The sequence below is a fragment of the Cupressus sempervirens genome, chromosome 1 (assembly GCF_028749045.1).
Source record: "Cupressus sempervirens isolate cs-2001-9-10 chromosome 1, ASM2874904v1, whole genome shotgun sequence".
NCBI classification, from domain to species: Eukaryota; Viridiplantae; Streptophyta; class Pinopsida; order Cupressales; family Cupressaceae; genus Cupressus; species Cupressus sempervirens.
The window spans coordinates 444,075,540-444,219,718 of record NC_143118.1 but is presented as its reverse complement, the minus strand read 5'-3'; the positions used below and the strand labels follow the sequence as shown (position 1 = coordinate 444,219,718).

The window sequence follows — 144,179 nt, the reverse complement described above, 5'->3', positions numbered from 1 at the left end:
AGGAGGATGAAGAAAAACTTAAAGTACTACTAGCAAGAATATTTCATAGAGGTAAAGGAAAATTCAAAGGTAAGTTGCCTATCATGTGTTTTAATTGAAATGAGGTTGGTCATATTTCTGCTAGATGTCTAGAGAAGAAGAACTAAATGTTGATCTCAGATTGGTTTTGACAATTGAGTGTCAACACACTTAAAATTTTTTCTAATTTCATGCCTAGCATAATATAGATTCCAAGTTGCAATGAGTGCCGAGTCACTCATGCCAAGTAAATAGTAAGTGCCAAGCAAATAGATAGAGCCAAGAAAGTTTCAAGTGTCGAGTGAACAATAGATGTTGAGAAAGTTCAAGTGCTGAGCTAGACAAAATTTTAGTATGTGCCAAGCATCAGTAATTAGTAAGGGCTAAGCAACACGGAACTGACATAAGAGTCTATGCCTTCACAAACTAAGATGTAAACCATTTTTGAGCTGACATATGGATAGATCTTGAAGCTTAGAGATAGGATCAAATCTATTTAGATTCCTTATGCAATCAACATGCAACCAATGAGAAAAATGGAAGGATTTGAGTAGGAAAGTTAGATGAGTCTCAATCGTAGATTCATACCTAACCCTAAGTCATGAAATCTTTTTAAAGGAGATGAAACCCCATACTTTACAAAGTGTGAGATAGAATGCATGTGAGGAGGTAATGCTAGCAAAGATTTGAAGGAAGTGAAAGGGAAAAAATTGATCAAGTTGAAGGTGACTTAGAAGAAGGACAAAATTGCAAAATAAGTTAGCAGAACAAAGTATCGAGGTCACATCATTTTCATATCAGATCAGGGAGGATCAAAATGAACTAAATTAGGATTTGAAATCAGCAATATCAGATTGTAAGTGTATTAGATCAAACATTCTATTGTACTCTCTAACAATTGTTACAGTAGAATGAAATCCTATGGACTTAGGTTGGTTTAATAGCCATTGTATAAAGCCTTTAACAGGATGACATTCCAAGTGAGTGTTCTAAAGTGCTTTAGCTAGGCACACTTCTAATAGGGTGTTAAAATCCTTTACCAGGGTACGATCTAACAATCCTTTGTAAGCCTTTAATAGGGCAGGCCTTTCACAAGGTAGATCATGAGAATGGTCAAAATAAGTAACCTTAATAGGTGTACTTTATTGTTGTAGTAGTGAAGAGTTGTGGGTGTCATCCCCACCATAGTTTTACCTTCACATTGGAGGGTTTCTGGGTAATCATATCTTGTGTCAAGTGTTTATGTGGATGCATTTTCTTTACATGTTATTTCTATACGTTTATGCATGCAAAATTTTAAAGTTGAAAGTTTTATTGGTTAGAGTTTAGTACTTTTAATTCACCCCCCTCTCAGAAGTATACTTTCCACTTGTAAATTCCAACACTAAAGAGGTGGAGACAAGTACAAAAGTAGAAGATATGAGGACAAAAAATATTACAAAGACAAAAGAAAGATGTCTTACTACATTGCTGAAGAAGAAACTAAAGATGGATCTGGAAATCATGATGATGAACTGGTGTATGCTTCAATGAAGGATAAATCTAATGAGGATGGGGCAAGTACACTAGTGTCTTATGTGAACGACACTGACAGATGGATCATTGATAGTGGGTGTTTACATCACATTACTAGAGATAAAAGTAAGTTCATTACCTTGAATTGTTATGATTGAAATAATGTAAGGTTTGGTAGTGATGCACCCTGTCTAATAAAAGGAAAGGGTTATATCAAACTCATAGAAAAGATTTTATGTGACAAGGCTTATTATGTTGAAAGACTTAACTATAATTTTTTGAGTGTGTCACAACTAAATAGTTTAGGTTGTAAGGTTGAGTTTGAGAACAAGATTGCTAAGATCTATGATACTAATGGAAAACCAATGGGAAAAGGTGATCGAACTAGAGGTAATCTATTCTATCTTGATATGGATGATGCTACTTGTCTAGTTGTAGAATTTGATGATGTGTGACTATGGCACAAGAGGTTATGTCATGTTAATTTTGATAACTTGGTTAGTATTAGTAACATGAGAAGAGTAAGAGGTTTGCCTAAATTGAAGAAACTTGATAATATAGTTTGCAAATACTGTCAGTTAGGCAAGATGACTAAGTCAAGTTTTAAGAGTAAGACTCATAACTCTAAATGAATTTTGGAGATTTTTCATACTGACTTGTGTGGACTAATTGATATGCAAAGCTACAACAGTGATAAGTACATTATGTTGTTTACTGATGACTATTCTAAGATGATGATAGTTATGTTTCTGAAACAAAAATTTGATGCTTTTCAAATGTTTAAGTGGTACTTAGCAAGAGTTGAGAAGGAAATAGGTAAAAGTCTAAAATGTTTGAAATATGAAAGAGGAGGATAATTTACATCAAATGAATTTGAGATGTTTTGCAATGATAGAGGAATCAAAAAATAGACATCTACCCCTAGAAGCCCTCCACAAAATGGAATTGCTAAAGAAGGAACAAATATGTAATGGACTATGCTAGGACACCCATGATAGAGAAGAATGTTGCTTTGAAATACTAGAAAGAGGTTGTAAGTACAATTTCCTATACCTTAAATCATGTGCCAGTCAAGAAAGGTACTCATTCAACACCTTTTGAACTATGGTATGGATACTCACCCAATGTAAAATATTTTAAGGTATTTGGAAGCAAGTGTTATATTCTTAAAGATTTCAAGAATGGTAAACTAGATGCAAAAAGTGAAGAAGGTATATTCCTTGGCTATCCCACAAGAAGTAAAGCTTATAAGTGTTTAAATACTAACACTAAAAAAGTTGTTGAAAGTGAAAATGTGAGATTTGATGAATAGATAGAAGTACATGAGGCTGAACCTATGAAGGACCAAAGGAATACAAATAATTTGTATACTTTTATGAAGGTATGCTTACTAATGAAGATGCTATAAATCAAGTTACAAATTAATAACAAGTTTCAGTGACTTTCGAGTCACATACTATGAATGCTGACTTGCATTCAAGAACCAAGCTATGATTAGGTGCCAAGTTACATAATGAAGTTGAGGCACACTCTAATTCTTAGATTAGTGTACATGAAAGAGATGTTGAACTACATGATAGAGAAGTACATAGTGATTCAAAAGTTGAGAGACCAAATGAAGAAAATAGAGTAGAACCTATATTGTCAAAGTATGTCAAAAGACATCACCTTGCTGCACAAACCATTGGAGATAAAGACGCAAGACCAATGAAAAGGAATACGTTGAGAATTAATACATGTTTTCTTAGCATGCATGAACCTAAAACAATGAAATATTACTTAGAAGATGTGGACTAGAGTAAAGCCATGAATGAAGAGATTGAACAGATTGAGAAAAATAAGACATGGACTCTAGTTCCTAGACCAAAAGATATAAATGTGATTGGCACCAAGTGGGTGTACAAAAACAAGTTAGATGAAAATGATGAAGTCAAAAGGAATAAAGAAAGATTAGTTTTCAAGGGGTATGCAGAAGAGGAAGGGATAGACTATGGAGAAACATTCACTCTTGTTGTAAGATTGGAAGGAGTAAGAACTTTGCTTGTGTACTCTGCATACAAAGGTTTCAAAGTTTATCAAATGGATGTTAAATCTACACTTCTAAATGAAATAATTGAAGATGAGGTTTATATTGAACAACCCGAAGGATTTTTTGATGCTAACAACAAAAACATGGCATTTAGATTACAGAAAGCTTTATATGGTTTGAAGCAAGCACCAAGAGCATGGTATCAAAGGCTTCAAAATTATCTTATGAAGATTGGATTTGAGAGGAATGATGATAACAACAATCTATACTTGAAGATAAAGGAAGGCAAAGATATTTTACTATTTGAAATTTTTGTTGATGATATCATAATTGGAGGTCAAGATACTTTATGTAAAGCTTTTGCAAATGAAATGAAGAAAGAATTTGAGATATTTATGTTTGGAGAGATCAAGTTCTTTGTGGATTTGCAAGTACATCAGATGAAATATGGTATATACATTACTTAGTCAAAATATATAAATGAACTACTAAAAACTCTTTGATTGGAAGATTCTAATCCAGTAAGCACACCTATAGTGACAAGACATAAATTGTCAAAGAATGATGATTTAGCTAAGGTGAATCAAACATTGTATAGGTCTATGATTGGAAAATTACAATATGTAGTACATAGAAGACTTGATTTTGCATTATCTATTACGATAGTTGCAAGATTCTCTACTAATTCCAGGGAGAATCATTCAATGGTTGTTAAGAGAATAATGAGATATCTAAAAGGAATGGAAGGCTGTGGTCTATGCGAAGAGAAAAATAAAAACTTTGAGTTGAGAACCTATACTGATGTTGAGTGGCTAAAAATATTGATGACAAAAAGAGCACTTGTGGAGAAGAATTTTTCTTAGGAAAAAGGCTGATTAAATGGACTAGCAAGAAAAAAAAATGCATATCTCAATCCAATATTGAAGCTAAATATGTTGCCACTACGTACAAACATTGTATAGATCAAACAACTACTTAAAGGTATGAAAGAGGAATCATTGAACTTGTGATACTTTATTGTGATAACACAAGAGCTATAAATATATTAAAAAATCCTATGATGTATACAAAAACTAAGCACATTGCAATCAAGTATCATTACTTGAGAGAATTAGTTAGAGATAAAGAGGTGAAGATGGAATATGTTAATACAAAAGAGAGAATAGCTGATATCTTCACAAAAGCATTACCTAAGGATGCTCATGAGCATCTAAAGGTAAACTAGGGGTGATACCCCTATCCATGGAAATTTAATAAGCATGATAAGTGCCCTACATCAAATGAGATGATTGACATATGTTACACATTGATGCAATGGATCTTACTCTAGGAGCTACCTAAAGTAATCAAAGAGTTGGAGCTACAAATCAGTCATAAGCTAGGTGATAGATGGAGAAATTGAAAATTTCCATATCTACATATTAAAATGACAAGTTTTTGGCATTTTTGTCAAAGTGGGAGACATTGGTGGAAATATTATATAGATAGAAGGAATATGTAATATCTACTCAGAAGGAGATAGTGTACTTGCTGATTACTATAGAGAAAGAAGAGATAATGTACCTTCTAATTACTACATAAAAAGAAATTATTACATCTACCTAGTAAGAGGGAGATAGTGTTGAGGGAGATATAAGAAGTGATTAAGAGGGAGTTATAAGGTTGAGTTGATTGTCTATTGATCAAATTTTTTTTTTGTAACCTATACAAAATATGAAAGTTGATGATAGAGGGAGAGATTTCAATACAAGGAATTATTTTGTTTTTGGTATTATTATTGGTTGTACTGGTTGAACTAGTTTTCCATCAATTCCAAAGAGGGAGATTGTTGAAAATAGATTGATACAAGTATGAGAATGTGTTTCAATCATTGGTTTTTCATTAATGTCAAACCTACTACTTACTGGTAAGACAATTGCTTAGATGATTTGAGTATTATCATTTGTTTGATTGATAAGGAGGTTTTGATTAAATGAGATAACAATAACACCTAGAGGAAAGGTTGCGTTATGGTATGGAAAAGGAGTACAAAGATCAGTTAAGACTATGATGTTATAGTGCACTGATTATCTACTTAAGGTTGCAAAGGATGGATACAATGATTAAGTCTAGAAGAACAAGTTAAATGAATTGAGTCTACCAAGCTTAACAATGTCCACAGTAGGTGCTAGGAAAAGTAAGTTCAAGCCAAGAAGAAAATCATTTGGTGTCAAGAAAAGTCAAATTTTAGTGTATGCCGAGTGATATAGTCTAAGCCAAGTAAAGTTTAGTTGATGTTGAGCATTAGTAAAATTTAGTTCATGCTGAGTGATTTAATAGTGGATGTCAAGAAACATAGTATGTGTTGAGCATCAGAAGCAAGTTAATTCCTAGTGAAAACATTATAAGAAAGATTGTGAATTTGATGAATATAAGGTGACAAGTTTAATTTATTGATTTGTGTGAACTGTGTGGAAGATAAGCTTGATGAGCTGGTGGTACAAAATTCAAGATGAACCATTTTGAGGTGAATTCAAAGAGGATTAAAGGAGAAGTCTCTACAAGGGAATAAAATGAAATTGATTCATTGAATCCTGCCTAATCCTACCTAACCCTCAAATGGATGATAGAGGTTGAATGACAAAAGATCTTAATTTTCTATTTATATAGATGGTTGGTTAGAAGAAAATTTTTTCATGTGTGAGAACCTAAGGAAGAAAAGGACTCTAAGGTAATACTTCATTCAGTGACCAAACATAAGAGACTACTATTGGCAAGAAAAGCTAGAAGGCTTAAGGGTATGGATGCCTTAAGTGTGAAGAAGCTATCAAAGCTGAAGTGTGTGAAAGCCAAGTAGAATGGGAGGAATGAAATAGAGATTTGTAATCTATAAAGTGAGTTGTAAGTTGTAATCAGATCAAGCCGTATTGTTCCCTTCTAATCATTGTACTAGTCTAGGGTAAATCCTTTGGATTAATGTTGACCTAACAATCATTTGTAAATCCTTTAACTAGGTGACATTCCAAGTGAATGATCTAAAGTCTTCTAACAAGGTTCACTCCTAACAGGGTGACTGAAATCCTCTAACTAGGTCACATTTAACAATGTGCATTGTAAACTTTAATAGGGTTGGTATTTCATAGGGCATCACTTCAGAAGAGTGAGAATGAGTAGCATTTTATTGGTGGTTTTTACCAAATTGGGTTTCCATATAAAATCATTGTGTCAAATGTGTTATCAAATCTATTATGTTTCATGCTTATATTTTTGTAAAGTTGATTTGACAGTAACCTACAAGTTTAAGTGATTGTATGACCTTATGCATGCATGATGAATATGTTTTATGGATATGGGTTCACTTAGCTGTGAAAATTTTTGTTTGTGCATCTAGAACTTAGATAACTGATTCAACCCCCTCTCAGTTATTTTAAAGAATTCCAACACATTGTTATGGGTGTTATTGGAAAAAAGGTATATTGCACAATCCATTTCAAAGAATGTTAGTGTAGATTTGGTGAGAAGAAAAAGAGAGGAAAAAAAAGTCATTCACAACCCAGTGTGATGGTAGAATGCAAAATAAATAAACTTCAATAATTTGGTTATGGATAGTGGATTATTTAAAGTTTATTTTTGGTCAAGTGAGTTTACATAGACCAATAGAAGCAAGGCTTTCTAAACACAGTAGAGAAACTAGACATATTCTTGATAACAAATTTGGGCAACAAAATAATGAGACATGAATGAAGAAATTTTACCACAAATAGGGTTGGATCATTTTCTAATTAGTTTGCAAATCCAAGAAGGTGCAACTCTAGAGAGATGTCCTTTTCAATTTGGAAAAATGTAGATGCCTAATGAAGGTTTCAAAGACTTGGTGAAATATCAGTGGTTAACAACTCCAATTTGGAAAAGGAACAAAGATTTCATGTTTTTCAAAATGCCACAACACTTAAAAGATAAGCTTAAAACATGGAATACAATAGTGTTCTTGAGAACATCTTTTCAAAGAAACTACACATAGAACAAGAACTCAAAATATTGAATCAAAAAACTATAACAGAGGGGATGGAAGAAATTAATTTTGAAAAGGTGAAACTATTGGATGAGAAATACAAGAAGAAGAAAACTTTTGGAGACACAATTCAAGATAAGCAAAATTCAAGATAAACATGGCTGCAAGAAGGGATTAGCAACACCAAAATTTTCAACAACTTGATAAATTAAGGAGAGTTGTCAACTATAATCACATAGTAAAATATAATAATGGAAATGTGCTAACACAAAAAGAGCCAATACATCAAGGAGGGTGAGATTCTTTACATAAGCACTCAATTAAGACATGATTTACAATGAGGAAAATGATGAGGTTCTCGCAAAAATTCCCAAATGTATAAGTGAGGCTCAAAATTGAATCTTACTGAATCAAATATCAATAGAGGAAGAAAAGGTGACTATTTTCAATTTGGGAGGGGATAAAGCTTTGGGCCTAGGTGGTTTCCTTGCAATATTCTTTTAGAACCTTAGGGATATTTTTGTATAAGACGTTTGGTAGGTAGTAGAAGAATCTTGGGAGGGAGGTATCCTCTTAAAAGATATCAATAACACCTTCATGTCTCTCATCCCAAAGAAGAAGGATTTGCAAACCTTTGAGGGTTATTGACCAATTGTCTTATGCAACGCAATCTACAAAAATAATTTCCAAAGTGATAGCTAATAGGTTGAAAAATGTATTAAATGATGTCATCTTTCCTAAGAATATTTTTGGTTTATTTACAAAGGTGTAGTAGTGGTTCATGAAGTTATACATTATCCAAAATCACGCATTGATGATATGTTGTTAAAAATTGACATTAAAAGAGCATATTATGAAGTCAATAGAGAATTATATTTGATATTCTTAAAAGATTGGGTTTTGATGAATGATGGATAAATTGGGTGAAGTCATGGATTAGCACTCCCTCATAAAATGACAATCATCAAATATTTTTTAAAGGAACTAAAGGCATCAAACAAGGTGACCTGATTTCCCCTTTTTTTAATGTATAATCATGGTAGAAGCCTTAGGAAAATTAATCTCTAGTAAAATAAAGGCATAAACATTACTATCATAGTTGAAGTAGTTTGACACCTATAATTTGTAGATGATATAGTTTCATTAGTATTTTCCTCTTTAAGAGAGGCCAAAATCATGCAAAAAAGTCAAGAAAAATATAGTAAAGCACCAGGGATAAGGATTAATATGGGAAAATTTGCAACTTTCTTTTTTTAATACTCAAGCTATAAAACAAAGTCAAACCCATATAATTTTGGGTATTATATCTTGTTCACTTTTAAGTAAGTACTTGGTCTTTCCTCTTTTTGGTGGCTTGAGTAGAACTAGTCTATGGAAAAATTTAGTGAATGACTATTATGGGAAGATGGATGACTAAAACAGTAGAGGGATATCCTTTTCTTGAAGGATTATAATAATAAAATTGATCATTTGAACAATCCCAATATACATTGTGAGGTTCTTAAACATACTGAAGAAAGTTATCAAATTGATAGAGCATAAAATGCACAAATTCTTTTGGCATGGAGAAAATGAGTAGGATAAGTTATAGTTACTCACATGTGATAAAATTTATACTGGAAAATATTGTGGTGGAGAAAGATTGAGGGATTGAAAAATTGCCTAATGAAGCACTAGGAGATAATTGGGTATGAAACATGTATACACAACTAGAGAAATTATGGATTAGAATGTTGAAATCCCAATCTGTGGATTCAAGGGATAATGCCGTGATTTTTGCTATTAGAAATCCATTTCCCTAGGGTTAGCTATTTAGAACTTCTTAATTTCCAGTAGGAAAGTAATTGTACATCACTTAACTTGGCAGATATATTATAGTCACAATAATATATTTTGGGAGGTCTCATTGAACAAATATAAGGCTATGGGGGAACAAGGTGACCTAACTGAAATATGGAGTTAGTTTTTAAAGAATTGGGGTTATCAAGTAAAGACTACCAAGAAATACATATAGATGGTTTAAGGATTGTATGAAAATGGGATAATGTCAAGAAAACATATCTATTAGTACATCAAAAACTCATGGAAAACTTTGGCTTAAGGAAAGTTACACCGAATAATAAGAAAGAAAAAATGGTTTGATGTGGGGAAACTAATAGAAGGTACTTAGTAAAATTAGGCTACTAGTTCATGGAAAGAGTTCAAAAAGACAAGAAGTAGGAAAAAATATTTTTTTGGGAAAATAACACTTACCAAAGGCTAGGTCATTTGCATGGTTGGAAAACAAAGGTAGAATTCTAACTAGAGAAAGAAGTAAAAGATTGTTGGAAATTACAAGTGGGAAGAATACTTCTGAGAGGGGGGTGAATCAGAAGTACCAAACTTTAAGCAATAAAACTTTTAATTGAAATAAATACATGCATGAAACATTTCTAATTAAAATGAAAGTAAAGACATGCATGAAAATAGAGAACATGATATTTGATCACCCATAAACCCTCCAAAATGAGAAGGTAAAACTAGGGTGGGGATGAAACCCACAACTTATCACTACAAAAATATGTAACTTGTCAAGGTTACAAAGTTTGACCATCATCAATGGTCTACCCTGTGAGAGGCCTTCCCTGTTAAAGGCTTCAACACTCTGTTAAATGTGACCTATCTAAAGGATTGACAAACATTCACTTGAAATGTCACCCTATTAACGGATTTACAAAATGGCTATTAAACTAACCTATCTTCATAGGATTTTCATTCTCCTAATATAATGGCTAGAAAGTATAGTAGAATGTGTTGACCTGATCACTTATAGTCTTCATTTGCTGATTTTAGATCCTTGTTCTATCCAATATGATTTGATCCTTCTTTGATATGATATGATTCCATTCAAAGTGCTGATACTCTATTCTGATAACTGATACTACAATGCTGTCTTTCTTCTAAGTCTTTACACCCCTTTCACTTCATTACTAATTTTCTAGGATTCTCTCCTTGCATACATTCTCTTCTCACATACTCTCTTCTGCATTCCCATACATTACTGAATTATGGGGTTTCAACCTCCTTAAAAATGTTTCATGACTTAGGGTTGGGTATGAATCTACAATTGAGATTCATCCATCTTTCCCACTCAAATCTTTCCATTTTTTAGATTGGTTGCATGTTGATTTCATAGGAAATTAAAAAGATTTGATCTTATCTTTTAATCCTTCGAGATTCATCCTATGTCGGCTCAAAAATGGTTTACATCTAAGCTTGTGAGGGCACAAACTCTTATGCTGATTCTATGTTACTCAACACTTACTGATTACTGATGCTCGACATACATAGGAATTCTTTCTTGCTTGACACCTATAGAAATTCTATCTTGCTCAGCACCTATATTCCACTTGGCACATATACTAGCTCAACATCTATTATCACTTGGTAGTTGAAACTTGCTCGACACTATCTATCTGCTCGACATCTGAATGAGTTGACACTCGTTGAATTTTTTGCTTGGTACATACTATAACTCGACATCAAATAAGAAAATTTGTTAAGTGTGTTGACACTCAATTGTCAAAACCAATCTAAGAAAAAAAATATCCCCCTTTGACATGAGTGTCAAAAACACTTAACTATACATGATGAATCTAATCTTTTTGAGTATAATATACATCTGTTTGGCATATATACAAAACTTCAAAAATTGTTCAAAATTTTGTGAAGATACCTCAATATTTGTAACTCCCCTTGAGTTGATGTGCCTTTGCTATAACCAAAAATTCTTATGATAAATTTGTCTCATGTTGATTCTGATACTCTTTATTTTTGCCTTGCCTTGTCATTCTTTTTCTGTCTACTCTGTTCTATCCACCCTACTTTGGTTTTACTTCCCCTTTTTACTCATCTTCCCTTGCAATTGTAATTTCATTTTGGCTTATCTATTTCTCTTCCTCAAAATTTAACTTCTTATCTCCCCCTTTGTTTTATCTCCCCCTTTTTTGATACTTATGTCAAAGGGTTCTATACATTAACTGAATACTTAGCCAAAAAGGATTTATTTACCTCCATAACTATCCTTAGAGAAGCATCCCAATTATCTAGTGCAATTTCTAGTGATTTAAACTGGATGGCTATCTCTGCTACAAAGTGAAATAGGCCTTCCAATGTAGAAAGATTGGGGTCTTTCTTTAAAACATTTTTAGCATAGGCTAGTTCTTTCTACAAAATTTCCATGTGTGGGGTGATGGTAGATTAAATTTTTATTAACTTGGCCTTGGTATTTGCCTCATTTTCTGTTAGCACAACTAGTTCCTTCTGAGTGTGAAGCATAGTTTGAAAATGCTTCTCACTTTGAGGTAGATCCTTAGGTAGTTGCATGCTTGATATTTTAAGGTTCCTCTCCAAGCTCATTATTTGCTAGCTAGTTTCTTGTGTGAAAATTGATGGGTCACACAATTTTGAGTACAATGAGAATATATTCTCAATTACTACTTTTACTTTTTTAATCTTCTTGGCTAGCTCAACCTGAGATAGTGCTATTTCACCTGATATTCTTTCATTTACCTTTGTTTGAAACCTCTTTTTAAAATTCTAAAATTTTTGCATTAGTATCAAGGTCTTCATTCTATACCTGGTCCACTATACTAGGTAGTTGCTCCATAATGGGCTTGGTTTCATTAGGTACCTGCAAGCTAAAATAATCTAGAAAGATGTCCTTTACTTCAATCAAATCTTGCCTTTTTTTATACTCATTTTTGACTATCTCTTGCTTCTTCTTCCTCTCAAGTGCCTCTTGCACTTCATTTATCTAATCAATATTCATATTTTCATAGTCATATTTGGGAATGACTATGTCCTCATCTAGTGTAGGGTCTCCATGGTGAAGTACCCTTACTACTCTTGCTGAGCTTGAGCTTGGTGCAGACATTTTTAGTGGCATGGAAATAGTGCTCGGCTTCTGAGGCATTGTTGGAGTCCCTATTGTAGGAAAATTTACCAATGTTTGTATTGCCTCTTGCTCCTTCTCCTTTGGGGTCTCCTCTTTTCTTCCTTGATCAATCACTATGATCTTTGGGGGTGCACCTTGTTCTTGTGTTGTAGAGATAGATGTATCTATATGTCCTATTTTCTCCCTTGTAGGCTCTGTCTCCTTTGTCCCTCATGTCTTTTGTTCAATCATCAAGACTTGAACTATGGAGTCAACCTTAGTTGATGTGTCTACTGCTATTTGTACTATTGGTTGTCCACTTGTGGCTATTGGGATATGAGAAGGTGGTTCTTGTGGATTCACCTTATCCCCTGTGATATTAGCTACAACCTTTTGTAATTCTTCCACACTCACCAAGACTGGATTTATACACAATTGAGCTTGTAGTGTAGTCTGATGAAGAATCTTATTAAGATCCTTTGTAGTTAATGGATTTATGTTCTAACCAAAATTATTAGGAACATCTTGTATAGTTACTATATCTACAGGTATGGGAGTTACATGTGGAGGACTTGGTGGTGGCAATTGTGTGTCTTGCACACTCTGTTCTTGTTGCTGCTCCTCAATAGTTACCGTATCATCTTTTTATGTCTTCTTCTCCACTATAACATTTGCCTTTTATGTTTCTCCTTCTTCTTCCTTATCATTGTCCTCTTCTTCTTCATTTTTTCTTCCCTTAAAGGGATCTGCTTCTCATTCTTTCATAGTTGTGAGGCCAGAAATTAATTTCCACATTTGAGTGGACTTTTTGACAACATCATCAATTTTATTCTATAGTATACTAAAGGCTCTATATTTGGGTGCAAATTTGCTTCCATGCTTCTTATTTGCCTTACTAATTTTCCCTTTAGTAAGTTTAGGCATTACTCAAGCCAGTTTTGACTCTCTTATTTCTTTTTCCATATTGAGGTAGTAATGCCATTTATTCTCTACAATTGAATATAACTCCTTAGGCATTGACCTATCAAGTTCAAATGGAGTGTTCTTGAACTTTTCCATCATGGTGTAAACTAACTCTTCAACCATGTTCTATTCCTCTCTATTCAACTTATTAAAATCAATACCTTTTAAACCTATTAGGTTTGCATTATCCTTAATATTATCACATATGTTCTCCAATTCAAACTTAGTGGTGTGACTTACCATTTTGAATTGGGTGTTGTCATCATATTCTGTTCTTTCTTCATCTGATTCAGGGGGTGCAACATATTTTCTTCTTAGCTTCTTCTTGGCTGGACCTTCCTACTCAGTGGTCTTCCTCTTTTTTTGCTCCTTAGCCTTCTTTGATGTGGCTCTTGTGCTAGCCCTTGTGGTAGGCTTTGCTGGGCTAGGCTTAGCAACTTTCTTGGGCTTGGTAGCTGGTTTGGTGGAGGCTTTTCTTTTCTTTGCCTTTGACTTGGTATGTGCTTCCTTGGTTTCCTCTTCCTTTTCAACACCTTTAACCTCTTCTACATCTTCTCCCATGCCTTGGGTCAATGCAAGTGGCCCTTGATCTTGCTCTTCTTCATCCTCATCTTCCTCTTCATCATCCTCCTCAGCTTTTGTTGTGCCTTCACCAAATCTAGCCTTAAGCTTTTTCACCAATTTGTCCTATTTCTTCAAGGTTGAAGCAATTTTCAATTCCATGTCCACCTTGGATCTGGCAAAATCATAAGTGCCAAAGGGTTGAGCACTTTTGTCGATGTCTTCTACAAGTAGAGCTATTATTATTGTAAAAGCCTCATCAATATTGATTTCATATCCAAGTGGCCTCAACCATCTCACCCTTGGTACTGCTGCTTGGATATATGTGAAATCAATGTTGACTAAGAAACATATGTCATTTATGTGCAGCTCAACAAGAGAGATAGGTACCTTTAGTCTCTATTTCATTGACTTCTTAAAGTCTTCAAAGTAGCTAGTCATTATAGTTTCAAAATTTGCCACCATTTTCTCTATGTATTCATCAACTTGTACTACTATTGACCTATTTTTTTTCTAGCTTACCTTTCCAAAAGAGGGGAATTTATTCTATATATAAAAGAATGTGCATATAAAAATTGCTCCAAATTTTCATTGGGCTCCCTTGGACCTTCTTATAGCTCCCAAATTATCCATAATTTGTTGTAGTTGTAGTTCAGCTAGATCATAAGTATGATCCTTCTTAACAATTTTGTATCCCACATCTACTGCAATACAAGGTACACTGTTGAGTCGGCTTGACTAGTAGAATTTATGAGATATGATCCTAACAAAAAATTCTACAAGAGGATCTTTGATGGTGTCAATAGTCATCCCTCTCTTGTTCGAGTTTTCCCCAGTGTTCTTCTCTATGGCTTCTTTAGAATCACTCCTTAGGGTTTTTGGTCGTTCTAGGGTTGGGTACCCAGTTACTCTATGTATAATTATTTTAGATAGTTTAATGGGTCCATCTTCCAACCATAGACATCCATCATGGATTTTGCTCAATATAATTCTTACCCATTCCATTTTAAATACTGTAGGGAAATCTAGGGCATGGGTTAAGCCCTTCCTCTCAACAATCTAAAACTCTTCCTTCAATACACTGTTCTCACACAATTTATTGTATGCTTCCCTAATCTCCATATCACCAATAGCTCCAATTTTGTGGTTATAACATCTCCTAACATCTTGCACCATCACAACTTTAGGTGGAATCATAGATAAAGCTCTGACAGGGTCATTCATATAAGAAACTTCAGGAATTAGTCTAGAATTAGGTTGTTTCACTTCATTATTGACCAATTGAACTTCAAACAACTCCTCATCCTAGGGTTTCAAGATGTAAAAATTCCTTAACTGTATAGCTCGATACTAGTGTAAATACCTTAAATCGATGAAATGATGCTGAATCTTGGCTTGATTCAATTTCTATTTGGAAACCATTTTTGCACTCTTCTTGCTCTTGCTTTATGTTTGCAATGATGAAAAATGATTGAAAACTCAACCTTATACCCTTCATTTCATAGCATTTAATGCTTAGTGCACATATAGCTATCCACTCAACTCCTTGTGCAATTCTATTTCATTTGGCTTCCATTGCTTTTCAAACACTCAACATACACTGGAGTTTCTCTTACTTGGCTTCAATAAGATTTTTCCTTCACTCAACATCTACTACTAACTCAGCTTCTAAATGCAACTTTCCTTACTCGGTAACAACGTGAGAAATTTTAAAGATTTGACTTTGCATCTTTATTCATGTTGATCTATACTTTTCAGTACTAATTTAGTCTTGGAGCTGATGTATGATAAATCATTTAAATATCAGTCCCACAAACCTTCTTTTGTTTAGTTGGATGAAGTGTGATCACTTGGCCTTTTAGGTGAAGTGATCCCTCCATTGGATGTGCTGCTTCCATCTTTTCTTTTCAATGTCCTATTCATCTCTCCTTTGATGTGTTGAACATCAACTTTCCCTTTTCCTTTGTTGAACTCTAAGTTGGGTGCCTTTGATCTTGTTGGGTAGTGCTTGTTGATGTGACCAATCTTCAAACAACTAAAGCATGTAGTTTGGCTCAACCATCTATTGTAGCTCCCACTAAAATGTGTTCTTATATAATTTTTAGGGATGTGTCCATACTCTTAACAGTAGTGACAACTCTACCTAGTATTGTAATCCTAATTGTAGTGATGTCCATGACTATTTGTCTTTTTTGGCTGATTTGGTGTCCAAATAGGCTTTGATCTTCATTCAAAGGCTCTATGTCCATACTTTTTGCAATTGTAGCAGTGACCTTCAAATTTTGGTGTCTTGATGGTTCTAATCCTACAGTCATGTGCCTGATGACCTTGCTTGTTGTACTTGTGACAATGACCCATGTTTTTAGGTTTTTCATGTTGGTTGGCATTCTTACTCCTACACACATTAGAGGTATGTCCCTTTTTACCACAAAAATGAAAAGTGGGTTTTGAGTTCTTACCTTTGTTATTTCTTTCTTCTGCAGTCTTAGATGACTCTCCTTCTTTACTGTTGGTATATCCTAGTCCTAAAATGTCATTACTAGATCTTGGTGATTTCAGTAGCTGTTCAGAGTACTTGATAGCTTCATTAACTTTGTTGAAGCTTTCTAAAATTTCCTTCTCTCTTCTGAAGTCATTTTGCATCTTCAGTGTGGAGATTTCAATGTCCTTAACATTCAGCTCATGATGGGCATTCATCATTTGGCTTAGGGTGTCTAGCTGTATTTTGGAAATTCTTGCAAGCTTAATTGACTTTTCCTCTAGTTTGGTGGCAGGGTTTCTCTTATTATCTTCTATCATAGCTTTATCTTCAATAACTCTCTTCTTCTGTTCAATCACTTCACAAAGCATCATAGCATGTAATTCTTGTTCAATCTTGAGAGTTCTGATCTATTTTACTTGAGCTCTATTCTTCTCCATTAGGTCTACAATTGCTGCATCAAATTCCTTGGAATCTCCATTGGAAAACACTTTTGAGGTGTCAATCTCCTTGTACTGTGTATCATTCTTAGCCATGGCAATTTCTCTTTTTTTTTTTTAGGGATTTCCTCAATTCTTCCCTAGCTTCTTCTAGAGAATGTAGAATGAGATGTATTTCCATCTCCTTCTGAGAGGGGGGGAGGGGGGGGTGGTGGTGAATAAGAAGTTAAAACTTTTAACTGAAATTAATACATTCATGAAACATTTCTAATTAACATGAAAATAGACAACACGATATTTAATCACCATAAAACCCTCCAAAATGAGAAGGTAAAACTGGGGTGGGGATGGCACCCACAACTTATCACTACATCAATATATAACTTGTCAAGGTTACAAAGTTTGACCATCATCAATGGTTTGCCCTATGAGAGGCCTACCCTGTTAAAGGCTTCAACACTTTGTTAAAAGTGACCTATCTAAAGGATTTACAAACATTCACTTGGAATGTCACCCTATTAAAGGATTTACAAAATGGCTATTAAACCAACCTATCTTCATAGGATTTTCATTCTCCTAATACAATGGCTAGAAAGTATAGTAGAATGTGTTGACTTGATCACTTACAATCTTCAATTGCTGATTTTAGATCCTTGTTTTGTCCAATTTGATCTGATCCTTCTTTGATCTGATATGATTTTGTTCAAAGTACTGATACTCTATTTTGATAACTGATACTAAAATGTAGATTTCATAGGGAAATTAAAAGATTCGATCTTATCTTTTAATCCTTCAAGATTCATCCTGTGTCAGCTCAAAAATGGTTTACATCTAAGTTTTTAAGGGCACAAACTCTTATGCTAATTCTGTTTTACTCAACACTTACTAATTACTGATGCTTGACACAATAGGATTTCTATCCTACTTGGAACCTATAGAAATTCTATCTTGCTTGGCACCTATAGTTCACTCAACACATATATTGGCTCAACATCTATTGTCACTTTGCAGTTGAAACTTTCTCAGCATCTGAATGACTCAACACCTATTGAATTTCTAGCTCGACACATACTATAACTTGGCATCTATATTATACTCGACATCAACTAAGAAATTTTTTAAAGTGTGTTGACACTCAATTGTCAAAACCAATCTGAGACCAACAAAGATTGGGCTTTTAAGGACCAACCAAATGTATCTTATGTGAAGAAGATAAAGAAGATGTTGATCACTTATTACTCAATTGTAAAGTTACAAAATAATTTTGGAGAATGGTTCAAAATAAAATAGGTTGCGAGAGCCCCTTACAAAATATAGTACAAAATAGGGATAACTTTAAGAAACCCCCCTTTGCAAAATGTATAAGATCTTGGCGAATCCAACATTATTTTAGGGGGAAAGTATTAGTTTCTATTTGAAATTTTTTTTCAAATTAGAAAAAATAAAATTTCATTGGCAATTTGTTTTCCTTCATATGAAAATTTATTTAAAATCTTGGTGAATCTTTAATTATTGAAGAAACTTGCAACCAAAGTATAAATACCTATAAACCATATTTTTATATCATCTAAAACATAATAACCCATTTTAATAACCACTATATGATCATAAATCAAAAGTATTAATCCTATTTTGGGCTGAAATGTTAAACGACAACAAGTTTTAGAGAAAGTCTCTGGAATAATGACACATGTCCATAATCAAATCTATTTTGGGCCAAAAATTAAAAGGATAATAACTTACTTGGAAAGTCTCTAGAATAAAGACACGTGTCAAGTATATGTAATTAGTTAATATATAACCTAACTTAATTGAATAATACAACCCTCAGAAATTATGGGTGAAAATATTTAATTTACCATGTGGAAAGATTAGATGCCATTGGTGAAGTCATCACCATGATAAAAATAATTATGTATCATTATTGGTGATTGGTCTGAACATGGGACCCAATTTTCATAAAGTGCAAGCAACATGGCCACCCTAAAAGTGCAATTTTTTTCCTCCAAATTTAGGGTCCTCGATGAGTGAATTTTTCCACTAAAATTATCCCTGGTACAAAAGGTTTTTGAGGAATGACCACAACAATATGAAACATTAACAATTTTGAGCATCTAGACAGTAAGTCTATCATTAATAATATAGGAAGTGTGGAAGGAGATAAATAGATGAATATTTGAGGACAAAAAGGAGGTGACAACCAAATTGAAATAGAGAATTAATAATTCTATACATGAAGCAACATGAGTTACAACTTGAAGGTACTTCAACCCAAAAATAATCTTTACATTAAGAGACAAAAAGATTTAGAAGGAATGGTCTAAAATCAAAATTAGGCTTATAAATAGGCTTGGATGGATTAATCCATGATCTAAGGTGATTGATAATGTTATGTGGAAAAAAAAAACTCAGAGATTGGTGGAAATTTAACTTGGTACTTCTAGAGGCAAGCTAGGCCCTTTAGGAGTGAGATTTATCATTCAAGATTGAGATGGTAGACTTATTGCATGTGGTGGGAAAAGACTAATAGATATAAAAATAATGTAGTAGAGGCTAAAGTATAACTACTAGCCATAATGGTAGAAAAATTATTAGGAATTGTAAAACTTCATGTAGAAGGGATTCACAAATAATAATAAATGAAATAATTAAAGGTGACATCCATGTTTGGCATTTTTAGAATTACATAAAATGAATCAATGAGGAATTGGCACAATTAGAAGATCATTATATCACACATGTTTAAAGAAAAGGGAACAAGGAGGCAAATAAGATTTCAAATTTGGACTTTGCATTTAAAATGGAAGAGCTAAGAATTGAGGACTTTAGAAACTTATTGATGGACGAGAGAGTCTAAATTTAACAACCATTAATTTTTCTTCACCCTCAAAAACCCTTAAAAGCAGTTACAAGTTTTGGCATCAATGCACAAGGATGGTGAAGTGATTGTGGATGAATGATGCATTGACATAAAACTCTCTAATGCATATTGCATTTATTATAGGGAGGTGTAAATGTTTCACCTTTAAAACATGGAAACTAACGATTAATCTTAGAGGCTTTTGATTCATTGAGAATGCCTATTATAGATTGAGTGTAGAAAGATGGAGACAACTTTCACTTTCACCTCCCCTAAGAAACATATCCATTTTCATGGCCAAATCACAAAGAAGAAGGCAATCAAGATGTTTGTCTTTGAAGATAAGAAGTAACATAGTGATGATTTTTATGGCAGAGATGTTCAGTCAAGGAGAAATTTGTCAAAAAATGAACACAAATATATTCTCAATGATTATGGTGTAGGAGTTAAAGTTACATTAAGAAAAGGATATTATCATAGTGGTGATGAAGATCATTCTTCCAAGTGATTCCTTGGGGGCATTGATGACATCCTTAAGAAGTAAATTCTAAGGTTGGAGATAAATTTAGTTAATAGAAAATATGGACTTGAGAATATCAAATAGACCAAGTACACCCCATTTGTATGGCAGTTTGATGAGAAACATATGAATCAAAGATTCAAGAAGGCACATTGAGGATGATTAGCACTTAAACTAGTTATGATGATTCACTTGTTGGGTGAAGACGTTGTAAAAATGAAGTGTGAGGTTGGGTAGATAGTGAAGGATGATATGATAATGAATGAGTGACTCTAAATGCACATAGAAGTACTAGGTAATTTTGTTGTTGTTGGAGGACATAAATTTGGTGAGGAGAGATTGAATGAGAAAATTAAGAATGCAATTTCAAAAGGAATGAGCACAATGAGGAGCCAACAAGATGAGGAGGTAGGTTACAAGGGATACAATGATTAAGTTCGTCTATAGGTGTTGGATTTCCTTTTTGAAGTTAAATCTAATGTTTATTATGGGTTTGGTTTATTTTTTGTAAATTGTAATTTTGTATGGGATAGGTGACATGAGAGAATGACATATTTTTGTTCCTAAAAATTATTAAATTTGAAAATATCAATATTATTGTTGTGGAACGGATAATTATTGGTAGGGTTAAAGAATTTTGTAGAGATGTTGTTGAATTGCATTTTTGGTGATGGTGGAAAACTAGGGTTAGTATTGGTTTAGAAAATATACTTTTGCTTGACTATCAATAAAATTAAAATATATTTGAAGAAAAAAAAATATAATTTTTAATTTTTAATTATTATTATTTTCAATCATAAATAATTATTAAATAAATATATACTTATTAAAATAGTTAATTAAAATAATTTTACTATTAATAACAACTTCTCCAACTCTTTTTCCACATGCCTTATAATAATCTCATGCACATGTACTTAACTATTTCTTTCTCAACAAGGTATGATTATATATACATAAATCATTAATTTAGTTGAAATAAAATTCAACATTATTTTCCTAAAATTAAGTGCAAAGTATTTAATTTTTTTTTGGCAAAAATGGCGAAGCCATTATATTTTATTAACAATATTTTTTATATACACTACTTTAGAAGGCTCATAAGGGAAAGAAGCAAGAAGAAAACCCTCATTTGTAGCTGTGATTGAACATATACAAAGAAAGCAATACATCGTATGTGTACCAAAAGGAAGAACATCATTACCCAAATTTTGGACCCTGTGTCCAAAGTTGACCCCAATTAAATAATTTATAGCTGACAGTATTTAAAAAATTTATCAACTATTAATTTCATGTTAATTTGTAGTTCACATTCTTTTAAAGAGAAAGGGAACATAATTAAGGACCTAAAAAACTAGTGAAATATAGATTTTTTACTACAATTTACATATTTTAAGAAGTATATAATGTCCACATCTATAACCATTCAATTTATTGAATTGGAATAATAAAACGATGAAAGATATTGATTAGAACAATCATAAATCTATAGTTTTTTCAAATATATGTTTAATTAAATAAGAAATATATATAGTTTAACATGATTAATTCGGTATAATTTTACTTTTACAAATAATTAAGATATTAATAATGCTAATAAAAACTTTTATAATTAATAATTTCTATATTTTAAATATTTTTTCAATTTATTTTAAAAACTAGATCTCTTAACTACTATATATATATAAAGTTTGAACATAATAAATATCTTTTGAATCTAATCATTCGTTATTTGGTATATATAAAAATATATTTATTTTTTGATGTATGAATATTATTGACTTTAAATTATAATTTTTAAGCTAGAATTTTCTATTTAAAAGGAATTATATTAAAATATTACAATAGAAAATCAAATAGCTGTGAGAAAAAAATATTTCTTGCAACAAAATATAACAAATAAATATGAACTATGTTGAGTATAGTAATTTCTAAAATCTTTTTATAATACCATATTCATAAAAAAAACTCAAAAAAATGCAATACAGAGTAAGCCTCCCAAAAAAGAGGTCCAACTAAGACAAACTGTTTTCAACCAATGGGATTGCAAATAAATATTTTTTACAATTTGAAAAATTCAAAAAAGAAAATTTAAACTTTCTTATTGAACTAATTGAGCAAAGTGCAATATACTAGTCTATGAGAAGTACAATAATTAATCAAAATAATCAACCCAACAAGCCAATTGGTAGGATAGATAAAAAAATTGTGGAATTACAAAGACTAGAGATGGAATGATGCAACTTCTTGATATTATAAGAGGAGATATACAAGCAAATCTATATTTTGAAAAATATAAATACTAGCAATTTCACATTTTAGTATTTGTAGTCGATAGGAGTTTATTGTCATAAGGGGTTGAAATACATATACAACTCAATTTTTATTTTTTTGACTTCACAACTTGGTTGGTTAAAATCAATTAATTTGAGTGTTACATAATTGAAATATTCAATGTATAGTTAAATGAAGAACTAGTTTTATATAGCATTTCTATTTGAATCTTGTAACAAGCTTAGGATGCAATTTACAATAAGCATATGGTTGAAGTGTAGAACAAAGTATTATTTATATTAAACCTTCTTTGTGATGGTAAATGGTCTCTAGTGTCCGAAAATATTTGATTTGAGAAATCATAATACTGGAAATTTATATTGTGTTGTTTAATCTTAAATAAAAGCCGAGTCAATAGATCAAAAGAAGAATTAAAGAAAATTAAATATATTCTGAAATTTTTTTGAAAAACTTATTGAATGCTGAATTCCACATTGAGATATTATAGCCTTAAAATAACATGCAACAAATCTAAGAAAAAGATGTGTATTTTGATTCATGTCAAATTTGCATTGACATTCATGAATTGTGAAACTAAATAATCCCTTCATTAAAATTTTTTTTCAACTAATTTGTGGATATCTGACAATGCAATTATAGAGATCCATGAAATCTGAAAGTGAAAAATCCCTCCATTGTAATATTCTAAAACAAAAAGTAGAAAACTTATTGATTGCCAAATTCATCATTGACATATTATAGTCTTAAAATAGGCTACAAAAAATCAAAGAAAAAAATATGTATTTTGATTTAGACCAAGAAACTATTTCTAAAAATCTTGTTGAATTCCAAATTCCACATTGAAATACTATAACCTTAAAATAGGCTTCAAAAAATTCCAAAAAAATGTGTATTTTGGTTGAGATTGGAAAATCATTTTTGAAAAATGTAAAATTTGACATTTAGACATTATAACCTTAAAATAGGTTGCAACAAATTGAAGAAAAAAATTATATTTTGATTCATGTCAAATTTGCATTGAGATTCATGAATTTTGAAATTAAATAATCCCTCTATTGAACTTGTTATTTAATTAGGTCGTGGATCTCTAAAAGTATAGTTTTAGAGATTCATGAAATATGAAACTGAAAAACCCACCCATTGTAATATTCTGAAATTGAAAATAGTTAGTTTTGCAACTTCATTTAAAATTTACTGTTAGTATAAATAAATTAGAAAGTAATTTTTTAATGCATATATTTGAAACTTTTGTGTAGAAAAATTCTTGAAATAATGGTAATAAGTTTGGATTATTACCTTTGTAAATTATTGTTATCATGGTGTGGGCTAGTTTCATGGTTCAAGGGGTGATAGTAGTTGTCGACATGCTTCTACCTTCTTCTTGGTAGTTGTGTAAGAATTATTTTACGTTTTGTAGTATCATTTGAAAGAGAATGAGGCTTGTATTTGAAGGTCCTCAATAGATTTAATCAAAGATGTACCAATGATAGTGCAAGGTGAGGACTTTGAGCGGAACGATCTTAGGAAGTTACCATCTTTAGAGGATAAATCTATAAAAAACTAGTTTTAAAGCATTGTAGAACAATTATTACAAGAACTAGAAAGTGAAGACATAGAAGAAAAAGAAGGTAACTAGTCCAAAATTATCTCAAATGCACAAAAGAATATTGAACAGTTGGGTATCCAGATGAATTAGGAAGGAAGAAATTCTCATAAGTATGGTAAGGTGAAATCTAAAAGAGGAAGAAAATTCCTTAAGGAACCCAAAGAAGTAGACAGGTAGGCTAAAGATCCTTCCCAAGGAAGCACAAAGATCACTACTTAGAATGCTAGGGGCTTAAACTCCCCTAGCAAAAAAAGATTACTAAAAAAAAATTTAAAACTATTTGAATATAAAATTATTCTATTACAATAAAAAAAGTTAAATAAGGAAGAGGGAACTAAGCTAGGAAAGAAATTAGGTAGTTGGAATATTAATTTGCAAGAATCTAGAGGAGCATCGGGAGGTTTAGGCCTCATATGGAACCTCAGAAAGTATCTTTAGATATTTTAAACTCAAATAACAATTGGATTAGCCATATAGTCAAAAGCTTTAAAACCAATCTTTAGTTTATTTTAGTAAACATATATGGGCCTATTTATAATTTAGATAAAAAACTATTATGGGAAAAAATTAGTTTATTCATCAACAATCATAAAAATGATCTCATCCTATTAGGTGGATACTTTAACACTATATTAAACTTAAATGAAAAATTTGGAGGTATCCAACAGTCGTCCCAAGCAACTAAAGATTTTAAAAATTGGTGTGATCTTAACAACTTGATCGACATCTCGTTTAATAATGGGAATTACACATGGAATAATAAAAGGAAGGATTTCACTTATATAGTTGAGAAACTAGATAGGTTTTTCCTTAAAAGAGACCTAGGTGAAATCAATATTACTATCCAATCTTCTATTCTTCCAATAGCTAGTTCTGATAATTTTGTAGTCAGAATTGAATTCTTTGAACCTTGTAAATGAGTGAGAAATCCTTTCAAGTGTGAAAAAATGTGGTTTTTAGACTCAATTTTTTTAGAATGCATTAAAGAGAGGTAATTTTAAAGGTTCTAGAATGTTTATTTTTGTCTAAAAAATGAAAATGCCTAAAGAAAACATTCTCAAATGGAACAAGGAACATTTCAATAATATAGTCAAAGAAAAATTAAAAATTGAGGATAGATTAAAGGAACTAAATCTAGAAGTAATTAAGAAGGGCATGAATAATGATAGCTTTTTTTAAGAAAAAGAATTACTTGCTAAACAAGAGAATATATTGGCTAAAGAAGAAATCTTTTGGAGACAAAAGTCAAGAGAGAAATGTCTAGATGAGGGAGATTGGAATAGAAATTCTTCCACAACTCCACCCTCCAAAAAAAATCTAAAAGAAAAATAGATAAAATTAAAGACCATCTGGGCACTACCACTGAAAATCCTGACAAAATATCCAGGATTTTTGTGAGTCATTTTTAGAATACATCAAATAACTTCAACTGTTCAAACATGGTAGCTCAATCTAAAATGCTTGAAGAAATTCCTAAAATAGTCTCATTAGAAGATAATAAATCTTTAAATAAACCTATCACCTTGGAAGAAGTCAGATTGGTGTTATTCAATATGAACTTTGACAAGTCTCCAGGTCCAGATGGATTTCAAACATTTTTTTATCAAAATTGTTGGGACATTATAGGTATAGATCTTTGGAAAGTGATTGAAGCATCAAGAAATGGTGGTTCACTATTATCTAAAATCAACTATACCTTTCTCTCTTTGATCCCTAAAAAGTAGGATCCTGAAAATTTAGGGGATTTTAGTCCTATAGCTTTATGTAACACTATTTATAAAATCTTATCTAAAATTTTAGCAAATAGACTTAAACTAATTCTCCCTAAAATTATATCAGAAGTACAAACTAGTTTTGTTCTAGGTAGATCAATTCTAGATGGAGTACTTATTATCTAAGAAATAATACATTCAACTTACAAGCATAAAGGGGTAAGCATGTTCATGAAATTAGACATCCAAAAAGCATATGACATGGTTGATTGGAGGTTCTTATGGAAAACTTTAGAAGCTTTTGTTTTTTCTCATCAATGGATCAACCTCATAAATCAATGTATTTCTACAAAAAAAACTTCAATTTATTAATGGGATCCCCAAGGGCTTCTTCAAAACATCAAGAGGTATTAGACAAGGAGACCCCTTATCCCCATTTCTTTATATCATTATGGTAGAAGCCTTTGGGAGAGCACTCACTATGGCTTATAATAAAAGGAAAATAAAAGATATAACTATAATAGAAAACATTCCCAACATTACCCATCAACAATATTTAGATGGTACCATTCTGCCTAGTGAAAGTACAGCTAAAGAGGCACTAAACATCAAGACTATCATCCAACAATATATGGAAGCATCGAGTCAAAAAGTAAATGCAACTAAATCCAAGATCTTTTTTATTAACACTAAACTAGAAATGGGAAAGCAGACCTGCCATATCATGGGGTATAATAAAGGGACATTTCCATGTAAGTACCTTGGTATCGAGTTAGAAAAAGGTAGTAAATCCATTAAGGCATGGCAGATTATTTTGGATAGATTAGAGGCTAGGATAGGTGAATGGAAAGATAAATGGCTCACAAAAGCTGGTAAAATAACCAAGATAAAATTAGTGTTGTCTGCTATTCCAACTTACCCACTTTCCTGTCCTCCCCTATCCAAGCATATCAATAAGAAGCTTGAGGCAAAACTTAGAAACTTCCTCTTGAATGATTGTTAAGACTCAAAAAAATTGGCCCTCATAAGATGGGATAAAATTTGTAAATCAAAGGATTTTGGAGGATTATGAATAAAAAATCTATATTGGCAAAATGAAGCATTAGGGGCCAAACTAATATGACACCTCTTTGTTGAAAGGGATAACAAATGGGCTAACATTATGTATAACAAGTACCTTAGTGCTGCAGATCCTTTCTCCATTTTTAGGATGAAGACTCTTCCCAAAGGTTCTGAGAGATGGAATTTTATTGTTAGATGCCATTCCCTCATCAGTAAAGATCTTACCTAGGACATTGGTAAGGGTGATGAAGGCTTATTCTAGGAAGATTCATGGGATGGGCACCCCCCAATAGACAGCTTGGATATTCCTATGGATCTCAAAGAAAAATTAGTCAAACTATGGGGCAACAAGGTTAACAATTATAAAACAAAGATAACGTTGAATGGAAGCACCAGTTAGGTATGAAAACCTCTAAATGATATAGAAGAGGAACCAATAGTAAAAGAGTATATGAAAAGATAATCCAGAATAGGAAAATTAAGCAGTTAGAAAGGAATGATAAGCTCATTTGGGCTATGTCAATTGATGACAAGTATAGTGTGAAAAATGGATAGAAAGCTCTCATTTATTCTCAAAGATGGGATGAAGTGGAAATCCCACTTAAACATTGTTGGGATCCTTCTTGTCTGCCAAAGGCAAGTTTCTTTTTATGGATGGCATTTTAAAATAGGATCTTGACGACTAACAAATTCCATAAACTGGGTTTTGAAGGTCCCTCTAGATGTGTGTTATGCAAAGGAAATAGTGAAGATAGTAATCACATCTTATATAGATGTCCCTATTCTCAATATTGTTTGGATTGACTCAGACATATGTTAGGTTGGAACTCCCCCATGCCTAATTCATTAGCTGATCTTATCAAAAGCTAGCCCACAAATATTTGTAAAGGTATCTACAATAGAATTTGGAACATTTTTCCATCTATCCTCATGTGGGAGGTTTGGAAAGAAAGGAATAGAAGAATATTCTATGATTAGGACATGTAGCCATAAGAGATTGTTAAAAAAATAGAAGCAAGTATAGTCACGACTTTAAACTCCCACCTTAGGAATTCCAAGAAAGAAGAAGGATCATTCTCAAGCTGGGATGGATATATTAAAAAGAAATGGACTAACCTGATTAATCCCTTGCTTACCTATATCAAGAGGAATAAATAAGCAAGGGAAAGCTGTAGATGGACCCCCCCTTCGAAGGGATGGGTTGAGCTAAATTTTGACAGAGTAGCTAGAGGCAATCCAGGTGTAGTAGGTATCAGTTGTATCATTACCGATGAGTTGGGTAATTGGATTGCTAAAAGGGCTAAATCTATTATCTCAACAACTAATAATTTGGTGGAGCTAGAAGCCTTGGAAGAAGGACTCTAGCTTTTCCTAAACTTAGGATTATCCAAAATATCATCGAAGGAGACTCTTGATTATATTAAATGCAATAAGGAAAAGAGCAACGCCTAATTGGGTTCTAAACTCAAAGTTAGAAGAAGTCCTTAGTATCTTAGACTGGTTTGCAGATACCTAGATTTGTCATATTTTTTGGGAAGGTAATTGGAAGGCAGACTAGCTGGAAAATGATGGGGTTGATGGTGGAAATTATTTGGTGATTAATGATCGTTAGTCATAAAAAGAGCCACTAGCATTTATAATATATTTCATTAATTTAAAAAAGTTTCTAAAATCAACTCTATTAAGTTGTTGATTATTACTAGATTATGTTTTATTCCTACTCTTAGGAAGTGTTGGTCTCCTAGATCATATTTTAAGTAACATTGGGCTAGTATATTTTGTTAGAATGCAATATATCCTAACTTTTATTCTACTATTATTGGATTTTATATAAGAACAATCATTTCTTATATTAGTAGATTTTGATATAGTCAGAATGCATATTTGTAATTCCAAATTGGAAAAGTCATGGAATAATATATTCAAGACCCTTCATTTTAGATTTCTTTATTGTTGAGAGAGTAATAGTAGAAATATTTATAATTTATCCTTTCTTCTATCTTTCGTATAACCATTAGTGGCTCTAATCGCAAAACTCTAAGTTTGATCACTCTTGATTTCCAATTATGGAGTCACTCTTTCCCTCATCATGAAAGTTACACAGTGACATCAAGCTAATGGTTTCAGATGATGTAGGCATTCATCTCGGCTCTTCTAGATCCTTTGCATGTAGAGCCTTCCCCTTTTAATTCATTGTAAGGTCTATCTTTGTCATCTTGCACCTTCATTTTTTAGCAATGGATACCTTTATCTATGTTTTCCATGCTTCAGAATTACATACTATGGCTTTTCATGGCAATGTGAAGCTAGCAAGGTGGAATTGTGTGTTAAAACTAGTAGATGGCATGATAAGAATTGTGGTGAGCTGTGCCCTAGGGAAAGGATTTTTTAAATATAATTTTACATGGAGGAAAAATAATGATATTATAGGATCATTTATTGGGTGTATGGATAGAGCTAGATTAGACAAATGGGATATGGTGAGACTCTACTAGAATATATTTGACCTTGTCTAGTGTGGAGGAGCTTAGATGAGAATCTTAGAGTCCCTCTCCCTAAAATGTATATGGATCATCCCCCAAGAAGCTTTGATTTGCCTATAGTACCAAGGCAACCTTCATTGATAATTCGTGATCTTGTAGCTTTTGACTAGGTGTGGCCAAAAATGGAATCAAACATAAAATTCCTCCTCAGATGGAGAGGGATAGTGGTGGAAGATGGCAATGAATGACTCAAAAGTTATCTCAGTTTATTCAAATCCTACATTCACCTAGGTGTGGAACTGGGAAACTTGGATGCTCTGAATTTTTGTACCCTCAACAATGAAAATTCAGGTAAGGCAAATAATTCTTTCAAATTCCCTCCACACTTCCAATCTAGAAAAAACACTGATATTACTGAGGTTATAATGGTCTTTCAGAAATAGTAGTGTGTGTTAGGCTCTTAGTTCTTGTTTTCCTACAGTCTGGCTTGATGGGATTCAAATTTGCATTCCCCATTTTGAGTACCATTCCAAATTTTGAGTTGCTTTGAGCCCTAAAGGCACATTTTCTTTCATATATAACTGATTGTCATTTCAAGGCCTAGGTGGTGTTTTAATTGTCTAACACCCTTCATTTGGCATATTCATGTGTTTCATATTGTTATTTTGTCATTCCAAACTATTTTGCAAAGTTCCATTTTGAGCAATGTCAGTTCTGCATTTTTTGCCTGAATGTCAAACAATGTTTAGTAGCCCACTTTGCCTTTGAATATCTTTTACCCAGTTAAGATACATGACTTGCCACTTTGAGGATGTTTAGTATGCATACCAAAGTTTCAATTCATTTTGATGTGTTTTGACTAGGTTTTGAATGTCTCAAATTTGGTCAGTTGCCTTTGTTGTAAATCTACATATTGTTCATAATTCCAGGTAGCCATGTTTGACCAATTATAATGTTTGACCAGTTGACCCAAAAAAGAAAATTCCTCATGTATCATATTCTAAGTGTCAGAGACTTACAACACTCCAGATTTGAGCTTGTGATGAATTCATTTGTTTAGTTTTCAAATGTGATTCTATTTGCAAATTATAAAGTTTCATTGGTAATTGGAAATGAAAAATAATCAGGAGCCCTATTTGGGATGTTATATCTTTGAGTCTGTGATTGATGGGACCAAATGGATTATACCACTATTTTCTATGCCAAAAATACTACAAGTGTGCTAGTTTTCAAGTCTTGACAAATTCATTTGCACACTTCCCTAGGTTAATTCCATTTGTAAAAATTGTTATCCTTTTAATATCCCCAGTCCTGCAAATCCAAGTAGCCAACTTTAGACCTTTGCCAAATTTTCCTAGTCATTTGTCATGAGCCCAAATTGGAGATTCATACTCTTTATGTAAGTTTCTACGAATGCCCCAATTTTTAGAACCTCAAGTGCCCACTTGCCTAGTTTTCAAAGTCAAATCTAAATCCACTTTGTGGTTTTCTGACATGTTTATTTGTAGGTGATTTTGAGTAAGCAACTTTGGAGGTCAATATCTTTTGACCCTGATGTTTTCATGTGATGAGATTTGGTAGGCTTGTTAAATATGTTAGAGAGATAGGATATCTAGATTTTTGGAGCCTGATCATGTGTTTTCGTCAGTTTTTAAAGCCAGGCAATAGGCCTTGTTAGTGTAAAATCAAATTTTGTAGATAAGTTATAAAAATGAATTCTAGATAATTGTTTAATGGTTGAGTTCATTTTTAATCATTTCCAAATGATCAATGGATCAGTCTGCATGTCAATTATTTGAAAATATTTTGTTTTTAGCTAGACCCACTTTGGGGCTCGACTAATTACATCAGTTGATGGAATTATGTATGGATTGAAGATGTTCAAATTGCAATTGGTGCATATAAAGGATCCTCATGTTTTTACTCATAGGCTAATGCTCGAAGAATTTAAAGTGGTCTTGTGAAGTGTTTTTCATTATAAATGTTTGATTGCTTATATACTCTCAGGAGTATATTGTAATGTTGAATCATTGGTCTCCATCAGTGTTTTTTCTCCCCCAATGTGCATAGAGGGAATTTTGTGATTATTGGAGGCCATGTTTGAGCCTTTTCAAAGTCAAGAAGGGCTCCATGGCAGAACATATCCACCTAACTTCATGCCATAGCAAATGGAGGCATCATACAACTTGAAGAGGCTTTCCACATGAGGAAGCACTATTGGAGACACCCTCTTTTCAACACTTCGTAGGCTCCATAGCATGTCCACAACAAAGAGGTGAGAAAAAATTGTTATTGGCATTCCATTATAGGAGACCACAACATTAGAGGAGGCCATACATGGGAGCAAAGGATCCATGATGAAGAGGGAGCACATGAAGTTGAGTGGCAGAGGCATCCAAAATACATGCAAATGGAGATGAAAACTAATATATATGATAACAATGCAAAAAAATGCAAGAAAAGAAATGTAATAACAATGCAATACTAATCTATGAAAACAAATATGGATCTAAGAAAATATGAAAATGGAAGGATGAAACCTCATGATGGAAGCCATGGATGCATGAGAGAAGAAGACAAGAAGATAGAAGCTCTCCACAAAAAGCTTTAGTATTCAAACTTCAAAAATCACTCTCCAAACCTGCAACATAACAATAGCATAATAATGGATGTATAATGATGGATCATAACAATAGAATAATTGTGGATGTCAAAAATGAGGAGAGGGCTCTCCCTTATAAAGGAAAATATGGAGGTGAGAGGCTTCTCACAACCAATATGAGATAATAGAGTTTGATCCATGTGAGACAAAATTCCACCAATGAGAAAATAGGAGGAAAATTAAATGAGGGAAGGGAAAAAAAGAATTTATTTAATTTTTATTTATTTCATTTCATTTTTCACATGGGATTTATTTAATTAAAATTGAGCAAGTTCTTTTAATTAAATAGGAAATATTTATTAAATTAAAAGAGGGGTTTTTCTCTTAGTTAATTAAATGTGGATGAATTTAATTAAAAGAGAGGTTTTCTTTTAATTAAATGGGGACTTATTTTATTTAATTAAAAGGGATATTTTCTTTTAATTAAATAAGACTTAGGATAAAATGATCAACCTTAAAAAAATAAATAATCAAATTTGATCAAGAAAATTGATTTGAATTGATTTAATAAAATATTGCAAACCATTGATTCAGGAAATTGATAAATTGAATAATGGGGGCCCATAGTCTAGGTGACCATTTTAGGGTGCATACAAGAGGTAGGGGAAGACATAGCAAAATCCCCTACGATTAGAAGGTAGTGTAAATAGTTATGAGGAAGTCAACCAGCATTTGCAAAAAACAAAGTGTCCATGCAAAGATAGAATAACCCATGGAAATTCTCCAACATTGGAAGAGCGAGTGGAGTATGGGCATCCCATAACTCGAGCAACCAAGCCCATGGCATGGGCAAGAAATGGACTTCCATAGCATATGAAAGATATGATAGGGGAGGTGATTTGTACAAGGAAGGTAGCATGGAGAATTTTAAAAGGATTAGGTCGATGTTTCCAACATTTGCTTCTCAAACCAAGGAAAGGTGCACATAGCAGAAGTATTCTCCCATTCTTCTCTATATCGAGTTGTTCTCTACAGGTGCCTTAGTGGGGGTAGCCAGTTTTGATTAGCATGACATAAATGTGAAGGTTTTTTCACACACATAACAGGCCTGAGTTGTTTGAATACTTTTTAAAAATGAATACACAAGCACTAAGTGTCTTCAAGGATACACATCTTCTATGATGTTGAGCTCGCTAACTGGTGGGCATTGTGGTCAATAGAGTTTTGACCCACATGGTCCATAATGGATAATGTTGAGAGATTGCATGAAATAAAGTGAGGAGCCTCAATACTACGATGGGAATAGTCATCGTATGGTTGTTAGACAAATTTTGGAGGCTTACGATCCTACAAAATTCATAGGATTGTGGAATCATTTTTAAAAGCTTTGCGATATTGTGAAAATGGGGTCACCGTGTCATCGAGGATGTCAAAATTGTGATGTGTGATGCTATGATGGGCAATGGAGTTATAACAGATACGATATTACAATTTTTTTGTAAGATTGTCAAGTTCATTTCAAACGTATAAGATGTTACAACTGGTACGCCAATCATGTGATTAGAAAAAGTAAATATTAAGGCTAAGATAATATGATAAGGAAGGTTGTAAATTCAAATATTTCAAATGCATAAAAGATGTGGGGCCTACCTAGGTACAATCGACAAATTAGAAGTGGACAAGTGGCATCAGTAGATTGGAGAGATAAGCGGAAGGAAAGGGAAATAAGAAATAAAATGAAAATGAAAATATCAAACCTTTTCAATGCATCAATTTCAAATGATGAAAGTTTTTAATAAATTAAATGTTTTATATAGTTTGTAGTATATAGACTTTTAATTTTTTAATTTTAAGTTTTGTTCATGGCTCAGGAGCTAAATTTTAAAATTGGTCTCAGGGGCACAATTTTTGTGTGAAATATGCAGTGTAGCATACTGACAAAATCAAGAAGAAATGAATTTTCCATTTTTGCAATTAGCTTTTGCACAAGTGTTCACTAGAGGTGGCTACTAGAGGTTTTGTGATTCCAGAGAAATCTCAATGAAAAATGTAGATTTATTATTTCTAGTTTGAATTAAGATTAGATATAATTAGATTTTCATCATATTTGATTTTATCATTAGTTATAAAGGATGATTTGATTGTTTTAAATGCAGTTGGAAGTAATCATGTTTTTGCCAGCAGAACAGTTAAATTTCATGGCAAAAGAAGAAGTGATAGGCCAAGATTGGATTTGAAGCTTCAACACATTTTATGATGAATTCTTGATATTTTTCCATAGGATATTTTGTTGATTATTTTAAAGGCAGATATATCAAATATTTCTGCATCATTTATGATTTTAATTACAGGTAGATGAAGGAAGATCGATTTCAACAACATCAGATTGAAGATTATTTCAAGGGGACACATGTCGGTTTCAGATGGCAATTCCTAAAATATCTTCTCTTCTATATATCTTTCTTCACTACTCTTGGTAGTGGTTCCAATTTTGAGATTTTCTCATTATTGTGAGACCAAACAGGTTCCAATTTTTATGACTAGTGAGACTACAAGGTTGGCTCTAGTTTTAGAGTTGTAATACCATTTTCTTTAGTATTCCTCTGTTATGAACAAAAAATAGAGTATTTCTTTTGAAGAATTTTATGCTACACAATCATCTTTTTGTGTATTTTCTAAGTTTTGATATACATATGATGTATTGGTTTCAAGGAAATTAATACAAGAGCTTCATTTCTTTTAGTTTCATTCTGATTCTCATCTCCTTTCTTTGTTAGCGGCAATCTTTTATGTTTGAGAATGAAGAGCTTAAATTCAATTGCAATTCCTTAAAGTTGTATGTTTGGATAAACTTACAATTGGAACAAAGATCCAAGTAAATGCTTGTTTACATTGACAAGGTTGCAGGTTACACTAGGAGGATATTACCATAAGTATGAGAGTTTTAATGAAGATTGATGTCTATTTGCAAGTTAGGTAGATCGATCAGATGTTTGGATATACGAGCATACTTTAGGTATCCATGTGTATGTTAAAGTTTAGTTGATGGCCAATGGATAAGGGACTAGTCAGCTTATAGGTTGCATGTTCTCCACTGTTGCATACCTGGGTTATATTGAGATCCATTTTATCAATTGAATATCTTTCCCTTTATGTTTAAAAGTTGAAAAAGTTTCCCTCACATGGTTTATCAGGTTCATGTGCTTTGTTATTAGCTATTTCATGACCATGAATGCTTGCATAATGATAGAAGATTAAGGGATTTTATTTTGTTATTTAGATTCAATTATATGCCTTTACATTGGTACCATATAAAGAATCTAAAGTCCACCCACCTAGGTCTTGCAGAGCTTGAAGAAAAAGAAGGAATTAACCTTACAGTTGGCCCAAGATCAGTTGTCAAGTGCATCCATTATAGGAATCTGCTAGCCTTAGATGTATTGGTCTAGTTTCTTGGTTATTTTCAAATCTATTAAATCTGGAGCCAACATGGTTGATGTTCTGCCTATGGCTTGGTGTCCTAGCTTGAGCTCTTCATGTCTCTTTCTATGGTCGGTAGGCTCTAGTTGCTAATGTTGGGTAGTTGGCCTCCTATAGAATTAGTAAGGAATATATAAAATATATCTTGTAGGGGAGTTTAGTATAGTGTTTAGATCAAGTTGGATGGTAGTAATCCTCAAAGTGTAGTTATTTTAGAGGATGGTCAGTAGTTTAGTATATAATGTAAATCAGCTTTGAGATTCCCTTTTTGAATAAATGTAATCTTATGATACCAAAATATATAAAATTTATTTTAGTATTAAGCCTGATTTATTCTCTGCTTTCTTTGAATGGTATTTCTGTATTTGTTTCAATTTTATTTAAAGAAATATTTGTAAATGGATACTATTTGGGATCTCTTATAGCTACGATCATAGAATTGTTTGATGAATTTAAAGAAACAAACCCTAATTGAAATAGATAGATGAGTTAGTAAATTTAAAGTTCCATAGAAGGACACTCCAGCTGGTTTAAAATTAGAATTAGATGCAAGTCCATTAATAATAAACACTCAAAGGGTTTAAGGCATTACTTAAATATGGGTATCGTTAAATAACAAGATCCTTACTCATATTTAAATATCAATTGTAAGTTTATTATGCTTATAGCTCTATTCTTAATCTCAATTAACCTAGATGTGTTCCTTGAGAATGGGGTATATTTTAAGCTTCCAGAATATCATAGAAAGGAATCAGGTTATCATCATAGAGCAATATGCAAAGATAATCATAAGTAGATCAAATTTTCAACTTAATGTGTATTTTGGTACTAGTTAATCTTTTTGCATAAATATAGGTTTATTATAATGAATCTTGTTAAATATAGTATAACTCGTTCTGATAGGATACAAAGTTGTTGTAATGCCCTTTGTTGTGACTATAAACTGATGAGTTTTAGTTAAAATAATTAAGTTTTGCTTTTTACTTGCTATCCTCTAGTATTCTATCCTTCTTGGATAGCCAATGCATTTCCATTCTATCCTCTCAGGTTCTCATGTTAGGATATGGTTTAAAGTAATTGTTCTAACATTTTCTTTAAGGTGTTTAACTGAGTAGCAGGTTAGTAAGGGGAAATAATTCTTCAAAATAGACAAGAAAAGGAACATATCAAAAGTTTTAAAGCATTGGACTATCTATTCATTTCTGATACTGGTTTAAATGGAAATACTGATTGAAGTTAAAAAGCTAAAATTTAGAAGAGGTTTTGTACCCTTCCTTTTGTATTGAACAGAAAATATTTGTAATTGATAACTAGGGTATGCACCTTTTATAGTTGTAATAAAATAGGACTAAGGTCTTGGGCAAAACTGGAGGTTTTCTTCTCTGTTCTTTCCTACCAATGCCAGTTTGAATGGAGTTAATCTGTTGTATAATTTTTAAATTTAATATAATCAAAGGCTTTGGCTGTTTATCGATTAAAAAAAAAACAATACGAAAGTAATAGATGAGGCCATCAACCAGACCTCCCAAACTTTGGAAATAGAGATTGTTGTGACCCTTGTTATTGCCACTCCTACCCTTGATCCTATCTTTGTAGATATCCCTCTAGCCAATAGCAACCTTGATGATACCTATCCTAGTATACCCACTATCCACACCCAAGAATTCAAGGAAATGCCTCAACAAAATATGGTTTCTAAGGATGCCAAGGATTTAAAAGATTATGAGAATGTACTGGAATTTTTGAAAAAAACCAAAAATAGAGCCCATATTGGGATGGAGCTAGACAATTGGATGTATAATGAAATAAAAAAACTTCATGATTCTATTTCTTCCTTATAGGAAAATTCCCTAAGTTTATAGGAGAAGCTAGATGAGGAAAGCAAGAAGTGGATGGAGCTGGGAGCTCTAGTTGGGAATATCCCAACTAAACTTTAGGTTTACAAAGCTTTTCTCATTAAAGTGATAAAGGATAGCAAAATGGGAATGCAGGGTATTACTTCATCCATCCTAGCTACTACTGCATCAATAGGGAATGCCTTTCCAAATGAAACAACTTCGATTGGTCATGCTCCAATGTTGGTTGGTGGTCTGAGCAAGCACACTAGATAAAGTACCAAGAAAGCTAACCTCTAGATCCTTGTGAAGAGCATTCATGAATCTCTTAAAGAGGTTTCTATCTTAAACTCTTCTATCACTAGAGCTATTAAAGACCTAGTTTAAGTTTCTATCTTTGTTTTTTCTAGTCTTTTGGCCCCTATTATTTTTGTTGAATCATGTTGGTTGCTGGTCCATGTAAAACCAACTTGACTTGGTTGTTGATCCTTGTAAAACCAACGTTCAATTTTACTTTGAACTTTGGGTTGCTGGTCCCTATAAAGCTAGTTCTTGACTTTGTTTCTTTTTGTATGGGGTTTCAAGTCCCCTTTAAACCTGATTTTATCTAATTAAAACAATGCAAAAGAAATAGACACATACACATAAAGTAAACATAAGCAATTACAAATATAGTTTCCATTCCTTAAATGTTCCTTCATGTTGTGTCACATTACATGTTCATGAATCATAAGAAAATAATATATACATCATCCTATCTAGAAAATGCATAAGTACAACCAATACAATGAAATAGCATCCAATGAATAACATCGATTGCACATGTTGTAGGGTATGCGAGAATAAATACAAGTACATTATAATACAAGATACATGATAACATTTATACATCAACTAAATAGAAGTCTCTGAGATGAAAAATAAGGATGATAATGGATACAATTGCACCAATGAGCATCCAACATTTGCAAATTTGAGGGGGACCCAAATAGTAACAAGAAACTACCTCCTGACATGTAGTCACCTAATCAGGCTCCCATTCCCATCGTGTAGGAGAGATAATGTACAATCCACACACATATAATCAACTCATAAAATAATCCTAGGCAAGGAATCTTGATAGCCAAATCTACCTCAAGAGTAACACAAACTACTCAAAAAGAAGAGATAATCAAAATCAAAAGGATACCCATTTCAATACCAACATCACACACCAAGTCAACATCCAAATACCAAATACAATACAATATAAAATCAAGATAAAGTGAACGAAAGGTGTCCACCTTAAGTCAAATTTTGGTCAAATTTTGACCCAAGTTGGTCAAAGTTTTGACAAATACTTTCATCAAAAAGTTTTTGTCTTTGCTAACTCTAATTTTCTATTTTTGGTCAAAAATTTGACCAAATATTGATAGAAAAATGTTAAGAAATGCTCAGAATTTTGACCAATTCTTGGTGGAAAATTTTCAAGAATTGGTCAAAATTTCCACCAATGTTTGGTTGAGAACTTTCAAGAATTGGTCAAAATTTTGACTAGTTCCTGGTAGAAAAATTTCATGAGTTGGTCAAGATTTTCACCAATGTTTGGTCGAAAAATTTCAAGAATTGGTGGAAATTTTGACTAAACTATGAGGTTTTTTTAAAAAATAGAGTGGGTGAATCCCCTAACGAATGCCTACCTGTAGACTCTCTTAGATCATCTTCTTAGACCAACACAATTTTGGAAGAGGCTTGGTAGTGGTTGCCATTGTATAGCACATTTATTCAATGATTTTGATGTTGATCTAATGGTGAGCCCTCGTCTAGCATTAGGTGGCTACTTGGCCTTCTAGCAATTTGTTATGAACCTATCATGGCTAATGGAAAATTTGATAATGGAAGCTTTCAGCGACCCTCCAATAGAATTAGTGCTAGTGTTCAAGAAAGACACATTTTCTGAATTTCAAATATTGGCATTAGCATCCTTTCTATCGGAGGGCCATGAAGCATCCCAATTTCTATGCAAGGGCTCCCAAAAGTTGTCTCTATGCAACTTCATTAGCACAATTTGTGGAATGGTTGGATAGTGATTGTAGTTGTGGTTGCCTAGAAAGCAATCTAAAGGGTGAGTCATCATCTAGAAGTTATGATGCTTATCACAAGTGACGAGGAAGCCATTTCCAAGAATGAGCAAAGAATGAATGCAATATCAAATTCCAAATGAAATACCATTCTTAGGCAAGATGCCCATGGTTGAGAGGGTCAACTTGCACAATCTTAGGAGAATGAAAAAAGTATACCCATTAGAACCTTTCTCAAGGTGTTTGGACAACCATAACATAATGATTGAGCCCAACATTTTACAAGGGTGGTAAAAGCCAACCCAAAAATATATTCCTCAATATACCGAGCTTATGAGCATGCTCAAATATGAATTGACAGAATATTAGTAATCCATTCACATTCATCTTGAGATAAAAAGGTCAAGCAAAATGACAAGACAATCAATTTTATTGCGAGATATGGAAATACTAACAATATATGCCAAAATTGAAATATGTTGATTTTTATCATAGTAAAATATAGATGACTCAATTCTTTGAAACTTAAGAAAAAATGAAATACATAAATAAGTGTGATCAAGGGAATGCATATAACACAATTAAGAAATTGAAAACTACACACTAAAATCTGGAATTCATTGTAGAATTTTGCAGATTTTGAAGATAAAGGATACAAGCCAACTCAAATTTTTTTTTTTGTTTCATTTCTTTTTTTTTATTAAAACACAAAAATATCATCTGTAGTATCTCAAATACCACAGAGTTGACTAAAAGAGAAATTGCAAACCTCATGCATCTTCTTTCTGTGCCCTCTTGATTCTAGTGAGAAATGCCTTAGCATAAAAAAGAGCCTACAACAATAGCATTGATGCTTAAAATGTAAAAGGAAATTAAAAAATGCTAAATCATGTTATTCAAGCCACAAGTTTGGGTGACATTAAAAAAGTATGCTAACAACACCAATATCACTATTTTCTACTCAATGATTAGAGCTACAACCTACAACTTTTAATTTTGTTCAAATAATTTTACTTTTTTTGTTGCCCCTTAAAGGTTGTTAGATAAGTACCAAGGGTTAGTGTTTGGAAAATATTTTAAATTCTTGGAGCAAATGTATCTTGAGTTTTACTTATTTTTACCAATTTTTGAAAGTTTTTCCAAACAATCAACTGAATAAGGCACCAGATACTATGGTACTATATCAGATAAAACCAAATATATAGGGTCATATATGCATATGTTTGGATATAATGTATGCATTCAAAAATACTATTTGTATCTCTCATCCATTATGCATATACACATATTTGACTAGAAGAGGGGGAGTTCCTGACAAGTGGCAATGGGAAAGTTGTAAAAGGATTGAGAGTGACTCTATCCATAGAAGTTGCTAAATAAATCCTAGAATGTTGCATTCATTTAAAGTTTAGCTAATAAAACAATTGATCCAAAGATCATCAAGAGTTAAAACTATAGAATGACATTTGTTTTTGTGCTATGATAATTAGGGGCATAATAACTAGAAACTTAAGGAGTTTTTGTTGCCATACAAGACATGTTACTAGTAAAGCATATGTACATGCTTCAAACTCAATGAAATGAGAAAATTAGAAGTACCATTGGGAGTTAGCATGTTATACAAAAATACAAATATAACTATAAATAGATGAAAATATAAAAAACAACCTCCTAGTATGTCATAAGATAAGAACTCTTGCTATTATTTTCCATTTTATTTAGCATATTGAACCCAAATAGTGTTGGGAAACCTTCAGTAATCATGAATCACTATATAGGAGGAAAAAATTAAATCAAAATACAATCCTACTTATATCCACAAAAGATGGCATGTAGAAGTAAACATATAAACCTGGATCAGTTTGTTCACAAAATTATTTAAACATAGGTTACTGTCTATGCATGTTGTAATCAAGAATATCAACTAGAGAAACAAAATCATGAGTTGACTTCTACAATTACCTCTATACATCGAGGCATTATTGGCTTGCCTGCAAGTAACTCAACAAGTATGCAACCTACACTCCAGAGATCAACACCTACACCATAATCTATAGCACCTAACAAAAGTTTTGGAGGATGATACAAAAGTGTAACCACTCGACTAGTCATAGGTTTCTTGTGATCAGGATTGTAAAATGTTGCAAGTCCAAAATCAACAATCTTTAAGACACCTCCATTATCAAGAAGCAAATTTGAGCCTTCAATCTCTTATAATTTTCCTTTTACTTGGTGGACATTCTCCATTATCAAGAAGAAAATTTGAGATTTCAATCTCTTATACTTTTTCGTGAGCTAGAAAACATATTCAAACATATTCAAATCAACATATACTATAAATTTAAATACATTCAAATCAAGCAATTAAATGTGCATTATTAATTAATTAAGTAATATGATATTTTATAAGAAATAAACTAATTTTAGATTTTGAGTTCAGTCATAATATATTAACATGTACATATGTTCATCTATTAACAAACACAAATTTTTATGGTAAAAATTTGTCTTCTTTGCAATATAATTATCATTACAAAGTATTGTTCTTCTATGAACAAGTCTTCACCAATCTCTAGTTGTATGTAGAAGAGCATGATAAAAGTCCTTTACCCTCTAGCTAAGTATAAATTTCTTGACTAGATACAATTTATCAAACATAATGAATTGATAGCTCAGGTAGTTTTAACATTACCTTTTTGAAAGATTGAAAATTAAAATTAATCTCTATGGGTAGTGTATCATTATTTACACAAATATTTATTGAATTGCAATTGGAAGATCTCATGTTTGAGCATGTTCATGCTATCACATCAAAGAATTATGATAGATAACAAAGATCATTTTAATAATATAGAAAAATTCCCTAAAGTAATTGTAGGACCTCAATATAAATTAAGAGTAAGAAAAAACATACTTTAAGAAGTAAAGGAAAATATTCATAGTTGAAACTCAAAATCGGATGAATGTAATCAAAACTAACACTGGTAGTAAGAGTAATAGCTCCCTTTAAGCTAACTAAGCTTGGATTCTAAGGGGATTCTGGTGTAAGCTAGAGATGCTACTATTGAGATCTCTAAACTATCAAACCCTTGTATTGCTGAGAGTTTCCTTGCTAACCACCATGACTGGTCCCTACACTCCAATAGACCACCTTTCCTTCTCTCCCAAGTGGTTCTTTAGTATCTTCTGATTGAAAGAAACCTTGAAACATTCATGTAGCTCCTTCACTTACCTCTGCCACATCCATAAATTGTTGATTCACTGTGTTATTCTTTGTAACAATAGGAATTGCTAATTCATGGCATATCCATTACAAGACACTAAGATATTGTGTTTAAACTCATAAGAAGGAACACCAAACAACTTGAAAGAACCTTTTAATCTTCCCAATGTTCTACAATGATAATATGTAGTTATCTATTGTGAAAACACATGCAACTTAATGCAATCCATGAATATAGATTACTTTTCCATAATAGTGATGTTAGTTATATATAGATGCTACATCAACACTAAGCCACACCTTCAATAACTTTCATAAAGAAGTTTAATAATCATCAAAACCATGAGATAGTAAGGAAGAACATACTACTATAATCAAATACCCAAGCATGTAGATTTTACTGTCTAAGAAATGAATACAACAAAGTATTCTTATAACCTGTGTTGTTAGGAAAACATGCAACAATGTTAAAGATACTCACATCAATGTCATATGTAAGGGAACTTCAAATAACATTACAACCACAACTCCAAATATAAAATGTGAAGGAAACATTCGAATATCAATTGTACTCTAATAGATTGCAATGGTTGTAGGATATTCACAAAATGGATTTTCTAAAAAATCCTTACAAAATTTTATACAAACCTCCTCAACCTTTATCAATATTCTCCCAACCTATGCTCAAATTAGTTCTTTGGAACTCTATAACCTTTGCCAGCATCCTACTAGCATTATGGAAATTGTTATATTTTATAACAACAAAATCCCTAATTGACTTGTATGGAAATTGTGGAAACATGCTCAAATCATGAAGTGTTTGATAGTCTGCCAAATAATGGTGCCATCTCATAGAATACTAGGGTTACAAAATACACACAAAATGGATCTCTTGAGAAGGAATTTTATATCTTTAAGAAAATGCTATTGGCAAATGTAAAATCTGACTCTACAACCTTTGCGAGCATCCCACCAGCCTGTACAAAATTAGAAGCTTTATAATAGAGTATATAAATATCTAATAAAAGTGGATTTTACTATGATGTTTTTGTTACCAATGTCTTGCTAGAAATGTGTGAAAAATGTAGATACATACACAAGGCATGTGAACTGCTTGACAAAATGCTTCAAAAATATGTTAGTAGTTGGAATGCCATTGTTACAAGATATGCATAGAGTGGATTTTTATATGATGCTTTCAAACTCTATGAAAAAATGAAACATTGAGGAACATATTCTTACCATGCAAGCTTCAAATGGGTTTTGTTTACATGCAGTCACACAGGTTGAAATATCATGAGCGAGTCTTATTACATTATGCCTAAAACCAAGCACTATGTATGCATGCTTGACCTCCTCAACCAAGATGGCTATCTTGAGGAAACTCTAAAATTTATCATCAAGATGCCAATGGACATGTTTCCTCAATGTGTAGATTACATAAGAATATATAGTTGGGATTATTTATAGGAAGTCTTCTTTTTGAGATGGATCTAAGAATGCCATAACTTATGTTCTTCTGTAAAACTTGAATGTAGAAATAGGTAGGTTGAAAGAAGCTTATATAGAAAGGAGATTGATGAATGATATAAAAATTAAAAGATACCTACAAGTTGAAGACTGTAAGGTGTTTTAGTGAACAAGGAAAGGGTAGAATCATCCCACCAAGTTTATTATAAGAAAAATCAACTTAGTAAATATAATATAAATTTCCTAATAGGGAGGAATGATAGTGGCTGATGTTTTTGTATGCTAAGTGATGTGAGAAAACAAAGTTGGCATAGGCTCTTAGATATACCATTGTAGTAAGTCAAGAAATCACATGTCTTAATAGAGACCACAAGATTGGCATGATTGTCATAAGATATGCCAAACCATCTATGCAATAGTTTGTTTCATAAACCATTGTACTCATTAAGATGGACTCATTGAAGATAACTTTGAAGTGAAGTAGAGTAGATTTAAAAGAGATGTATAGATTAAAAACCAATCAAACAAAATCCATTGGAAATATTTCTTTGTGTTTTTGTCAGTAGGAATGGCTCAAGTGAATACTCAAGCATCTTGCTCTTCTACCAAAGCTTTACCAACTAGAATTTTTTGTGTCAACTCAGATATTTTAGAGTACAGAAGAAATGTATGGTCATCAATGGTAGAAACATTACTATGTTTAGGATCTAGTCTTTGGAAGATCTATTAAAGATTACAACTTAGCTAGCACAACTTAAGTTTCAACTAAGCTCTTTTTTATGACACTTGTTCACATTCTCTCTCCTCTTTGTCAAAAATAGATTTTGAGTATTCATAATAAATGGGAAGCATTCAGACACCCAAAAAAATCTATGGAGTCCATTTTTTCCAACTTAATATTATCTCCCCTCCCTAATAAAATAATTTCAAAAAAATATATATAATACAATGGGCAAAGTTATAGAGGCTGCAGTTTTCAAAATGAGGGGTCATTGCAGAAGTCATCATTTTCCATTTTTGGCAATGCCAATGGAAATATCTTGTAGTACAAGCATTTAATATGTTTCATAAATGATTCTTCATCATTTTCTTGGGTATTTAGAAATAGAGTGGTCCATCCTTAATTGACTAAACTAGGAAGGATGGTAGGGCATTACATATAAAATGGAATGGTAGTAGCAGTCAACTCTCAAGAACAACTTCTTATACCTCTACATTGGAACAAAAGAAGGATGGGCCAACTAGAGAGGAAGCATGAAAACCTACAGCCCTAGATGGACTAGAAAATATTCCTAATACTTTTTTCTCCCAAGTACTATCAAGGTTCCTCAAACATGCTTCAAATCTAGATCTTTACACCGATATAGCTGTTCAATTAACCAAATTCCTAGATAGAATGCCAAGTAATACAAGCATCACTACAAAAAATTCATTTGGATAAATTATATTGAATTTCAAGTGTTCAAACATTTTACTACTTGAACATTAAAAACCAAAAGACACTTCAAATGCAAATCAAAACATGATATCTACAAACTAGAAATTAGTTCTCTATTATTTAGACTACTATTAAAGAAAAATGCACAAAAAATATTCTTTTACTAAAAAAAAAAAAATCTTTGTATTTATATTTCATTCCATGAATTGTGCATAATTTAGAAACATCAATTTCTAAGTTGAAAAATACTTTGAAATAAAATACTCTTCAAAAAATTTAGCAAAAATTTTAAGAGAGCACCTATCCATTAACCTCAACCTTGGCCTCTTCATCCATGGATTATGCATTCACTCACTCAAAATTGTGACAATTCTTCTCATATATTATGCATTGAAAAGATAAAAATAAATCTACTTGTGTAAGTCTCTAAATTTCTAAGTAGTGCACACTGGATTCAAATTTACCTTCAAGAATGTTGCAAGACAAATTTGTTGGGAGAAAGCATATACTAGTTTTGTTGGTATTTTTTCAACTATTAAGTAACAAAATATTCAATACCAAGATAATGAAAACACAAATAATCTAAGGATCAACTACTTCCTATAAACAATTGAATGTGTTTCTTATCTGGACCCAACTGTAATGAAATCAAGATAGATTTCCTACTCTTTAGGCTCTGCAAAACCAAGGTGGGTATACCTAAGGGATTGTTTAGAGAAATGAATACAAATGAGGAAGAATCTCTTAGTTTCATTCTGATTCTCATCTACTAATTTTGACATATACATAATTTTATCATTCCATGACACTTTAATATAATACACATCCCTTATAAGCAGATTTGGTCACAATTCTTCTCAGATTTACAAGTATTTCTAGCAATAGTAGCTAACTAAGGCTTAGAGATTGAGTGTAAACAAGTGCTGATCAGAATTGATAATTCTTTTGAACAATAAAGTAAAATTGATTTTTAATTTGAGTTTGATGCTTGCCTATGATTTCTTCACATATAGATTGAATTTAATAGATCAATGCCTCATCCATTGAGATTGTAGTGCCTACCCTCATTCACATCTTTTTTGGACATTGTTATTATTATTAGGCTATGATAGACTAGTTTTATGTTGATGGTTTATTGGTATTATTTTGACACTATCAGACATTATGTTATGGATTCAGTGGTTATAGGATGAGATCATTTAGACTTTACATTTTATGCATACATGATGATCATTATATTGTTTTCAGCTATTGTTGATGATTAGTTGATAGTTATTGTCTCGTGTGTTTTATTATGGATACTTACCCCATACTTGCATGTGTATGGTGTGTGTGTTTTCTTATTGTATGGTGTTTCTGATGTGGTTAAGGAAGGGAGTCGTAGTCACCTACTTAGTTGGGATCTACACGATGCACCACTTCTTGCCATTGTCTGTTTAGCTTAGCATTATATATATTGTATGTACATGCATGGTTTTCTGCAGGTTGTAGGTATCGGGTATCGACTTCCCTGAATTGCTAGGATGAGCGTACCCTATTATACTATCTCAATGATAAGAGAAGTGAGATAAATTCTCAAGTCCAAATCCCAAACCCTTAAACCAATTGTCCTAGAGAGGTAGGACAAGTATCTGGATATTTTACCCACTGAATGTGTCGGATGACATAATTCATGATTTTTAACCCTTTAGATTGATTTTGAGTGATTTGCTCTATGACGGGTTTTCATATTTTATCTTGGAAGTCTATGGTGAATTTTCTATTAATTAAGTCTTAATAAATAGATTTAATTAATAAATTAATTATTTGAGAAAATTAATATAAAATATCATGTTATTTGATATTTTGATTATAATTAATTGAATGGAAATTATTGAGGAAAAAGAATTAAAAGAAAATTAGAAATTAAAATTAATAATAATAATAAAATAATAATAAAGTAATAAATAAATAATAATAATAAAAGTTATAAAACTTAAAATACAAGTTATAAATATTTAAATAGAAATTATATAAAAATTAAATTGGAGTTATAAGCTTGCATGGCAATTAATGCACTTCTCTATTTCTCATGTGTCAACAACACGGGGGTTAGTGCATCAATTAAACACATGGTGTCTACAACCCTATGGCTTATGTTGAAGGTTGGAAAAGACCCATGCTTAGTTGGTGACACCTTCCAGCTGTTTCTAGAAACATTCTAGATGTTCCTGAAAGCTCTTTATATTCAAGCATTCATAGAAGCTTAGTCATAGCGTTGGGAGAGCAATTGGAGCATTGGAGGACTCGAGAATTCTGAAGAAGGGAGGAGCTTGCTCTACGGATTTTTTGAGGAAGAGCAATTTAGCATCAGAATTCGGGTAGATTCTTGTGATTTTATTTATGCTATTTTCGTATCACGCATTCCCTGTCTTCTTCTTGTCTTCCATATGTCTTCTGAGAAGTTTCATATTTATATGCATTCTCAATATGGGTAGATTAATTGGAGAATTTTATATACATTCTATAATGCAAATATTTGATTTTTAAATTGTAGATATAATCTTGTGGAAAAAAAAAAAAACATACATGGTTATATATTCAGATCTGCATACATATACATACATACATACATACATACATACATACATACATACATACATACATACATACATACATATATATATATACCTATGTATATTTATATATAATGCACCGAATTGAGCGATTGATAAATTGCAGTGGGAAATTTAATAAATTGCAACATGATTCATATCGCATGAAACAAGTATATATTAAAATTCCGTGGGCACGTTTCGTACCTCGTGCCTGCGGAAGGCAGAGACCTGCCGTCGCAGGTCTGCGGCGACAGGGGTACTACGTACCCACTGTCGGCGCAGTGCCTGCGACCATAGGTACTACGTACCACAACAAGTGTTTGGGGGGGTTAATTAATATTAAATGTGATGCAAAGAAAATGTTTATGTTAAAACGTTTATAAACAATCGATTCTCATTGCCATATAATATGGTGTCAATCGAAATTGTTAAATCGATTTTATGAAAATGTATTAATATATTTACATATGTATGTATGTGTGTGTGTGTATATATATATATATATATATATATATATATATATATATATATATATATATATATATATATATATATATATATATATATATATATATATATATATATATATGTATATATGTAATATGTAAATATGTTATTTATAAATTTAAGTTATTATTATTTGATAAATGATTTATATTGATGGTTTATTTTCATAAAGGTGACTCTTTAATAATTTTCAACTATTTAATAATTTAATTGTTTTAAATTATTAAATAAGGAATTGATAGTTTGGTGGAGAATGTATCAAACAAATATTATAAATTGGAAAATGGATTTTTAGTTCTGTTAAGGAAAACTTATATCCAAAAACAATATATGTGTTCCTCCATTCATTCTTCAAACTTGGAAACTTAAATTGAGATCTCTATATTTAAATTTAAGTTGTAAACTTGGAAAAACTAAAACATGTGTTTACATTGTGTATTCTTTATGCTATTGTTTTGGGTTTTTGGGTTGACTAGTGTTGACCAGTATAGGACGTCTACCAGAGGCTTGGGGGTTATGTGATTGTGGTGACATGATGATGTTTTAATCTCGATCTTTATAAACCCAACCATGGTTATGTGATGGAATGCTCTATGCATTGTTTGTGATTACTGATTGTTATAGTTGAGATTCTTATGTATGAGACACTTGACTTAACCATTATTTTGGTCATCAATCAGTTATCCTTGGTTTATTTTCTAGTCACCATGATGGGACTGAAATGTGGATTTATTTTTGATGATGTCATGTTGTGACATGTTTGACTCAACCATCTTTGGAGTCTTCGATCAGTATGATTGAGATATATATTTTGGTTATTGAGAACCATTGGATACTTTGATTATCAGTGATACTTCAGTTGCCAATAGAGTGCTGTTGTGTTCATGATTTTCTATGGATGTTAGCTCATGGAGATTTGATGCTTTTATGCATATTTGATGATTTTATGGATTATCTTTTGTGATTTTGAGATTTATGATTCCATGAGCATTAGGGTAGGATATCTGCATGTAGTGACGGAAAGTGGCTTGCAATGGGGGTCGGGGCCCTAAGAGGCTGCTAGGGTAACTCATTGTAAGTTGGATTAATAAGTGATAACATTCACACCTAATACTAACTGAATGAACCTAAAAAGATAAGTTTTTTGTTCTCGCCCATGCCTTGAGTGCTTGTATAGGCTACGATGGGAGTAGTAAGATGCATGGTTGTGACCTTGCATTCTGTAGTATGCCTCGTCAGTATGAGAGGATACTAGTGGCCGCACGAAATTAGTATGGACCCATGGAGTTTAGCTAACTACCAGGGTAACTTATACATGATAATTGCGATGACACTTTCCCACTTGCATAGAAGGTTCCTACATGTCATTGTGTGCCTTTGGGATTAGATGTCAGATTTTGTGTTTGGAACCTTTGAGTTAGTATACTTTTAGGATTCTTGGACTTATGGAGATTTGTGCTATGTGATTTTGATAGCCTGTTTGGGACTTGAGATTATCTCCTTAGCACGGTGGGAGTGGACCACTTAGGTACCACACGGTCGGGTGGTAGTGTATTTTCCACTCTTATCATTTTGAGATTTATTGAGACATCGTGGCTGATGCGTCCTTCATGATGGTGGATATGTATCCTTTTTCATTGATGATTAGAATATGTTAGATGATGTTATCTTATGCTTTTATTTGCATGTTAGATTACTTCTACATATGATGTTGTATTTATTAGGAGTGACATTCCTACTATGTAATATCGATGATCTCTTTAGTGATTTGGAATGTTATGCACGGAGGGATGGCTAGGATCCACGATGGTCTAATGATGATATTAACAGTTGGGAGGAACCGTGCGCTTAGTTTATTATGTTTGATCTTTATGATGGATGTATATGTTTTCTATGATGTTGTATCATGTGATTATCTCTACTTTGATGTATCATGGATTAGAATAGGATGATGTCCTTATTCTATGTATGTATATTCTTTTGAGCTTGTCATACCCCGTGACATGTACAGTGGATGATTGAGTATTTGAAATGTAAGGTATAAACATTGGACTTATCATTATTATTTCATGTGGATGTTGTACTCAATGGATTCATGTATGTAATTCAACGTTAAGGAATCTTAAAGAATGTAATCTGTTATGTATGTTCAGATGGACATTGCTATTGCTTCCGTTATTGTGCATTAGTTATACATGGTGTTTACTTTCATGTAAGAAAAAAAAAAATTGCTACTAAACTTAGTAAAATTCTAGGTTAATTCTTTGGATCCCTTGGCGGGGCATTACAGGGATTCAGAGTTCATTCAATTCTTGGATCTGATTGATTGCTTTACAATCAACATTATCAACAATTATTACTAAAAATTGTACTTACATACATCTTCCTATTACCATGGAGACCCTATCAATACCACTAAAGTGTTTATTTAATTCATTGAACTAATAGCAATGGTGAATTGATATACAATTTGATTCAATTGCATTCAACTAGACAAGCTTAGCTTATACAAATTCAAAATAACTAGGTAAAAGAAATGGATACAAGATTCAGCTAGAAAAGATGTGGTGACAATTCATGTTTGTATTAATTTCATTTTGAAAACAATTGTATACAATTTAACAAGACTCAAAATGACTCAAGACAAAACATCTAAATCCTATCAAATTAATGTATTCTCATAAACTTGTAGGGAAAATATATCACAAAATATTCATCAAAAGCTTGGACCAAACAGACTTAGTAAAGACTTAGAAAGACAATAATTTAGACCCTTTCTCTAGCCTTGGAATCTCACTTATAAAGATTGAGATGTAACAAGCTTTAGGCTTAGAGAAAATGACAGTTGTCCTTTAAGAAAAAAGATATTTATATTCTATTGTCATAAAAGACAAAAATATGTGTAACAAAAAACCTTTTATCATAATATTCCTTTTGATAGCCTCCACTTCTATTACATTTTTAGATGCTACAAATTCCATGATTGGCCTTTTGCTAATCTGAATAATTAGTATATGTAGCTATCAGGTTCGCCAATGATATGTCAGGCTCTAATTCCTACAAATTTACTTCAACTCTGGCATTTTCACTTGCATCATCATGTACTATCAAGGTGATAGTTATACCTAGTTTTATTTTTGTGACATCACCCATCTAGCCCACAATACTTTCCATTTGAGATGGTTTCCCTTCTTTGTCTTCTTCTTTCCTTTGATCTGTCAAAGGTGCATCAATGATCTATATTTCATCTTGATCCATCTTATCATCATCATTTTCAACTTCTTCCCACTACTCATCAAAAGCAATATTTTCCATCGACTTGTCAAAAAGTGTGTCATCTGACCAATTAAACTATAGAATATCATTTTTCTTCTTGATCACATACTCAACCTTTTTATCAATATTAACAAAATCTTATTTTAAAGAATTAAAGAACAATTGGACCTTCACCATTTCTTCTGTAGTGGTTTCCCACCATGCATATCCTATTTCATTAATAACATTATTCATTCTCAAACAAAATAAATCATCTAATTCTTTGGCCCATTCATCTTTACTCTTCAGTTTATTCTTCTTATCCAAAGCAAGTGGGAATAAATCAAATTTCTTTCTTTTTTACTTATCCAAGTAGCTAACAATTCTTCTTTGTAGCTCAAATCTTTTATCATCAAATTCTAGAAGATCATTAGCAACATCATAAATTATTTCAATGTGGTCATGTGAAGATCTTATAACAGAATAACATAACAATGTAACCTCTTTTCTTCTCTTGCCCCACTTATTGACAATGGGTTTCAAAGCCTCATCACTTGCTTTTATTTCCTCCCATATGTTTATTATCTTTAACAATTGATTATAGAATAATGGAAATTCAATTTTGTCAACCAAATACATGAGAGCCTATCTTAGTTTATCTTCATACTGCACATTCAACTCTACATGTAATGCCCATAGGTTACTTTTCTCTTCTTCAAAATCTTTAGTTGTATAGTACTGTGGCCTTTGTGGTGTATTAGGAATCTCAATAAGAGGAGTGGATTTAAAAGGCTCCACTGGTGGGTGAAGGTATGTGATATTTCATCTAGAAGATTGTCCCCTCATTTTTTTTTCAAGTTCAATTCTTTTTTGAACTTCTTTAATGTAAGCATCCAAAATTTTGTCATACTTAGCCTGTAACTCCAACCTTTCCTTCTCATCTCTTTGTGTAGTGGCCAAAACTGGGTGAGATGTACCAACATTCAAATGTGCAACCTCCACATGGGTTGTATCTACCACTCTATTTATAATTATATTTCTCATTAATCTAGTGTCATTTGACTGTGAGGAGATAGTCCTAGGTCATTTCCTTAATTACCAAATGACTAAGGAATTCTAGTCTTCACTGAAGGTGGCACCTTTTATTTATTTCTTAGTTTAGTCCTATATGTTTAATTTATTAGAAACAAAATTAAAAACTAGAGTAGGTAGCGGTAGAATATTAGATGCTTTTACCATCTTTCTCCCCTCTTTAGGGGTTATAATTTGGAATTCTTGCATCATTTCTTCTTTTATTTGATTTTTCATGGCTGCCTCCTCCATTTCTAGATGCTCTGTTCTTAACTTATTACACTTTTCCTTAGATTTTCAAATATTTCCTCTCTATGCAATTTTGTAGAAGGCTCTTGTTCTAACAAAACTATGATCAGAAAAAAATTCATGACCAACCTATTCAATTATAGGATCTAGCTCTTTTCCTCTATAATTTGTTACTATCAAATCAAGGCTTGGCATTGGAGATTCTTGAGGATTTCCCTCTTCTAGCTTTGCCTAGGTAATAAATACTCCCCCTTGGGACCCCATCTATTCAACTTTCTCTCCAATGAGCTACTCCTCTCCAATCTGCAAAGGGGATTGGGTAGGCAAATACTCCTCAATGTGAGGACCTTGTTCTTTCATTATTTTTTGCCTCTTGGGCAAGGGCTCATCAGGTCTCTCTTCCAAGACAACACTAGTTGATTCTATTATTTTCTTTCCTTTTTCCATAGAGGTCTTCTTATTTTGGGTCACATTGTAGCCTGGTCTTTTTTGGACATTTAATTGTCTTGCTCCAACATTGGGAGTGAATGCCAACATTCTCATAACCTCCCTAGCTTTGTCAGGATAGGCATTAATGAAGAATTGTTTCTTCACATTCATTATTTCCATTATCTCAGGAAAAGTTATCATGAGTTTATTTATTTACCTGCCTCTATTTTTGCATTATCTAGAGGCTCATAATCCTTGTCAAAACAATGAATAAATTCCAAAACTCTTGAAAAAACCCTTCATTTCTCTTTTTTGGTCTCTTGCTCCTACAAAGAGAACTCATTTCTTATTATATCCTTAGGGTAATAAGGCTCATGTTTTATGGAACCAATTTTAGCTCTGAATCTAAAAACTAAATCTTAGAATCCCTCAGTATCACAAAAACATGGATGAGATACAACCATCTTATATTGGTCTAGTAATTTGTATAAAGACAGCCAACCACCCTTTGTGATTACAAAATTGAGCCTCTTTCTCTTTTTATCAAATAGTTTTCTTCTAATCCTCCTAGCCACCACAATATTTCAACTATCCCTACTTTTAGAGGCACCTGGTAGGGAAATACATGAGGAGTCCCTCTAAAACCATAAATTCTAAATACAGTTGAAACAGAGAATGGTATAATATCTCCCCAGTTACGTGATACTTTTATAATAGTAGGATTATCCACGGGCCTAATAAAATTTGGTAGTGCCCTAGGAACTCTGGGATTGTCACTTAATAAGAGGCACCTTAATCTTGAGGCAAAGTACCTATCAAACCTAAAAAAACTAGCATTCTTTGCATCCCAAGTCATATCTGCACTCCATAGTTGAACTGGAAGAGCTTCTCCCTCCTTTTCTCTTTTTAAGAACATTTCCTTCCCAAAATATGTCACACCTTTAAACAATAACATGTGCATCAACAATGAGCAGTGACCAAGAGTTTTTCCTACCTTTCCCTTGGCAATTCCAACCAAGCTTGTATCGATTTCTTCTGCTAAATATGAGGCAAAATAAAAAATAATATCAACACCAAAAGAATAAATTTGAGCTAGCATATACATACAAATTATAGGCATGATATTCTACTCATCCTCATTGAAAACCCTACATAGAGTCATATATATCTCCATAGCCTGGGAATTGAAATATTCCTTTTTAAAAGGTTCCCTAGTAGATGTTATGATTATTGGAAAGTTCCCAATTATTCCTATGTGTGCCCTTAGTACACCTTGCCTGACCTTATCCCTTTTAGATAGATATTATTTTTCTAATTGTTGTAGGTTAATAGGTATATGATGATTTGATAGTGGCTCAAGACCAAAAACTTCTCAAATTTCCTCAGGGCTTATTGTGATCAGGTATTCACCATCCAACCTTCTCACTACTCTGATTGTTGGGTCATAATTTTTAGCAATAACCTTTAATAGGTCATAATCCATGAAAACACTAGGGACCACTAGTTTTCCCAAGTTAAAGTTCCAAATATTTCCATGAGAGGCAAATAATTTCCTTTCTAAGAACCATTTTTTAAAGAGACAAAGCCTTGTTTGAGAAGTTTTGGCATCCCTAACCCAATTCCCCTTATCATACAATCCATCAACAATTTTAAGTCTAGGGTTCAGAGTGGTTGATTTATTCACTTGAGTAGATTCATTTGTGGACTCAAGCATTAACAACTCAAGGAGGTCATCATGTATGTTTTTAGATAAATAATCAACTTGACCTGAGAAAACTTTCTTTGGAGGCATGGTGATTAAAATTCTAGAATACTAGAAAGCTTTATATATAATAGACTGAGAAACTTACTTGCTTTTCACCATCCTATAACTATAATTCTACAACACACCGTGATTACTAGAAATTTCTTCATGTTTTAATCACCAAGTACAAGTTCTAAATAGCTATGAGCACTTTGGAAGCCTAGAGATTTGTTTGCCTATGAGGGTAATAACAAGATTTTTACAATATACTCCGTTCCTAGTTCGCATGAGGAGCTTTCAATCTTCATAAATGAATAATATGGAGAATAGAGTGTTACCACCTTCTATTTTTGAAAATATGCCATCGATTTCAATTTTTTTCGATGATCCAGGAATAAACTAAAAGATGACTCATTTCTACTTGCCAAGCTAGAAGTCAACCCAATAAACTTTCTCCTCATAAGCCTTTCTTTTACTGCTCGCAACTTGGACTAGACCCACTGGCACTTATGGATACGTGTCGCCTTCTTGTTATTTCACCATGCATAAATAGTGAGCAATTTCCATATGTGACATAATGACCATTGTCAATTCATTATAATCTGACAGTGTGCATTTGATCACTATTTTAAAGTGACTGTGGTGGGTCCCTCCATCTCTTCCTTTGGTCGGTATGTTGCTACTATTGAAAAACAAGCAATTCCTCATAATGACTTAGTGCCTACCATTGATGCGAATTTTATTTGACGGTGAGGAATCTGCTATTATCTTACTTCAACTATGGTGGGCCCATGCATTCCTTCCCTTGGTCACCATGTCACATGGAATAAACATTGCACAACTCTTGATGGTGACTTGGCAACAGTCATTGATGAAACTTTGATCTGACGATCCCAACTCTTTGTTTGCACTTTTCTTGAGTTCTTTTCCATGTCATATGTTATGTGGAAACACTTTGACATGCTGGAAAATCATATATAATATTTTAATCCCTTTTACAACACAATAAAATTAAGCCCCATCATGTCTTGTCTTTTTTGGTAAGGCACTATGTCACTACTGGTATAAAACATTGGTTTTCTAGTCATGGCATAGCGACCACCACATTCTTTAAAAATCTAGCACAAGAAAAAACACGTGTTCTTAATTATTGCCAATGTGTCATAATGATTATGTGCTGAATAAAGAACTTTTGGGACCCACTTTTTAATATAACTATTGCTACGTTCCATCTTTTTAGGCAATGCGCTATGTCGTTACAAGTAGGATTCCTTAATTTTTTGGTCACGACATACTAACCTCTCAGACTTTGCCAAAACTGGTGATAGAAAACAAAATGCCTTTGAACTAGTCCATTTCTTTGATACTGACATTTCTAACATTAGTCTAATTGTCGAGAACTTTAAAAAATGAAAAACTAGCACCCCATTTTTCTATTTCCTATCACTGTCTTTATGTTTCACAATGGTCGCTATGTCAGATATGATAAAATACTTGCAACTTCATTATATGACATAATGACCACCATAGATCTAGAAGAGATTTGACCGTAGGAACATTTTTGGGAAGAGGAGACTGAAAAGAAATAATTTTAAAAAGGTCTCCTAAAAGAATATTCAACTTTCAAAATTAATTTGCCCACTAATCCTTTTTTTAAAATAGAAACATATGACCCTACAAATTTTCTTGGGGCATACAAAATAAAAATAGGGTTTCACCTATTTTAAAAAAAATGAACTTTGCATAAACCAAACCCTATCATGTAGGAATACAAACTTGTCTAATTTTTTTACTTTCAAAAAATTAGACCACCAGTGGCTCTGCCTGGGGATAATAGACTACCTATACCTATGCAAGAATTTAGAATCTTTGGTAGAGCATACCAAATACCAAAGAGTGACAGTTTTTGAGAGAGCAACCACACTAGGAGAGCACTATGCACAAGAACTATACACAAAAACAAAAAAGATATACAAATGTATAGAAACCCTAAAACTACTATTCATGGATAAAATAAGTATTTTAGCAAAAATACCTCTTCAAGAACTATCCATGAACTGACAACTCAAGAATGTTACGTGATATATCCTTCAACAAATAAGAATTCTCTCCCCATGAAGCTTCAATTAGATAAGGGCCCAACCATATAGGATCAAATTTTCCATGATTTACCTTATCCTCAATCCTAGCATTCCACATGAGGACTAGATCTTCAAATTCAAATTTCTTACTCACTATTCTTTTATCATAAAGTGTCTTAACCTATAGTTGCAACTTCTGATTTCTGAGAGATGCTTCCTTACTAGTTTCAGTCAATCGTACCATCTCATCCAGTCTTTCCTACGTATCATCAATAATATCCTCATCATATGTTTGGATATAATTATAGAGTCCCATTAGATTGTTCTGAGGCGTCCATGCCTGGATTCCATACACAATATCAAAGGGTTCCACTCTTATAGCCTTTCTTATAATCACCTTGTTAGCCCATATTGCTAATTGCAATTTAGAATCCCAGGATTTCTTATTATCATCAAGTGTTCTTTTTATTACTTTCAACAAGGTCTTATTTGTAGACTCAACTTGTCCATTTCCTTGGGGATGATAAGGTGAAGATGCTAATGTTTTACTCCCATACTTATCACAAAATTTAATGAATTCCTTAGATCTAAAAAACATTGCATTATCTGTCATAATCCTCTGAGGACAATCAAACATTGAAATGATGTTATTTAGCAAAAAATTGTCGACAATTTTTCTAGTTGCATTTCTTATAGGAATTGCCTCTACCCATTTTGTGAAGTAATCAGTAGTAACCAATATTCATGAATAACTAGTACTAGACTTAGGAGAGATTTCGCCTATGAAATTCATTCCCCATTATTGGAATGGTTCTTGAACTTCCATTAGCTTTAATGGTGTGTTTCTTGAAAATTTTAATTTGCCTACAAATCTCTAACATGCATCATATTTTCTAATAATTATCTAAGCATATTTGAAAAGGGAAGGCCACTAGAATTTAGCTCTCATCACCTTCTGTGCAGTGATCTTGGCCTTATAATATCCTCCACAGATTCAAAAATGCATTTCACTCAACACTTCTTTTGATTTTTCTTGATCAACACATTTTAGTAGCACTCCTTCAAAATTTCTCCACCATAAGTTGTTCTGGACAATAATATATCTAATGGCTTGTAACTTAGTGCTTCTTTTTTCATTTTTAGTCAAATGAGATGGGGCTTCCATATGTTGTAAATAATGAATGACATTAGTATACCATTCACAATGGTCCATGTAACATAAGTTTAACCTCAAATCATCTGTTACTATATTGATATGATTAGTATCTAAGTTGGATTAAGCCATAAGCTTAGCTAATCCTTGACCTCTTACTAATTTTGTGATCTAAATTTCAATGTTAAATTCTTGGATCCTATTGATCCATCTGCACCTCCTGTTGAGAAAAAATGTCCTTGATAGCTGTACTAGGTACAAATGCAATAACAATGACACCTACCAAATAACACTAAAAGCCTTAACAAACTTCACCAAGGCATATGCTTGCTTCTCATTTATCTCATATTTTAGTTTAGCAGGCTATAAATTGAAGAAAGCAATATGTTGTTCATATCCTTCCTCATTCTTTTGTAATGAGACTGCAACTATAGTATGAGAAGATGCAAAAGAGAATATGTGCATTGGTTTTGTGTAATCTGGAGTTCTAAGGACTGGAGCATTCTTTATGGTAGTTTTAATGTCCAAAAATTATTGTGAAGGTTCACCATCCTAGTTGATAATAACTCCCTTCTTGAGCATTTTTGAAATGGGTCTACTAATCTTAGCAAAATTTGTAACAAACCTCCTTAGGAAGTTTACTTGCTCAAAGAAAGATTTTATTCCTTTTACATTTCTTGGCTTAGGCACCTTGTCAATAGCTGCTACTCTTTTAGGATCTATCTTTACTCCATCCTTTAATACTGTGTCCCAATAATTTTCTTTAGCTACCCCAAATGTACATTTCTTTGGATTTAAAGATACCCCATATTCCAAGGCTTTGATAAAGATCTTTTCTAGATGACTACAATGATCACCGACTTTCTTGCAATATACTATAAGGTCATCTTGGTATACCACCATATATTTATCAATATACTCAAGGAATGCTACATCCACAACTCTTTGAAAAGTGGCACTTGCATTGATCAAACCAAATGGCATCCTCACATATATGTAGGTTCCCCATGGAGTTCTAAAAGCTACTTTAAATTTTTCACTCTCCTTCATAAGGACTTGATTGTATCTTGAAAACCCATCCATCATGGAAATTAGCTCAGAACTAGTTACCTATTGCAATATAGCTTCTATATTTGGTAGTCCATAATTATCCTTTAGCGATGCAATATTTAAATTTATGAAGTCTACACATAATCTTATGTCTCCATTCTTCTTTTAGATAGGTACCAAATTTGAAATCTAGGTGGAATGTCTAATTGTCTTGATTATCCCTCCATCCCTTAGATTCATCAACTCCTCTTGCATTTTGGGGGCTAGAGTGGGATTTACTGGTCTGTATTTCTATCTGAAAGGTTTTTCATTATCTTTTAGTGGTATGACATGTTGGAACAGATCTTCCCTATAAGCCTTAGGTTCATCATATGACCATGCAAAAACATGTTTGTACTTCCTCAGCAAATCAATCAGTGGTTTTCTAATTTCAATAGGAAAGTTTTGGCCAATATAAACCTTCTTGGGAACCTCAGTAGTACCAAGATTTATTTCTAATTCTTGAGGCTTAGGGTCCCTAGTTCTAGGTTTTACTCTATCTTGATTATCAAAAATATTCTCCAAAACCACTAGCCCCCTAGGTACCTTGTTGGTTTTCAACTACATAATCTCCTAGCCAAAAATAGTTTCCTTACCATCAATGGTTTCAATTAAATCACTACAATCCATTTCTTGACCATGGTATTTGTCCTCACTTAACATGAAGTTTATAATATCCTTGTCATCTTCAAAAAGTTGCCAATTTTCAATATTGTCAGGTATTGAAGGTCTATTTTAAACTTCCATTTGTGAGATTCCAGCAAATGACATTTCCTTAGGTTTGATTGCTACATTTGATAGTAAATTCACCATTTTATTCTGACTTCTGTCCCTCCATGAAATACCAAATGCATCAAAAAACCCTATTGGATCCCAAACAACATTTCTATATTGTTTGAACCTTTTTTTTTTTGAAGCATAAGTTTCCTTTATCTGTGAAATAAATAGTTCAAAATCACCTATGACATGCAAAGTTTTTGATTCCATGATGGGTGGCAACTTTTAGTCCTAACAATGGGGTTTCATATTCTGCTATAGTGTTGGTACAAGAAATTTTTAGAGTAAATGAATATCTGAAGGTATTCTTCTGAAGAGAAACAAAAACTACCCCTGCCCCTGAACCTTCTTTGAACTAGCCCCATCAAAGTACATAGTCCATAGAACTGGTGAATCCATACAACATTCTACTTCATGTTCAATCACAACAGGAAATTTCTCTACTTCTTGCATGATTAATTCTGCCCTAAAAAACCATTTACACCATTGTTCAAAAAGCAAGTTGAATCCTTATCAATGCCTTCTCCCAAAATTTTATTGACCCTTGGCTCTCTATCTACCCTAACTACCTTATCACCTATATGGAAAGTTGCATAAGATAAGTCACATTGTAGACTACCTCCCAAAGCAGCACTCCACTTTCTAGAGAGCAACATCCCATAATGTGGGGGGATGTCAACCACAAGGACTGACGTGGTCAATTCTGCTTCAGGGTATGCAACTAACTTGAATGGTAGTGCACTGATAGTACCTATAATAGGGACTTCTCTAGCATCCATACCTATACATATGCCTTGTTTAGTATCTACCTTCATACCTAAAGCTTCCATTACTTTAAAAGGCATAATGGTGTTAGATGCCTCAAAATCTACCATGCATTTCTTTAGGGTTTTTCCTTTTATGATCAAACTGAGAAAAAATGGGTTAATATCTTCTATGTAGGTTACTGATGAATCATTCAAAAAGATTTGTGGGATTTGATATATAATACCATTATCTTCTACCACTACTGGGGTTTTTTGAAAGGCACTTGGTTCAACCATATTATTATTATTTCCTATCCCAGCCAACCATGATAATGCCTTACTCTTATGCTCCTCGATTCTAAATAATTTAGACAAAGGCACTTTGACAGTAATTTGTGAAAACATAAATATCATATCAATAAGTTCAGACACAGTGGGCTTCACAAGCATACTTGGAGTGGAAGCCCTTTAAATAGTAGGCACTACAGACTACTTGGCTAAATCAGATGCTGAATTCTTTTCTTGCACTACTATTCTAGGGGTATCACTTGTTTGAAATTGCACTTTCTTTTTAGGTTCCCACTTCTTGATTTTACTATCTTTGGCCTTTTCTATCTCAGTATGAGTCTTCTTACTCTCATCCTTCATCTTGTGTGTAATATCATTGATGAATATACCAGAAGATTTTCCAATATCATTTCTAATGTCCTATTGCTCAGGTTATAGTTTTAGATTAAGGTAAAAATAGGTTTTGAAGGGTACCTAAAACCCTTAACAGAAAAGAAAAAGATAAACCAATAAGCATAACTAGGTTTTACAAGGACCTAAAACCTACAGTTTAAAAGTTACAAAATCAAGTTTTACAAGGACCATAAAAAGAAACCAAGTTTTACAAGGACCTAGAACCTAGTTTTTAAACAAAATGAACAAAAACTAGATAAAAAACCTAGACGAAAAACCAGTTACCAGGACCACCACCATAACAGAGACTAGTTACCAAAGACACCACTAGCTACTACTATAGCTCTTTGATCATTTTTACCACCTCTTTTCCCACCTCCACAGTGCTTTGGATGGTATCAGCAACAAGTGCCCCAGTTACCACAGCTACCTTCTCTTTTGAGCTCTATCTTGTTCTTTTACTTGGAACACTAGGAGACATGATTTATTCATTATTTCTTTTCCCTAAGCTTGTAGTAGCTACATAAATGTTGGAAGTAACCTGATCTATCTTATTGCCACTCTCTTTGATCAAAAGATGAAGTTTGTGTTCATATTCCTTTAATTTATCTAGTATATTACCAACCTAAACTTCCATCTAAATGATCTTTGCACAGTCAACTTCCTAGTCTTATTGCATCTTTCCCACTTTTCTTTTCAAATTCATTAACTCATTATACATCCAGGAGTCAACTTGAAGAGAGGAATCAACCTTAATCTTAGCAATATGTAGGAAAGAAAGCATAGTGTCCTTACCAATAGATTCATCCTTCTCCTTCCCCATTTCTTCCTTACTAGTAGACTAACCCGTCTCTTTCCTTGTATCTTCCTCTACATTCACAACAACCTTGCTAGTGAGGTCCTCCTTTTCCTTCACCATTTCCTCTTTTTCATCCCTCACTCCCTAGGTATGCTCACTCTGATTTATTTCCTCTTCTCCAACATTATCCAACCCTATTTTTTTTATCATTGCTTTCATTAGCCTCATCCTTACCAGTCTCACCCTTACTGCCAGAGTAACCCTCCAAGTTTGAATTGAAATCTCCCACATCCATATTCTTCTCCTCCTCCATATTCTTTTCATCATTATGATCTAAATTCTCAAACTCAGTAATCTCCTCCACATTTTTCTGAGGAGTTTCTTGCTTCAGACCCCTCCTTCTCCCACTAACCCCTTCCTCACCCTTACACTTCCTAGAGTAGGTTTCACTATCAAAGCCCATATTTTTCTTAGAGTGAGGGGAAGACACAATAGCCTTGTTCTTATAGTTTTTCTCAATTAGTAGGATTAAGCCTTCATGTAAAATTGAATGGGACTCTTTTTTCCTATGAGCTTGAAGACTTTGGAGCAAAGAAAATCTCAGATAAAAAGGAAATGAGATCCTGTGCTTATACTGAAAATAATTTAGGAACAAAAAGTGAAATTTATGAACACACTTAGCCCTACCATCTAAAATAAAATAGTCATGCATGCAAGAGAGAACATCTTGCCAGATAACCTTAATTTGACCCAGCTCATTAAAGTCACGATTCTTCTCCAAATTATTTTCCTCCTCATCCATTTTTGGAAATTTCTTAAATGCAATATTTGAAATACTTGTTTCCTTACTGAATTTTATGTCCTCCTTTAGCAAGCCCATCACCTTAGCTATGAAATCTTCAGACAAATGCACCATTACCCTATGCATAGAAACCCTATCCTTGATCTAATTTTTGAAGAATTCCTTTGTGACTTGTGGTTTATAGCCATGAAGGTGCTCTAGATAAGTGGTGACATTACCCTTCTATAGAATCTGCCGAATAAAGGCTTTGGCGTTCCATGCTTTATAGTTCTTAGGTTCCTATTTTCTTGGTTCCTTACCCATTTCCAAAGACTTTTTTTCATTGTGAAATGCCGAAGTTGAGTAGACAGGTAGACACAAAGTATTAAGCAAAGCCAAGGAATTCATTAAAACAACTAAGGCACTCATAAAAACACATACGTGCCAAGCTAGGATAATAATCACATTTATGTACTTTCCTGGGAAAATAACACTGGCTTCTATAACCTCACTTCCCTATATCATTAAATTGATAATCTTAGCAACTATTTCCCTTTGTTGCGTGAGTTCTATCATAATTAATAAGAGATTTTAAATCCACACTCCTACTTAAGTCATCATGCCATGTCATCTTACACTCTTGCTACATAGCTTGGTTTTTGATCTAGTAAGCCACAACATTACCTTCACGGAAAGAATGAGATATAAAGACTTTCTCAAATTTATCCATTAAAGAATTAATTTTGATTACACTAGCTTCAATAGACCAATTTATCAAACTTTTACCATTAAGCATATTCACAATGTTCAAGGAATCTCCTTCCATCCAAAGGTACCAAAAACTAGTTTTCATTGCTAACCTCATCATATATAGAGTTACAATAGCCTAAACTTTATGGAAATTAGAAATACCAATATGTATAGAAATTACATTTATTATATTACCTTTGTGATCTCTCAAAAATCCTCCACAACTCACTTTGCCTGGGTTTCCCTTAGCTGCACCATCAAAATTCCCTTTTATCCATCCCATAGGAGGAACCTTCCATCTAGTATTTATTCTTTAATCTTCTTTCTTCATATTAGAGCCTTTGGAAAACATTGGATTTTCAATTTGAAAATATTTATTAGACTTTCTTTGGGACTCAAAATTTTCCTTTATTTTCCTAACAATGTTTTGGCCAAGCACCCACTCTGGCATTTCTTTATTTCTAAAGATTCTATTATTTCTTTCTTTCTAGATACCCCACCAGAGATGGGAAAGAGTAATTTTCCATAGGAAATCAACATCAGTATCCTTAGATGGGCAGATCCAACTCTTAAAATAATGTTCTATATTATTTTGATGAACCCAAGTAATATTCCAAAAGTTGAGAATAGAGCTCCATACTTGTTGGCTATTAGTATAGTTTAAAAAAAAGTGATCTCCATCTTCATAACCTTCTCTACATAGACTACACTTATTAACCACATTAATGCCTCTCTTTTGCAAATTTTCCTAAGTAAGAATTTTATTCTAAAGAAAGATCCAATAAAAGATATTTATTTTTGGTATAAGACCTTTTATCCAAGCTTTTGTCCATAAAGGGCGATTACCTTTCTCCTTAGATTTGAAAACAGAGGAAACTTTGAAATGACCACTAGAATTAGCACTCCATATCATCTTATCCTCCTCAAGGGGATACAAAGAAAAGGCATTCAACATAATTTGGATATTATGAAAAGCCTGGTTAACATCAACAAGGTTAACCCAATTGTTATTATGCTAGTAATGTCCCACAAGAGTCCCATACAATTGTTTGCATTTGTCAATATGGGTTCTATCCTCAAATTCCTCAATTAGGGGATGATCCATTATCCAAATATCTTCCCAAAATCTAACCTTCTACCTATTTCCAAATTTCCACGAACATCCTTTACTTAAGGTATTCTTAGTTCCTTGCACAACCCCCCAAATAGTAGAAGGGGAAAGAACATCAAGAGATGACAAAAAAATAGATAATTAAGGAGCATTAAAAATATATTTATGTTTTCATATAGAACTCCATTCCTCATCATCATGATAAACTCTCCATCCCTATTTGGCTAAAGAGCTCTATTCATACTTCACATTGACTTGATTCCCAATCCACCTTCCCTGATAGGCTTACAAATTTGATCCCAAGCTATTAGAGCCATTCTCTTCCTTTCCTCAGTTCTAGACCATAGAAAATTTCTTTGGATTTTCTCAATAGTATCTAAAATTTTTTTTGGAATTCTAAAAAGACTCAAAGCATAAGTGGGGATGCTTTGGAGACAAGCTTTAAGGAGGGTAATTTTACCAGCTTAACTCAAAAGGTTACCCTTCTAACCCACCAATTTCTTATTGAACTTCTTAATGAGATCTTCCCAAAAAGAATCTGGAGCTTTAGGTCCCAAAGGAAGACCCAAGTAAATACAAGGAAAAGATCCTATTGAACACCCTAGAATTTTGGAAATTTTTTTCTATATTAGGGTAGGGGTATTAATAAAAAATAAAGAGCTCTTATTTTAGTTTATCAAATGACTCGAAGTAGAAGAGTACAAACTAAAGGCTTTCTTGAAATTTTTGGCTTCCTTGACTTTAGCTTTTCCCATAAAAATAGTGTCATCAACAAATTGACCATGAGAACAAGTAAGAGGCTGAGAAGAAGGCTGCAAACCTTTAATATCCCCTTGCAAAACTAGTTTCCCAATACATCTCCCTAAACAATTGGCCATAATAGTAAAATGAATAGGGAATAAAGAGTCTCCCTATCTCAAACCCCTATAGGGACTAAATAATTTAGTAGAGAAACCATTCACTAGAACAACAATAGAAGTAGTAGAGATCAACTAAGAAATAGCCCTCACAATCCTATGATTAAAGCCAAAAGCCAATAAAATCTTAACAAGAAAAGCCCATTCTACTCTGTCATAGGCTTTCACAATATCAACTTTCATGATAAAACCTTGATTGTTAGAGCAAGATAAAGAATGAATATTCTCATGAGAAGCAATAAAAGAGTTTAGAATTTGCCTACCTGGGACAAAACCATTTTGCTGAACAACAATAAGAGACAGAAGCACCAAAAGCAACTTGGATGTGAGGACTTTTGAAATAATCTTATAAAAAGAATTACATAGACTAATAGGCCTGAACTGGTCTAGAGGATCAGCCCCAAAGTTTTTAGGAATAAGGCATAGGAAGGTGAAATTGATCTCCTTTAGCATTCTTTAAGCCCCAAAGAATTCTTTAACAACATCACATACATCTCTTCCAACCAGTTTCCATGCCTTTTGGAAAAAGAACATGGGAAAACCATTTGGTCCTGGAGACTTATCCCCTCCTAAGGAGCAAACAACTTTTAAAATTTCTTCTTCTTTAGGAATGGAACCTAACAATTTATTTTGTTCCTCAGTAATTAGAGAAGGAATCACCTTTAAAAGTTTAGCTTGATGAGTAGAATCAATGTTAGAGTTAGATGTCATCAAAGAAGAAAAAAAGGAGACCATCTCTTTCAAAATATCCTTTTCCTTAGTAATATTCAAATTACCCTTCTTAAGATATGAGATACGAGTTTTAGCTCTATGCTTTAGAGTAGAAAGATGAAAAAACTTGGTATTCTTACCTCCTTCATTTAGCCAAACCAATCTAGATCTTTGCCTCCAATAAATTTCCTCTTTAATAATAATGTCATGATACTCTACCAATTTTTCATTCTCTTCTCTAACAAGGTCAAGAGTGTAACCTTCCTTCTGTATCTTGCCCTAAATATTTTGTAGCTCTTCCTTAATACTTGATATAATCTCAAAAATATTACCAAAACCTCTTTTATTCCAGATTTAAACATCCTTTTTAACATTTCTTAATGTTGAAACCACTCTAAAAAGAGCAGTTCCTTCACATCTATGTTCCACCATTCAGCCAATTTACTCTCAAACTATGGGTGCTGCATCCACATTTTTTCAAACCTAAAAGAATTTTTTTTTTTGATATTAACCTTTTCAACAGAAAAAATCAAAAGGAAATGATCCGACCTAATTTTCTATAGTGCCTCTAGTTTACATACGAACTCTTTAGTCCAATTAGGAGAAATAAGAGCTCTATCCAATCGAGCCTGAATACAATCATCACCTAGCTTCTTATTACTATAGGTAAACTCAATTCCATGAAGATCCAAGTCCATTAAACTCTCCTTATTAATGAAATCCATAAGATTCAGTCTCTCGTCTAGCTGGCTCACATTACCTCCCTTTTTTTCATGGTCATAAAGAGGAACATTAAGATCCCTCATGAAGATCCATCTACCAAAGTAGTCTTTACTCTTTATATGAAAAAGAGTTTCCCATACCTTTTTCCTAGAGTTCTTTATATTTGGAGCATACATATTAAAAATATACCATACATTATTTTGGTCAATGCTAGTATTTTTAGCCACCATGAAATGTTTACTAGCATTTAAAATAGTTCCTGAGTAGTGGGATTTCTTTCATAACATCAGAGTTCCCCCTAAATCTCCTTCTAAACTACTTTCTTTTAAACAATAATCTTTAAAAGACTTAACTTGTTCAACTCTATCCTTCTCCATCTTTGTTTATTGTAGCAAAAGAAAATCTGGCTTATGCTCCCTAACAAAATTTCTATCAACGTCAAGTTTATGACTACTATTCAATCCCACAATATTCCAAGTAATTATTTTCATATTTTTTTTAGGGGTAAAATCTAGAATAGTTGCCTATCTTCCATAAGCAATATTCTACAAACTTTCCATTTCTCTAGTTTTCCTAGAAGATTTCCTTCCAGGTTTCTTTGGAGTTCCAACATTTGGTTTCACCTTGACTTGTTGCTCCAATTTACTACTACAAGTTTCTACTCCTTTAGGAACTGTATTACTTTTCTTTTCCATCTTTTTCCTTTGACTTGGTTTATGTTTCAAATCCTTACCTTCCAAATTCTTCTCCTCAAATTCAAAATCATTCCTAAAGGGAACAATTTTTTTGCACAAGGGTGTCTCAAGAGGCTTACGAATAACATTCTAGTTTTCAATAAACTGGATATTCTGGGATTCTTCCAGCACCATCAATTTACTTCTATCCAATAGAATGTTTCCCTCCTCTAATTCCTCCATCTCAACTAGGTCTTACCAGTTTGTATCATTCTTTTGATAAATAACTAATTACTTTGTCATGTCCACCATATTCTCTATATTTCACTTAGGTAAGGTAGAGTCTAACATCACCCTAACCTCCTAATTTTCACTGCTCAAGTTTTCCTTCAAGGTAGAATTTGGCATTATACTAGTTTCCTGAAGTTCTAGATTCAAGTTATCCTTCACACCCTTTGCATGAGTAACTTTAGGTTTCCAAACTTTCTTTTGGGTTTTTACTTCTTTCTTTTTATCTTCCTTATTAGTTTTAGGATTGTTCTTGCTTTTGTTAGGACAATTTTTCACCCTATGACCCTATTTTTTATAGGAAAAATAGAATTTGGGAGATCTTCAAATATAATTTCCTGTATTCTTTTTGCAAGTTTTGAAATTAGTTCCACTTTTTTAGGGAGGTGATTCAAGTTTGCCACTTTCACATATAATCTTGCACTTTGAAGTTTAGATTTCAAAGCCATTGCATGATCCACTACAATTAGTTCTCCAAAGGAACTAACTATTCTCTTAAAGATATCTTCATGCCAAAATTCCAAAGGAAGGCTAAGAAGTCTAACATAGATCGTAGTAGTTAAGAAGAAGGCATCAGATAAATCCATATTTGGCTCCCATTTTTTAATAGGGGGAGTACTTTTGCCAAACAACCATGGACCTCCACAAAGAACCATATTCATATCTTCTTTGCAATTAAAAACAAATTAAAGGAATCCATTCAACATAGGAGCTATATGAACTTGACCACAGATAACCCATTTCCATTTAATCATATTTTTCAAAGTTTCTATATCTAGTCTAACTCCCATAAATTTTCCCACAAGAGTAAATTCCATAGAAGATATCGAGAAATCGACGATTGGGTCTAGAATAAATATTTGAAAGTCACCTTTCTCCTAGCAAGATTTTGATGTAACCAGATGGAAAGATGATTTTCCACTAGGTTTCCTACCAAACAAGGAAGACCATGTCCTTTGATCAGCTAACCCTTTCCATGGACTTTATGCTTTCCTCTTGTTATTGACCTCCACATTCTCCAAAGGATTCTTCTCATTCTTAAGTACTTGACCAAGCACATGATTTGCAGTAAAAGAATCCAAAGAAAGGTCCTAGACCCCATAACTAGTGGTACCGACATTTATAATTCTTACAGAATTTGCTAGATTTTCCTCATTTTGGTCTTCTATCCCACTAGGATTAGTACCTCCCACAAGATTCTCCCCTTCCGATTTCTTGCCTAACAGAGAACCAACCAATTAAAAAACACTTAGAGTGCTAGCCATGTCTTCACAAATCTTCAGATATTTTTAGGCTTTCCTTAGGTTATAGTTACTGTGCACTTGAGAAATCATTTCTGCAATAATTTTGTCAATCTCCTCCTTTGAAGGAATTCTCAAGTTTATATTATCAATATTTGAGGATACATTACATACCTTGTCTTTATCATAATTTTCATCATCTATAGTTGGTAAGCAAGTCTTCGACTAATAACATCATCCTCATGTTCCTCTAAATCAGAATCTACACAATCATCAAACATACCTACCATATTATAGCTCACATCATCATGGCTCTTTTCTTCTTCTTCTTCTTTATGTTGTGTACTTTGATATGAAGAAAATGACTAAGAAATTGCACAAAAATTTGTAGAGTGGGGTGATTGACATATGATGCACCATGGTACATAATCATTCATATTAATAGAGCTTCTCTATAGAGGATCTGGTGTACAATTACCTTTTACATTCTGGGTTTGGTTGGGAATTGGTTTACCATCTTTCCATTGAGTGGTATAGGGGTAATTCTGCATTCTTGGCTATCTATTGAAATGGTTATTATTTGACAGGGCCTTCTCACCAAAAATGTGTTTTTTTGAACTAAAAGGTGATGGATTCATCTATTTTAATAAGTCTAATACTTGACCTATTGAGGGTTCTTCAGGCTTTTTCCCTACTAGAACTTTATCATTTTCATTCTTGTTATTATTAGCATTGAATAACTTTGGGTCATCCCTTCTTTCTAACTTACTGGATGCTTTCCTATTATTTTCAATATTTACTACAATTCTAAAAGCATCCCTCAAAGTCTTAGGCTCCTTATCCCTCAACTGATAAGCCACCTTGCTATCAAAAGCATTAAAATATGTTGTAAGAAAAACATCCTCATTCAATCTCATAACTTGAAACAACTTATACATTCCCTTTTGAAATGTTACATTGAAATCAATTGTAGGATCATTAGGGTTTTCCTTGATGTTATTGAAATCATTCAACATAAATCTAGCATTACTATTGTCTCCATATTGTTCTTTAAATAATTTTTCTATATCACTCCAGCAACTGAATTAATCATCTAGTAATCTCCTAAACCAATCCATGACATCTTCTATTAATGAATGTACAAATAGTTTCATCACCACATCTTCATGCTCAACTTCAAAATCATTCAACATGTCTACAAAGACTCTCAAGTCTTCCTCTCTAGTGACAACATTGTTTCTAGAGAATGTAACAACTTTATCTCTTAGATCAAAAGATATGGGATGAGGGAAACTAAGAATCCCTATGAATGATATTTGTTTAAATTTTTTCACATATATATAGGATTCTTTTGAAAACTAGTAGCATTTGATGTGCTTGATATATTGGCCTAATTTTGAGAAATATTGGCTTGAGATTGTTGTATTTGGATAGTAGGGATCAAAATACTAGTAGTGGATGATAACATAGGGGCAGACTGGGACATTATCTGACTAGATATTACTAGTCCACAAGTAGGTGCAAAAGTTTTAGTTTGAGTAGACAAGTTGGGCTAGGAGGCTAAAGTTGAGTTAGACTTGATAACTTGAATCTTTCTCCTAGTTTTTTTTGCTTGAGCTTCATTCTCAACCTTCTCAAGTCCTTTTCCAGATCCTCTTTTTCTTTTCTAGCCTTTTCAAGATCAAGGTCCAGTTTAGATATGGGAGGATTTATGAATTTGCTTAATGCAGCTTGGGGTTCATTTATTTGAATTCCTATAGCTTTACCCTTTCCTTAATTTGTGGGTTTCATAGTAGGTTCTATAGGATCTTCTTGGATAGGTTTGTAGGTTTGGACTTGAGAAATGATAGGTTCTTGCCTTTGGCTCATGAGTTTTTCTTGTTCTAGAACTTTAGACCTTAAACTATCTATATCCCCAAACACATCAGCATGAAGGACTGAGGTCCTTTCTTTGAACTTCTTGTTCTGTTCCTTCAAAGTAGCCATCCTCCTAAGTAGGTTATCTCTTTCAATAATAACATTCATAGTGGCTTGCTCTCTTTCCTTCTCCAAACAGATACATTTGGCATCCTCTTTTGCGACTCATTTCTTTAGAACTTATATTTCTAAAAATACTTCCTTAGGGTTTATAGAAGTTGCCTCTGAATCAATAGGGTCGTCAAGATCTATAAGATTAGGCTCCATATATGGAATTGTTCTAGGATCTTTCATGACATTCCCATATCCTAGCCTATGGTTCATATCTCATCTATGAAACGTATCTCCTACCGAGGAAACATTCTTATCATGATAAACTTGGTCTTCTTGCAGTGGAGTACTAAATATCCCCCCCATAAGCCTTGTAGTTTTTGACTTGTAACTTAATGAAGAAGACTCCCTTCCTACCACTGGTTGATATTGAGGATTTACTAATGTATTACCTTTGGGTTTCCAGGTGGGATTCAAATCTACCTTCTTTTGGCCTTGACTTTTCCTACCACTTGGGGTCAAATTAGTATATAAGGGTACATCAAGATTGGCCCATGTGCAAGCTCTTGTATTCTTCCTTTTATCAACCATTAAAGAGAATTTCTTGTTAAATATACACTAGCTTCAAAACTTTGACTAAGTCACCACCCTATTTTAGGGGAAATATGATAGTAAGATAGCTTCTAACTTCAAAGGAAAAAATACAAGAAAATACTAAATAAATTAATAACATAATAGACCAATCACAAAAAACATATGACTACAACTCTTGCTTGATAGATAAGACACTTCATAAAAGCTGTATACATCAATGTAAACCTATGGCACTAGGGTTGTTTTCTCTCTTTTTAAATTCTCAAGGTTTCTCACTAAAACAAGCTCACTACAACCATAAATAGTATTTTAAAATAATTTGACACATACATACACAACAAGACCAAAGAAAATATAGTACATTTTACTCACACATATGTGTTAAGCAACTCCCTAGAAGAGTTGCCATTTTATTGGTGTTTTTTCAACTATTAAGTAACAAACTACTCAATACCAAGATAATAAAAACAAAAATAATCTAGGGATTAGCTACTTCCTATAAAAAATTGAATGTGTTTCTTATTTGGACCCAACTACAACAAAATCAAGATAGATTTCCTACTCTTTAGGCTTTGCAAAACCAAGGTGGGTGTACCTGAGGGATGGTTCATAGAAATGAATATAAATGAGCAAGAATCTCTTAGTTTTGTTCCGATTCTCATCTCCTACTTTTGACATATACATACTTTGCTCATTCCATGACACTTTAAGATAATACACATCCCTTATAAGCATATTTGGTTAGAATTCTTCTTAGATTAACAAGTATTTCTAGCAATTGTAGCTAACTAAGGCTTAGAGATTGAGTGTAAACATGTGCTAACTAGTATTGATAATTCTTTTGAATAGTAAAGTAAAATTGATTTTTGATTTGAGTTTGATGCTTGCCTATGATTTCTTCACAAATAGATTGAATTTAATAGACCAGTGCCTCATCCTTTGGGATTCAGAGTCCATTCAATTCTTGGATTCGATTGATTTCTTTACAATCCACATTATCAACAATTCTTATTGAAAATCATACTTACAAACATCCTTCCTATTACCATGGAGACCCTATCAATACCGCTAAAGCATTTATCTAATTCATTGAACTAATAGCAATGGTGAATTGATATACAATTTGATTCAATTGCATTCATCTGGACAAGCTTTGCTTATACAACTTCAAAATAACCAGGTAAAAGAAATGGAGACAAGATTCAGCTAGAAAAGACGTGGTGATAGTTCATGTTTGTATTAATTTCATTTTGAAAACAATTGTATACAATTGAAGAAGACTCAAAATAACTCAAGAAAAAACATCTAAATCCTATCAAATTAATGTATTCTCATAAACTTGCAGGGAAAATATATCACAAAATATTCATCAAAAGGCTAGACCGAATAGACTTAGTAAGGACTTAGAAAGACAATAATTTTGACCCTTTCTCTAGCTCTGGAATGTCACTTATAAAGGGTGAGATGCAACAAGATTTAGGCTTAGAGAAAATGATATTTGTCCTTTAAGCCAAAAGATATTTACATTCTACTATCATAAAAGACAAAATTGTGTGTAATAGAAAACCTTTCATCACAATATTCCTTTTGATAGCCTCCACTTTTGTTACATTTTCAAATGCTACAAATTCCATGATTGGCCTTTTGCTAATTTGAATAATCAATATATGTAGCTATCAAGTTTTCCAATGATGTGTTAGGCTCTGATTCCTACAAATTTACTTCAACTCTAGCATTTCCACTTACATCATCATGTACTATCAAGGTGATAGTTATACCCCATTTTATTTCTGTCACATCATCCATCTGGCCCACAATACTTTCCATTTGAGATGGTTTTGCTTCTTTGTCTTCTTCTTTCCTTTGATCTGTTGAAGGTGAATTAATGATCTGTATTTCATCTTGATCCATCTTACTATCATCACTTTCAACTTCTTCCCACTACTCAACAAAAGCAATATCTACCATCCACTTCTCAAAAAGTGTGTTGTCTAGCTAGTAAAACTACAGAATATTATTTTGCTTCTTGATCACATACTCAGCCTCTTTATCAATATTAACAAAATCTTGTTTTAAGGAATCGAAGTATAATTGGACCTTCACCATTTCTTATGTAGTGGTTGCCCACCACACATTTCCTATTTTGTTAATGACTTTATTCATTCTCAAACAAAATAAATCATCTAATTATTTGGCCCATTCATCTTTACTCTTCAGTTTATTCTTCTTATCCAAAGCAAGTGGGAATAAATCAAATTTCTTACTTTTGTACTTATCCAAGTAGCTAAAAATTCTTCTTTGTTGCTCAACTCTTTTATTATCAAATTTTGGAAGATCATTAGCAACATCATAAGTTATTTCAATGTGGTCATGTGAAGATCTTACAATAGAATAACACAACAATGTAACCTCTTTCCTTCTCTTGCTCCACTTATTGACAATGGGTTTCAAAGCCTCATCACTTGCTTTTATTTCATTCGATATGTTTATTATCTTTGACAATTGATCATAGAATAATGGCCATTCAATTTTGTCAACCAAATACATGAGAGCCTTTCACAATTTATCTTCATACTGCACATTCAACTCTACATGTAATGCCCAAAGTTTACTTTTCTCTTCTTCAAAATCTTTAGTTGTATAGTACTGTGGCCTCTATGGTGTTTTAGGAATCTCAATAAGGGGAGTGGATTGAAAAGGCTCTACTAGTGGGCGAGTGTATGTGATCTTTGGTCTAGAAGACTGTCCCCTCATTTTGTTTTCAAGTTCAATTCTTTTTTGAACTTCTTTTTTGTAAGCCTCCAAAACTCTCATACTTAGCCTGTAACTCCAACCTTTCCTTCTCACCTCTTTTTGTAGTGGCCAAAGCTAGGTGAGATGTACCAACATTCAAATGTGTAGCCTCCACATGGGTTGTATCTTCCACTCTCTTTATAATTATATTTTCCATTAATCCAGTGTCATTTGACTGTGAGGAGATAGTGCTAGATCCTTTCCTTAATGCCTCGTTGATTCTATTATTTTCTTTTCTTTGTCCATAGAGGACTTCTTAGTTTGGATCACATTGTAGCCTAGTCTTTTTTGGACAATTAATTGTCTTGCTCCAACATTGGGTGTGAATGCCAGCCTTCTCATAACCTCCTTGGCTTTATTAGGATATGCATTAATGAAGAATTGTTTCTTCTCATTCATTATTTCAATTATCTCAGGAAAAGTTATCACGAGTTTATTTATTTTATTTACCTCTATTTTTGCATTATCTAGAGGCTCATAATCCTTGTCAAAATATTGAATAAATTCCAAAACTCTTGGAAAAATCCTCCATTTCTCCTTTTTGGTCTCTTGCTCCTACAAAGAGAACTCATTCCTTATTATATCCTTAGGGTAATAAGGCTCATGTTTTATGGAACCAAGTTTAGCTCTGAATCTAAAAACTAAATCATAGAATCCCTCAGTATCACAAAAATGGGAATGAGATACAACCATCTTATACTGGTCTAGTAATTTGTATAAAGACAATCAACCACCCTTTGTGATTACAAAATGGTGGACTACAGTGCAAGTTGGGAAAATTGAGCCTCCTTCTCTTTTTATGAAATAGTTTTCCTTCAATCCTCCCAACTGCCACAATATCTCAACTATCCCAATTTTTAGAGGCACCTAGTAGGGCAATACATGAGGAGTCCCTCTAAAACCATTAATTATAAACATAGTTAAAATAGAGTATGGTATAATATCTCCCTAGTTATGTGATACTTTTAGACCAGTAGGATTATCCATGGGCCTGATAACATTTACTAGTGCCCTAGGAACTCTGGGATTGTCACTTAATAAGAGGCACCTTAACCTTGAGGCAAAGTACCTATCAGACTTGAAAAAACTAGCATTCTCTGCATCCCAAGTCATATCTACACTCCATAGTTGAACTGGCGGAGCTTCTCCTTTCTATTTTCTGTTTAAGACCATTTCCTTCCCAAAACATGTTACACCTTTAAACAAGAACATGTGTGGTTCACACGAGGAGCTTTCAATCTTCATAAATGAACTGTAAGGAGAACAGAGTGGCACCACCTTCTTTTTTTAAAAATATGCCATCAATTTCAAAAAAATTGACGATCTAACAATAAAATAAAAGATGACTCATTTTCTACTTGCCAATCTAGAAGTCAACCCAATAAAATTTCTCCATGTAAGCCTTTCTTTTACTGCTAGCACCAGACCCACTAGCACTTATGGACATGTTTCACCTTCTCACTATGTTGCCATGAATAAATAGTGAGCAGTTTTCATATGTGAGATAATGACCACCATGAATTCATTATAATTTGATGATGTGCACTTATTCACTATTTTAACATGACTATGGTGGTTCCCTCGATCTCTTCCTTTGGTCATTATATTGCTACCATTAAAAAACAAGCAATACCTTATAATGACTTAGTGCCTAGCATTGATGTGAATTTGATCTGATAGTGAGGAATTTGCTATTATCTTACTTCAACTATGGTGGGCCCATGCATTCCTTCCCCTGGTCACCATGTTACATGGAATAAACATCATGTAGTTCTTGATAGCAACTTGGTGATAGTCATTGATGAAAATTTGATCTGACGGTCCCAACTCTTCATCTACTCTTTTCTTGAGTTCTTTTCCATGTCATATGTGATGTGGAAACACTTTGACATGCTAGAAAATCATATATAATATTTTAATCCCTTTTAAAACATGATAAAATTGAGCCCTGCCATGTCTTGTCTTTTTTGGTAAGGCACTATATAGCTACCAGTATAAAACATTGGTTTTTCAGTCGTGACATAGCAACCACCACATTCTTTAATAATCTGACACAAGAAAAACACATGTGTTCTTAATTATTACCAATTTGCCACAATGATTATGTGCTGACTAAAGACTTTTAGGAGTTGCTATTTAATATAACTGTTGCTACATTCCATCTTTTCAAGCAAGGTGCTATGTCGCTACCAACAGGATTCCTTGATTTTTTGATCATGATATAGAGACCTCTCAAACTTTGCCAAAGCTGGTGACAAAAAATAGAGCACCTTCAAACTAGTCCATTTTTCTGATACTAACATTTCTAACATCAGTTTGACCATCAAGAACTTTAAAATAATGAAAAATTGGCACCCATTTTTCTATTTCCCATCACCATCTTTATGTTTTGCAATGGTTGCCATGTTGCATATGATAAAATACTTACAACTTTGCTATGCAACATGATGACCACCGCATATCTAGAAGAGATCTGATGATAGGAAAAATTTTAGAAAGAGGAGATTGAAAGGAAATAATTTTAAAAAGGTCTCCCAAAAGAATATTCCACTTTCAAAATTGATTCCCCTGCTAAGCCTTTTTTAAAAATAGAAACGTATGACCCTACAAGTCTACTTGGGGCATACAAATAAAAATAGGGTTTCACCTATTTTTTGTTTAAATAAACTTTACAAAAACCAAATGCTATCCTGTAGGAATACAAACTTGTCTGATTTTTTTTTTACTTGCAAAAAATCAGACCACCAGGTTCTGTGATTTCAAATAAAAACAACATTCCTGTATGATTATGGGCAATGTTGAGTGAATCAACATGTATATACAGTCCTGCATTATGACAGGGTGCATTGTTTCAGACTTGTAGTTGTAAGAAGAGATCGAGTTTTATTCATTGTTTCATAAAATAAACATCCTCATAAATCAAATAAGATGGGTCTACCTTTTTTTTAAAGCTAAATTAAAAGAGGGATATTTTCTAAAGTCCAGAGTTATCATATTCACTATTAAAAAGATGAAGGAAATAATTAAAGTAAAAATGGTGCTAAAACTGGGGAATAATTTAAGTCTAGAATTATTATATTAATTGTGAAAGAAAAGAACATCATAGTTAAAGTAAAAGTGAGCTTAATAACTTGGGCCCTAGGAAGTCTGAGAATCCTTTCTATCCATTCTCATAGAAATAGCTTCATTTTACTTGCTCTATTCACATTGCTATAGTTTAGTATTGATCACAGTTTTTAGGAGGCATCAAATTTTAAGAGTGCTTCAAGTTTTATCTTTGTAGTTAACTATACCATGGTTGGTGTTCTTGAAAATATTGGTGGGATGTGATAGAAGACATAAATAGGTAGGTCTCACTTGTCTCTAATTTTAGAAGTGACTATGAATGGCTGAGTAAAAAGCTCACAAATTTAAGATTCTCTCAGAGATGCATATACCTAGAGTGCACACTATGCACCCATGAAAAGATGTCTACTTCATGTTGTAGAGATCACTTGGGTTGTAGAGGATATATTGGATGAATTTGTTCTTCAATCAAGAGGTACAAATAATGAAATCTCTCAATCCTCTTGTGTCAATGCTTTTAGTTAGTCTTAATTAGTGTTTCGCATAAAATGGCATGTTGGATTAAGCTTGAAAGATAGAACGAGCCCATCATGGAAGATGGAAATGAGTTGAATCTTGATTGGGATATTATTTATTTAGACTAACCTTCCACAAGTATAGTGCAATGTCAGTTTGGATCTATGGTTTCTAAATTTGATGTAATGAAAGTCATAGAATTGCCACTGTGTTTAATATCCTACACTAGAAATGATGCCTAACTTATAAAGTTGGAGTTGGTAACAAATACAAATAGTGAGGATTTTCCAAAATGGTTTGGGAAGTTTTGGGATTTCCTCAGCTATGTTACTTTTATTTTTTCATTTTTAGAGGAGTTGCCAAAATTAGAGGATGTAGTGATGCGACACCTTGAGATACTAAAATTAAATTCCTATGACAATCTAAAAAATGTTCCATGTGAATTTGAGCTTATTGAAAGTCTAAAAAAGTTTCATTTCATCCATATTCTAGTGAACCATATGCTTGATAAGGGGGGATTTTTAAAATAAAATAGAAGTTAGTATTCACAATTCCAAAATGAAAAGTGACATCATGGAATAGTGAAATGTAGGATGAGAATTTTTTAAATATTTCCTTTTGTAATGTAAATGATCATTCACTACCATTTGTATGGTTTATTAAGCATGAAAGTATGAATAATGTAGTCTTGTAAAACATCCAAACATGAAAAAGTTTCTATGTTAAACAAAATTCTCACTTCTATTTCTATGATTGATCTTAGAATTCTATGGAAAGCTCCAATGTTTGCACTTAAGTTTACACATGACATATTATTAGTTTTAATAGTGTTGTATGTTATTTTTTTCATGTTGTACAAAATTTTAGAATATTTTCAAAGAACTCTTTTAATTCAAAAGTATCTATCCAATCAAAATCAACTAACAAAAAGAACATAGTTCCTATTATTAGACTCACAGTTGGGGAACCTAATTTTAATACACCAGACATAATATCTGAGGAGAGACTAGACAAAAAATAGAAGCTAATGAGTTTATCTAATCTAGAACATGATATAATATAAAACTATAAATAACTTCAAAAGTAGATTACCTATTTTGATAAAATTTCACCCTTCTGTACAAGCAAGTATTAAGGTAATCCAGGAAGGCTATACTCGATATACTCCAAATGTAGGAACCGTGGAGGTTTGAATTGCTATTTGCAATAAATTAAAAGGTTAATCTTCTCATTCTACTCAATTTCCTCCATAAAATTGTCTCCTTTGGGCCTTACATGGAAGCATGCATGTTTTCTGACTAATATACCACCAGTTAAGGAAAAATAAACAAGTTTTGCTTGACATATAGAGGAAAAATGGCCTCTCATACACACTTGACTAGATTGTGGTTAGTAATGGAGCAAAACAATGCATCATGCAAGCTAATTTAATAGTTTGTTCACCTGGTGATGAGGTAAGCACACATCAATTTATTAGTTCTCCAATTTTTTTAAATGACAAAAAGTAATTTAGATTTAGGTAAGATACACTAATTTTCTATGTGGGAGTCAGGAGTATCTTTATTTTGTCTTGTTCTTATATCTTTTCTAACTATATGTTGAATGCAAAAAATGTTTCAAATTTAATTATATATTATAATATATGATAAAGTAACCCTTAGTAGAAAGAAGCAAGTATAGTAAGAAGGAAATGTAAGTTAGACATTCTACTGTACTCACAACTGGACATAAATTTGTGCTTTAGGTAGTGGAATTTCAAAGCTAAGAAGCTACAAGTTGTAATGGTCCCAAGAGCTTGGGTGTTCACTTCACAAAATTCCCATGGCATGTGCACCATACTTGATGTAAGAGCCTCAACTAAATGCACAAATAATAGATAGAGAGATATTCTAGCAATAAATATTCATTGTAAACACTTTGAAACACACATGGAAACTAAATGCACAAATAATACCTCTTATGATCCTGATGACACTTTGAAACATCATTTGTTCCTTGAGGCTTTTAATACCCAAGATAGTTGGATTGCCACTTTTGAAGGTTTCCATCTCCAAATGCCATGAGCTGCTATACATAACTATCACACTCCTGAGAATAAAAAGTTCTTTGATTTTATGTTTTTAAATTGAAGAAATGCCTTTGATTTTCTTCCAATGCTTTGCATATTTTGTGCTTTCTTTCTTTCATTCCTTTTATCACAAGCAATCTCAATTAGTTAATGAAAGTCTAAGATAACTAAATCTGATGCAGTTCTTAACTATAGGTGATCCAATTGATTCTGAAGTATGAGATTACTAAATCTGAACTGGATAACTTGCATGTCCTATAAGGAATTACCTCTCCAACTCAACCACCTTATTCCATTAAGGAACTATAACCTATCTATATGCTATTCCTATTGTACTAGCCACTCATGCAATGCCATTGATTAGAGGAGTGAAATCCACATTGCAATAATGTTAGAAGGGGATATTCCAATCAATGTAAAATCTTATTAGGAATGCTTCTGCCCAACATTTGAAATTTCAGTAACAAAGCAATTTTATGTCACTAATTGTCATGTTCCCTATTTTCCTGTAATAGAATTTAATGATAAATGTAATAAAATCATAATAAAATGGATAAAGAATACGTTACTTTGAGAAATTAAATATTATAATATATTATTATTATATTATAATATAATATAATAATAATAACAATAAATATGATTTTTACAAAAATAATCATAATATTAAATAATAAAAATAATAATATATAGTATAATTGAAGTGATTATAATAATGATTAAATAGTAAAATACTATTTAATGAATAACAATATTAATAGATAAATCAATATCAGATTAAATAAGGCAGCCTCAAGCTTTACACTTTGAAGTAGTAACTTTGTGTTGATGTGATCTTGCTAGTAATACATAATGGCATATTCTATGATTCATGAACATCCAATGTGGTCTACAGAATCAATGTTGGGAGGAGGATATCCTTCACAACAACCATACGGGAAGGTTTGATGGAAAATGGGAAGAGAATAGAATGGTGCAACTTATAGTGGGTTTTGGTAGTCCTTCCTAGCAGTGACAAAGAAGATATATCAGGTCAATACATCATCATAAAAGATAACCATATATCATCAAACATAATTAACTAAGTGTACAGTACCTCCCAACCATTAATAGCATCATTAGACCATCGTGGGTCCTAGCCATCCCTTCATGCATAACATCCCAAATCATCGAAAAGATCATTGGTTTTGACATAGTAGGAATTTCACTCCTAAAAACATACTACATCATATGCAGAAAAGAAATCTAACATGCAAAGTAAAGCATAAGATAACATCATCTAACATATGCAAATCATTAATATAAGGATACATGTCCACCACCATAATCCATGAACAGAATGAAGATAGATGCCAACATGAGAATGCATCAGCCACGATGTCTTCAAATGAGTCTCAAATGGTAAGAGTGGAAAAAGCACTACCACTCGACCGTGTGGAGCCTAAGTGGTCCACTCCCACTGCGCTGAGGAGATAATCTCAAGTCCCAAACAGGTTATCAAAATCACATAGCATAAATACTCTCTAAGTCCAGGAATCCTAAAAGTATACTAACTCAAAGGTTCCAATCACAAAATCAAAATCTAATCCCAGAGGCACACAAAGACATGTAGGAAACCTACTATGCAAGTGGGAAAGTGTCATCGCATAGATCACGCTAGAGTTACCCTGGTAGTCTCCCAATAGACCTCGGTCCCCTAGTGATCCCTGTACGACCACTAGTATCCTCTCAAATAGACGAGGCATACTACAAAATGCAAGGTCACAACCAAGCGTTCTCTCTACTCCCATCCTAGTCTGTACTAGCACTCGAGGCATGGGCGAGAACAAAACAATTATCTTTTTAGGTTCGTTAAGTCAGTATTAGGTGTGAGTGTTTTCACTTATTAAGACAACTTACAATGATTTACCCTGGTAGCCTCTTAGGACCCTGGCCCCCATTGCAAGCCACTTTGCATCACTACAAGTAGGTAACCTACCCTAAGCTCATGGAATCATAAATCACAAAATCACCACAGTCCTATACAAGCGACTGGAAAAATACCAAAAGATAATTCGCAAAAGAGCATCAAATCTCCATGAGCAAAAGAAAAGCATCCATAGATAATCATGACCACAATAGTTCTCTAGTGGCAACTGAAGATATCTCTGATAATCACAATAATCATTGGTTCTTAATAAGCAACCAAAAAGCATCTCAAAGTAATACTGATTGAAGACTCCAAAATGGTTGAGTCAAAACATGTCACAACATGACATCATCAAGATCAAATAACAATTTTTTGGATACATTTGTTAATTGTGTATTGTCTTTGATGTTACACAAATGTCATATCAGCCATCAGACAGAGTCTACTGAGTTCAGACGGTCGACAAAGCAATTTATAGTGTCTACTGAACATTCCTATACATTACACAGTAAGTTAGCTTTTACCGAGCTCACTCGGGCATTAAAGCATCTTGTAGCAGAAAGTTAATGTTAACCAAGCTCCCAAGGTTAACAAAGGGAAAGTCAATGTTTACCAAGTTTAATGTCTACTAAGTTCACTTGGTCATCAAAGAGAAAGTTAGCTTTTACCGAGCTCACTCGATAAGCAAAGGAAGGCTAGATTTTACCAAGCTCACTCGGTAAATGAAGGAAGGTCAGTTTTTACCAAGTTAACTCAGTCTCTGAAGAAAGTTGCAAGGTTTGAAATGTTTACTGAGCTTCACTTGGTTAACACTGGGGATACCATTCTAGAGCAATGGTCACCGAGTTGGGTCGGGCAGCAAAGAATTTTATGGTTGTAAAGAATTAAGTTTAATTGTCTTGTGGAGCCGATTGATTTAATGTTTTTCTGTTGTTGTAACTTTTAATTGAGCCAAATTGACAATCTGAAAGGTATATATGAAAGGTCAAGTTGTGAATTCATAAGATGTAAGAGTGTGGATGCATAAGAGTGCGAATGTATGAATGAGCGGATATATGAGCGAATGTTGAGGAAGGATTAGATATCTTTATGAAGCTACAAAGTTGTGTTCAATCAGTAAGGATCTAGTGAATTAGTATAGAGATCTGTATTCAGCAAAGATAAGTTGCATATATTTCAGATCACTTCATTGTTGCTTTCCAATCATTGTAACAGTGATTCAAAACCTCTTAACAGAGTTGGTTTGATAGCCATTTTGTAAATCCTCCAACAAGGTGACAATTCAATTGAATTTTTTTAGGGACCTTTGACAAGGCCACTTCTAATAGGGTCACACCTAACAGTGTGTTTCGTAACCTTTAATAGGGTTGGCTCCTAATAGGGCTCACTTTAGAAGAGTGAAAATTGGTAACTAGTTACTTGGTGGTTTTTCCCAAATTGGGTTTCCACGTTAAATCTGGTGTCTCTTGTGTTCATGATTATTTCTTTATGCATGCATGTTAACCACTTTAAATGCTTAATAAGTTAATAGAACATCTATCAAGTTTCAACATTTATTTGTGTGGTTACCGAGTGTTAGCAACAACTTTATTTTAAGACATCCAAGGATCTGTGGATTTATTTTTGTGGTAACTGATTCACCCCTCCCCTCTCAGTTACTCCATCTCTATTTCCAACACAATTTCAATTCCATCAAATGACTGGAAAGTAACTCAAGTATAATTGATCGATGACTCAAAATGGTTAAGTCAAGTGTCTCATACATATGAATTTCAGCTTCACACAAGAAGACTGGAAAGCAATAACAATTAGTAAATACAAACATCTCATAGAGCATACCATCACATAACCATGGTTGGGTTTATAAAGATCATAATCAAAAGACATCATCATGACATAATAATCATAATCCCTCGAGCCTCTAGTGGACATCCTATAACTAGTCAACACTAGTCAACCCAAAAACCCAAAACAAGAAGCATAGAGAAAACACAATGCAAGCACATGTTTTTGTTTGCTAGAATCTTATAATTGAATTAAATGTGGAGGTCTCAGTTTTCGTTTCAAATTTAGATATCAAGTGGGGAAATTGTGCATTTTACCTAACCCATGTAATAGTTAATTTTTTTTCCATAAGTCTAGAATCAATTTTCCAATTATTCTAATGATATATCATTAATATAAACGTCAATTGAAAATGACCCCCATCGAATTTACGTTGTAAATTTTTAACATGAGAATTTAGCAATTCTTTTCATTATCATCTTTTCTTCATAATTCAAGTCAATTAAATAATTAAATTAAACCTATATTATTAGACTATAATGTTATAAAATAATTTATTATTAAAAGAAATGATCTATTAATACAAATCTATTAACAAATATAATAATCTATTAATTATTAATAACATATATACATATTTACATACATATATATATATATATATATATATATATATATATATATATACATACATACATACATATACATACATACATACATACATACATACATACATACATACATAATTATTAATTTTTAAACAATAATAATAACATTTTAAAAAATTATAAAATTGGAATATAAAAAAATCGATATCAATACTGTCACGGGTACCCTGCGACCCACAATGGCAGACTGACATCAAAGTCAGTGGTGAGTAGGGAAGGTTTTAATCATAATTGTGCCCACATTGAATATAATGGTCACAGTTTATTTGAATCTCGCAGACTATGTTTGAAGAAGGCCATGCGGCCCGCGGGTCGCAAGCACCTTGCTTACACGTGGGTACTCTGCGACTCATGCAGGTACACCGCTGACAGTTGGGGTACGAAGGTCCCTTCCCCCAAAACATCTATATATATATATATATATATATATATGTATAAATCGCTTTTCCTCAAATGGAAATCGCAATTCAGATTTATAATTTTGACTATGATTTAATAAATAAATAGATATATGTATATATATATATATATGCAGATTATTATTAAGTATATATATATATATATATATTTATGTATGTATGTATGTATGTATGTATGTATGTATGCATATTTACATGATTTTAAAAGAAAGAGAACAACACAGTTTTTAAAACAAAAAGGGCTTTCTAATTTCTTAAGAATTTCCTTTAAAAATAATTGTTCTCTTTTACCCATTAATCCTTCTAATAGGTTTGACTATAATTTTTTTAACCTTAGTCCATAGGATTCTCAGATCTACACTTGTGGGGTTTTCTCACATAAAGAATTTAAATATCCTTGACAAGAATAAAACAACTGGAACATTCACACATAAAATCCTCAGAAAGTATTCAGAAGACACGAAGAAGACAGGAAGTGCAAAAAGTGAAAATGAAATATGCAAAAATCATAAGTGTCTACCTGGACACTGATGCTAATCACTTCTCCTTAGAATCCGCAGAGCAAGCTCCTTCCTTCTCCAACATTCCTGGGTCCTCCAAAACACACATCCTAAGCTTCTAGGAGTGCCTGAATATAAAGAACTCTCAGGAAGCACCTAGAATGTCTCTAGAAACAACTAGAAGTTGTTGACAAGTAAGCATGCATTTTTTCCAACCTTCTAGATGAGTCACAAGGTTGTAGACACCATGTGCTTAATTTGTGCGCTAATTCTTGTGTTGTTGACATATGTGAATTCAAGAGGTGCGTTTACTCCTAGGCAAGCTTATAACTTTTATTTTAATTCTTTTATTACTTTTATTAGTATTATTTATTTATTACTTTATTATTATTTTTATTATTATTAATTTTAATTTCTTTTATTTAATTCTTTTCTCAATTAATTCTTATTTAATTAATTATAATCAAAATATCTAAAGGTCATGATATTATATTAATTTTTCCCAAATAATTAATTTATTAATTAAATCTATTTATTTAAGACTTAATTAATAGGAAATTCACCATAGATCTCCAAGATAAAATATGAAAACCCATCATAGAACAATCCATACAAAAATAGTCTAAAGGGTTGAAAATCATGAATTATGTCATCCGACACATTCGGAAGGTAAAATATCTAGATACTTGTCCTACCTCTCTAGGAAAACTGGTTTAAGGGTTTAGAATTTGGACTTGAGAATTTATCTCCCTTCTCTTACCATTGAGACAGTGCGATAGGGTACGCTTATCCTGGCAATTCAGGGAAGTCGATACTTGGTACCTGCAACCTACATAAAAACCATGCATGTACATACAATATACATATATGCTAAGCTAAATAGGCAATGGCAGAAAGTGGTGCATCGTGTAGATCCTCACTAGTAGATGACTACGACTCCCTTCCTTAACCACATCAGTAATGCCATACATAAGAACACACACGCACACCATACACATGCAATTATGGGGTAAGTATCCATACTAAAACACATGTGATAATAAACCATCCAACTAATCATCATCAATAACTGAAAATAATGTAATAATCATCATGCATATATGAAATGTAGAGTCTAAGTAATCTCATCATACATCAACTAAATCCATAGCACAATATTTGATAGTCTCGAAATAATGTTACTAACCATCAACATAAAACTAGTCTAACTTAGTCTGACAATAATAGCAATAATATGTCCAAAAAAATGTAAACCCACTCTCATAGATATGCACATAGACTACCTTTCCAAAACTCACAAATCACAATTGTCTCCCATACCACAAAAGTAATACTGATCAACTTTGGTTCCTTAATAGGAAACCCAAAAATAACATTGGTTCTCAAACCCAAGTCATTAACAAAAGAAATCTCATAAAAGAAATGATGCAGGAGCATTCAGAGGTATAAGGGCAATCCTGTGTCACCCAAAAAAAAAAAAAAAAGTACTTAGACTTAGTTTTCTATTTCATGTGTTTTCATTTCTAGATACCCATTTGGGTCAAATAAAGGTTCCAACTCTTACAGTTCCACTATCAGTGTTCTAGGATAGAGTATTTGAATACCTTGGGATACGTGTAAATGTCAAAAAAATAGGAGTATGTAATTGAGCCATCATTTTGGTGAATTAGAAGGTGTAAATTGGTCGGATGATTGTAATTGTAATTTAGAGCATTCTAGAAAAAGAATCAGGTCAAAAGGCCCCATGATTTGAAAGTTATCACAATTTTTCAATTCCTGGAGACCTCCTAAGAATGCTTCAAAGTCAAGTTAGGGGCATTAAATGACCTTAAACAAGGCCAAAAAATGGGAGACGAGAAAAGCTGGTCCATAGGGCTATAAGGCACTTCGAGAGCTGTAATGCCCCGCCAAAGGATCCAAAGAATTAACCTAGAATTTCACTAAGTTTAGTAGCATTTTTTTTTTCCATGAAAGTAAATACCACGTAAAACTTATGCACAATAACAGAAGCAATAGTAATGTCCATCTGAAAGTAAACATAACATACATAACAGATTACATTCTTTAAGATCCCTTAACATTGGATTACATCTAGAAGCATCTATTTTACATGAATCCATCTAATACAACATCCACATGAAATAATAATGATAAGTCCAATGTTTATACATTACATTTCAAATACTCAATCATCCACTGTACATGTCACAGGGTATGACAAGATCAAAAGAATATACATATGTAGAATAAGGTACATCATTCTATTACAATCGATGATACATCAAAGTAAAGATAATCACATGATACACATGATACATCATCATAGAAGTCATCCATCATAAAGATCAAACATAATAAAATAAGTGCATGGTTCCTCCCAACCATTAATAGCATCATTAGAGCATCATGGATCCTAGCCATCCCTCCATGCATAACATTCCAAATCACCAAAGAGATCATCGGTATTAACATAGTAGGAATGTCACTCCTAACATATACAACATCATATGTAGAAAGTAATCTAAAATGCAAATAAAAGCATAAGATAACATCATCTAACATATGCTAATAATCAATGAAAAAGGATACATATCCACCATCATGAAGGATGCAACAACCACGATGTTTCAATGCATGTAAAAATGATAAGAGTGGAAAATACACTACCACCCAACCGTGTGGTACCTAAGTGGTCCACTCCCACCATGCTAAGGAGATAATCTCAAGTCCCAAATAGGCTATCCATAACACATACACAAATCTCCATAAGTCCAGGAATCCTAAAAGTATACTAACTCAAAGGTTCCAAACACAAAATCCGACATCTAATCCTAGAGGCACACAATGACATGTAGGAGCCTACTATGCAAGCGGGAAAGTGTCATTGCAATTATCACGTACAAGTTACCCTAGCAGTTAGCTAAACTCCACGGGTCCATACTGATTTCATGCGGCCACTAGTATCCTCTCATACTGATGAGGCATACTATGAGACTAATACATTTGGTACCAAATTGCAACGGCAGTGCCGTTGCAATTTTTCCATCACAACCTTGTCATCGTCGCAATTGCGATGATCTACCATCGCAATTGCGACGACGACAAGGTTGTGACAAAAAAATTGCAATGGCACTGCCGTTGCAATTTGGTACCAAATGTATTAGTCCGAAATGCAAGGTCGCAACCATGCATCTCACTACTCTCATCCTAGCCTATACAAGCACTCAAGGCATGGGCGAGAACAAAACTCTTATCTTTTTAGGTTCATTTAGTTAGTAGTAGGTGTGAATGTTATCACTTATTAATCCAACTTACAATGAGTTACCCTAGTAGCCTCTTAGGGCCTCGACCCCCATTGTAAGCCACTTCCCGTCACTACATGCAGATATCCTACCCTAATACTCATGGAATCATAAATCTCAAAATCACAAGGATAATCCATAAAATCATCAAATATGCATAAAAGCATCAAATCTCCCTGAGCTAACATCCATAGAAAATCATGAACACAACAACTCTCTATTGGCAACTGAAGTATCACTGATAATCAAAGTATCCAATGGTTCTCAATAACCAAAATATATCTCAATCAAACTGATCGAAGACTCCAAAAATGGTTGAGTCAAACATGTCACATCATGACATCATCAAGAATAAATCCACATCACAGTCCCATCATGGCGACTAGAAAATAACCAAGGTTAACTAATCGATGACCAAAAATAATGGTTAAGTCAAGTGTCTCATACATAAGAATCTCAACTATAACAATCAGTAATTACAAAAAATACATAGAGAATTCCATCACATAACCATGGTTGGGTTTATAAAGATCGAGATTAAAACATCATCATGACATCACAATCACATAACTCCCAAGCCTCTGGTAGACATCCTATACTCGTCAACACTAGTCAACCCAAAACCCAAAACAATAGCATAAAGAATACACAATGCAACACATTTTTTGGTTTTGCTAAATTTACAATTTGAATTTAAATGCAAAAGTCTCAGTTTACGTTTCCAAGTTTAGAAAAAGAATTTGAAGGAACATTTATACATGAATACAAATTCATTCTTGAATTATAATTTTAATCCAAACGTCCCCCACCAATTCAATATTTAATATACTTAATAGAAAAATTAATTTTAATCATGAGCCTTGATATAAATCAATTATCAATTTACAATTATAAAAAATATAATCGTATTTACATATTATATACATACTTATATATATATATATTTATTAAAATATATACATATAAATACATATATGAATATATAAATTATTTTATCATTTAACAAAATCAAATTAATCAAATTCGATTAATGCCAAAATCGAATATGGCAAACATTTTTAAAACAAATGATGCACATTATATGATATGACTGCCGGTACGCAGGACCCTGCGGTCGCAGGGCCTGCGACGTCAGTGGTACTGCGTACCACTACCATCGCAGTACCTGCGACGGGGTACACTGCGACCGCAGTGGGGGGTGTGGGTCTCGTTCCCCCCCGCGACTCAATGTTTATATTTAAAATTGCTAACCCGATTTCCTTTTGGGATTTGGTTTAAAACGATTATTAAAACATTTTTTCCCACAGATATGTTATCAATTTTTTAACAAATATATATTATATATACATATATATATATATATATATATATATATATAAAGGTATATATATATATATATATATATATATATATATATATATATATATATATATATATATATATATATATATGTATGTATATATATACAAATATATGCAAAATTAATAATATCACAATATATGAGAATATATATATATAGTTGTATATATATATGTAAGTATGAGTAAATTGACCATATATTAATACAACTTCAATTTTTCAGAATTCTCCCATAAACTTTTGATCTCCCAAAATTTCCAATAATTAATCTAATGGATTTGACTATGAATCTCAACCCTAGCCCCGTGTTCTTTTTAGATCCATGCATATAAAAATTCTCAAATAAATTAATCTACCCATATTGAGAATGCACAATAAATTATGAAATTCTTCAGAAGACATATAGAAGACACGAAGAAGACAGGGAATGCATGATGCAGAAATAGCATAAGTAAAATCACAAGAATCTACTTGGATTCTGATGCTAATTCGCTTTTCCTCAGAAACTTGCAGAGCAAGCTCCTCCCTTCTTCAGAGTTCTTGAGTCCTCCAATGCTCCAATTTGCACTCCAACCGCTATATCCAAGCCTCTATGAATGCCTAAATATAAAGAGCTTTCAAGAAACTTCTAGAATGCTTCTAGAAATAGCTGGAAGGTGTCGCCAACTAAGCATGGGTCTTTTCCAACCTTCAAGATGAGCCATAGGGTTGTAGACACCATGTGCTTAATTGATGCACTAACCCCAGTGTTGTTGACAGTTGAGAAATAGAAAAGTGCGTTACCTCCCATGCAAGCTTATAACTCCAATTCACTTTTTATATAATTTTTATTTAATAATTTATAACTTCTATTTTAATCTTTATAACTTTCATTTTAATTTTTATAACTTTTATTATTATTATTTATTTATTACTTATTATTATTTTATTATTATTATTATTAATTTTAATTTCTAATTTTCTTTTATTTAATTCTTTTTCCTCAATTAATTCTTATTTAATTAATTATAATCAAAATATCAAATAACATGATATTTTATATTAATTTTCTCAAATAATTAATTTATTAATTAAATCTATTTATTAAGACTTAATTAATAGAAAATTCATGATAGACCTCCAAAATAAAATATGAAAACCCATCATAGAGCAAATCACTCAAAATCAGTCTAAAGGGTTAAAAATCATGAATCATGTCATCCGACACATTCGGTGGGTAAAATATCCAGATACTTGTCCTACCTTACTAGGACAATTGACTTAAGGGTTTGAGATTTGGACTTGAGAATTTATCTCCCTTCTCTTATCATTGAGATAGTATAATAGGGTATGCTCATCCTGGCAATTCAAGGAAGTCGATACTTGGTACCTGCAACCTGTAGAAAAATAATGCATGTACATACAATATATATAATGCTAAGCTAAACAAACATTGGCAGGAAGTGGTGCATCCTGTAGATCCCGACTAAGCAGGTGACTATGACTCCCTTCCTTAACCACATCAGAAATGCCATACAATACAAAAACATACACACCATACACATGCAAGTATGGGGTAAGTATCCATAATAAAACACATGAGATAATAACCATCATCTAATCATCAATAATAACTGAAAACAATATAATGATCATCATGTATGCATGAAATGTAAAGTCTAAATGATCTCATCACACAACCACTGAATCCATAACATAATGTCTGATAGTGTCAAAACAATACCACTAATTCATCAACATAAAACTAGTCCATCATAGTCTGATAATAACAAAAACAATGTCCAGAAAAGATGTGAACGAGTGTAGGCACTACATCCACCCCCCCTTGGGTTAGGCTTACTCCTGGAAGCCTACAAATAAGTAGGGATATAACTCCCTCAATCTGGCTGCATCCTCCCATGTAGCTGAAGAATCATTAGTAGGGTCCCATTGGAACCTTACCTACTCGATGGTTCGACCCCTGAGGGTCAACTCCCGCTGCTCTAGAATACGAACCGGCTCCAAAGCTAGCTGCCCGTCCTCTACCTGCAACACATTCCAATCAAGAACATGTACAATATTAGGTATATATTGCCAAAGTACTGAAACATGGAAAACATCATGAATGGGAGTTAGGCTGGGTGGTAGAGCAAGGCAATAAGCAACTGGGCCAATCCTCTCCAAAATCTTGAATGGTCCCACAAAATGAGGTGCTAGCTTAGAACCCTTTCCGTACCAGATTGGACTCTTTCACGGATGCACTCTCAAGAAAACCTTATCACCCACAACAAATTGCTTATCAGTCCTATGAGCCTCAGCATACTTCTTCTACCTATCTTGTGCCGTAGTCAAATGCTCACGGATACACACCACCTGTTGCTCCATATCATGAAGCATCTCAGGACCCAACAGGATGCAATCCTCAAGACTGTCCCAACTCAATGGTGTATGACAAGGACATCCATATAATGCCTGAAATGGTGCCATGGCAATAGAACTATGATACCCATTATTGTAAGCAAACTCCACTAGGTAGAGACAATCCTCCCAATGTGTCTGCCTATCCATCACATACATCTGTAACATATCCTCCAAAACTTGATTCACCCTCTCTATTTGATCATTAGTCTTTGGATGATATGCTGAAGTAAAGTTTAACTGTGCTCCAAGCTCATGTTGCAGCGATGTCCAGAATGCAGATGTGAATACAGGGTCCCTGTCAAAAATGATCTTTCTAGGAATACCATGTAACCTCACAATATCACGCATAAAGACATTAGTTACAGAAGCTGCTGTGTAGGAAGACCTAATCGGTGAAAAATGCGCCACCTTAGTCAATCAATCAATGGTGACCATGATAGCATCATGACACCAAACAGTCATAGGTAATCCGACAATGAAATCCATGGAGATAATATCCCATTTCCAAGAAGGAATGAGATTTGGCTGCAAAATTCTAGCCAGGTGTTGATGTTCTGCCTTAACTCTCTGACACTCAAGGCACCTAGCCACAAAATCAGCAATATCTCGCTTCATCCCAGAACAAAAGAACAAATGTCTCAAATCAGCATGCATCTTCTTGACACCTGGATGTGCTGAGTAAGGTGTACAATGGGCTTCTGCTAGTATCAAGGTGCGAAGCTCATCTAAAAATGGCACATATATCCTCCCCAAATGTCTTAAAAGACCATCTGATTCTCGAACATAACTTACAAACTTTCCTTCCAAAGATTTCCCTGAATCTATCTCTCTGCACACTTCCTGATACCAGGAATCTGTAGGAAGTTCCTAAAGAATTTGACTCCTCAAATCCACACTAAGAGTCATCGATAATACCACATGTCTCCTGCGATTCAAAGCATTTGCCACCACATTCTCCTTACCCTGAATGTACTTAACCTCAAAATCATACTCGCATAGAAACTCCATCCATCACCTCTGGCGAGCATTCAAATTAGGTTGAGTAAAAATGTACTGAAGACTATGATGATCGCTGTGTAGCTCAAATCTGTGCCCCAGCAAGAAATGTCTCCATCTAGTCAAAGCATGAACTACTGCTGCTAACTCAAGATCATGCGTAGGGTAATTTAACTCATGATCCTTGAGCTTACGTGATTCATACGCAATCACTTGTCCATTCTGCACCAACACTGCCCCAATCCCTTCAAGCGAAGCATTTGTACATACCATGAAATCACCTTCTAGATCAGGTACAACTAAAATCGGTGCATTGGTCAAAAGCTCCTTGAGCTTCTTGAAAGCTTCCTCACATTTCTCTGTCCATACGAACTTCTTTCCTTTCCTTTGAAGAGAAGTGATAGGATGTGCTATCTTAGAGAAGTTCTAGACAAATCTACGATAATAACCAGCTAAACCCATGAAACTATGAATCTCTGACACATTAGTCAGTGTAGGCCAATCTATTATCACCTGAATCTTTGCAGGATCTACTAAAATACCATCACCTCAAATAACATGCCCTAAATACTGAATCTTTGATTTGAAGAATTCACACTTAGCTGCATTGGTATAAAGCTGATTGTCCCTCAAACACTGCAATACTAACCATAGGTGTTCCTCATGCTCCTTCTGAGTCTTAGAATATATCAATATGTCATCAAGAAACACGAGTAAAAACCTATCCAAATAAGATCAGAACACACCATTCATCAAACTCATGAAAATCGATGGAGCATTAGTCAACCCAAAAGGTACCACTGTGAACTCATAATACCCATAGCGCATTTGAAACACGGTCTTGTGAATATCTGCTTCCTTAATGCGAAGCTGGTGGTATCCTGACTTAAGATCAATCTTGGAGAATACTGTAGCTCCCTTGATCTGATCAAATAAGTCATCAATCTTATGTAAATAATACCTGTTCTTAATAGTCACCTTATTCAACTGTCTGTAGTCAATATAAAGGCACAAAGAACTGTCTTTCTTCTTCACAAAGAGCACTGGAGCTCCCCATGGTGATACACTAGGTCGAATGCTCCCTTTGGCCAGAAGTTCCTCTCGCTAAAGACGTAGCTCACCCAATTCCTATGTAGTCATGTGATAAGGAGCTTTAGAGATAGGCTTTGCTCCAAGAATTAGATCAATACTAAAGTCAATGTCCCTCTTTGGAGGCATGCTTGGAATTTCACTTGGAAAAACATTTGCGTACTCCTGCAAAATTGGGTGATCCAAAGTCTTCCTCATGGGATCTTCCCCATCAAGATCATTTACCATAACAACAAATATCTGATATCCCTTACGAAAACTTCACTTCAATTGCATAGCAGAAATCATCCGCAGAGATATAGGCCTTGGTATCCCAACTATCTGCACATCATTCCCTTGGTCATCTTGGCACAAAATAATCTTCTTCCTATAATCTATACTGGCTCTATGAGATCCAAGCCAATCCATGCCTAGAACCACATCATAGGAACCAAGGGGTATGACTCGAAGATCCATTGCCATATCAAAGTTTCCTAAGCTAAGCCCACACTTATGAACTACAGAATCTCTGGAGACCTTAATGCCTGAGGCTAGTTCCACTTGCCAACCACGATCTTGCTTCACCACATCCAGCTTACACTTAGAAACTATAGATGGTGAAATAAATGAATTTGTAGCTCCTGAATCAAACAATACCGAAAGAGATATACCTCTAATCATACCTATGGTCTCAACCACTGTTCCTTGATGATCTGCTTGACGGTGATCAACTGCTGCAAAAACTCTATGAGCTCTACCTGCATCACCCACTATAGGCTCTGAAACTGTAGGTCTAGGTCCTGAAAATTGAGGTGCACACTAAGGACACTAAGTTGCATAATGTCCAATTTGACCACATGAAAAACATTCTATGTTTCTTCCAGAACCTCTACGCATAGGTGGTACATTTGATTACTGACGACTGTTCTTGCTCATAAAAGACTGGCTACTTTGAGCTGGCTGATTGGACTGATTCTATTTATTACATTGAGCATTGTGGTTGTTCTTGTAGAACAAGATTTTAGTGTGCAAGAAATATTAGCAATAAGAGAAACATTCACAAACTAAAACTAAATTCACATATAAGCTTAGACAAAGAAAGCAAATAAGAAATGCAAACCTCAAAAGAGTAAACACTCCATGCTTCTTTGATTTTGTAGATGTGTCCTTTTGATGTGGATGTATGCTCAAGATGTTGAAAAGATGCTTCAATGGAGGTGGGTAATGGCAAATTGATAGCTTTGTGAGCTCTCAATTTGGCATTATAAGGGTAAGATTGATGGTTTTGGTTCTCAAAATAGCATGGTAACTTTAGCTCAAAGATTGTTGATGAAATGGCTTGGGATGGGATTCAATTTATAGGCCAAGGGGTAGAGGGATGGAGGGCTTAGATGCAAGGATGGGGAGATGGTTAAGGAGGGCTAAGATGCACTCAAAGGGGAGCACATGGATTGTGCTTGTTTAGCACCAATGGGAAGGTGACACTTGTCACAAGGAGGATGAGTGTGAGAGGGTAGGGTAAAGGGTTGGTTAAAGGAATGATGAGTGGGGTTGAGTATGTAAGAGAGATGTAAGAGGAATGAGTGTGGAAGAGGGAAGAGTGTGGAAGATGGATGTAAGAGTCATGAGTGGGCTTGTAAGAGTCTTTTATGGTTTGTAAGAGCACTCATGACTTGGTGGTTGGGATTTTTGAGGGGAGACTTTGGTTTGGATTAGGAAAGTCTTAAACTTGTTTAAGGAATGTGACAACATTAGGGGGTGGATTAGGCTTGGGTTTAGGATTAGATTAGAGATGTTAGAGATGTGCAAGTGGATGGCATTAATGAGGTTGGGTGAGTTAGTGGCTAAGCTAGGTTAGTATGGGTGGATGGGGTGGATTAGGCTAAATGGAGGATTAGGGATAAGTTAGGGGTTTTTAGATTTGAAGATTTTATTTATCAAATAGATTTATTTAATAAATGGGGATTTTTGGAATTAGATAGAAGAATAGGATTTAATTGATAAATAATAGGTTATTTGATTTATCAATTAGGACTATAAATGATTAATTAAATTAATCAACTAGGGATGGAAAAGGATTAATTAAATAAAAATTTAATTAATGATGCCTTTAGAGATAACTAAATAGGATTACTAAAGCGGTGTAATCAAATTTAGGTGTTTACAGTTCTTGGTGTTAGAGCCTTTGCCACCACCTTGAGCTTGAGAATTTGAGCCCTTCTGTTGCTATGTCTGCTAAGACTACTGTTGATAATGTTTCCTCTTAGAGAAAGAAAACTTCTTGTTACCACCTGAATTGTAGTTGCCTTTAGATCTTGGTGCTGTTGGCGCTCCTACAAAACCACCTTGACCAAGGTTGACACTTTGCTCAACAAGGATAGCTCGATGTACCGCATCCTTGAAGGTTTTTGGCTCAAATACCTTGTCTCCCCCAATAATATGGTTATTCAAACCCTTAATAAAATGTTGTATCAATTGAGCTGAATTTTCACTGAATCCTGAAAAAGACATGAGCTCATAAAACTTACGCTCATACTCGGTCACTGACAAAGTGTACTGTCTAAGATTATGAAATTCATTAGCTCTTTGCTGTTTCCATTCCTCTGGTAGGAATCGTTCACTGAAACTCTCTAGGAATATCTCCCATGTAACACTACTCATATCGATTCCTAACTTCTTCTCCTCTATTGTCCACCAAGTGGCCCCAAAATTCTCTACATTAGTGATCACAAACCTTGCCTTAACATTGCTGTCGAGCTCCTGCATGGAAAAAATCCTATCGAGGGAAATAAGCCATTGCTCGGCCACATAACCAAAACCTTGCCCATTGAAAGGCTTAACCTTGGATCTTGAAAGATCCTTCATCTGAGTGGACACAATGGACCTCTGACGATCCTTCTGAGGACTTCTAGATCTGGGTCTATGCTCTTGTTTTGTCTAGTGCACTTTGGGCTGTTCTTGAATAGGAGGTAGACATTCTAGAATAGTCTGCATCGTCTGTCTCAAACCAACCTCTTCAGACTCAGCTTCGTCCTCTCTATGGCTCTCTTCCTACTGCCTACTAGAGTGCTCTTCCCTGCTCTGTACATGAGCCAATCCCTAATGGGCAGACTCATGGACACTGATAGCTTTGCCACAACCACAGCCTCTACCACGGCCTCAACAATGACCTCTAACAGAAGACCTAGTCCCAGATACCATCCTGCAATAGTACAAGGTACTAAGTTTAGTTCTATGTTTAGGTTTAAGTTAAAATTTCCAATTTTGAAAACTAAGTGTTGAAGTATGAAGAATATTCAAATAATAGTCCAAGTTCCACTTCAGTTCACCTAGATCAAGTTCAAAAAAATACACTTAATAGTTCAAAGTTCTAGTTGTTCCAAAATACCCAGAGCTCCCAATGTAGAAACTCGGGCTCTGATACCAAATGTAATGCCCTGCCAAGGGATGTAAAGAATTAACCTAGAATTTCACTAAGTTCAGTAGCAATTTTTTCCCCATGAAAGTAAATACCATGTAAAACTTATGCACAATAACGGAAGCAATAGTAATGTCCATCTGAAAGTAAACATAACATACATAACAGATTACATTCTTTAAGATCCCTTAACGTTGGATTACATCTAGAAACATCTATCTTACATGAATCCATCTAATACAACATCCACATGAAATAATAATGATAAGTCCAATGATTATACATTACATTTCAAATACTCAATCATCCACTGTACATGTCACAGGGTATGACAAGCTCAAAAGAATATACATATGTAGAATAAGGTACATCATTCTATTACAATCCATGATACATCAAAGTAAAGATAATCACATGATACACATGATACATCATCATAGAAGTCATCCATCATAAAGATCAAAAATAATAAACTAAGTGCATGGTTCCTCCCAACCATTAATAGCATCATTAGACCATCATGGATCCTAGCCATCCCTCAGTGCATAACATTCTAAATCATCGAAGAGATCATCGGTATTAACATAGTAGGAATGTCACTCCTAACATATACAACATCATATGTAGAAAGTAATCTAACATGCAAATAAAAGCATAAGATAACATCATCTAACATATGCTAATCATCAATGAAAAAGGATACATATCCACCATCATGAAGGACGCAATAGCCAGGATGTCTCAATGAATCTCGAAATGATAAGAGTGGAAAATACACTACCAGCTGACTGCATGGTACCTAAGTGGTCCACTCCCACCATGCTAAGGAGATAATCTCAAGTCCCAAATAGGCTATCCATAACACATACACAAATCTCCATAAGTCTAGGAATCCTAAAAGTATACTAACTCAAAGGTTCCAAACACAAAATCCGACATCTAATCCTAGAGGCACACAATGACATGTAGGAACCTACTATGCAAGCAAGAAAGTGTCATCACAATTATCATGTACAAGTTACCCTGGTAGTTAGCTAAACTCCATGGGTCCATACTAATTTCATGCGGCCACTAGTATCCTCTCATACGGACGAGGCATACTACGAAATGCAAGGTCACAACCATGCATCTCACTACTCCCATCCTAACCTGTACAAGCACTCAAGGCATGGGCGAGAACAAAACTCTTATCTTTTTAGGTTCGTTCAGTTAGTATTAGGTGTGAATGTTATCACTTATTAATCCAACTTACAATGAGTTACCTTGGCAGCCTCTTAGGGCCTTGACCCCCATTGCAAGCCACTTCCCGTCACTACATGTGAATATCCTACCCTAATGCTCATGGAATCATAAATCTCAAAATCACAAGGATAATCCATAAAATCACCAAATATGCATAAAAGCATCAAATCTCCATGAGCTAACATCTATAGAAAATCATGAACACAACAACTCTCTATTGGCAACTGAAGTATCACTAATAATCAAAGTATCCAATGGTTCTGAATAATCAAAATATATCTCAATCAAACTGATTGAAGACTCCAAAAATGGTTGAATCAAACATGTCACATCATGACATCATCAAGAATAAATCCACATCACAGTCCCATCATGGCGACTAGAAAATAACTAAGGTTAACTGATTGATGACCAAAAATAATGGTTAAGTCAAGTGTCTCATACATAAGAATCTCAACTATAACAATCAGTAATTACAAACAATACATAGAGCATTCCATCACATAACCATGGTTGGGTTTATAAAGATTGAGATTAAAGCATCATCATGACATCACAATCACATAACTCCCAAGCCTCTGGTAGACGTCCTATACTAGTCAACACTAGTCAACCCAAAACCCAAAACAATAGCATAAAGAATACACAATGCAACACATATTTTGGTTTTGCTAAATTTACAATTTGAATTTAAATGCAAAAGTCTCGGTTTACATTTCCAAGTTTAGAAAAAGAATTTGAAGGAACATTTATACATGAATACAAATCCATTCTTTAATTATAATTTTAATCCAAACGTCCCCCACCAATTCAATATTTAATGTACTTAATAGAACAATTAATTTTAATCATGAGCCTTGATATAAATCAATTATCAATTTACAATTATAAAAAATATAATCTTATTTACATATTATATACATACTTATATATATATATATATATATATATATATATATATATATAAATACATATATGAATATATAAATTATTTTATAATATAACAAAATTGAATTAATCAAATTCGATTAATGCTAAAATCGAATATGGCAAATGTTTTAAAAAAAATGACGCACATTATATGATATGGCTGCCGGTACGCAGGACCCTGCGGTTGCAGGGCTTGCGATGTCAGTGGTACTGTGTACTACTGCGGTCGCAGTACTTGTGACGGGGTACATTGCGATTGCAATGGGGGGTGCGGGTCTCGTTCCCCCCCCCCGAATCAATGTTTATAAAATGTTTATATTTAAAATCGCTAACACAATTTCTATTTGCAATTTGATTTAAAACGCTTATTAAAATGTTTTCGCCCACGGGTATGTTATCCATTTTTTAACAAATATATATTATATATATATATATATATATATATATATATATATATATATATATATATATATATATATATATATATATATATATATATATATATATATATATATATATATATATATATATATATATATATATATATATATATATATATATATATATATATATATGCAGAATTAATAATATCACAATATATGAGCATATATATATATATATATGTGTATATATGTAAGTATGAGTAAATTTACCATATATCAATACAACTTCAATTTTTCAGAATTCTCCCATAAAGTTTTGATCTCCAAAAATTTGCAATAATTAATCTAATGGATTTGACTATGAATCTCAACCCTAGCCCTGTGTTCTTTTTAGATCCATGCATATAAAAATTCTCAAATAAATTAATCTACCCATATTGAGAATGCACAATAAATTATGAAATTCTTCAAAAGACATATGGAAGACACGAAGAAGACAGGGAATGCATGATGCGGAAATAGAATAAGTAAAATCACAAGAATCTACCTGAATTCTGATGCTAATTCGCTCTTCCTCAGAAACTCGCAGAGCAAGCTCCTCCCTTCTTCAGAGTTCTCGAGTCCTCCAATGCTCCAATTTTCCCTCCAACCGCTATATCCAAGCCTCTATGAATGCCTGAATATAAAGAGCTTTCAGGAAACATCTAGAATGCTTCTAGAAATAGCTGGAAGGTGTCACCAACTAAGGATGGGTCTTTTCCAACCTTCAAGATGAGCCATAGGGTTGTAAACACCATGTGCTTAATTGATGCCGTAACCCCTGTGTTGTTGATAGTTGAGAAATAGAAAAGTGCGTTAACTCCCATGCAAGCTTATAACTCCAATTCACTTTTTATATAATTTCTATTTAAATATTTATAACTTCTATTTTAATCTTTATAACTTTCATTTTAATTTTTATAACTTTTATTATTATTATTTATTTATTTCTTATTATTATTATTAATTTTAATTTCTAATTTTCTTTTATTTAATTCTTTTTCCTCAATTAATTCTCATTTAATTAATTATAATCAAAATATCAAATAACATGATATTTTATATTAATTTTCTCAAATAATTAATTTATTAATTAAATCTATTTATTAAGACTTAATTAATAGAAAATTCACCATAGACCTCCAAAATAAAATATGAAAACCCATCATAGAGCAAATCACTCAAAATCAATCTAAAGGGTTAAAAATCACGAATCATGTCATCCGACACATTCAGTGGGTAAAATATCCAGATACTTGTCCTACCTTACTAGGACAATTGGCTTAAGGGTTTGGGATTTGGACTTGAGAATTTATCTCCCTTCTCTTATCATTGAGATAGTATAATATGGTACGCTCATCCTGGCAATTCAGGGAAGTCGATACCCGGTACTTGCAACCTACAGAAAAACCATGCATGTACATACAATATATATAATGCTAAGCTAAACAGACAATGGCAGGAAGTGGTGCATTGTGTAAATCCTGACTAAGCAGGTGACTACAACTCCCTTCCTTAACCACATCAAAAATGCCATACAATAAGAAAACACGCACACCATACACATGCAAGTATGGGGTAAGTATCCATAATAAAACACATGAGATAATAACCATCAACTAATCATCAATAATAACTGAAAACAATATAATGATCATCATGTATGCATGAAATGTAAAGTCTAAATGATCTCATCACACAACCACTGAATCCATAACATAATGTCTGATAGTGTCAAAAAAATACCACTATTTCATCAACATAAAACTAGTCCATCATAGTCTAATAATAACAACAACAATGTCCAGAAATGATGTGAATGAGGGTAGGCACTACAAGAGCTTTTCAGAAATGTAAACAGTTCGTCAATCGGAGCTATGGTTCAAAAGTTATGCCTTCCAAAAGTTCGATTACCGTTTTTAGATTCTTCTAATTTTGTGCCGACTTCTAATGCGACTTCTAGAGCCTTCTATTTGGTCGGTGGATGCCAACTAGCACTTTTTAGAATGTATTCCTAATCCTTAACTCTCCAAGGTCTATTTAAGAACATTTCTGACATTATAAAAGGCAGTTCAGAGTGGAGTTTGAGAGAAGGTACTGGAAGAAGAAATTATCACGAGTTTTATGCTGTTGTAAGCCGATAGGGCCTGTTTTGGAGTCTGTTTCTCTGTACTAAGTGTACTAGCATATTTTTATAGTTAATAAAATTTTCCTTTCCTGTTGTGTCCATTCTGTGCTTGGGTCGTGTCCCCATCAAGAAATCTCAATTTTTATCATGAAATACATCATAACATCCAATCAAATAATCTTAAAAAAATCTCAAAAATAGTTTTGGTGCACATCCTAACTTGGCCAACTAAACAATCCACAAAGAAATCCATCACGAAAAATAAATATCACAAGACTATAAATAGAATATTTAAGAAAACACATAGTTTTCAGTCATATGATTTAATTCTATCAATTGCTTTTATTTAGTTTGGGGTCATAAGTACGTGTTTAGAAATAAAGTAAGACATAAATAGTTTGGCTAATAGATCTATTTAAATAAACACGTATTTAAATGTCAAATCTCTTTGTGCATATAAAATATCATGCAGCATTATCATGTTCTTAATTTAAAATATTTTAAAATCATAAATAATTTAATTAATAACATAAATGTATATTATCACATTAAACATTAATATCAATTTCATTTATAAAATATCAATTTGACTTCTATTTAAGTTTAATATTGATATTTACTTTTCTTTTAATTCATCATGCAACTAGAGATAAAATTATATGTTTAATTGAATTATTTATAATTTCTCTTATTAAGTTAAATAGTTATTAACTAGGTGATTACAAAGTGAATTCCACCACAACTTCTCTTAAAATATAATAAAATAATATATATTTTTTTATTAACTTCTCCCTTGCATTAATAAATATAAAATCATTTATATGCAACTAAGAGTTTAACTAGAGTTAAAGAATCACTAATACTAACATTTATTTTATAACTAAATGAATACTATTTATTTAATTTTTGAAATTAATAAATATAATAATTTTTTTCAATAGTAGTTTTAATTTTTTTTTTAAAAAATAATAATTAATCAAAAAAAGTTTTTTAATAGATAAATAAATCAAAAAATAAAATTATATTTTTATAAAATAAAAATAAACATGAAATCCACATTTTTCGCATTCTTTTGATCTCTCAAATCATGCAACCATAATATACTTAGTTTTCTATTTTTAATATATTTGTTTTCACATGCATGTATAAGTTTAGTTACAACATGCTTCCCTCTCAACTAATCTATCATTTTCCCAATAATTTTTGCAACCAAATTATTTTTGATATAAGAAAAATATTCATCTTTATTTAAATTTTTTATGATAATCACATGGTTCTAATGGAAATTTAAAAGTTGAAACCCTTGCTATTCAATTTATTACTTTCTTTCAATATTCTATAATCAAATTTTCCTTGTATTAGAAAGGGTTTCAAAAGAATAAAGTCATAATAACTTTCTACAATTTTTTCACGGTCAAGTTTTCTTGATTAATAAGTTTTCCTTTTCAAAATCTACAACATAATTCTTTCTCCAAAAATTAATGCAATAAATTAAAAAGCATTACACAAGTACCCAGGAAGACACAAATTAGACAGGTATTTCAATAAAATTCTACAATGGATTTTCAAACCCTACCTCAAAACTATAGTTGAAATATGAGACAATCTGTGAACACATGCAAATCAAAACCCTCTGAAACTTTTGACAATTCTTTTGATCCAATTCCAAATTTTACTCCCAAAAACCTATGTTGTAGAAATGAGCTCAAATATCTTAATAAAGAGTTTAACTCTACCTAGGGTTTTCAGTTTTTGAACATGCAAAGGTCTCTCGTTAAAGTAAAATTTTATTATTTAATCATTTCATGCACACTTAAAGAGCTTTTTAATTAAAATATTCTTTTATTTTCTTTTCCTCCACTTTATTAATCAGTGCAAGCACTATTTAAAGCGATGTTTATTATTTAAATTAATAATAACATTCAAAGCTCGTTATTTAAATGCAACTCTATATTTTTTTATTATTGATTAGATAATTATAATAAAATAATATTAAAGCTTTAATCTTTTTTAATGCAACTTCTTGAATTAAACTTTTAAATTAAATGTTTTAAACTAAAGCACACATTTAATTAATTTCTAATTAATTAAATACACTCATAATTTAATATTTTCTTTTTAATCAAATAATATTGAATAATTCTCAATATTATATGATTAACTCAAATATTATAATTAAATCATTTACCAAATAAATCACATAGTCAAATCCACATGAAAACAACAAATTTACCAAAACTAACTAAAACTTAAAATTAAACTAAAAATTAAAATTAAACTACACAAACAAAATAAAATCATGGGTTTAAGAAGGGTGGAAAGTTAGATACATGTCCCCCTTCTCAAGATAAGTAATTAGGCTATGGCTGGGATTGGACATGAACATTATCTCTCCATTCTTACCATTAAGTTATTGTGATAGGACACACCCATCCTACCAATTTAGGGAAGTCAATGCCTGGTACCTACAAATCTGTATAAAAAATGAGCATGTACATGTGCATATAAATCTAAGCTCAATAGACAATGTTGGGGACTGGTACATCATGTATATCCTGACTAGTAGGTGACTATACTCCCTCCCTCAACCATATTAGGCACGTCAAACATAAATATAAAACAAACACACACCATACACATGCAAGTATGGGGTAAGTATAACAGTAAATCCTAAATATAAATAACATCATATTCTAACATGAATATCTCATCATTATGAGGACATAATAAATATCTTCCTAGACACACCATATGCCATCATCATAAAAGTAATTTCATTAACTAACTAAGAGCAATTGAAGCATCATCACTACAACTAGGAAATTGTTACAATCTAACACAATCAATTACTCTACATATCAAAGTATTGCATTTTACATATCAAATAAGGGCTAACACATCTATAGAAGACTCATATGGAACTTTAACAACTAAGTCTATAATGATAGCAAATGAGGGGTATTACAACACCTCTTGCTGGAAGTGTGTTGATCCAATCATAGGCTAGTATATTGAGAGGGTGAGGAGGGGGGGTGAATCAATATACTCTACTAGTTTCAACTTTTCTACTTCTATCACACTTCACACCTATCTAAAATTTTGTGCTAGCTACAACTTGACCAATCAGGAATAAGTAAAACTATTGAATATAAAATATCAACCATAACACAATACTTATGGAAACTCAGCTAGGGTAAAAAACACAGTTTTTGAGTCAATCCTCATAAAACTTGCACTCTCTTGAAGTGTTTCTGGTCAAGACCTTATCTCTATTAAAAGATTACAATGACACTGTTAGGTGCCACCTATTTAAGGGATTTTGATGAAACCTATTATAGTCTTGCCCTATTAGGAACAACTTGGTTAAAGGAATTCAAAACACAAGTTAATGTATCGTCATGTTATGGGATTTGATACAAAGAACCTCTTAGGGTCCACCCTTGATGAGATTTAATATTGTAGAGATTTAATAAACAACATGGGAATGATATAATAAAATAGATACTATAATTAGCTTGGATATAGATCCATTTATTTCTCTTTGACCCTTCTACAACTATACTCTTCATTTTCTTAGCTATGCAATTTCAGACATGATCACTTGTCTACTTGGAACTACTCACTCTAACATACAATCACACTTGTGTTCTTCTAGCTCATTGGCTTTTTCTCAACACAAACTACCTCCTTAGTGCGAGTGTTAAATATGGGCCTCTAATTCAACCACACACTTCAACATGATCATTTTTTGTTAGTAACATCCTAGAATGAACATGAGATTATTCATCTAGCATGTCTATACACGGTGATTTATTTGCTTCTAACGAGATGATGTTTTACTATGCACTCTCAACATTGAGAGTTCAGTAACCAGACCAAACTAGTATGGAGGATTTGAATGAATGCAAATGCAAAATTAATCTATGTTTTTTATAGTTTTGTATGCAAATATATGAATTAATCTAGATGATATTAAAATTAAATTAAGAACAATGATAAGTAAATTAAGATAAATGAGTGCATTGTAATCTAAATGATGAGAACATAAAAGCAATAGAGATTCAAATGTAAAATGCTTGAGTGATCAATCCTAGATAGATTCAACACTCTTCACTTGCATCCTCCTCAAATGAGAGACCAAGGGTCTCTTTTATAAAATCTTGGACCCAATCAATGGTCAAGATCAAACTGAGTGCATGGTTCAAATCGAAAGAGAGATTAAGTCCATTTTTATGGAGTTGAATGAGATGAAATAGGGGATAATATTGATCCATTCAAATATGTTCTCATTATTATTATTCTAACTAATTAAATAATTAGTTAAAATAATTATGATGAGCATATTTAATTAAATCAATATATTTAATTCCTTTTTCACGTGAGATGAATTAGGAAAGAAAATTGATCTATTCAAACATGACATCATAATTTCATATTCAAATTAATTAAATAATTAGTTTCAACACTGATGACATGTATATTTAATTAAATCAATGTATTTAATTCCCTTTTTATGTGTATTAGCTAAAAAGGTGGATTAAATTTAATTAAAGTGCTTAGGAATTATAATTAAATTAATTCAATTAGGATGCTAATTTAACCAATTTCAATCAATATTTAAGAATTAAATAAAGTAGGTGATTAATACAGATTAAGGATTTTTTGCATTTAACACTTAGGCCAAGTAAAGATGATTAGAACTAGAAATGCCTAGTACAATAGGACTTAATTGATCAAGAAATTGATGTTGTAATATTGATGCACTTAAATTGGTTTGAAATGCTAATTTGATAATTTAGGGGGATTGCATTTCCCCCTCTTTGAATAAATGTGCAAGCAACACGTTGATTCAAAGAAATAGAAAGTTTGAAGTATGGAACAAGAACTAAGATTGATGACATGAAAATAAATTGGCAAGACTTTTAGGGTTGTCTCCATAATGAAGCTTAACCTTTCAGAATCCAGATAGAACACCTAGATACTGGTCTAATGGAAAAAAGATGATCAAAATTCATAGGATTTTTCCTAGAATGAGACTCAATCCTTAGGAGTTAGAATTAGAATGCCTTGATACCTATCCATTAAAAGATGAAAGGATTAATCATGATTCATAGGGTTGTCCCTAGAACAAGGCTCAATCCTCAAGAATTAGGGTTAGAATGCCCTAATACTTGTCCATTAAATAGTGATTGAAAGAAATCTTAGAATTATCTTCAGAATGAAGCTTAATCCTCTAGAGTCTATATAGAACACCTAAATAATGGTCCATAAAAAAGATAACATGACCTAATCATGAGTTGTCGGATAATCCCTAGAACAAAGCTTAATTCTTAGGAGTCCAAATAGAACACCTATATACTTGTCCATTGAGCTATGACTAGAATTGTTATGAGTTTGATCACTTGATCAATAATTAAGATTAGATAGCGTATGATGCCATATAGAGGGAACAAAGATGCTCCTAGTGATTAGGACATTATGTTCATATTAAGTTGAAGCCAAATTTGAAATATTCAATGATGTAATTAGAAATATTTAGTGATGTAATCTTCCTATCCCTTTGGGAGTGAAATTGAAAGATGATACATGCAAGAAATAGATGTGAAGATAATGATAGAATTAGATATTCAGAAGAATATAAAACAAAGTAGAAGAGCATGTGGAAATTTTTGGGGTAATTTAGAGGTCTAGTTGACCATAGTTGAATTTTGTTCACAAATTTGGAAAATTTTGAGAATATGGTGAATTGATGATGTTTTGAGATGTATAAAGTATCAAAAATGTAGAGTGCACAAGTGTTTGATCACGTCAGCCCCAAAATTTTTAAAGACAATTTTGAGTTGTTTAAGTGTCTCAAATTTTGATTTTGAGTTATTTCAATGTGTCAAATTTTGATTATGAGTCGTTTAAGTGAGTCAAATTTTGATTTCGAGCTATTTAAGTGTGTCAAATTTTGATTTTGAGCTATTTAATTGTATAATTTTTTTATTTTGAGTTGTTTAAGTGTGTTAAATTTTGATTTTGAGCTATTTAAGTGTGTTATATTTTTAGTTTGAGTTGTTTAAGTGTGTCAAATTTCAATTTTGATTATGAAAATGAGTTTAGACTAGTCTAATTAGCTAGGGGGTGATTTTCACATCCATTAGAGGACTTTGAAAAATTAGTTCAAAACCTATATAAGGGCCCAAAGGGTCATTTTCAAATCATTTGATCTTTTATCTTTTCTGTAGGAGCTCTGAGGCAAAAATGGTAATCCCCATGGATTCTCATCATTTTGAAAAATCTAGATGACATAGCTGACCGAAAAACTATGGACCACCTTTGAGTAGTCAGAAAATCTTTTTTTCAGTTCAAATTTTATGTGTTTTGATAGTTTTTTAGTAAGTTTTGATCATTTGAAGTTTGATAGAATCAAGGTCTTTGCATAAGGACTCATTTTCTTGCACAAGCCCCTGTTTGATCTCGCGTGATGAAGTGCTACTGAAGAAAATTCTTGTACGGATGCTAGAGTTTTTCATGGGAGACATACCCATGTCTTGCACATGAAACCCTTAGATTGGAGGTTTTTTTACATATATTTGATAATTTCTCGCATGAGGTTTCTTTCTCACATAGCTCATAGAGTTTCCTCGTGTGAGAATATACCTTTTGGGCACATTCACTGCTTTGGCAAAACACTTCCATTAAGAGATAAATAGTTTCCATCTATCATTTGGAGAGATGACCATCACACTGGAGGACATATACAAGATTCTATGGATCCCATTCTACGGGCATTCAATAGATTATGATACACAACCATGACTAGGGATATTTTCACTCAGGGCCATATTCTAGGATGATATCATTATGGACAGGGCTATCTCCTAGGAGGAGTTGGTGTAGGTTTATGGTCTGACACACATATTAGTAGTGGTGTTAGGAGCTTACCTCGATTCTTACCTAATATCTGATAGAGGTCAACATGAACTAGAGTATGTATGGGGTTGTATGCTGCAATATTAGTTAAGACAACACATTTTGGGTGGGGTCAGTGTATGCTAGTCCACATGTTCCAAATTCTCCATTATTAGTGTTCTAGCACAATCCATTGTAGATCTATTCCTCCTTTCGAAAATCCCACTTTGTGGAGGGGTCTTAGGTGCAAAAGTTTCTCTCTTGATTCCTCTATCATTACAGAAGTTTTCAAACTCATTTGATGTAAAATCTCCACCTTTGTTAGATCTTAGACATTTCAAGCTCTTTCCAATTTCCTTTTCAACTCTTACCAAATACCACTTCAACATTTTAAAAGCATCATATTTTTCTTTTAAGAACATTACCGTCATCATTCTTGAGTGATTATCAACAAATAGGATAATTTACTTGTCACCTTTGTAGCTATTCACATCAATTGGTTGACATAAATCAGTATGAACTAATTCAAGAATTTATTTTGAAGTACGAGTCTTACTTTTAGAACAAGACTTTTCCATCTTTCCTAACTGAAATTATTCTCAAATTAAATTATCAAGCTTCTTTAGTTTTGGCAAACCTTTGACTCTTTTCATCTTACTGATACTGACCAAATTATTAAAATTTATGTTACATAACCTCTTGTGCCATAGCCACATCATCAAATTGTACAACAAGACATGTAGCATCATTCATATCAAGATAAAATATATTACCTCTAATCTGATCTCCACTTCTAATTAGTTTTCCTTCAGTGTCATAGATTTTAGGTTTTCTGTTATTAATTTCAGCTTTACAACCTGAACTATTCAACTGTGACACGCTTAATATATTATAGTTAAGCCAATCCACATAGTAAGCATTTTCACACATGATCTTTCCAAAATTCTTATTGACCCTTTTCTTTTAATTAGATAGGGTGCATCATTGCCAAATCTAACACTATTTCCATTGTAATACTCAAGGGTAATTAACTTACTTTTGTCTCCAGTCATGTGATGTGAACATCCACTATCAATGATTCATCCATCACTTTTATTCACATAAGATATCAATGTTGTTTCCTAATCTTCATCAAAATCATCCTTCATAGCAACATAGACAACTTCATCATCATGATCTTTAGTTTCATCACTGGATTCTTCTTCAGCAATGTAACAAAGCCTTCTTTCCCTTGTCCTTGTGGCCTTTGTTATAGTCATCTTTTCTACCTATGAGTTTGTCTTCATTCTTTCTATTTGACTTATCAGGACATCTTACTACAATATGACCAACCTCATGACAATTAAAGTATATGATAGGTAACTTACCTTTGTATTTTCCTTTGCCTCTATGAAACTTCCTAGCTAGAAAGGCTTCTAGTTCTTCTAGCTCTTCATCATCTATATCATTATCACTATCAGCAAGTTTGTCCTTTTTATTTTTCTTATCTTTAGGCTCTTTTAGTGTCAGTCCATCCTTACAGGTAGATTCAACATTTTATGATTTGAAATTATCAAAATTTGAAAGTTCAAAAGTAGCGAGTCTACCAATTAGTCCTTCAAGAGTCAGATTGCTACTAGGAGTACACCTCAATTCTTGTATAGTAGAGAATCTAAAAGGATAGATAGGAAGCATGGTTCTCAATACTTTTTTGATCATAGTCTCATCTTCAATCTATCCATCAAATCCTCAAATAACATTAACAATATCTTTGATGCTTGCACAATATGTGACTATATTCTCACCCTCTTACATTCTCATTTCATCAAATTGTCCTCTAAGGCTTTCACCTTTGACTCTCAACACATTTTTTTAATCTCCTCCATAGATCTTCTATAGGGCATCCCACATCTTCTTTGCAGAATGACATCCTTAGATGTCATTAAACTTTGAGTAGCTTACGGAAGATGCGATCTCTAACATTGCCTGATTGTGTTCTTTCTTCTATTTGAATTGATCAATAGTTGGGGCTCCTGCTAGATCGACATGCTTAGTGGTGATAGTTGACTATACATAATCTCTAATACCTCCTACATGTAGCTTTAGCAAGATTTTCCATGCAAGAAAGTTTTCCTTATTTAACTTGGGCACCTCCTTTCTATACATCTTAATCTTTCGCTTTAAGTATCTTCAAACTTTCTCTTCAGAAGCACTTGGCGCTCTGATACCAATTTTTGGAATACTTTAGAATAATTGAGAAGGGTAGGGGGTAGGGGGGGGTGAATAAGTTATCCAAGGTCGAAATGTACAAATAAAATTTTTTAGTACAATAACTTATCCTTATGCATGCATTTACCATTCAATATATTAAACATATGCATATTGTTATCCTATGTCAAAATAGCTTTGCAGAAATGTAAACATGCAAAACCACAACATTAATCACAAATTTTGACAAAAGGATTTTATTTGGAAACCCAATTTGGGAAAAAACACCAGTCACATGCTACCAATTTTCACTCTTTGGAAGTGAACTTTATGAGGAGTCAACCCTATTAAAGATTACAATGCACACTATTAAATGTGACCTAGTTAAAGGATTTCAATCACCTTATTAGGAGTGACCCTTTCTAGAGGACTTTAGAATATTCCATTAGAATGTAACCCTATTAAAGGATTTACTAATGAATATTAGGTCAACCTTAATCCAAAGGATTTATTCAAACTGATACAATTGCTAGAGCGTAACAATAGAACTTGATCTGATAATAACAACAACTCAATTTCATATTATAGATCTCTGGTTTAGTTGTCCATTCTACTTGGCTTTCATCCTTTTCATCTTTGGCAACTAGTTCACCCTTCAAGCATTCATCCTATTGAGACTTCTTTCTTTCCATGGCAATTGCAGACTCTTCTATTTGTATGCACCCTAAAATGGTCACCTAGACCATGGGCCCCCATTATTCAATTTATCAATTTATCAATTTCCTGAATCAATGGTTTACAATATTTTATTAAATCAATTCAAATCAATTTCCCTAATCAAATTTGATTATTTCAATATTTTCTAAGGTTGATTGTTTTATCCCAAGTCTTATTTAATTAAAAGAAAATCTCCCTTTTAAATAAATAAAATAAGTCCCCATTTAATTAAAAGAAAACCTCTCTTTTAATTAAATAATTCATCCACATTTAATTAATTAGGAGAAAAACCCCTCTTTTAATTTAATTAAATATTTCCTATTTAATTAAAAGAACTTGCTCCCTTTTAATTAAATAAATCCCCACTCAAAGAGGAAATAAAATAAATAAAAATTAAAAATTCCTCTACACTTAAATGCACATATTTCTAAGTAGGATTCCATTTAATTCTTTTCCTATTTTCTCATTGCTGAATCTTTATTTCACATGGATCATTCTTTCTCCACCCTTGATTAAATTAATCTTGATCGTCCAATATTCTTTATAAGGTAGAGCTCTCTCCTTATTTTATGTACACACACTCTATGCTACTTTTATGCTTTAGGTTTGGAGAGTGATTTTTGAAGGATTTTGAATACTAAATATTTTTGTGGAGAACTTTTATCTTCTAGTATTCTTCTTTCATGCATCCATGGCTTCCATTATTATATCTCATCTATGCATTTTCATATTAGCTTAGATTTTTGATTTCATAGATTAGATCTTGCATTGATAGATTAGATCTTGCATTGTTTTTCATTGTTATCATATAGATTAGCTTTCATCTCCATTTGCATGCATATTGGATGTCTAAATCTCTCATTTTATGGTGTACTTGCATGGGCACAAGCTAGGTCAAAATTAAGGGCCTTCATTACAAACCCTTTCACTCCATGAATAGAGAGCTATGAGCTACCATTTGAGACCTCATTCTTAAGCAATATTGGATATAATGACTTATAGAAGTGTGCTCACATTTTAAGCACATGTCTTTGGTGCCCACAATGGTGATCTTATTGAGTTGAGTACACCCTTAGCATCACCTAATTCAGATATGGATATAATTTTTACAAGAGCTCCACACAAGAAGAATCAAATTAATGAGTATTATGCTGACCTTTCGAGTGGTGATCCCACTTGTGGAAGTAGACCAACCTCACCCCTTAATGAGGATAGGTATTTGGATGCACATCAAAGGGCTAAGAAAAGTAAACATTATGCTATCAAGAAGAGGAATCCCAACATGATGATCAAATTAGTGAGCCTTCTAGCACTCATGTGAATGCAACATTTATTGGTAACTAGTTTAGACAATCAAGACCATGTAAACTACTCATGACACCTTTGGGTTATGTGAGTGATAAACTTAAAACACTTGAGCATAAGAAGAACGCCCTTCTAGAGGAATAAGCTAAGAAGGAAGAACAATTTAGATGCCTAGAGAAAGAAAGGCAAGTTATGATTGAGATTGAAAGAAAAGCCTATCAAGAAGCACAAGATCTTCTCATGGCTCAACAAATTGACAACCAATTCAACAATGTGCACATTGGTGGTGGAAATAGCTCTCGTCCACTCACTCCTCTTGAGAGTCCATGAAATGGAAAACATTGGAGAACACCTTCACCATCCCCTAGTCCTAGAGGAAGGAGAATTTTAAGGTATGATGATTATAGGAGATCAACACCTCCTAGAGTTTCAATACAATCTTCACAACATGCTCGTCATGGTTCATAGTATGGTGGTAGTTTGAACATTGATCATAATTCTTATAATTTCATGGCTATGTAACAAGATCCACATTTTCAACAATATGTAGAAGCATATATGGAACAAAATAAAGATGCATGCTTTCAACATTTATCCAACAAAGGTGATAAGGTCCCTTACAACTTTGATATAGACAAAATGATTCAAAAGTATTCTTCTTATATGGAAGAAGAACTTGAAAAAATGAAAATGAAAATGGCACAAATGGAAGCACCCAAGAGTTCATTTTCACTTCATTCAGTTTGTCCTAATCCTTTTGATAAGAGTGTTGACATGAAGGAGTTTCCTAGGAAAATTGAGATCCCCCAATATGATCAGTATGATGGAAATGGGAATCCAAATGATCACGTGCATCAATTTTACACCATGATTTTTGAATTTCATCATGAAGAATCATGCCTTATGAGATTATTTCCAAGGAGTCATAGGGGTTAGGCAATGGAATGGTTCACCAATATCACTCCCCCTGTTAAGACATTCCTTGAGTTAATTTAGAGATTTGTTCAACACTTTGCATACAATATTTCATGATTTGTCTCATTATTGGATTAAATTCACATAAAGAAAAATCAAGGAGAATCCTTTTGCCACTTTCTTACAAAGATGGAGATGACAGTGCTCTTATTATTCTAGGACTCTCCCTGATAAAGAAAAGATTGAAATCCTCATTAGTAACATGGTTCTTAGGATGAAGTATGAAGTTAAGAAGATGTTCTTTGAGTCTTTTGATGCCATGGTTGAAACTACATTTAGAATTGAGGATTTTTTGAAAGAGCAAGGTATTTTGACTAAGTATGGAAACAACAATAGTGGTCAGAATAACAACAACAATAACAAGGATAAAGGAAAGAAAATTTATTGGAATAAGAATAACCAAGTGGTTAATGATGGAATTGTGGATTCCTCTAAGCCTAATGATCAAGTTATTCTCCATTTGGCTAGTTCCAATCAACAAAGTAACAAACCAAGATATCAAGAAAGGCCTAAAGGGGAGAAACACAATTTTACACAATTGGGCAAGTCATAGGAAGAGACATTCACAAAGCTCCTTGCTTGTAATTTGGTACACCCTTATGATGTTGCAAAGTTCTAAATACTTGAAGTTAAACCATGGTGGTGGGATGAGAAGGCCTATTGCAAACTTCACATTGGTATTGGACATGATATTGAGAACTGTGGTAGATTTAAGCATGTTGTTCAAGATCTTATTGAGAATGGAAAACTTAAGATAGATGGATTAAATACCAATTCTGATCACACAACCTTCAAAGAGCCTTTGCCCAAATATGAGAAAGGGGAAGCTTCCCAACCAAAGAATGTCAAGGATGCAATCAATTACACATGCAAATGTAGGAAATGTTGTTAATATGCTTGGGATTGTAGAAGAAAGTGTCAATATGATGGAAGATAAAGATCCCCATGGTCATGATTTGAACATGAGCTCTCTTATCCATGGTAACAAACCTATTTTGATGATAAGAGGTGCTTACTCTAAAGAGTCATCTCAAGGTCTCCATGTCATTAGAGGACCCAATTCAAGCTAGTCAAGTAAACCTAAGCAAGTGTCCTCCCAAAATATCAATGTTGTTATGCGAAGTCAAGGTTCCCTTATCATCAAAGGACCTAGTTCAAGGCACTGAAGTAAGAAAAAACAAGTGCAATACAAGAATATTCCTTAAAAACTAGTGGTTAATCCCAAGTCAAATTATAATCATGTTGATCAATTACAAAGAACCCTTGCTCAGATTTCAATCTTTGAGCTTTTATAGTTGTCTCTGAGACACAAGAAAGTCCTTAAGGATGCTTTGTACATGGAAAATGTCCCCAACAATTTAGACATTGATCAATTTGAGAACATGGTTAATCATATTGCTAGCCTCATTACCTTTCCTTTCTAGAGGAAGATGATAAGTCTTTGAGCCATCCGCACAATCTTTCCCTTCATATTGAGGTCATGATCCATAAAACTTGTGTCAGGTGTGTGTTGATAGATGGGGGTGCTGGGCTTGATATTTTTTCTTTAAGTCTCTTACAGACATTGGGTTATTTTGAACAAGTTATTGATACTAGAAGCAAGATTACTATCAAAGCCTATGATGAGTTAGAGAGAAGCTCAAAGGGGTTGGCTGTCCTTCTTGTTAGGATTGGCCCAATTGAAAAAGATGTTTTATTTCAAATAGTTGATGCTAGCCCCTTGTGTACAACATTTTACTTGGTAGACTATGGATTCATGATATGCAAGTAGTGTCATCTACCTATCATCAGTGTGTTAAGTTTCCTTACAATAGAATAGAGATTTGTATTCTTGGGGATAATAATTTGTCTATTAACTCAATTTCAACAAGTACTCTTGTTCCCCTCAATAGAGAAGCAAATGATTTTAATGCATTTATAGCTGATTGCAAAGACAAGTTTAAGTCCATAGACCTTGGTATGGGGGAATATCAACTTAACTCCCTCACAACATTACCAGTTTCACCTAGGTCTTATGGTAAACCTTCACAAGAGATGAAACCTTCCTCTTCAACTATGACATTATTTGACACATTTGTACAATCATTAGTACCTATTCAATTTGAGAAAGAAGATGCAGCTATTGGAGATTGGATTTATAGAGAAGAGAAGTATACGAACAATGAGAATTTCACTCCTTCTCCTAATTCTTATGGAAGAGGGTATGATTTTGTCAAGAAAATAGGCTATCTTAGGCATGGTCCTCTAGTAACAGATTGGATGCTAGAGCAAAACCCCTTGATCATGGTCTTTTTGGATGCAAGTCTAAGAAGTTGGTTGGCCTAGGATATGTGAATCACAGTAAGATTGTTGCTCCTATCCTTGATAAGTTAGATAGTGAAGAAGAGATTGAATATATGCCTAATATGGAAAATTAGCAAGAAATGTGTGCAGATTGGGTCCCTTGCACTAATCTCCTTTGGGGAGATTCAAATAGTTAAGCCACTCATGAGATAGTTGCAAATTTAGAACATGAGAGTGTGACCTTTAATGAAATTGAGGCATCCACGTCTAGGCATCCAAGGCCTTCATGGAGTAAGCGTCCTAGTCAATATTCAAAAATAGATTCACATGAGTATGAATGGGACTCTTTCTCATAACCTTCCATAGTTGATATTGTATATGAGCAATGTTAGTATGCTAATAGAAACCAAATTTAAATAAAGCTTCTACAAACTAAAAAAATTTCATAAACTTCAAGATAGAATAAGATGAGCTCTCAATTGAAAATATGAGCCATTAATGGACTCTCTCAATGAGAAGCTCTCTTGTTGAGTAGCTTTGTCTAAATAGATAAGATGTATGCTCAATATGCTTCCAAAGGCTTCAATGGATGATTGTGAATTTTTGGTGTGGATAGATGGCTTTAGTATGGATTTGGCTCTCAAAATAGCATTATAACTTTACTTCATGGATTGTGTTATTTTGCAAAGGGGAAGGATCCAATTTATAGGCAAGAGGCTTGAGGGATTGAGGGCTAAGATGCAAGGATGGGAAAAAGCTCATGGAGGGCTTAGATTGCATGAGAGGAGAGCACATGGATTGTGCTTCCTTATAGCCAATCAAGGAGTGACACATGTCACATGGTGAGAGGATGGAGGAAAGGGGAAGGATGAGTCAACAAAAGAGGCTCAAGGGATAAAATCTTCATAAAGACCCTCATAATGACTTGTAAGAGCAATAAAAGGGCTTGGAAGAGTCATTTATTGCCTAGTGGGCTTCATAAAGTTTTATGGTTGAGATATTTTGAGGGTGATGAGAGAAAATTCGACTTGAAATTGATTAGGAAGGTTTTAAGCTTGCTTAGGCTTGTGCAAATGATTAGAGGATGGATTAGGATGGTTTAGGATTAGCTTAGGGATAGGCAAGTGGATGGCATTTAATGAGGGTGGGTGAAGGAGGAGATATTTGTTAACTTTGGCTTGGGTTAGTAAGTTTTAACCCATGTTTAGGGAATGTGACAAGGTTAGGAGGGGATTAGGATTAGGTTTAAAGACATCTTCTAGAAGAGTCTAGATTTTGGATGAGGATAAAGACTTTCTAGAATAGTCTAGAATTTCCTAGGATGAGGATAAATTAGATTTTTAGGAAATAAATAAAGTTTTATTTATTTCAAGGGTTTGGGTTGAGGAGATATTTATTAAAAATTTTTTAATAAACATGAGGATTAATATTTAATCTTAATTAAATATTTTGAGTTGGGATTAGGGGTAGGAAATGATGGGATTAACCTTTAATCAAAATTAAAGAAGGATTAGAAGATTTTGGAAGATGTTATTGGTCATAAGGAAATTGGCCAAGTTTTGGGCAAAAAATAAATTTTTTATTTATTTTAGGATTTTTGGTCAATTTATTAATTAAATAATTAATAAATAAGAAAATAATGTTTAAATAAGATTTAAACATTTTTGGGAGGGATTCCTTAATTAAATATTTTTAATTAAGATAAAGGGATTTAATGGCATAAAAATTAATTAATTAATTAAATAATTAATTAATTAATAAATGATGATGTCATCAGGACTTTTTCAGAAAATAAAAATACTTTATTTTCTAAAGGATTTTTAGGTGTCTACAGATATGGATGTTGATGTTTTTCATATATATAGTTCTCAACCTGAGTTAGCCAATGAGTCACATATAGGACTAGAGGATTTGAACTCGCATGTTGCCTTAGTGGACAATTCTTCACTTATGAGGACAAATCCTGATTTGGGTAGCTTGAGAAGTTACTTGATGGACTCTGAATCTTCAGTCACCAGAGATATCATTCATATTCACAATGTTGAACTGGTCATTGATTTATCCCTTGTTCATCCTAACCTAATTGATTGGTCCCAATGTAATCAAGAACCTGAGCTCTTAACATTTCAAAATGACTATGAAATAGCTTGTTATTTGAATGCCATTAAACCTGTAGTCTCTTCCACCAGTTAACCAGCTACCAGTGTGACAGAGCCAGAGATCAAGGACCTTAGTCACAAAATAAAGAGAAAATAAAAGAAAAATAATAGGAGCTTTGATGGCAAAAACCACTACAAGAAAATGGTTAATTCCTTGAAACTCTACTTCACATTTGTCTCATTTTAGCAAAGCCCTTGAGCATAAATAAAGTAGCTGATGCTATGGCTACACTTGCTTCACTTCTTTAGTTAGAGCAGAATGAATCAAGATTTAAATTCTTGGTGGAAGAGCTACATCACACTATCTATGCTTCCCAAGAAAATCATGTCATTTGTACAATTGTTGGTCATGAGTCATCCTGTTATGGTGCTATTTACTCATACCTTCATTATAGAATTATACCTAAAACATTTAACTAATATGAATGCAAAAAACTTATTCAAAACACCTCTCACCATTCTCTTATCTCTGGTGATTTGTATAAGAGGGGTTTAGATGGAACACTTCTTAGATGCTTAGAAAAGGAAGAATCTGATCAAGCATTAGTTTGCATCCATGAGGGTATCTATGGGGGACATTCTAATGGTCTTTCCATGGTCCAAAGGTTGATTAGAGCAGGGTACTATTGGCCCACAATGTAGACTCATGCAGTAGCTTTTGCAAAGTCATGTGTAAAGTGTCAAAAACATGGCAACTTGATACATGCTCCAGGTAGGGAGCTCATTCCTTCTATTTCTCATTGGTTGTTTCAGCGTTGGGCCTTTGATCTTACTGGGAAGATTCATCCCAACTCATCATGTGGACACAAGTTTATTATCACTGCTACTGATTATTTCACTAAATGGGTAGAAGCTATCCTACTTTTTGTTGCCTCAGGCCAGATAATTTCTCTATTTATTTTGAATCATATTATTTGTAGATTTGGAATTCCTTCCAAGATTATCACTGAAAATGGAGGCTAGTTTAATAATAAGGACCTTAAGCAACTCTGTAAGAATTTCAAGATAAAACAACATTGGTTCTCTATTTACTTCCTGCAAGGAAATGGTCAAGTAAAAGCATCAAATAAAACCATTCTTAAAATCTTGCATATAACAATTCATAAGAATAGTAGACATTGGCACTTACATATACAACTAGCTTTGTGGGCCTATAGAACGAGTATTTTCACTCCTAATAGGGCTACTCCTTTTGCCCTTACATATGTTGCTGAAGCAGTGTTACCTTTAGAGGTTGAGATTCCTCCACTTAGAGTTTCTCTCAAAGGTATAGTTACATATGAAGATTATCACAACATTAGACTTCAAGAGTTAGAACTTCTAGATGAGAAGTGTCAAGCATCATTTGACCATATGAGGGTTTATCAAAAGCACATGTCAAAAGCATTCAACAAAAAGGTGCACCCTAGAGAATTCCAAGTGGGAGATCTTGTCCTACGTGTGAATCTTAAGAATCAATAGAATAGAGATCAAAAGGGTAAGTTTGAACCTAATTGGCTTGGATCTTACATTATTACAACAACTTTTGGGTTTGGCACCTATTTATTGTCTACAATAGAGGGAGAACAACTCCTGGATCCTATCAATGTCTTGCACCTGAAGAAGTTCTACCCATGATGCTTGTTTTGTTTGGGAGAATTGTATATTATTTGTCTATATTTATTGATCCTGAAAAAATACAAAAAAAAATCATATATTTTGAAAATCCAAAAAAATGATATATTGTGAAAATTCAAAAAATTGGAAAATGTCCTTTAAAATGATCATCTTAGTGAAAATCTAGCAATAGGCACTTTGATGTATCTCCAAAAAAAATTATATATTCCAAAAATACAAAAAAAATCAAAAAATTAAAAAATTAAAAAAAAAGAAAAAGTGTCTTGGTGAAAACCTGGAAATAGGCGCCTTGGTAGCAAAAATACAATTAAAAAAAAAAAGTCCTAAAAAAAAATCAAAAAAATCCAAACACTAAAAATTTGAATAGTCAGCCTCAGTTGGGCTGGCATGGATAGGGGCCGGGCAGATAGACGACAAGCCGCTTAGGGACCGGTCGGGCCCTCTTCATAGCTATATAGAGTAGGGGTGCTCCAAATTGAGCTATTAGATCGATTTGAACCCAAATCCCGTAGCTATGGTATGTGCAACACGCACTACTTGAGGCCTTTGCACCCTTGTTTCTTAATGTGCGTCCTCAACATTTAGCATCTCTCCATCATGCCTTGTCCTTGTTGCCTTGGTTTGGAATTGGTCTTTGTCTAGGGGGCATAATTGTGTTAGCTTCAGTCTCTTGGATGGGCATAATTGTGTTAGCTCACAAATGGTGTTTTCAACACCACCCCAATTGTATTTTTCAATACAACCCTAGTTTTGTCATGTAATCTTACCTGTTTGCAAGCATTCGATCCTTATCCTCAAAACTTGATATCAATTAACACCATTAAATTTTTAAACATAAACACTTAATGTTTGAGCTATGTCATGATCTTTTCTTTGTGTGCTAAGTGCTATTGATTTTCATTGAGTGTCATTATTCCAAAGTCTCTCTATGATACATAGATAGAGGACTTGGGGCATGAGGCATATATTTTATTTGCTACATTAAATTGGGTAAGTTAACATCAAAGTTATCTTGAACTTTATGTCTTTGATGCTTATGTTAGAATCTTTCCACATTCCAATTTGATATAAATCACATTAATATCTTCATAGTTGTGCTTATGACTAGTGATAATTGTGTTATTTTTTGATGTTAGTTAATAATGGCCCAATGATGAAAATAAGGTCCTTTACATTCTCTAATGAATGATGAACACAAAATCCTATGTTATAGTTGTTCTATTGCAAGTACACCGTTGCATTTTCATGTAGCTTTCATTCTTAGCTTCATGTAATTTTGTATTTTTAGGTTGCATTATGAGTTTGAGATGGTTTTCCCTTCATCTTTCTTGTGGACTTTTAATCAACTATTGTTGCATTTTGATCTTCATTTTCTTATCTTCTTTTGTGATCTCAATCAAATTTTTCTATCTTAAATAGTTGATTGATTTTGGAGCATTCTCTTTCTTAGGAAGATTCTCTTTCTTAGGCAAATTCTCTTTCTTTTATCCATTTCTTTCCATCTCTTCCAAATTTCTATCTTCCATTTACTTTCACCCCACATCTTTTCTTCTGATTCAACTTTAAGGCATAATATTTCCTTCTTGATGATCTACCTTAGTTTTGTGATTCTTATATCTTTCATCTTACATCATGAACCTTATCTTTAGTTTGATTTGATCAATTTTCTATTTCTCCTCTATCTCTTTTCAATTTTGATCATGAGGGGGCAACACTTATCAAACTTCAATCCTTGATTCAGTTTTATCAATTTTATCCTCAACTTTTTCAAGTCAAAATTTATTTGTATTCTTTGTCCTAATATGTTCCTGAATCAACCACACATCTAGGTTGTTTTGTGATCCTGAATTGACCTCACACTTCAATTTCTTTCTTTGACTACATGTGTTTCTGACTCAACCACACACTATTCAGCCACCATATGAAGTAACAACCTAGATTTCTCGTCTTCCTTAGGCTCTCACAAATGATTATTGTTGCTTTTGGCCTACTATGTCCTATAAATAAAGAATTTAGGTCTTTTTTTTCTTAATCATAATCATCCATTCTAGATTTAGATAAGATTCAATGAGTCAACCCACTTTTCCATTTTAGTCCCTTTTAGAAACTTCTTCTACAATCTTCTTTTGATTTGCCTCAAAATAGTTTATCTTGAATTCTGTGTCACCAACTCATCATAGAAATCTCCCACGTGCTTCACACAATTCAATAAATACACTTTGTTAGCTCAGATTAACTAAATATTTGATCTAACACATTTTACTATGACTTGACATCCACACTATTCACTCAACAATAATAGTTTTCTAATGCTTGGCCAACACTGAGTTGCTTGGCATCAACTAAGTATTCCTTGCTTGGTCACCATTGTTATTTCCCAGATTCTTGGTACTTACTATATTTTTATGACACTTGACACCTAGTAACTTTTTGACACTTGATAAGTGCTAAATTTTGTTTGGCTTGAACTAAGTTTGCTTGGCTTGCATTGTTTGCTCAGCCAGGGTTGGCAGACACTTTTTATGAAAATACTTCTTCTAGGCTTAGCTAAAGTAACCATTCAATTTTTACTTAAGTAGATCAATAATACACTATATCATCAATGTCTTGCTTGGTCTTAGTGCTCCTTTTATACACCAAATAACTCAACCTTTCTCTAGGTTCACCTGTTATTTTTTCTTTTTAAATTCTCTTCATCAATTAAACAAATGATAGCATTCAAATCAAAGTAAGCAATTCTCTCACCAACAAGTAGTAAGTTTGACATCAGTGATAAAATAATGATTATTCTATGAGTTTTCATCAATCTTCTTCATTTCAACAATGCCATTTTAACATAAAAGGAAACCCAACTAACCACATTAGGGAATTCTATGCATCTTTTACTAAACTGAGTGAAGAACCCACATATCTTATGAGACTATTCTCTTATTCTCTTGGTGGGCCCACACTTGAATGGTACTCCAAACTACCTGGTAATATCAAATCTTTGTACTCCAAAGAACCATTCAGAATATTCATATTACATTGGAGAAACCTTGTTAGTCAATATCACTGAATATTCCTGAAGAACAACAAGTTAATATGTACATTGAAAACCTAGTCTCTGATTTAATGTACAAACTCAATATTAAAAGTCTGAGCACCATTGCTAAGTTAATGAAAAATGGAGCTAGCATTGAAGATGCCTTCATTTGTAAAGACATCCTCAAAAAAAACAAGGACACCACCAATACAAATTTGTCTAATGGCAAGGAATTTTTTTTCTCCAAAAACAAGAATGTAACCGATGATGGTATTGTGAATGCATGAATGATCAACACAACACAACCTAAAATGACTCTTAAAGGTGAAAACACTACAAACACACAAACTCCCAACCAAACACCACCTCAAGAATAGAAAACTGAGGCATTGACACAAGACAAACTGCAAAGATGTCCTAGAAATAAAGATAGAAAATTTACATCCCTGGGGATACCACTTGAGACTGCACTTCAATAATTACTAAGCAATAACTTCTTGTAGTTGCCTCTGGTCAAAGATGAACCATCAACTAAACCTTCTTGGTGGAATGAAAATAAATTTTATGATTACCATCGCACCAAAGAACATAAGACCACTTCATGTTTCCAACTTAGACTTAAAATTTGAGAACTTATTGATGACAATGTGATTATGATTGATCTGTCATTGCTAGCATCCAATTTTGATCATACTATTTTTAAAGGAAAAGCCTCTAGTTTAAACTCAAGCTCCCAAGATAATGTAAACTATAGACACATTGGATATGACTACACCATCAATTTTTTTAATGAGTTTGACTCTCGCATATCCACATTCAACTTAAAATATGAAAACCCTTTTTGTGATGTCACCACCTTCCACACTTGGATTACCTTACCTAGAACCCTATATAGATCTATGGCCCTAATAAGGCCTAACACCTTTACTAGACCCATGGCCCCTAGTAGACCTAATGATCCTACTTCCTTAGATTACAACATTGTAGACCAGCTTGGAAAAACCTTGATGCAAATATGCATCTTGGATTTGCTATGTGCTGTAATGCCCCGCCAAGGGATCCAAGAATTTCACTAAGTTTGCCAAACAATTTTTTTTTTAAAACATGAAAGATAAACCATTCACAACTTATACATAGTATCGAAAGCAATAGTAACATCCAACTGAAAGTAAACATAACATAACATAATAGATTACATAAAGATCCCTTAACATTGTATCGCATCTAAATTAACTATTCATCTAACATCACATCCTTATGAAATAACAATGATACATCCAATGTTCCTAAAGAATATACAAGTGTCCTTTTAGAATTTACATTTTAGTTTAGCTCAATCATCCACTGTGCATGTTACAAGGTATGAAAGGCTTGAAAGAATAAACATCCATGTAAATATAGTACATCATCATACTAACACTAATCCATGATGCAATAACATAAATGAAACCACATGTCATACATGATACATCATCATCATAAAGATATAAACATCCATCATAAAAGATAACCATATATCACAAACATAAATAACTGAGTGTACAGTTCCTCCCAACCGTAAATAGCATCATTAGACCATCGTGGATCCTAGTCATCCCTCCATGCATAACATTCCAAAGCACCGAAGAGATCATCGGTATTAACATAGTAGGAATGTCACTCCTAAAACATCCTACTAACATGCAAAGTAAAGCATAGGATACCATCATCTAATATATGCAAATCATCAATATAAGAAACATACCAATAAATACATCCATCATAAGGTATAACATCTATCATAATGCTCCAAGATCATAATGAAGATAAATACCAACCAAGAAAGCATCAACCACAGTGTCTCAGACGGATCTCAAATGATAAGAGTGGAAAATACACTACCACCCGACCATGTGAAACCTAAGTGGTCCACTCCCACCATGCTGAGGAAATAATCTCAAGTCCCAAACAAGCTCTCAAAATCACATAGCAAAGATACTCTCTAAATCCAAGAATCCTAAAAGTATACTAACTCAAAGGTTCCAATCACAAAACTGACATCTACTTCCCACAGGCACATCAATGACATGTAGGAAACCTAGTCTGCAAGCGGGAAAGTGTCATCGCATTTATCATGTACAAGTTACCCTGGTAGTTAGCTAAACTCCATGGGTCCATACTGATCTCATGCGGCCACTAGTATCCTCTCATACTGATAAGGCATACTACGGAATGCACGGTCGCAACCATGCGTTCTCACTACTCCCATCCTAGCCTGTACAAGCGCTTAAGGCATGAGCGAGAACCAAAACAATTATCTTTTTAGGTTCATTTAATCCCCATTTAGTGTGTAAATGTTATCACTTATTAACCAAATTTATAATGAGTTACCCTGGCAGCCACTTAGGGCCCCGACCCCCAGTGCAAGCCACCTCCTGACACTACAAGTAGATTACCTATCCTAAGCTCATGGAATCATAAATCTCAAAATACAAAAGATAATCCATAATAAAATCATCAAATATGCATAAAAGCATCAAATATCCATAATAAGAATCATCAAATCTCCAAGATAAGAATCATCAAATCTCCATGAGCATCTGAAAAGCATCCATAGAAAATCATGACCACAACAGTTCTCTATTGGAAACTGAAGGCATCACTGATAATCATAAGTATCCATTGGTCCTCATTAACCAAAATATGTCTCAAAATAAATCATCCTATCCATTGGTTCTCAACAAGCAACCAAGAATATCTCAAAATCATACTGATCGAAGACTCCAAAATGGTTGAGTCAAAACATGTCACAACATGACATCATCAAGAAATAAATCAACATTTCAGTCCCATCATGGCAACTAGAAAATAATCCAAGGATAACTGATCGATGACTCAAAAATAATGGTTAAGTCAAGTGTCTCATACATAAGAATCTCAACTATAACAATTAGTAATCACATCCAATACATAGAGCATTCCATCACATAACCATGGTTGGGTTTATAAAAATCGAGACCAAATAAAATCAACATGCCATCACATCTCATAATCCCTGAGCCTCTGGTAACAACCTAGGACTGGTCAACACTAGGCAACCCAAAAACCCCAAAACAAGACGCATATAGAATACACAATGCAAACACATGTTTTGGTAGACTAATATCACATAGTTGAATCAAGTGTAGAGCTTCAGTTTTCATTTCAAGTATACTTTAAGTGTATAGGATTTATCATTTGTCCTACATGTCAACCCATTTGTTCCTCGATAGCATTATCCTTTCATTATTAAAATAATATTCTAAGAATAGCTCAAGGGTAAATACTCACTAAATTGTTCATCATTGACCTTTAATTAAATTGTTCTCTTTATTTGACCAAGATCTATATTCTAATTGATTAACTCTTCTTTAATATTACTTCAACTTTTCAACATAATCAAGGATCATTATTCGTTTAGGTTATAAGAAAGCCAATTACTAGTCTTCAAATAAGAAGATTATAACTTTAATAAAATGATCAATTAACATAGGTACACCATCCATGACCTATTACATTCTAATAGTTTTCAATTAGAAACTTAATTAAGTATTACTAAAGTTTGATTCTTTTAATTTAATCGTTATCATCATTAACAACCATATAATATCTAAAGTCATAATTCAAGTCATAAGACTTATCAACTTCGATATAGATAATCTAAAATCTCGTTAAAAGAATTATACCAATTAAATCTCCATTACATAACTTAATTATTAATTAAATCTAATTAACTCTCATTAATTAATTTAATTAATAATTGCATAACCATAGCAACCTTCCAATTAATATCAGTTGACTAATAACTAACTAAAATTCTGTAAGATAAAAGTCAACTATAATTCAATACTCAAATGATCATATTAATAATTCAATAATAATAATTTGTTAATATCTAATAACAAGCCATATTGGGAATCTTATTAATAAATCTATAATGCTCACATTCGTCATACTTTCAATGAATACTAATATTCCCTTGATAAAACAATTAAAACTCTATTATCAATTAAATCTAAATAATTTTACGATTAAATTAACTAGTAGCTATGTCAATAACTACATGATTATCAGCTGATAATAGTTTCGTTCATTAAGAGTCAACTATGTATCATTCCATCAATGTTCAAATTATTACTTTACTAATAAAAATTATAATAAATCTCCAATATTAATATCTCAACTAAATACCTCCTATGTTGGTTGATAAATAGATGAATTATACTTCTTCTACTATTAACTAATCTTAATTAAATTATATTAGTTAATAAATCATATAAAACTAATGCATAATAATAAGATTATACTAAGGGAAGATTGCAATAATATCTTTAATTCATTCTATGCTTTGATATATATTATTTTTGTGAAGTTTAAGCATAAAGAACTCTTGGTTATGGGAAATGGAGAAATATCTATCCTTGAATAAAATAGTCCCAGTACGATGGTCATATCTCCCTAATGAATCGTTGGATTGGGCTGAAATTGAAATACGTTGGAGAGGGCTAAGTTGCGCCAATTCTGACGGCAGCGATAGAATAAATTCGATCACGATAAAAAGTTATGAATGACCGAGTTTGGGTCTATCCAAGGGGCATTGACAGGACAATTTGTGATGAATTAAGAATTTCTCCTAAAAGGTAATTGTTCTCTAAATTTATCCAATTCTTCTAATAGGTCTGGCTATAGTTTTAGAAACCATTTTTTAAAAATCCATTAATCAATTTGATTCCAAATCGAACCCAAACCCATTTTAGATCTAATTTTTCTCCTTAATTGGATCTAGGGTTTTCTAATGTTTTCTTCTCAACCAAATAAAATATCTAGATTCCAATTTCAATTATAGATTCAATCATGGAATATATCCAGACACATAACAAACATGATGAAGACAAGAAGAGAAATAGTGCAAAGAGAATATGCGAATATCACGAGTGCACCTGGACACTGATGCTAATCCACCATGCCTCAGAAGTCCATAGAAAATTCCTTCTTTCTCCATCATTCGCAATTTCCTCCACGATCCAAGCCAACCAAAACCTCCAAGTGACTAGAAAAAGTATAGAAGCATGTAGAAACATATGAGCATGTAGAGGCATATGAGCTTCTCAAATGTATGTAAGCTTTTGAAGCTTCCATTTAAGCTTGAAGCTTATAGCTTGTAGCTTCCATTAAGCTTTCATTTAAGCTTGTCCAAACACACTAGGAGAGTCTCTATTTAAAGGCCTCTAAGATGCATCTAGAGTGTCTCTAGAAACCACTAGAAGATAAGCATGACAACCAAGCATGAGTCTTCTCCAACCTTCTAGATGAGTCTTAAGGTTGTAGACACCATGTGCTCAAATAAAATGCTAACTTCTAAGTGTAGACAACTAGTGCATTCTTAGAGTGCAAACTTCTATGTTGTCTACATGACAACTCTCGAGAATTTGCAAACTCCTAAATATTAAAATAATGCACAATCATTACTATAATATTTACTTTACTCTTTCCAATTTAATTAATTAATTAATTAAATCTCATGCACTAACTTTAATAATTCCACTTTTCAATCTTAGCACATGAAATCTAGAATCTTTTAATAATTTTAATATATTTTCCACTTTTAAATTTCATTTTCCAAAACTTAATTGCTAAAATATTTATTAGCTTTAATAATATTATTATTTAGTCATTTATTTAAAAATGAACTCCAAATATATTATTATTAAAATAAATATTGTCACATTCCAAATTTAAACCTATAACTTTTTATTTTCAAATTTAATTATTTTATTTAATTAATTTCTCAATTAATTAAATAAAATAAATATTAAAATACCATATTAATTTTCCATTTAATTAAACTATTAATTAAATCTTTTAATTAGGCTTAATTAATAGAAAATACATCAAAGACTCGTAAGGTAAAAATATGAAAACCTATCACAACCAAAATACATACAAAATCGAACCAAGGGTTTATATCATGAATTATGTCATCTGACATATTCAGAGGGTACTCAACTTAGATACTTGTCCTAATTCTCAATTAGGACAAATGGCTTAAAAGGTAGGGATTTGGACTTGAGAATTTATCTCCCCTCTCTTATCATTGAGATAATGTGATAGGGTACGCTCATCCTGGCAATTCAGGGAAGTCGATACCCGGTACCTGCAACCTGCATAAAAACCATGCATGTACAAGCACAATATATACTAACTAAATATGCAATGGCAAGAAGTGGTGCATCATGTAGATACCGACTAGCAGGTGACTACGACTCCCTTCCTTAACCACATCAGACACACACCATACACATGCAAGTATGGGGTAAGTATCCATAAAAAAACACATATGATAATAAATCATCTTACTAATCATCATTAATAACTGCAAACACTGAAAATAATCATCATGTATACATGAAATGAAAAATCTAAGTAATGTCATCACATAATAAACTGAATCCATAACACAATATCTGATAGTCTCAAAACAATGTTGCTAACCATCAACATGAAACTAGCCCCAAAAGAGCTTGACAATGACAAAAAAAATGCGACCTAGGGGCAGGTACTACATGTGCACTACCCCAACATTAGAAGATCCTTGACCAATCTTTAAAAGAGTCTAGATCATCTCCCAAAGAAAATTTATAGAATAATTTCAAAATAATTAAGAATGGAAATTCTGCAAGGAAATATAGATCAGACATTTATGATGCTCAGGAAGGTGTTCCTTCTCAAAAAATCTCACCATCTTATGTTGAAGATATAAATTAATTTATAGGAGAAAGAGCTAAGAATATGTCTTCTTCACAAGAAAATACTAGATGGAATGAACTTTCTCTGTGAGAAGATAACATATAGAATGCATCTTCTCCAAAAGAAGATACTTTGTGGATGGATTATCTTGATCTAGATTTCAGTCTACAAATATTTTTGAATCAAGATATTTCTAAGATGTTATAAAATGTAAAGTAAATTGAGAAATATGGTGTATGAATTAATAATCTTGAATGTGGTTTTATTTTATATGATGCCTCTAAAACAAAGCCTCCTCCTCTTGTTGTTCTATTGGTAAGCAAATTGTTCTTTCCAATGTAACTCTTAAATGTCCGAACTTGTGAGAAACAATTTGATACCAACAGTTGGATAATATATCATGAGGTTGATAGATTTTCTCTCAATTGAAAGGTACAACTTCCTTATCAATGATATTCAATGAATTTGTTTGCTCCTAAACTAATTGGGGTACATTCTTAACCCGAGAATGGAAGAAGAAAACCAAACTAGCCCTAGATATAACTAACTCAGGAAAATTTTAGTTCCCAAACCTAGCCAATGCCAAGAACCCACAATTCCTATGACTTCTTGATACTGGTAATGCAATATGGATGCAGATTATGTGAATGCAATGAAGAAATGAGATTTAATATTTAGATTTCTGCAATATGAATACATGCAAATACTCTGATCTACACCACATTCATTATTTGACACAAGATGCAAGATAACATCCAAAATCAAATACAACAATGATTTGATTGAATATATTTAAAAAATAATACCCAAATTCTTTGATTTGAAGCAAAACTCTTCTTTGTTTTGAGCACAACAAATATAATGCTCTGATTTTTATTTGCCTGCAACTCTAGCCAAATATTTTATAGAAATCAAAACATAAAACCCCTAAATGCATGAAATGAAATACATAACATAAACTATTGTCTCCCCTCTACTCCAACAATACCTACTCTTGCAGAAAAGAAGAACCTTTTGCAAATGAAAAGGTTTTACAATAAATATATTCTCCAGCAATCGTTTGGTTTCTTTTGGTGACTTTTCAGTTCTGTAACCGACTCTTGTCTCTTTGACTTCTCATATTTTTTCTTTTGAAAACTGATATGCTTATTAAATTTTAAAGTTAATAATGATATATATTAACATATTTAAATTATATTTTAACAATTGACATTTAAATATGTTAAATCAATATCAAAATCTTTCCTTTGTTGGGCGGACAGAAAAATAAATACTGCTGCCAGGTAAAAATGGGTCATGTTTCATGCGGCACATCTTTTTATTCCACTATTGGATTGAGCTAATTTTTTGATATGTTTTTCCAAACTTAGATTTTTACATTTTGACCAAAGCGATCAGAAAAATAATCACCGAGTCAAAAGATATGAGCTACTGAATGCTGGTCTATATGATTGTTGCAAAATCAGAATTGATAAAATAAAGTTTCTAGCCACTCTTCCTTCAATGCTTTGTAACCTAGATGTCTTCAATCTACTAGTATATTCTTCCATGCTTACCATGTTGATTCTCTACTGAAATTTGAAAGTAATTCTCTAGAATTCTTGTGGCGGAAAATCCTGAATGGAGGTCAAAAAGCATACCAAGTTCTTAGTTTTCCACTTCTTTGTTGTAGGTGAAATTTGCACATTCTAGTAACAACTACACTTTGTAAATAATTAACAAGTAATACTTCTTCTTTGCTATCGTGTCATTGGTTATATAACATTCAATTTCATTCTTGGTGGAAATCTGATTTTTGTCTTCTCCCTTTTGTGGAAAACTCCAAAGTGACTGTGAAAGGTGTAGCAGAAAATGAATTTTCCACTTCATATTTAATATCACGTTGATGTCCAAATCTTCAAGCAACAAATCATTGTGAGATTATCATTCTTTTTTAATCAATTAAGATCTCTTTTCCATCTCTCTATTGTGGATGATGCTTGGTGGAAATTCCATTTTTGAGTGCAGAAAGTGCACCCAATCTTCAATTTTCCACCTCCATGTAATTGGCACAATTTTGATGTAGATTGATTCATAAATTACTTTTACGAAGTGATCTTGATACTAGACCCCATATATCTTCATTTTGGATTGAGATTTTCCTTTTCTCTCCTCATGTGGAAAATTGAACTTTGATTGCAAAAGGCGTAGCGAAAAATGAGTTTTCCACTACACTTTTCCCTTTGGTGGAAAATTTGAAAATGACTGCAGAAGGTGCAATGAAAAATGAGTTTTCCACTACACATTTTTCCTTTGGTGGAAAATCCTAATTCGACTACTCCATTGTGGAAAATTCAAGAAGTGCTTCTTCATGGTGAAAAAATGAACTTTGACTTCAAAAATTGTAGTGGAAAATGAATTATCCATTTCTTTAAAACTTTGTTAGATTTTCACCATTTTGCTTCCACATCTGCATATTTGTACTTAGAAACAATTCAATCATTCATAGAAACTTTCTTAGAATCAAGGAATACATTAGTGGAAATTTATCATGGGTGGCGACTAAGAAGTTTTAAAAATTGGGGTACTTTTAGTGCACCTACATGTTCGAGGCACAAATATATTTTTACTTCCTTACAAAGAAGTAGGTCAAATATCTAGTCAAGAGCTTCAGGAAAAAGAAGATTCTTTGGAGTTGGCTTGGGAACCAGAGGTAGATTTAAGAACATAGTTCAATGGTTCTATCTCATGTATAGATCCAAAGTCTTTCAATGTTTTGGAGAACTATTTGAAGAGGAAGAAACAATGCATATTGAGGAAAAGAAGGAAGTGTTTGTTGAATTTTTGTACAATGAAAGTGGAAATTCTTTTTTGTGTATGAACAACTCTATTGTAGCTAGTGAAATAAACAAAGAATATATGGACACCACTATTACACTAATGTCTCTTGATGCTTGCTTGCTAGATTTAACAAGGGAAGAGTTATGAACTAGATAAAATATGTGGAAGTGTGAGAAGTGATATACTAAGGTTGTAGAGGGTTCTGGAAAGCTTGAAATTAGAGAATAAAAGGGAGAATAAAAGAATGAAAACTAAGAAAAGGTCAACTATAGGAACAATAAAAAGTGTTTTAGAGGGATCATTTCTTTGTGGGACACATGTAAATGTGGAGAAGGAGCATAAATTAGGCTCACAAGGCAAAGTAAGAAATGTAGAGACCAAAGTTTCCCCCATCACAAATAGTTATGGACACTTTGCTCTAGAAGAAGATAAATTTGAGTTTTGTAGTGGTACAATAAGATGCGATAACATTGATGAAAATGTAAGGGATAACTGGTAGGGCATGAATAAACAAAAACTTGACCATGCAAAGATTTTGTCTAGTTTATATTTTGTAGACAATGAACAACAACCTAATCAAGAAGTTCACCAATTGTAAACACTATTTTGAGGGAAATAAAATATTCATGTGAATCTTGTATCGATGTTCCTTTAAGTGATTCTTTTGGTAAAAGAGTTTTATGTAGTGAAGTAGAGGATTGTTCTAACAAGAATTTATCAAGAAATTATGTGGTGGAGTTTAGGGAAGAAATTAATGGGATAAATTAAGTTGAGATATTTTCTTCTATAATATATTTCCAACAGGTGAAGAAATTACTGCAAATATAGAAGGACATAATATACATGCCCAAAAATGTAGGTTAGCTAGGAAGGGACATGTATTAGATAAAAGAAAACCAAATAAAACAAAACTCAGTCCTAATGTTGTGAAGCAAGAAGAAATCAAAAGATGTCTCATTAGTAAAGCACCATCTTTTATTTTCATACAACTAAAGAGGTTTATAGAAGATCTATGGAGATATTAAAGTAAATTTAGTGGCCATGTTACCTTTCAAGAGAGGTTTGATATCAAAGCATATTTGGACCCTAGGTGTCCTAATAAAGATGGTTTTATTTATCATCATAGAGGAGTGGTTAAAAACATGTGCACTATGAGTAGTAAACATTATGTTGCATATGTAATATTTTGGGAAGATTAGAATGACCAAGATGTTGGAAGGGGTGGCAAACTTGAAAAGAGTTTATGGTACTATGCTAGTGCTTCTCACATGAGAAGAATATCATTTTCCAAAGTTCTCCAAAGTAAGGCCTACCTATTATTTTATGAGAAATAAACACTTAGTTGAGATTTAGGATAATAAGTAAGATTTTTTCTATGCTTTTTGCTTGGTACATATGGTGTTAATTTTATCACTCTCTACAAATTTATGGCAATTCAAGGGTGCAAACACCAACTAAATTTGTAAATAATATTTTTTTTTGAATTTTTAGATGAAAAATCTAATTATTAATGTTGGGTAAGGGAGAGAGAGAGGGGTTTAGGGGCTAGAGAAAGGTTTATGTTTAAAAAAATTACTATTCTATCTAGTTGAAAATGATGCATAGAAAAATATTCTTTTCCATCTTATGTGTGTTTTAGGGATGCTCCAAAGAAGGGAACAATAAGAAAACAAATAATTGCTAATAGAAGCCCCAAATTTTGATACACTCCTCAATGCCTAAATGAATCCTAAAAACTCCATATAAAACTAGAAATATTAGGGGTATAATGGATAGCTTATGACTATGAATCAAAGATTTAGGAGATTTGGTGAATGAACATTTGTTGGATCATAAATTGTCTCCATGTTCACACTACTTGAAACATGATGTATCCCTCATCAATGCAATTAATTCATAGAATTAACCTATTTAACTTTTGTGGTGGAGATCTTAGATCACTAAAAAATGAGGAAGCAACAATTTGAGATATATAGTAAATAGCTTTGTGAGAAAAAAATAAGGCATTGATATCATGTTTGAAGCTATAATGAAGCTATAATGCATCGAGCTATAAATTGTTGGGTTTCCCATATTAATGGAAGCCTTAAGTTTCTAGGATAAAATTCAATTAAGGCAATCCATAAAAGGGAAATTTGATTAGTAGTAAAGTGTTGAGAACCCATTAAGGATTTACCCATCAAATCTTTGGAAAAATGCATTATTATGGATAAGGGATTTGATTTGTAGGTAAATAAAGATTATTTAAGTATATTGAAGTATGCATTATTGAGAAAATATTATGCTATCAAAGGAGAGAAAACTATATAAGGGAGAAAAATGGAGGATAAAATACCTTGATGAGCTCATCTCCTGTCATAATGATGATAAAATATGTTGAAGGAATAAATGCACTTAAGAAATATTTCACATTTTGAAGTGGAATTTCAGCTCTATTTGTGGAGGTTAAACAAGATGACTGGTTATTTCGATACTATCATCAACCAACTGCTTGCATTAGTTAAATCCCACGAATAGGAACTCCATGATTTGTCTAATATTGTTAAGAAATACACCCCTTTCACCACTCAATTTTTTATGGATTGTCCCACCTCATTGCATGTTAGTTTTCTCATTGTAAATTGGAGAACCCTTATTCAAGTGCCATAAAATATACCATCAACTATAATTTTTTCTCCAACCTAGACATGACAATTCACTCAAATAGGAGCTAAAATAGAGATTAATAAAATAAATTTAAATAATTCATTATTTTGAATAAAAACTTAGCATGATCTATTTAGAAGGCTCATATGGTACATGTGTTGATTGAATAGTGGTGTCCCTATATGTTCACCTAATGAAAACCTAATATTTTTAAATTAAATATTTTGTTGGCACAAATATTAGTATTTTGAGTAATTCATATAGGTGATACAATTTTCCTCAACATGTGCATAGTGTCTTGTTATATGAAGAGACTAAAAAATGACATTGAAAGTGACAAACATGGGTGATTTTGGAAGATAAAATATGTGAAGCTAACATTTCAAAACTTGCAAAGGCATTTAAATTATTTCTTAATTTGAACTAATTAATATCTCTTAAAATCAATTGGATTGTTTAAATCTTATTACATTAATAAAATTGACCAAATTCTCTCTTCGATGTATTTGGCATGATAACACAATAGGGAAATCAATCTAGTTTCAAGTCACAATTGAAGAAATTACTAATTCATTATCTTAATGAATTATCATATGGTTAAAAAAATATAGATGCTATTTTTTATTATAAAATATGTAAAGAAGACTATAGTGAGAATAAATTTCTTTCATGCAATAGATATTTTTGGTGCATTAGACAATTTAGGCAATTGAATGAGCCTTATAGAACAAAAAATTCCTTACATTCCTAATCTAATCTTCCATATCAATCTATTGGAATTTCCAATCCTATAAAAATATAGAAATATTTTCAAAATGAAACACATATAGGGAAATCTATGCCTCATTGGTCTACAAAATCTAAGAAGAAAGTGTCTATTTTGAGGCCTCTACAATAAGAGAAGCATCCAATCATCCAATGGTTAGAAAGATACATCAAATTTCATCTTTTTCTTTTATTTTTTACACATTTTCTTCCTCTTATTTTAGACTCCTATAAATTCCCTTATGTTAAAAAAATCAAAAGTTTCCCTCAAAACAACAACATATGACTCTCTCTTTTCTTGGTGTTCTTTTCACAAAGTGTAAAAACTTTTGTCATTATAGGAATATGATGCAATAGTATTTTTAAGATATTTCAATATTTTTATTTTATCCAAATAACACTTTATATTTTGATACTTGATATTGATAATAAGTATTTATATTTGGATGTATTTTTGGATCTACATATGGTACTCTCTCTCTCCTTTTGAATGTTATTTTCACATAGTATAAAAGTAACTTATCATCCAAATTATATAAATTTTATTCATAATAAATTAGGCATTCATACCCTTGTAAGATTTGAACTTGTGACCTCTCTTTACAAGCTCTCTACCACTAGGTCAAACTAGAAAATGATAATTGAAAGTTGTGAGATGTGTATTTGAAAGAAGTATGAAATTTTAGAGTAAGAAAAAGATGTTTGGTTAAAAAATTTAGTTGCTAAAAATTATAGCTAAATTAGTGTTTGATAAGTTCTCTTGATGTATTTTTCTATTTCTTTTGTAATATAAAGTATGTTGTATGTGTTTATTTTATGAATGCAAATTAAACAAATGCTTGATAATTATAGCTTCATTAGTGTATTTTAAGTGTTTTATAATTTTATTGCATTTTTCAAAGTATAATCATAAAAATGTAGTTACTGGCCTAGTTTTTGTTTTTATAAATATAAGCTTTGGGGAAGCTATTGAGTTTGTGTCTATACATTATTATAAAGATATCATTTTAACACATTCAAGGAGAATGCAACATGTTTTAGACAAATTATGTATACCCTATGATCCCAAGAAGAAAAATCTTAGGAAGAAGATAATTCCATTTTTTATAGAAAAATGAAATGCTATGTTAACAACTCTTACCTAATTTTTTTAATGTATGAATAAAATTTTAGCATTTCATAGATAGTTTTAAAGGAGTTTAAGTGGATAGTGGAGTGGTTTTGAGTTTATTTCTATTTCACTATCAATTGAGAGGAGATTTAAGGATGATGATATGATGTATTGATAGGACAAAAACTCCACCACTAAGCAATAAAAGTTATCAATAAGTTAGATAATAAATTAATATGATATAAAAATAATTGATCATTCATTAAGTCATTTGTTTAGGTGACTAATTATTAGTGACCAATTGTTTATTCATTAATTTGATCATTTTTCCAGTTACTTATCTTTATCTAACCTTGTGATTTTACTCGATGAAAAAATTAGTCATTTATTTAGTCACTGATATATATAAATTGTAAAATATTACTAGAATTTGATCACTTTTAGTTATGTGACTAATTTTTTTATTTCTATGACTAAACATTTTAGTCACATGGTCATTTAATTGCCAAAATTCTACTAGTGGTAGTACTTGATAACATTGATGTTGCCCAATTCTAGGCCATGGTTGGGAACCTATTTGCATAACAACATATGACCTTTTCACCCTGAGATATTCCTAAGGAAAAACTTAAACACAATGACCCCCTTTATCTTGAAGTCTTTATCCATAATTCCAAGGTTAGACATGTCTTGATAGATGGAGGAGTGAGACTAGTCCTCTTAAAGTTGTCAAGGGTCTAGATTACTCTAAAGAAGATGTGGATCCCTCTCACAAAATCACAATAAAGGACTATGATGATGGTTAATGCTTCTCCAAGAGTGTTATCATATTACCCATAAGAGTTGGTCTAGTTACTAAGAACTCATTATTCTAGGTCCTAGATATTGAAATGAATTACAACATGATACTAGGACACCCTTCTATTCATGCTATGAAAGCAGTGCCTTCTACATACCACTAGTGCTTAAAATTTTCCTATAAAAATGTAGAGGTTACCATCCTTGGTGATCTAGATCCATTCCAATTATGTTCTAGTCTTAGAGGAACTACTACATATATAGTCCCAACAAACAATGAAGTAAATCCACTTGATTCCTCCAAATATGTTGACCCTACCAAACTCACAACCACATTCAAAGGAAAGATCAAAATTGAATATCTAGGTTGTAGTAAGTATTCCATGTCATAGGCCTTTTACATTGGGAAATTACCCCTTTCTCCTAAATCATATGGAAAACCACAACTTATGCAAATTAGACCTAAATTCACATTACAAAAGAAACCTTCTATGACTTTTACTAATGGAGGTGGCCCACATGAAGAAAATGTTTTTTTAAAAAAATCTACATGGATTGAAAAGGATAAAGAAGAACAAGAACCTACCCCTATTTCCTAAGAAAAGAATGGGCCTGGATTCACCACCATGCAGAAAAAAGGATATGAAGGATGTAGTGGCCTGGGACCTCAAAAATAAGACATTATTGACCCTATTACTACAACATGATGACCTTGTAGCCTGGGACTTGGATTTAGACCATTGGTATTTGGCCTCCCTAATACTAAGTCATCCTCATCTAAGAATGTGAGTGCTTCAACCGATGAAAATTCATATGAGAACATCCAACCTAACACCGCAGAAACTAAACCCAACATTGATGATCTTGATAGCTCCTATGGTCTTGGCCACATCTTTAATCTTGATGTACTACCAATATATGATAAACACATCACTAGCATCCCACCTAGTCCCATGACCTACCCAACATCCTATTACAAAATACAGTAGGAACAAAGTCCTCTTGCCTCTTACCATGGATCTTATGGACTATATGATAGTAACACCTATATCTTTTCCTTTGACCATAGTTTACTCAACATTGATGATGAAATGTCCCTAGTTTACCCTAAACTCATTGATTGGGACCAACAAGGACTATTGACCTTTGATCAGTTTGAAAATGATGATGTAATCACAAAATTATTTGAGCTCCATGAAGACTTACCATGAGGAGACCACAAGTCAAGTTTTTGCATTGACCTAAACATTATCACATACTTTGTGGAGTCAACTCCATCTTCTAGTCACAAAATTAAAAATAGAAAAAAATGACAAAAGTAGGTCTCTTAGTGAAAATCAAAAGGCTCCATTAGACTATGAAAAAAGTAACAATAAAGGACATATCCATGGGTGAAAACTTCTCTGAGGCATCTGAGGATGAAAGATTGGCCATACCCCCATTGAAGTAAAGATCAACATTGCTTGTGGAAAAGATAGAAGAGATAAATCTAGGACTACATAATAACCCTAAAATCATAAATTTTGTAGCCTCATTATCATGAGAAGAAAGAGATGAGTGTTTTAGATTCTTTCAGAAAGGCATATCAACTTTGCTTGGTCTTATGCTGACATGCCTAGATTAAATCCTAAACTAGCACTTCATCAATTTCCATTAAAATTAGGAGTGAAACAAGTAAAGAGAAATTTGAGAAAGATGCATCCTCAAGTTTCTCTCCTTATCAAAGAAAAATTAAAAAAACTATTGGATGTAGGGTCCATAAGACCCATTGATTACACAGATTGGTTTACCAACTTGGTACTAGTAAGAAAACATTCTAGGGGCATCCGAATATGTACAAACTTTTTTGTTCTCAACAAAGCATGTCTCAAAGATGATTTCCAATTACCAAATATAGACACCATCATAGACATGACAACTGGATATGAGATATTATCACTGATGGATGGCTTCTCTAGATACAACTAGATCAGAATAACTATTGAGGATCAACACAAAGAAAACTTTCACATGTCAGTAGGGAAAATATTGTTGGAATGTCATGCCTTTTGGCCTTAAAAATGTTGGGGCAACACATCAAAGAAAAATGAATACAATCTTCTATGATTTCATGCACATCCTAATGAAAGACTATATAGATGACTTACTTTGTAAATCCCATTGAAGTGATCATTTGGGCACCTTAGACAAAATAGTTAATTGAATGGAAAGCTATAAGCTTCATTTGAATCCTAAAAAGTTTGTATTTAGAGTTATTTTTGGAAAGCTCCTAGGATATATTATTTCTCAATGAGACATCAAGGTTGATCTTGAAAAAGTGAAAGCAATACTTGAAATGTCTCCTCCAACAAATCTAAGAACATTAAGAAGTCTACAAGGGAGATTATAGTCTATTTGTAGATTTGTAATATCTCCTTCTGGACATTCATTTATTTACCCTTTTTTATTTATTCATATCCTTTTATAATATTTCTCCTTGATATATTTTCCAATGCATTAATATTATATATATATATATATGAGTGTATTCATAGAGTCATGTCCTTTCATATTAATAGTAATTATATTAATAAGGTAATTATGTATTTTATTATTTTATTAATTATATATTATTTTTAATGATTATATATTATATTATTATATTAACTATATAAATTATATAAATTATTTTAAATATTAATAAGACTATTATAATATTATATTATTAATTTTAAATAATAATTTGTAATCTTATTTTATGATGAATTATAACTATATCATTGTTAAACATACCATAAGATTATTATATTAAATAATGATATATTCTGGAGTTTTTCTAGAATTTGATTGTGTAGCATTTTACAAAATGCTACACAATCAAATTCCAGAAAAACTCCAGAATATTATCAATGGATTGTAGAAATCTAATGTCAATTAATGATATATTATTATACATATTTTAGATATATCCAATAAATATATATCACATATACTTAATATGATTTATCTTATTTATTATAAATAATATTTGTATTTTAAAATAGATAATAATAATATTATTATTTTAATAATCTAATATTTGTAATTAATCCTTATTTCCTATTAAAACCCATTTTGAAATTGGGGACAATCATAGTCCTTCCCTCTTGAATTTTCTTGTCCTCAAGAAAATTGATTTGATCCTCATTAATTCATAGTTTAGATTCATTCTCTTTCCTACATATGTGTTAGGCACTTACAAAGTATACATGTTAGTATATAATAGCATGTACAAGAACATATGAAAGAAGACACAAAGTAGATAGTAATGCATGAAGACATGATGCAAGCACAAGGTAGAAATGAATGCATGAAGACACGAAGCAAATACATTGATGCATGAAGACACAATGTAGACACATAGTATACATGTTAGAATCTAGCTTAAAAATTGAAATAAGAAAATTGTAAGGAAATGTTTTACCACTTTGATCATGAATGTCGTGCTCCTTTCCCCTGTCTTGTAGTAAAAAGTTCTTGAAGATGCATATTTTTGCAAATTTTCTATAGCTATTACTATAATAGAGTGTATTATTCCACGGTGGATAGTAGATTTACTGATGCTCAAGTTTGGACACACTAAGCTTGGGGCTCCCTTAGATTTTTAATCCATATTGGGATTCTCTTGCCCCAATGTGACTAATTTACGCCTCCCTCTATGCACACTCCCTACCCACTATGTATAATTTAGTTTAATTATGGATGGAAGGTTTATTGCTACTCGAGTTTGGACATGCTCAGCTTGGGGCTCCCTCAGATCTTAAAATTCATATTGAGATTCTTTTTCCCTAATGCAATCAATTTTCTCCTCCCCTTGTGTACACTACCTACTCACTATATACATGTTTAGTTTTATTATGGATGGAAGGTTTTTTGCTGCTCAAGTTTGGACATGCTTAGCTTGGGGCTTCCTAAAATCTTAATATCCATATTGGGATTCTTTTGCCCCAATGCGACCGATTTACTCCTCCCCCTATGAACATTCCCTACCCACTATGTACATGTTTAGTTTTATTATGGATGGAAGGTTTATTTCTGCTCGAATTTGGACATGCTCAGCTTGGGCTCCCTCAAATTTTAAAATCCATATTGGGATTCCCATGAACTAACACGAGAAATTTACTCCTCCCCCTATGCACACTCCCTATCTATTATGAATTCAAACACAATTATTTTGAATAATAAGATCTTGATTAACTCTCTATAATTTAAAATTTGTTCCTCATATATATGGTAGTATGGAGGGTACTATCACCTTTTAGTATGCATTATATTTTCTCCATAGTATCCATGTTGTAGAGATGGTACTCTATATGTTCGCCCAACCTTCTTATTATATTAATCTCATCCTTTATCTTAGATAGGTATTATTGATGGTCAATACAAATAGGTACTATTGATAGTCAATATGATATATTGACTCATTGTTAAAATTAAATAGTTCATCGATAATCTCCAATGATATCTTACTGATTGTTTTGATTATGTAAAAATAGGTTTTAAAGGACCCAAAACCTTTAACAAAGTATCAAAGAAGAACTAACTTTAAAGAGTTTAGAAAATGAAAGGCCTCAGTGAACGAATAAAACAACATAGAACATGAGGCCAA

General features: G+C 32.8%; 1 pseudogene; it reads left to right on the top strand.

Moving 5' to 3' along the window:
- The first annotated feature begins 48,315 nt into the window (after nucleotides 1-48,315).
- On the top strand, nucleotides 48,316-135,578 carry LOC149578210 (uncharacterized; annotated as a pseudogene).
- Nucleotides 135,579-144,179: the final 8,601 nt, after the last annotated feature.